Below are 144179 nucleotides of genomic sequence, written 5' to 3'. Positions count from 1 at the left end.
AATTCAATTTATTTCACTTGAGTATCTGCTAGAGTTAGTTATCTTGCCTGAAAATGTCTTGAACATAGTATGTGGTAGATGACTGGTGTGATATTTGACAATTCCAAAACAGGTAATCTATCATATCAGAACAGGAACAAGAAATATAATGAATCACTTCTTTCTAAACCCAGCTCTTTCAGAAATGTAGAATATTGGATCTTCCTTAGAGGAAACTAATGGCACACACACTCCACTTGTGTCAATAGTGTTTTGTGGTTCAGATCCTAAACTCTTTCTTCAAGCAAGACTCCCATTAAAGGTCATAACCTAAGGTCTCAAACCTTTGGTGTTGTGGGACATCCTTGCACCATTCAGGCAGAGCAAAACTGTTCTAAATCTAATGTAGCCAGCCACTGGAGGATTTCCTTTGCATAAGTGTAAAGCCTACACAACCTTTCTTCCTTTCTGGGCCACAAACATGGGGATAATGGCTAGGGCAGGCCTGCAAAACATACGGCCTGCGGGCCGCATGCCGCCTGCGGAGGCTCACTGTGCGGCCTGCGACGGGGAATCAAAGGGCTCTGGGCTGCCCGCAGCGGTGGGGAGCCCAGAGCTCTTTAAATCTCAGCTGCGGCCAGGATTCATAGGGCTCAGGGCTGCCCGCAGCGGTGGGGAGCCCAGAGCCCTTTAAATCCCAGCCGTGGCTGGGATTCAAAAGGCTCTGAGCTGCCCGCAGTGGCGGGGAGCCCAGAGCTCTTTAAATCTCAGCTGTGGCCGGGATTCAAAAGGCTCTGAGCTGCCTGCAGCTGCGGGGAGCCCAGAGCCCTTGAAATCTCAGCCACAGCCGGGATTCAAAGGGCTCTGAGCTGCCCACAGCGGCAGGGAGTCCAGAGCCCTTTAAATCCCAGCTGCAGCCGAGATTCAAAGGGCTCTGAGCTGCCCGCAGCCACGGGGAGCCCAGAGCCCTTTCAATCACAGCCGCAGCTGGGATTCAAAAGGCTCTGAGCTGCCCACGCTTGTGGGCAGCCCAGAGCTCTTTAAATCTCAACCACAGCCGGAATTCAAAAGGGTCTGGGCTGCCCGCAGCGGCGGGGAGCCCAGAGCCCTTTAAATTTCAGCTGTGGCCGGGAATCAAAGGGCTCTGAGATGCCCGCAGTCACGGGGAGCCCAGAGACCTTTAAATCCCAGCCGCGGCCGGGAATCAAAGGGCTCTGGCCTGCCCGCAGAGATTCCCTGCCGTGGCTGAGATTTAAAGGGCTCAGAGCTCCCCGGCAGCTGCAGGCAGCCCAGAGCCCTTTGAATCCTGGCCGTGGCTCCAGCGGATGGGCTGGGGCTGGGATTTAAAGGGCTCGGGCTCCCCTCAGCAGCAGGAGCTCTGGGCCCTTTAAATCCCTGCCCCAGCCCTGCAAAGCTCCGGTTTCCCCCAGCCGCCAGAGCCCCTGGCCCTTTAATTTGCCCCTGACATCTCCTAGCCACCTCTTCAGCTGGGAGCCCCTGATTAATATAAAATCAAGTATCACCTCCCCACTCCCAACCTTCTTTTTGGCCCACAGCTGTTTTGGTGGGGCGACGCTGGTGAAGGAGGGTTTGTTTCTGCAGGGCTGGGCGGTGCTGGGGCAGGGTGTTTCCGTGGGCTGGGAGGTCCTGGGGAGGTGTTTCCGTGGGGCTGGGGAGTTTTGGCCCTCAGCTGTTTTCTTTGGAGTAATGTGGCCCTCGCCACTCTGTGAGTTGTGCAGGCCTGGGCTAGGGGAAACAGGACATGGCCAGTTCATTCCTCAGTCCTTGTGATCTCTAACTGCCAGAATGGTCCCTGGGGCTACAGACCTCCAGCATAAAAAAGAGCAACTTTCAGGCTACTCTACTTCAGACCCAGAACCAGCCAGGTATCTGCAGACAGTAATTATTGTTGTCCTGGTTTTATTTTGCATATACCATTTTGAGAATGTTTGTTCAGGACCTCATCTTTCAAAAGCCCCTTTGTGAGAATCTACAATTCAATCAACATCTGATCATTAATGTCAGTGTTGATGTTGATATTTGGCATATGTATGAACGTTAATATTTGATGTATGTATGTAGCGCTCAAACACGTTCCAAACACTCAGTAAGGACAGTCCCTACTCAGAATAGCTAACAGTCTAAAGAGAGAAACACAAGTAGTCAGAGGTTGGGAAAGGAGAACAGCAGTAGGCAATTAATATACAGGTCAACTCAGTTCACTCGAGGCAGCATGGCAGAAGTGGATCTTAAAGAGGCATTTTAAATATACACAGAGTGAGTTTGCAAATGAGCTCAGAGAAGTTGTACCACGCATAGGGGGCCATGTGGAAGGAGACCTGTAGGTGACTGAATGAGAAGTTGACAAATCAGTGTACTGGGAGTACTGGCAGAGCGGAAGGATGGAGGATGATGTGAACAATTATAGGATGAATTCCATCTATACTTAGGTATTTTCATTTCCCCATTGTTTGTATCTATTAGGAAAAAGCATTCCGATTAAACGTTTTTAAAGGATCCCAATTTTATGACTCTCCCAGCAAATGTAACCAACTGATGAATTTTTTGTCTTGTTTTCTACTTTCTTATTTATGCCCCTTCCTAGTAATTTCTTATCATAAATGCACAAACTTAACTAAGGTTTTAAAATCATCATCACCAATACCTGGCTCTTGTATGGTGTTTCATCAATAGATTGCAATCCACAGTACCCATATTTACTGGGAAAGTGAAGCACAGAGATAGAAGTTACTTAGCCAAGGTCCCCCAGCAGGTTAGTAGCAGGCCCAGCAAGAGAACCTACATTGCCTGAGGGCTAGTCCAGCACTCTAGTGACTAGATCATAGTGCCTGATGGTCATGGTATCTAATGTTATATCTCATGAGATAGTGCAGATGCTTAGTACATGGCTTACATGTGCAACTGAGAGTGAAGAGGTTTAGAGAGGACCTGTTGTCTGAGCAATTCCAATGCTGTTCTGTTATCCCCCTTGCTAAGACGAAGCAGGCAGAAATCTAGCTTAGCTGATGATTAACTCTGCTTCTATGTGTAAATTCCAAATAAGCAACATGTATGTAAAGGTACTGAAATCATGAGGACAAGAAATGCTGAAGATATTACACGGGTTTTGTGACTAGTGAAACAAGACTACATTTTCTGGATTCAGCTCTAGACTATCCCCCAGAAAACGTTGGTGTCCTAGATCATTTGTAGACATATGGAGTAACATAAGTATCACTTTCCAGTGGCGTGCAAAACACTTGCCATAGTGTATTCTTAAAGTTTGAAAGACTTTTTTTAATGACATTGTCTAAATGGCTACACTCTGTATTAATTTATTAGTCTGTTATCAGCCTGTTCTGACAGGTATTGTAAATTATCTTTACAGTAATAATAATCTAGCCTGACTGGTATTTTAAATCATTTCTGTTGCACCAGAGTCTCAGAATATAGACCAAGTGATGATACAACACTTTGCATATAATTATTACTGTTTTATAACAGCCCAAATTGCCTGATGTTTTAAATTATCTTGGTGCTAATAACGTGGACTGGCGGGCTGAAACTTTGAATCACCTTGGCTTTAATAGCCTGGAAAGTATTATTCTTCTCATAAACTCCTAACACATGTCCAGTTACCTAAGTGCATCATACATTGTGCCTTGCATGGGCTCTACCTAAGCACCTGAACTAAACTGCTTTTCAGCTTCTTGATGGGATTGATGATATGCTGAATAATTCTGCCAATATGTGCTGTTTCTGAATCTTACAGTTCACGAGAGCAGTCAGGTAAGTTCCTCACCACTATCCTCTTCTCTGACCACCTTGACATTAGAACTCCATAGCTGGGAGATTATATTGAGATATTTGCAGCCTTTATATTTAGTAAACTATTGTGTGGACTGTTATATTCTGTGTAATAGGGTTATTATTGGTAGGGAGTGAAATATTCTGGCTACAGTATGTTCATTAGGACCTTTGTTATTAGATAGGGGTTGTGGTAAAATACACATTGTGTAGACATTCTGGCAGAGCATGTATGCCTTTTGAAGAAATTAAATTACGGACATAATGGATTTACGTAGGTTGACCCAAGAGCATGCTCTGTTGCAGTATTGAGTCATTTAAATAATTAGCTTACACCCAACATCTTCTATCTAGTCTCCTTTTATTTGAAAATAACCATCAAACTCTTTCCTACGCAATTGCAGTCAAAACTGAGCCCTGCAGAAATGAAAGGCTGGCACACCCTGATCATCTACAACATCTTGCCCTCACTTCGGTGTACAAATGATACCATGACATTAATTGTCATTGATAAATTGCAGTAAGAAATAAAGAGCAATGGTCTTGTGGCTGACACTGAATTGAGGTTCAAATCCCTGCTCTGCAACAGACAACCTCTATGACCTTGGGCAAGTCATTTAATCTGTCTGGGCCCCTGTTTTCTAGCTACAAAAAGCAGGAATAAGAGTACTCTCCTACCCTTTTTCTTGGCTACTGAGATCATAAGCTCTTTGGAGTGGAGCAGGGAATGTCTTTTACTACGGATCAGTAGCACAGTAGTATGTATTTGCACAGCATCTAGCACAAGGGGGTCTCACTCTCGAGGTACTATTGAAATATAAATAACACTAGTAAACACGTGATATGTTGAATCTCATCCTTTTCACAAGATCAGAGCAAAAACATGTAACATGAGTATCAGCTCCAGAGGTTAATAGTGACAAACCATTCACAACTTTATTTTTCTTTCTTTTCATTTTAAACAGTCATGCCAGTTAATGAAACACATTTATATCTGTCTAGAGAGCACTTACGGAAAATACATCCGAGGGATTATTACCTCATGCTTGTCAAACACTTTGGCGATTTGTTTACAAAAGAACTGTGCTAAGTAGTTGGATTGTTGTTTTGACCCTTTACCCAGATCTTTTCATAGAAGTTACTAGAGTGCCAAGTAAAATAAGTACAAAAGCTTAGAGCAGGACTGCTTTTAAGGGCAGTTAGTATAACTAGAAAGCTGCAAACATTCCCATGTTATGTATTGGCAAATGGGCTTTATGATAAATAGTCTTTTTTTTATAATGGATGATAATTTCATATTACTATTTAGTAGCATATTTACCATTCTATATTGGTGTGAAACATTAATTTCTACAAGCAAGTGCTATCACATAACTGTTTACAACGCACAGTAAAATACTGTAAAGACACTGGACCAAATCCTGAAGTCCACACTCATTTTCTACTCAGTCCTTTACTCTCATAGTCATGCTTGCTAGCATTTATGTTTTCTATTGGAATTATCATGCTTGAAACAATAAAAATTTGCCTCAGTAAGGACTGATCAAAAGCTGTAAACATTTCAGGATATGGCCCTATGAATTAGCAGTCTTATATCAGGATGGATAATGCAAGTTTCCTTTGCCAACAGCAAGTGGTACATAACCCCAAATTGTCTGCCCTTCTCTTAAATTAAAATGATCTATGGCAACATATTTTAAACATCAGTATGTAAGATTTATAGCTCTTTCCTATTACTGAATTTCTTCTCGGAGTATCATATTTAATAACAGGGTGGGCAATTGTTGCAGCAGAAGTGATTCGTCATTACAGTTCATACTGTTTGTAAAGTTTCATTCCCCAGTCTGCATAACATTGTCTGTTGGCAGAACCTGCTGCAACTTTTTAGGCAGAGCATTATTCTGTCATTATTTAGTGTTTATGTGCATTCCACCATCATAGAATACTAGGTTGGAAGAGACCTCAGGAGGTCATCTAGTCCAATCCCCTGCTCAAAGCAGGACCAACACCAACTAAATCATCCCAGCCACGACTTTGTCAAGCTGGGCCTTAAAAACCTCTAAGGATGGAGATTCCACCACCTCACTGGGTAACCCATTCCAGTGCTTCACCACCCTCCCAGTGAAATAGTGTTTCCTAACATCCAACCTAGACCTTCTCCACTGAAACTTGAGACCATTGCTTCTTGTTGTGTCAACTGCCACCACTGAGAACAGCCGAGCTCCATCCTCTTTGGAACCCCCCTTCAGGTAGTTGAAGGCTGCTATCAAATCCCACCTTACTCTTCTCTTCTGCAGACTAAATAACTCCAGTTCCCTCAGCCTCTCCTCATAAGTCATGTGCCCCAGCCTCCTAATCATTTTTGTTGCCCTCTGCTGGACTCTTTCCAATTTGTCCACATCCCTTCTGTAGTGGGGGGGACCAAAACTGGATGCAATACTCCAGATCTGGCCTCACCAGTGCCAAATAGAAGGGAATAATCACTTCCCTTGATCTGCTGGCAATGCTCCTACTAATGCAGCCCAATATGCTGTTAGCCTTCTTGGCAACAAGGGCACACTGGTGACTCATATCTAACTTCTTGTCCACTGTAATCCCCCAGTCCTTTTCTGCAGAACTGCTGCTTAGCCAGCCGGTCCCCATCCTCTACAGTCCATGGCTAATGCTAAAGGGGGAGCAGGGAGGACAGATTGAGAGTGAGAAAGACAGCAAATTTAAACCAGAGATGAAACACAAGGCAAGAAATCTGTTGCTGCTGCAACTAAATTAGAACCTAATCTTATCCCCACTGAAATCAATGGGAGTTTTCGAATTGATTGTCCTGCAAAAAAAGGATCATGCTCTTAACTAGCTATTTTATAATGGTTTAGTGCTTCAGAGAGCAAGCCTCCTTTCAGGCAAGTAACATGTTTAATTGGCTATGGCTTATGCACATGCAGCCTGGTAGCTGGTTTCACAAAGTATTCCCCTACACACAAAGCCTTCTGCTAGAAGGGCAGGAATGTCTCAGACACAGAGCCCTCTTGGTGGTCAGTGGAGTCAGCAGGGCCGGTACAAGGAAGTTTCACGCTCTAGGCGAAACTTCCACCTTGCACCCTCACACCCAGTTAACCCCCCACCCCCACGGCAGCTAACTCAGCCCCCACGGGAGCCTCCCCACAACAGCTAATCCCCCCACCGCGACAGCTAACTTCTCTTCCCCCCATCCCCCCACGGCAACTAACCCCACCCAGGGAGACTCCCTCTGTCCCACCGCAGCAGCTAACCCTGCCTCGGGAGACTTCCCCCCCTCTCCTCCACCCCACCACGGCAGCTAAACCTGCCTGGGTAGCCCACCCCAGCTCACCTCGGCTCCGCCTCCTCCACTGAGCACGCTGGCGCTGCTCTAATTCTCCTCCCCGCCCAGGCTTGCAGGGCTGATTGGAGAAGACTTAGAGTTGGGCTGTGTGCTCAGTGGAGGTAAGCTGAGGCGGGGAGCTGTTCCCCTGTGTGTTCCCCCCATTACTGTGGGTAGCCCTCCCTGCGTGCCCCCCCATCCAGCTCACCTCCACTCCACTTCCTCGCCTGAGGGGACTTTTAGATGCCCCCAACCACTAGGTGCCCTAGGCAGCAGCCTAGTTTGCCTAAATGGTTGCACCGGCCCTGGGAGTCAGCATTGGTTCCCACACACAAGTCTTCTGCTGGAGTGGCAGACAGGGCCTCTGCTGTGATGGTGGTTGAAGGATCCCCTTGCCTGTGCACTAAGTCCTCTGCTCATATGAGTGGAAGTAGGACTTCTCTCCTCCTTGACAGACCTCAGCCTGTTTATAAACAGGGAGTGGAGGATTGAGGACGAGGGGGGGCTTCAGCCTGTTCAAAGAGGCACAGTGGTAGACCTCCCACTAGCCCAGCAGACAGCTTTTGTTTGAGTGGCCTTTGCCACCATTAACCCCACCCCAAACTGGATGGACCATAATGGGGTCATAGCCATATGACAAGGTCCCATAATGGTGGTGACTACATATGTAAGATTCCAAACTAATTTCATCTAGCCTTGGAACTGGAGACAGTAATGTGCTGTTCTGAACTACTACATTGTGCTCTTCTTCTAGCAAACTTTAAAACTATGGGCCTGTTACTGGGTGAGCTGGCCCTATAAGGAGATTGGTGCTCAGCTGGATACTGTGCCAGCCCCAACCTGCCTTCCCAGGTGAAGGCAATAAATCTCAGGAGGATGACATGGTAGAAGAGCATGAAGCAGATCCAGGTTTGCTAGGCTATAAAGGGTAGCCTCTGCTCAAAGGGAGAGGGAGAGTCTGAGTCCTGTAGTATAGGAGACCCTGGAAGGGGATTTGCCATAGCAGGCAGGTGAAAGGCCTGCGCTGTTAGTAGTAAAAGGCCTCTGAGGCTTAGGAGGGCTAGGTAGCAGGACCTGGTTTACCTATTGTGTCTGATGTTGAATAATAAATCCCTACCTAGGAAAATGGAAGGACATGCTGATAGTGGGGGAATACAGATGGCTGATGAGCTGGCCTGATGGCTTACATGAGGGAACCTGAAGCAGCGGCAGGGTCTAATGCTAGGATGGGGGAGACTCTTTTTACAGGGCCCTAAGTAACCTAACTTCTGTGGCTGCTTTATGTGCAAGTTATGCAAACATCAGTGACACAGTCCTTGTGAAAGATAATCCTAAATGGAGTTGCCAAGATAGCAGAAAACATGAACTCTGTGCTTCAGTAACACTACCTTGTCTGTTATTAAGTGTCAAGCTATGCTTTCCTGTCTAGATGAGGAATCTAGCCTGCCATGCTGGCATCATTAATACTTCATTGCCATAATAAACAAGTACCCTCATGGGGAAAGGTGGGAGATCTCCTCTAACATGAGTGCTTACAGCCCTTTGTTTGATCAATGTGGAGATCCCTGAGGAATAAACTACATCTGGTAACTGAAGACCAGATATAACTGTGTGAGTGTGGTATTAGGAATGACTTTGTTAGTGAGGGGGAGGGTCCATGGTAATAAATCTAATCCTTAGATGCAATAACTGACTCCAAAAAACATCAGTGTTTTATGGGTGCAGAGGGCTTATTTATTCCATCTTTTGCACTAGTAAGAACAGGGAGAGGTCTCCCCACTTTTGGATGATTCCTGCAGGGAGGATCAAAGAACTTGATGGCCCACTAGATGCTCACTATTCACTATATCATCATGTGAAGAATTGGAATGTGGGTCCTAAACTCCGTCCTAAGCTTTTTTGGTGGCTGGGAGCAATGGAAGATAGAGAGCACCTTGAGTTACTTGTGACTCCCATTCAGCTGCTCTAGATGACTCATTGGCAGATTCTGGAGAGAGAACCACACTCCAGTGTTTACTGCCAGCCCTATATCTTGGGTCCTTTACAAGAGGAATGAGGGCAATCCTGGAAAGCTGTGTATAGTCCAGCAGTAGAGAGTAAGTTTTTCCATAGCATGAAGGGAATTTCAGAAAGCTAGAGTCTTGTAGATTTCTAAGCCAGTTTGTAACAAGCCAACCTCTAAGGATTATCCTTTGGGATGAAGCTAACCACTCTGTCTGCAAAACAAAACAGATTTCTGAATGTGTACTCTGACATTGAGTTTCATATCAGCCCTACTGGAAAGTGACCCTAAGAGGTTTCCTCATCAGTTTACTGTTTGAGAGATTTCTGGCAATTAAGACTAGAATTTCTATTTCATATTGATCAGATTCTGATTTCTGAGTTAAAAGAACTCCAACCTAAAGCAAACTCTTAAGTTAAGGGAAAAAAATCTTGGTGTTGGAAAGCAAATTTTAGGCACATGAATCTGTTTTACTGTCTAAGGTGTCTGTTGATGTAGTGCTGGATTCATGATCTGCAATTTGCAAGACTATAGAATCATTTTTTGTGCAGATGCTACTGTATGGCAGCTTCTGGAAAATGCTGACTTTTTAACGTCAAACTCCTCAGTTTTATAGAAGGATCGTTTGTAGGCTCATTTTCAAAGTGCCCCAGCTTAGCCTAATTTTGTGCAAATACTAACACCTGTGCAGCCACAAGAGGTGACCCCCCCCCCATCATTCACTCAGACCCATTATTTAATCAATCATCTAACTGCCATTAAATTCTATTGTGGGTCTGTAGGGATTTCATACTAAGCTTTTTTTCATTTCTAAAACTCAAATATTTCCTATTATTCAGTATTGATCTAACCCAGCTACCATTGATGTCAGCGGCACTGAGCTCAGGTATAGTGTGTTTGTGTAAATATATATTTGTGTGCTTCTTTAATTCAAAATAGACTATGAGGAGGTGGATTTTTTAAGCCAAATTCATTAGTACCCGATGGCTCTATGGAACAGGTTATTCTGGTGCAAGGGGGCTACAAAACAAGCATAAGGCTAGCATAAGTACTTGCAAAATACTGCTGGTTCAGGGAGCCAAGGTGGCAGGTTCAGAGTTGGCTCTGCTGATTCTACATGCTCCTCCCCCGAGGAGCCCTTGACTCAGTAAGTGGATTGAGGTGGGAAGAGCTGTAGGCAGAACCAGAGTGTTCTTGTGCCCAGACTTATCCCACAGCAACCCCAGGACCAACTTCGCTTGGTCCCCCTGCTGTGCTCTGCACCAGCACAAGGCTGTATTAAGTGGGACACATTGCCTACTGCCTGTTAGCTAAGTCTTACTAGTTCTGCACCTTATCTAGAAACAGTCAGCAGCAACTTCTAACAAGCAATTTTATTTTGGGAGTGGGGAAGTAGTAAATAAAGACTGTCAAACCCATCTTCCCTTCCCCTTGGTCAGTACTTGTGTCAGGGATAATCCATTCTCTATGCATATTCTTACCTAGCTGAAGAAGGAACATTAGTGGTCATTAATAAGAAAGAAAGAAACCATCTTTAAATGAGCTTGATAACATTCTCTTTTTCAGATCTAGAAGTAGCAGCTGGAAATTCTTTCAGTGGTATTATCTGTCTCCAAAAGGAAACAAAGTAATATAAAGAAAATTCATTGGGAAAGAATATGCATAGAAAGAAACACTATTGAGATGGAGAATTGTAGCCTGATATTTTAAAACAATTTAGATGTGCAATTATGCACTTAATTTGCATGCACAATTGCTATGATCATAATTACTATAATCTGACCATAATTAGCTATTTGTTCATGCAATTGCATTATCTGTGCACTTACTGTAATTTATTTACACATAATTATAGAAATCAATCATGGAACAACAAATAAGGACATCTTGTGTACCTCCTGCTATTGCAGGAGAAAGAAAATTGAAAAGCTGAGAATTTTAATGGTGATTTTTGCCATCAGTATATTGAATCCCTTTTGGGACTCAGTGTGAAATCTTACCTCACTGGAGTTAAGGGGAGTTTTGCCATTGATTTCAATAGGTCTAGGATTTTGCCTTCAAAATACAACCCAGTACCCCATGTATTCACTCTAATAATTTTTGACCTGATGTCATAGTAAATGGAGAGCTTGATGACTCTCAAAAAATACACAAATGATATATAACACTCTCCGCAAGGCATGGTAAACTTCTGGTAGCATAGATGTCACCAGGAAGCCTCAGTAGGTCAAACACAATCCAAAGTGTAAACGAAAACCTAAGGAATTTGAGGATATTGAGACCTTGCAGGAGGCACTCCACATAACATCTGACTGGGCCTCAAATCTAGATATGCACAAAATATCCATCTAATAACTCTTAGAGATCTACTGATGAAAAGTGCTATATAAGTGCTTTACAAAGGAGGTCAGTACCATTATCTCTATTTTTTACAGATTGGGAAACTGAGGCATAGAAAGATGAAGTGACTTGCTCACGGTCACCCAGAAACCTAGTGGCAGACCTAGGAATAGAACCCCCATCTTCTGAGTCCTGTTCTTTCTACTAGACCACACTGCCGCTTCATCTAGGATTAAGTCCTTGCAGACCACCCACAGCCAAAATAATCAGACTTAGCATTTAGCTAGCTGCATGTGGTGTTGATGTACAGAATCCTCATCCCTATGCTGTACTAGATCCTATTGGTATCCAGGCCTATGCTGTACTAGGTAGTGGGCATCTGCTTGAGTAACACTACTTCAAGATTGCTGTTCCCACATATGTAACAATTTTTCAGGCAGTGAAATGGCAGAGTTTGTGGGCCAACTGGTTATGTCTTTGTCACATTCGGAACTGAAAAACTACGAAAATGCAAAAGGCTGAAAGACCTTATGGATGTCTGGTAACAATAATATTAAGAACAAATACTAAAACTGTATTGTACATTGAAGCAATAAGACTGATATTCAGAGCAAATTACTGAATCTTTAATGCTAAATTAATGCCTGATGTAACTTCAAAAGGCAAATAAATCTCAATTTCACAAAAGTCTGAGTGGACATCCAAAACTTTTGATGAATCAGGGTTTCAAACAAACAGGGAAACAACAGCCTATGATTAGGCTGTGGGATACCAAGGCATTTCAGATAAAAGGGAGTTACATAAAACTGAAGTTCATTGAGCTGCAGTTCATCCTCTACCAGCATCTCTTTTATTGCACCTTTAACATTTATGTAAACATCAAACAAGGGGGGGGGAGGGGAAGGTGTTTTACCCTATTATAACTTGAGGTGATATGGGATCTTTTGTATTTCTAAGACATTGTTACATAGTTTGACTGCACCCACAGTGGCCAGCCAAACCATATTAGAGCCCAGTTTGGCCACAGCTGAAACCATGTTCAGCTGTGGCTGTTAAATTCAGTTAAGAAACTTGTATAAATAGGATCAAACTGACCAAGAGAAATGCTTCTAGCCCTTGTCTAGACTAAGGTTGCCACCTCTAAGGTACAAAGATCCAGGACACCTGCGATCATGCTAACCCCATAAAACTAGTCAGCTGGTAGTGCACCCTTACAGATTTCCTGGGACAGCTATTTCCAAAAAGGATTGATCCTGAGAAAATGTGCAAACATGGCAAGCCTATTCTAGACTAGGAAAAAAGGTGTTTTAAACAAAAAGTTAGCTAACCTTCTAATTAAACATTTTAAATATCACATACTGTAGCACCTATTGTAGCTGTGTTTAATAGTATTAAACCCTCTTTGCTGGTTGTGGGGAGCAGGTTGGATTACCATTTTCCACTACAATAAAATGTATTCTCAGTTTTTCTTTAGACTGAAAATGCACACCCTAACCAGACCAGTAGATGGCATAAACCATTTACTATACCAAATATGGTGAAATATTTACTGTACTATCTTCAAGATAGTGTTGTTACACATCCCTACTTTTTAATCCTAATGACTGTCACTCCTAAAACATTCAAATTGGTCCAATAGCTGATACTGCCTATTTGATATTCAGACTAACTAATTTCTCATATTAAAATCTGCCTTGAAGAGGTTGAATAAGGAATTAAATTTATTTACTTATTTAGAGTTTTTAAATAACAAGAGGTGCCTGTCTGAACACACTGGGTAAATGATTCAATACATATCAAAATAAACATGAACACAGCTTTGTAACATATGACAATACTAAACAGCCAGGCAGGAAAAAAATACTCCAACTCCCCCCACCACCCCTATAGCAGTGTGTTCTGTCCTTTTCAATGCCTGGGGAGCCAGGGAGCTGCAAGTTCCAGCCTAAGAAGTAGCCCAATAGGCAACTGATTCAGCTAAGCAGCAGCCAATGATTGGCTCTGATTCCCAGCCAAAAGATATAAGTGAGGACCCAGCTGCCTAAGAAAAGGAAGGTTAGGGGCATGGCTACACCTGCAGATACAGATCACTTTGAGTTAAACTGGCCTTCGTAGAGCACAATAGGGAAAGTGCTGCAGTCTGTCCACACTGACAGCTTCAAGCGCACTGGCGTGGCCACATTTGCAGCATCTGCAGCGTCATTAGGAACAGTGCATTATGGGCAGCTATCCCAGCATGCAAGTGACTGCAACATGCTTTTCAAATGTGGGGGTGGAATGTGACAGGGAGTGTGTTGTGTATATGTAGGGGGAGAGAGCATGTCAGCATGCTGTCTTGTAAGTTCAGATAGCAGCAGACGCCCCCCTGCCTCTCTCTCACTCACAGCATTCCACACTAATGGTTACTTTGTCTCGGGGCAGATAAGCAGCCGGCTGTCAGAAATTGAGCTTTCAAAGGGCATATCCACATTCCTGCTACAATTCAAAACAAAGACAAGAGTGGCCACTTGACTTAAGGGGATTATGGGATATTTCCAGAGGCCAATCAGAGTGCAGTAATGCAACATCTCGTTCACACTGGCACCGTGGTGCTCCAGCGGGGGCACAGCAAATGTTATTCCACTCACCGATGTGGAGTACTAGCAGCGCTGAAGCCACAGAGTCAGAGTGCTCCATGTGCCTTGCCAGTGTGGACAGGTAGTGAGCTAGTGCACCCAAGGCTCCTTTATTGTGCTGTAACCTGCAAGTGTAGCCAAGCCCTTGGAGAGAGAAACATTTTCCTGAGGGCAGGCTGGCTGGCTAACACTGTGGTCCCCCTGAGGCTAAGGGAAGGCTGTGAACTTTGAGCTATTAGGGTGTAGAGGACCCTGCAGGATTAGTGCAGATCAGGACTATCACTTTTGTTACTTTTCTATATTTCTTGTGTTTGTGTGGCAGAAAAATAAAAGAACTTGAGAGAAGGCTAAAACCGAGTTGGGTGTGTCTGTCTAGCCTCCAAGTTGGTGGACAGACCCACCATACTACATCCCACTTGATGTATATTGATATATTTGTAAAGGGTGCTCATCTGCATGTACAGCACATTACAACTAGTTCAGCACCTTACAAAAAATGAAGGGAAAGTGGACAGAACTAGGAATGTGGGTGTGTTCCTGTGTAAAGGAAATCTTCAAAAAAATATGTATGGGTGTGCATCTTTTGTTCTGGTCAAGTCAAATTTTAATGACAAACCTATAATTAAGACCAATTAGATTTCCTGTAATTTGACAAATTACAGCAGGAATGTCTGGAATCAACTATAATAGTTGCTAAAATGCCTCTGGGGGTTAGATAAGAGAGGAAATTAAAAAAGGCTCAGGTGGCAAGATCTCAGATTATATAGAAAAGTTGGGAGAACATTACAACATATGTAACAGGTTGCTAAAGTTTTAAAAATAAACACATAACAAGCAGGTCTCCTGAAAACAATGTATACCAATATTTGACAAGTGAAATCCACCAGAACCCTACATTAGATGTAACAGCAAAAATCTGATCACTTATAACTTTGAAATTAACGTCATTTCATAGACAAAGTCTAGTCAAAGTTATGGTCCTTGACCAAACCTGACCTCTTTAACTGTGGCCCCACAAGCTGCTCTTCACTTACGTTCATTGTGTGCTTTTGTTGCATTGCACTACAATTGTTAGGGTCTGATTCTTAAATGTGCTGAGCACTCACAAGTCTCTGAAGTAATCTGTCAGGATGAGGCACAACGTAACAGGAATAACACAGTAGTAAATTGTTCTGTGATAATTTGCTTATATAAGACCTGATTCTACCACCCTTACTGACATGGGTTAGTGCCTAACTACACAAGTGATCATACTGAAATCACCAGGATAAATATTTTGACATCCAAGATTGAATATTTGGGTGAAACAATTTACAAACATTCCAAGTGCTTGAACAAATGCTACAAGAGTCTGATCCATAATTCATAAGAGTCAGTAGAAGCCTTTCTATTGACTTTGGTTCAGACCTTAAATACAAAATTCACTAGTGAAGATGGAGTTCTTGAGATTAGTCATCTGTACTCTCACTTCTGATGATACTTCTGTATGAATCATTCACTGCATAAATACAGTCAAGATTTGTTAGGCTTCAGCATACAATTCTTCTGATGGAAAATCTTAATAATTCTGAAATAAACACAGGATGTGTGCTAAGGGACATAAATTCCAGAACAATTAGCAGCTATATGTTTTGCTGTTATAAATATATGTTGGAAAGCTTTAGTTCTTAGGGAGGAAAGAGAAGAACAAATGGAGCAAAGAACGTTGGGAGAATGGGGGGGGAAGGGTTCTATATTCTGTAAAGTATGGAACTTGTATTGGTACTATTTTGATGGAGAACTTTCAGAGTCTCTAAGAAATAAAAATAGTTCACTAAGACACCATTTTCTCATTGCTGCAAAGTTAAACTATAGCTATGTAATTATGACTTCATGAAATATAATTTCATGTTTCCACAGAAATATTATGGCTTCATTTCACAGGGCTCACACTACTCTTAGTTTTATAGCAAGTGTTCACCATGGACGCACATGTTAAAGGTTTTGGAATCATAGGGTAATTATCTGCTTATTTTTGTGTGGAGATTTTCATCAAAAATTGAATTGCTAACAAAACTGTCATTGGACATTTCTCTCTGGGACCTCTCTTCTTGCTTCTGCACAAAGGGGGCAGGAGTGGATGCTGCTGAAGTAAATCCTAAGGATATGGGTCCAGATCCTCAAAGGTGTTCAGGTGCCTAACTCCCATTGAGTTTAGATGCCTAAATACCTTTTGAAGATCTGGACCATGCTGCTTCTCCATCCACCCTGTACAGAATGCAAAAGGAGCCTGAATATAAGTAAGAAAAAGTAGAAAAGGAAGGGAGCAGATATGAGAGAAGAGAGGCAGAGACTATGATGTGAACATAAAGAGGGAGTCTGACTCAGAGGCACAGCGAACAGAGACAGAAGTGGAGAAGAGGGCTGGAGGAACAGATCTTAGAAACAGAAATGAGAGGTGAAAAGCAAAGATGACCACAAAGAAGGGGGAAGAAGTGCAGACTGGAAGGGGGAAAAAACAACTGTCTGAAGTGTTACAGTGTTTGATTTTTGGTTAATTATTTCTAGAGGGATTGGGAAAATGTCAAAATAAACTGGTGAAAATCCTGAATATCTTTGTTCTGTTAGTTTCCAATCCTTCATTTTTCAAATATTTCTGTGAAGTTTTTATTTTTTGTTTTCATTTTATTTTTAAAAATGTTTGGTATTACATTTATTTAAAAATCCCACAATTTGACTAAACTAATCTGTCAGAATTAGCCCCTCTCTTCTTCCTAATACACCCAAAGAAGTGGCTGCAAAATTAGGGCTTCCTTGGGCAGTACAAGTTCATTAAATAGTTTGCCACTGGAATGGACATATACCAGCCTTTGTAATCTGAGCTGAGATTTCCCAAGCACTTCAACCAAAAAATCCTCTGTTTTAGGTAAAATATAAAACAGATGTATTAACTCTAGGAAGATAGATTTTAAGTGATTATAAATAGCAGGCATAGAAATCAGAGTTAGTTACCTAAGGAATAAAATTTAGACTGCAAATTTATTTTTAACTTAAACAGACTAAGCAAGATTTGGATCAGTCTCACCCTAACATATGGAACGAGCAGCTTACAGTTCCTCAAAACACAGACTGGACCCACTTCAAGCCTCGGACTAATCTTCTCCAGTTCAAAGTCTTTGTCGTCCAGATAATTTTTTGGATGTTGAAATGGGAGGAGAGGGGGAGAGAGAGGACAAGTGATGATGTCACTGTCTCTCTTTTTATACCTTCTTCCAGCTGCTAGAAAGATCCTTGCTGTGACATGAGGTCAGTCAGTCCCCATTGATCAAGCGGTCTCCATTCTGTACATGCCTTCTCTAAGGAGCCTCTGGGATAGTGGATTGTTTTCTTAATGGGCCATCAATGCCCGTCTGGCCAGGGATGGGTGCTCCTTTGTCCTTACTGAAAGTCTGGCTGTGGGCATCTGACAACATATTTCAATAGCATTTATAGCAAAACTTTGTAACTTCACATACAATGATAGTACATACAATCCAACAAGATATTAATTTTCAACAGATCAAGACTTTTAAAATGATAGCTCACAAGGCATACTTTGTACAAAACATATAATCATATTGCAGTGGTGAATATGGTGGCTCCAGGGTGCCATTTTGAGGTACAGAGTGTCACAGCTATACATTTACATTTTGTGGAAAGTTGCCTTCTATCAGGAATGTAACCACTCTAGATTACAACGAAAATAGCTATATTAAAGCAGGGAGCACAAACTGCCTCAAGAATAAAAGAAGCAAGAAAATCACAGAAGATAGATATTCCATGGGATACACAAATGTGAGTCTCTTGGAAGGTGCTAGCAATTCCCTATTCCAATGCTGTGTAACTAAGGTGTGTGCCATATAAATAGGGAGCACATTGAAATTACAATTTGAGCAACATCAAACTCACAAGGTTTTCTAAGGGCCCCATCTACTTTATTTTCTAAAAGCACCATAGGCATGGTGTTTCCTTCTGTGAAAAGGTAATTTTGTTAGAGCAGGAGATTACTGTGAAAAAGGTGGTTGTAAACTGGTGGGTTTTTCGCTAACCATGGAAGGGAAGCAAATGCCAAACCAAGTACCTTAATGTACTGGGACATAGTAGAATGGTACTACCCCTGGTCTGACAGCCTCAGGGGAGAAGGAGGAAAGTCACAAAGAAGGAGAGCATCAAACTGCAGAAGAGGGAAATGATCCCATAGTTAGGACCCTCCTTTCAGAGGATGTTGTGGTATCCTCTTGCACTGAGGATAATTCTCCAGGGGAGGGAACTCCAGTTATTTGGACGAGATAGCTAATGTAATGCCAATATTTAAAAAGGGCTCTAGAGATGATCCTGGCAATTACAGACTGGTAAGTCTAACTTCAGCAGCGGGCAAATTTAGTTGAAACAGTAGTGAAGAATAAAATTGTCAGACACGTAGAAGAACATAAATTGTTGGGTAAAAGTCAACATGGTTTCTGTAAAGGGAAATCATATCTTAATAATCTATTTAGAGTTCTTTGAAGGGGTCAACAAATATTTGGACAAGAGGGATCCAGTGGACAAGGTGTACTTAGATTTCCAAAAAGCCTTTGACAAGGTCCCTCACCAAAGGCTCTTACGTAAATTAAGTTGTCATGGGATAAGAGGGAAGATGGATTGAGAACCAGTTAAAAGACAGGGAACAAAGAGTAGGAATAAATGGTAAATTTTCAGAATTGAGAGAGGTAACTAGTGGTGTTCCCCAGGAGTCAGTCCAGGGCCAGTGCAACCATTTAGGAGACCTAGGCGGTTACCTAGGGTGCTGGGATTTGGGGGGCACCATTTTCTTTGACAGCAACCGCAGCAGCCTGAGCTGCTTGGCACCACAAGCCTGGGAGGCGAGATAAGTGAAGCAGCGATGGCGTGCTTGGGGAGGAGGGGGCAGGGGTGAGCTGCTTCAGTTCTCTCGCTTCCCAGGCTTGTGGCGCCAATCAGCTTAGGCGCCGCAAGCCTGGGAGGTAGGAGAAATGAAGCAGCGACGGCGTGCTCAGGGTGCTCATGATCGTGCTCATGCGCGGAGCAGGGGTGAGCTAGGGCAGGGGGGGTGACTCAGGACAGAGGGGGAGAGCTGCCACAGGGGGTTGCTGCCACAGGGGGGGCGCCTCAGGGCAGGGACGTGGGGGGGAGTGCAAGGTGGAAGTTTCACCTAGGCGCAAAATATCCTTGCACCGGCCCTGGGTCAGTGCAAGGACCAATCTTATTCAACTTAACCATAACTGATCTGGAGAAAGGGGTAAACAGTGAGGTGGCAAAGTTTGTAGATGATACTAAACTGCTCAAGATAGTTAAGGCCAAAGCAGACTGTGAAGAACTTCAAAAAGATCTCACAAAACTAAGTGATTGGGTAACACAATGGCAAATAAAATTTAATGTGGATAAATGTAAAGTAATGCACGCTGGATAAAATAACCCCAACTATACATACAATATGATGGGGGGCTAATTTAGCTACAACAAATCAGGAAAGAGATCTTGGAGTCATCATGGATAGTTCATGTTGATCGCCCACTTGACGGCAAGGTCCTCCTGCTTGATAACTGAGTATTTACACTCTGTCTTATTCTCTATCTCTTTTTTAATGATTCCTAATATCCTGTTTGCTTTTTTTGCTGCACACTCTCCTCATCTCAAAAAAGATATACTGGTATTAGAAAAGGTTCAGAGAAGAGCAACTAAAATGATTAGGGGTCTGGAATGGGTCCCATATGAGGAGAGATTAAAGGGGCTAGGACTTTTCAGCTCAGATGATAGAGGTATATAAAATCATGAGTAGTGTGGAGAAATTGAATAAGGAAAAGTTATTTACTTGTTCTCATAATATAAGAACTAGGGGCCACCGAGTGAAATTAATGGGCAGCAGGTTTAAAACAAATAAAAGGGAGTTCTTCTTCACACAGTGCACAGTCAACCTGTGGAACTCCTTGCCTGAGGAGGTTGTGGAGGCTAGGACTATAAAAGGATTTAAAAGAGAACTAGATAAATTCATGGAGGTTAAGTCCATTAATGGCTATTAGACAGGATGGGTAAGGAATGGCGTCCCTGGCCTCCGTTTGTCAGAGAGTGGAGATGGATGGCAGGAGAGAGATCACTTGATCATTACCTGTTAGATTCACTCCCTCTGGGACACCTGGCATTGGTCACTGTAGGTAGGTAGACAGGTTACCGGGCTGGCTGGATCTTTGGTCTGACCCAGTATGGCCATTCTTATGTTCTTAATGTGCTGAGATGAACTACAGCTTCGACCAGGTCTGTACCGGAGAGTTCTGTGCCCGCAAGCAGTCCATCCTGAAACTGATGACATCCCTGGGGATGGGGCCAAGATGAGTGATGGCCCTCCTGGACTTGGGGTGTAGGCAGACCCTCGTCCATCAGGGGGTCATCCCCAACCCTAGAATGACGGAGGGGAAGAGCAGTCTCCAGTGTGTCCATGTGGATGTGAGAATGTACCCCCGCATCAGCGTACTCCTAACGATAAATGATGTGACAGAGGAAATAGTGGGATTAGCTCCCACTGTCCCCTATCCCATCATGCTTGCCCGAGACTGGCCAGGCTTTAATGACTTGCTGCGGGAGGCCAGCCTTGGGGTATCTCCTACCCAGGCAGCCCTAGAGGGAGACCGCACTGGAGATGGGAACACCAAGGCCAAAGGAGGGGGACCCCTTGAAAATGTGGAGGGGAGGATCCCATTCAGTCTGGGATTCTGACTCTGCCTCCAGATCCCCTGGGGGAAGGCCCCTCACAACCCCCCTACCGTACTTCCCTCAAGACCAGCGGGATGACCCTACACTCAGTCATGCCTATGACCAGGTGGCCCACATTAACAGGGCTGTGACAGACTTCCAAAGAGCAGTGCAATGGCCATGATTTGAACTCATAGCAGACCGCCTCTATTGGGTGGTGCGGGACCCACAAACACAGGAGGTTCGGACCCAGCTGGTCGTTCCTCAGTGTCATCGGAAAGGTGTTTTGAAGCTTTCACACAACAGCCATGCGGCCAGCCATTTGGGATAAGAAAAGACCCTGGGCTCAAATCCTATCCCGCTTTTACTGGCTGGCAGTACTTCAGGAGATAATGGTGAACACGATATCAAAAAGTTTGACATGTACCCGATGCCCAGCAAGAGTCGATACGCTATACAGGATCAGCTTCTCCAGGTGGCAATTTAAAGGGCCCAGGGCTCCCTGGGCCCTTTAAATTGCTGCCAGAGCCCTGCTGCTGGACCCCCCCAGACAGCAGAGGTGGCCAGGAATCCCAGGGCTCCAGTGGCAGTTTAAAGAGCTCAGGACTCCACTGCAGTAGCTGCGACTGGGAGCCCCTGGCCCTTAAATCACCACTGGAGTCCCACCACTGCTACCCCGGGGCTCGGGTGGCAATTTAAAGGACCCAGGGCAGCAGTGGTGGTCAGAGCCCCGGGCCCTTTAAATTGCCACCCGAGTCCCGCTCCCAGAGCCCCAGGGTAGCAGTGGCAGCCAGGACCCCCAGGGTTCTGCTGTGGTAGTGGCAGCTGGGATCCCTTGGCCATTTAAATCACCACCGGAGCCCTTGGCCACTGCTGCTACCCCAGGGGCTACTATCCCAGGGCTCTGGCAGCAGGGGTCAGGCAGCAATTTAAAGGGCCTATGGCTTCGCAGTGGTAGCGGTGGCTGGAGCCCCGGGCCCTTTACGTGGCCCACAAGCCCTGGGGCTCTCAGCTGCCTCTGCACCTGGTAGCTCTGGCAGTGATTTAAAAGGCCCGGGGCTTCCAGCTGCCGCTACTGCAGCCGGTGCCCAGGGCTCTTTAAATCTCTATTTAAAGGGCCCGGGGCTCTAAAGGCCCCACCTCTTCCGGTTGAGGCCGTGCCCCTTCCCACCCCCTGCTCAGGACTCTGGAGTACCGATAAGTCCTTTAAGTTACTTTCACCCCTGGGGGACTGGCAGATACATCACGACCCTTGACCTCATGAAGGACCACTGGCAGATCCCCCTGGACCCCACTCCAAAGAGAAGACCATGTTCACTACACTGAGCGGGTTCTGGCACTTTACCCAGATGCCCTTCGGCCCCCATGGAGACCCGGCAATCTTCCAGTGCCTGATGAACTGCCTCCTGGATCCCCACACGGAGTATGCTATGGCCTCCTTGAATGATGTTGTGGTCTACAGCCGCTAGTAGGATGAGCATTTAAACCAGGTGGCTGCCATCCTCCAGACGCTGCGAGGGGCCGGGCTCATGGCCAACCCCCCAAAATTTTGACTCAACTGGCAGAATACTACATACTTGGAATATACCCTTGGCAGGGACCTCGTCCACCCCCTCATAGGAAAGGTCCACACACTGCAAGCATGCCCGGCCCTGATGACAAAGCACCAGGTAAAACAGTTCTTAGGTCTAGCTCGATATTACCAGTGTTTTGTGCCCCAATTTGCATCGATTGCAGCCCCTCTCATGGCTCTCCTCACTAAGGACAGCCCCTACCCAGTACGCTGGTCAACGGAATGCAAAGACACCTTCCAGACTCTTAAGGGAAGTCTATGTCAGGAACCCATCTTATTCAGCCCTGACTTCAACTGGGAGGTTTCGGTTCAAACAGATGCCTTGGAGGTGGGGCTTGGGACCATCCTCTCCCAGCAGGTGGATGGAGAACATCCCATTCTCTACCTTTGCCACAAGCTTTTTCCCTGTAAGTGTAAATACTCGGCCATTCTTGGGGGCCCTCTTTGTCCTGATCACTGCCCACACACCACTGAAGTGCCTAAACACCATGAGGAATTCTAACGCCAGGCTGATGCGCTGGTACCTTAACCTCCAGCAATACACCTTTATCATCAAGCATAGGGCAGGTAAGGAGAATGCCAATGCTAATTTCTTCTCCTGCTTACGGGGGAATCAAGAAACCAGCCCAGAAGACTGGGAGCTGGACTTGAGAGTTGATGTGTGTAGTGGGGCAGATTGGCCGCCCACAGACCCAGAGGGGGAGGAACCCCTCATTGAACACTGGTGGGTGGAGTCACACCTCGCTCAACCCTCCCACTGGAAGTCAGTGGGTAGGACTGGAAATACAAAAGGTGGGCCAGAGAATTCAGTTGAGAGGCAGCCGCTGGAGGAGCCAGATGGCTCCTGTGAGCTCCTGAGCTGGGAGGCTGCTGCAGAGAGAGCTGAGGACTGGCCAGGACTGCCAGGCCCATTTACGGACCTGAGCACAGAGGAGCTGCAAGCACTGACAGAGGCCTTCTTCCCTGATGACCAGGACGACCCTCTACAGAGCCAGGTACACCCTGAGGGGGAGCTGGGAAGTGACTCTGGGGTAGCCGACCCCTGTCTGGCTACAACACTGATAGCAAGTGAGTCAGTGTGTTGCAGTCAGGAACCCCACTGACCATTAGCGGTGATAGCCGCTACCAGGGCCCCGGGCTGGAACGCAGTGGAGTCGGTGGGCCTGTGCCCTCCCCCCTTCCTGCCACCCCAATCTGTGAGTAGCAGTCTCCCCCTCTCTTAGGCAAGAAGCCTGCGCTTGTCAACCCTCTGCCAGAGCTAGGATGCCTGACTGTTTGCTGCCCATCCTGAGTGCAGGCCTGAGCCAGAAATTCTTTGCTGCCCCGTCCCAACCAGAGTTTGGGGCTCCGTATCTGTGTTTGTTGTTTGGCCCTGGTCACAGGCCCAAGCTCACGTTGCCTATCTCCCTGCTGATTCCCCACGTCAGGTGACTCTCCCATAGAGGTGTAGTGGGGTAGATTGGCCACCCACAGACCCAGGGGGAAGAGCCACTCCCCACAATAGACTACAGGAACCTTTTGTGAAAGGGGGAAACTATGCAGGAACGATGGGCTCCACCTAAACCACTTTTAGGTGGAGCCCATTTTGCTGGCACTTAAAATTTAAAAGGTTGTAGAGCAGTTTTTAAACTAATGGCTGGGGGAAAGCCAACAGGTGCAGAGGAGTGCATGGTTCAGACAGAGACATCCCTTAGGGGAGGATCTATTAATGGAGATTCTCTGTGTCCTAGTAAGGAGTAGAGGATGGAAATATGGGTAGGATCTGATGAGAAACAGTCAAACGAAAAAGAGTCCTATTCAATTACATCACCTAATGGCAGATAGCTGGAAAGTGACAATTTTTATGTGCTTATATACAAATGCTAGAAGTCTAAATAATAAGATGGGTGAACTAGAGTGCCTCATATTAAATGAGGATATTGATATAAGAGGCATCACAGAAACTTGAGTGGAATGAGGATAATCAATGAGACACAGTAGTACCAGGGTACAAAGCATATTGGAAGGACAGAACAGGTCGTGCCGGGGGGCGTGGTGGCACTATATGTGAAAGAAAGCATTGAGTCAAATGAAGTAAAAATCTGAAATGAACCAAACTATACTATAGAATCTCTATAGACAGTAATTCCATGCTTGATTAATAAGACTATAGCAGTAGGGATATATTACTAACCACCCAACCAGGATGGTGATAGTGACTCTGAAATGCTCAGGGAATTAGAGAGGCAATAAAAATACAAAACCCAATAATAACTGTCCCCATATTGACTGGGTACATATCACCTCAGGATGGGGTGCAGAGGCAAAGTTTCTTGATTCCTTAAATGGCTGCTTCTTAGAATAGCTAGTCCTAGAACCCAGAAGGAGAGAGGCAATTCTTGATTTAGTCCTAAGTGGAGCACAGGATCTGGTCCAAGAGGTGATTATAGCTGAACCACTTGGTAATAGTGACCATAATATAATTAGAGTTAACATCCCTATGGCGGGGAAAACACCACAGCAGCCCAACATGGTAGCATTTAATTTCACAAAAATGAGGAAGTTAATTAAAAAGAATTAAAGGGTACAGTGCCAAAAGTGAAATCCCTGCAACCTGCATGGAAACTTTCTAAAGACACCATAATAGGGGCTCAACTTAAATGTATATCCCAATTTAAAAAACACAGAGAACCAAAAAAGTGCCACTGTGGCTAAACAACAAAGTAAAAGAAGCAGTGAGAGGCAAAAAGGCATCCTTTAAAAAGTGGAAGTTAAATCCTATAGAGGAGAATAGAAAGCAGCATAAACTCTGGCAAGTGAAGTGTAAAAATATAATTAGGAAGACCAAAAAAGAATTTGAAGAACAGCTAGCCAAAGGCTCAAAAAGAAACAGCAAAAACTTTTTTTTAAATACATCAGAAGCAGAAAGACTGCTAAATTACCAGTGAGGCCACTGGATGATCAAGGTACTAAAGTCGCTCTCAAGGACGATAAGGCCTTTGTGGAGAATCTAAATGAATTCTTTCTATCGATCTTCATGGCTGATAATGCGAGGAGATTCCCAAACCTGAGCCATTCTTTTCAGGTAACAAATCTGAGGAACTGGCCCAGACTGAGATGTCATTAGAGGAGGTTTTATGGAACAAATTGATAAACTAAACAGTAATAAATCACTGGGACCATATGGTATTCACCCCAGAGTTCAGAACTAATTTAAATGTGAAATTGCTGAACTATCAACTGTAGTTTGTAACCTATCATTTAAATCGGCTTCTGTAGCAAATGACTGGAGGACAGCTAATGTGACACCAATTTTTAAAAAAAGGCTCCAGAATTGATCCCAGAAATTACAGTAAAGAACAGAATTATCAGACACAAATGAACATGACTTTTTGGGGAAGCGTCAACATGGTTTTTGTAAAGGGAAATCGTGCCTCACCAATCTACTAGAATTCTTTAAGGGAGTGAACAAGAATGTGGACAAGGATGATCCAGTGGTTATAGTGTACTTAGATTTTCAGAGAGCCTTTGACAAGGTCCCTCACCAAAGGCTCTTAAGGAAAGTAAGTTTTCATGGGATAACAGGGACAATTCTCTCATGGATCAGTAACTGGTGAAAAGATAGGAAACAAAGCGTAGGAATAAATGGACAGTTTTCAGAATGGAGGGAGGTAAATAGTGGTGCCCCCCATGGGTCTGTACTGGCACAAGTCCTATTCAACATATTCATAAATGATCTGGAAAAAGGGGTAAACAGTGAGTTGGCAAAATTTGCAGATGACACAAAACTACTCAAGATAGTTAAGTCCCAGGCAGACTGCGAAGAGCTACAAAAGGATCTCACAAAAATGAGTGACTGGGCAACAAAATGGCAGATGAAATTCAGTGTTGATAAATGCAAAGTAATGCACATTGGAAAACATAATCCCAACTATACATATAAAATTGTGTGGTCTAAATTAGGTGTTACTACTCAAGAAAGAGATCTTGGAATTATTGTGGATAGTTCTCTAAAAACATCCACTCAATGTGCAGCAGCAGTCAAAAAAGTGAACAGAATGTTGGGAATCATTAAAAAAGGGATAGATAATAAGACAGAAAATATCATATTGCCTCTATATAAATCCATGGTACACTCACATCTTGAATACTGGGTGCAGATGTGGTATCCCCATCTCAAAAAAGATATATTGGAATTGGAAAAGGTTCAGAAAATGGCACAAAAATGATTAGTGGTATGGAACAGCGTCCATATGAGGAGAGATTAATAAGACTGGAACTTTTCAATTTGGAAAAGAGATAACTACAGGATATGATAGAGGTCCTAGGTGTCTGGCTGGTGAGTCTTGCCCACATGCTCAGGGTTTAGCTGATTGCCATATTTAGGGTTGGGAAGGAATTTTGCTCCGGGGCAGATTGGCAGAGGCCCTGGGGATTTTTTGCCTTCCTCTGCAGCATGAGGCACGGGGCACTTGTTGGAGGATTCTCTGTACCTTGAAGTCTTTAAACCATGATTTGAGGACTTCAATAATTCAGACATAGGTTAGGGGTTTCATACAGGTGGGTGGGTGAGACTCTGTGGCCTGCATTGTGCAGGTGGTGAGACTAGATGATCCCTTCTGACCTTAAAGTCTATGCTTCTGTTATTCTAGATCTATAAAATCATGACCGGTGTGGAGAAAGTAAATAAGGTAGTGTTATTTACTTCTTTTCATAACACAAGAACTAGGAGTCACCAAATGAAATTAATAGGCAGCAGGTTTAAAACAAACAAAAGGAAGTATTTCTTCACACAACACATAGTCAACCTGTGGAACTCTTCCAAAGGATGTTGTGAAGACCAAGACTATAACAGGGTTCAAAAAAGAATTAGCTAAACTCATGGAGGATAGGTGCATCAATGGCTATTAGCCAAGATGGGCAGGAATGGTGTCCCTAGTCTCTATTTTCCAGAAGGTAGGTGTGGGCGGCAGGGGATAGATCACTTGGTGATTGCCTGTTCATTCCTTCTGGGGCATCTGGTACTGGCTGCTCTCAGAAGACAGGATACTGGGCTAGATGGACCTTTGCTCTGACCCAGTATGGCCATTCTTATGTTCTTAATGGGCTTTGCCCCTTGCCTCTCAGCGTGATTTGTTGTTTAAAAGCAAAGGACAAACAATAGAAGATAAAACAACTCAATTGACAAATGCAGGTTGCAATCCCCAGAAGTTTTCCCCTGTCTCTACCACTCAAGGAAAAAAAAGGAGACATCCTAGTCCTGTTGACCCCACCTTCCTATTCCTTATATACCCCACTTACCCATGTGATACACAAAGATTTCTTAACCCATTCCTTTCCAGACAGTTGTTTCACATTAGTCTTGTAGTTAAGACAATGGAACAGGAGATCTGGCTTCAACTCAGCTCTGCCACAAATTTCTTGTGTGACCTTGGGCAGTCTCTTAGTCTCTTTCTCTAATTCCTAATCTACTGCTTGTATCCTTTTCCCCATTCTTGTCTCTTTGTACGGTAAGCTCTTCAGGCCAGAGATGCTCTCTATCAGTATGTGTGTGTATACTGCCTACAGCAATAGGGCACTAATGTTGATTGGGGTCTCTAGGTGCTACCATAAAACTGTTAATATTTGTGGCTACACCTTGGGAACTGGGAACCACAGTTTGATTTTTTTTCTGTGGGAAGCTTGTAGAATTAAACTGAATTGTTGGGAAGGATAAACTTCATATTAAGGGCTACCCAGATGTTAATGAGAATGCTGACTGGTACTATGTGGTCTTTCTTCTGTTATAATAAGGAGGAGCTCACAAATGTGGGTTCTATATTTAATCTGAAGGATTTTAGTGATATTGCTGTACAGAAAAACCAGCTCTTCCATAAGTACTGAGAGGAGTCAGGGGCTTCCTCTATGATGCCCCCCACATCAGAGATAGAATATCAGGGTTGGAAGGGACCTCAGAAGGTCATCCAGTCCAACCCGCTGCTCAAAGCAGGACTAACACTCAGACAGATTTTTGCCCCAGATCCCTAAATGGCACCCTCAAGTATTGAGCTCACAACCCTGAGTTTAGTATGCCAATGCTCAAACCACTGAGCTATCCCTCTCTCTGTCTGTGCTTTTCACATTAAGGTAATTAGGAGAAGCAGGTGTTGTCCCAGAGGATGAGAAAAGTAAGATTCTGCCCAACTCTGTTCCCTCAGTGGTGGCATTTGTCGTAAGACTCTTCAAAGATTTAAACTAACCTTATCAGAAGAGGCCTGAGTTGCAGCTGCAAACCTGCCCTTGGGCAGTGGTATAACAATGGAGGCCTTCTTTGCTGTGGTAGCTGCTCTTATCTCAGCTGGAGGAGGAATGTTTGAAGGACCAGTTTGCACTTTAATTTGCACTCTAACTTCAACAAATGCTGGAGCTGGCAAGAAAGCGGTCAAAGAATCACCACAGAAATTAGAGAGGGGAAAGACTAATTGGATCATCCAGTCCATCACTCTGCCAGTCTAGGATTGCTCCCTACGGTCACTTCTAGTGTATTGGCCTATCGCATTTTAAATGTTTCAAGTGATGGACTTTCTACCCCTTCCCTTGAGAGACTATTTTACATCCTAATATGTATCACTATCACAAAGTGTTTCCTAATATTTTTCTTTCTTTCATCCCAGTATGATAACTATGCCTCTGTAAACTGCACCGAATAATTCCTCTCTACATTTCTTTGCCCATCAAATAATTGTAACTAACAGTCAGACAAGCTATATACTTTGCTATTTTAATCTTTGCTCATATAATCCCTCCAAGCTGCTGATCATTTTTGTTCCCTTCTTCTGAGTTGCTTTTGTTTGCCAAAATATTTTTAGTAATGGTTGCCTAGAACAGAATATAATATTCCAGGGGTGAAACCCTGGCCCTGTTGAAGTCAAAGGAAATTTGACTTTTGACTTCAGCAAGGCCAGGATTTCAGCTAAGATATCAAACCATAGTAAGTGACTGTAAAGCTTTCTGTTCCATGACATGATGCCTTTGTGTATGCACCTAAAATTGCATCGGGTTTGTTTGATTATTTTTTTTTGCAGTCATATTGCATTGTAAACTAGGTCTAACTTGCTCTCAACTCTCAGGCATAACGCCACGTATAAAGAAGGGAGGGAAAAGGAATACCCCTAACTGATTAGTAGAATGTAGATATACCTGCATTCTCATCTCCACTAGATACTTCTGTACAGCAGAAGTAAGTTTGTCAGAACTGCTGAGTAGAAGATCTGGGTAAAGCACTTGTCTCTGGGTATGTCTGCAAAGCAACTAGACATCTGTGGCTGACCTGTACCAGCTAACTCAGGCTCACGGGGCTCGGGCTGAGGGGCTTTTTCATTGCTATCAGGCTAAAACTTCTGGACCCAGGGTGGGGCGCAGACTCTAGGACTCTGTGGGGTTGGAGCGTCCCACAGTTTGGGCTCCAGCCCAAACCCGGAAGTCTACACAGCAATGAAACAGCCCTTCAGCCTGAGCCCTGTGAGCCTGAGTCAGCTGGTACAGGCCAGTCATGGGTTTTGCTTTGCTGTGTAGACATACCCTCTGAGATTACTTGATGAGAAGGGTTCCGAGTCCAGAGAAAGTGAAAAACAATAGCCCCAGTGGCCATAGAGTGAAAAGTTTATCTGCAAGAAGGACACATTTAATTGTCTTCCCCTGTCCTTGTATTTTTTTCCTTCTCATTCATCAATAGATTGTATCCAGTCACCAGCAGCATAATGAAAGGAAGACATGCTTCTGTGACTTATTCTGTAGCATGGAAAATCAAGACTGCAGGGGTGCTGGAACAATTTTTGTAGTGGGGGTGCTGAGAGTTATTGAACCAAACTGTAAACCCTGTATATAATAGAAACCAGTTCAAACTAGTTCCAGCACCTGTGCAGGACTGGGAAAGTGGAGAGACTCATGTTTTGACCAAGGCTCAGATCCACAAAGGTGCTTAGGTGCCTAGACTGTAGTCTGATATGCGGCTCCCTGAGTCTCTCCTGTTTGAAGCTGTTCCACTATGTGTAAATTATTTAGAGTCTCTTGACCAGAGAGAAGAGAATGACTGTATAGTCCTGTGGTTAGGGTAGCCACAGGAGATGAGACTCATGGTCCAGTCCCCCTGCTCTTTAACAGCTTCAACAGGAGAGACGGAAAGTTTCCCCCCACATCAGAATATGCCATCACTCAGTGGTTAGAATACCCCTTAAGAGGTAACAATGCCTGTTCAAATCCTTTCTCCCCAGCAGGCAAAGAGGGGAATTGAACTTGGGTGTCTCACATTCCAGGGGAGTGCTCTAAGCACTGGGCTAAAAGTTATAAGGCAAGAACCACCACCTTTCTCTCTCCTACATTTTATGTGTAGTGAAGCAGGTCTAACTCATCCTCCAGAAGAAACAGCATAGGTGCCTAAGCTGCCTGGCTGCAGGAGAGAGGATCCCAGTTGTGGATCACAAGCGGAGCTAGGAGCTTCCCTCCAGCCTGATAGAGTCTGGCTGCTCCCCATCCTGACTTCCCGCTCAGGGAGCTGAGAAGCTCAGGGAGGCTGTCCCTCCCTCCAAGTGGGGAGGAGAGAAGCCCAGTGGCCGAGAGCAAGCAGGTGAGATGCCCAGGGGGCCGTCCCCCACTCCTGGTGCAGAGTGGGGAGGCGAGATGTCCAGGAGGCAGCTGGGCTCCCAGTGGGGAGCTGCATGGAGCTGCGAGCTCCAGCTCTCAGCCCCCCACGCTGCCCCTTTTCACTGTCCACACTGACAGAAGGAGTTTAGTGTGGGTATGCCCCTAAAGTTTAAATTAGATTATCTAGTCTGACTCCTGTTTATGACAGGCCACCAACGCCACTCAGCACCCGCACACTAAATCCAACATACTCTGTGTACCCACCCCAACAAGCATCCTGTTTTTTCACTTTGAAAATTTGTTCACTATACACTTTGGTTGGCCGATATTGAAAACTCTGATAGAAATTTGGCATTCCAAGTACAGAAACACTGGCTAATTTTAGCTGAAATACAGTTGTTGGCTTTGCTTGTGATAGCCTTTCCACAGCAAATCATATACATGAAGACCATGCATTTTGAAGATGACAACACTGCTCCTGGATTACTACATAGAGAACCACATAAAACTCTTACCAGCACCTCAAGAAGCAGTGGATATAACTAGCAGAGACTGAACTTTCTCGTTTTGACTGTGTTTATGTTGCCTGCTTTTTTCTTCTGAGGCACTAACTGTTTAAACTGTTCCGTCTGAATCTGAGCAGTGATCTTCCACTGCTTACTGTCAGAAAGATAAGTAATGACACTAATTTACAGTGAATGAAACAAATTCAGTTTGCAAGTTCTGAAATTCCAATATTTTACTGGTATTTTGCTGATTCTCCAGACTATATTAATGAATTTATTTCACTGTTCAGACTGTTTTTTTATTATTTTTAATAGATGTGTTCAGAAGACAGCCTCATGCAGAATTTGGTTACTGTAAAACTTCTGATATGAATACTGTCGGAGGAAATATGATCTTTAAAATTAGTATTTCTTCTCTCCTTTCTTCTTATTTTCAAGGTTATTTTTCTGCATTTAGAAGCGCTAGAAACTTTTTTTAAAACAAAGATTTAAAATGTATCAAATACAGGAATAAGCTATAGGAAATCCCTACTCCAACTGTGTGAATGATCTGGATGATGGGATTAATTGCTCCCTCAGCAAGGTCGCAGATGACACTAAGCTGTGGGGAGAAGTAAATACACTGGAGGTAGGGATAGAGTCCAGAGTGACCTAGACAAATTGGAGCATTGGGCCAAAAGAAATCTGAAGTTCAACAAGAACAAGTGCAGAGTCCTGCACTTAGTACAGAAGAATCCCATGAGCCGCTACAGTTCTGCAGAAAAGGACCTGGGGACTATAATGGACGAGAAGCTGGATATGAGTCAGCAGTTGCCAAGAAGGCCAACGGCATATTGGGCTGTATTAGTAGGAACATTGCCAGTAGATCAAGGGAAGTGATTATTCCCCTCTATTCAAAACTGGTGAGGCCACACCTGGAGTATTGCATCCAGTTTTGGTCCCCCCCCTACAGAAGGGATGTGGACAAATTGGAGAGAGTCCAGCGGAGGGCAATAAAAAATGATTAGGGGGCTGGGGCACATGACTTACGAGGAGAGGCTGAGGGAACTGGGGTTATTTAGTCTGCAGAAGAGAAGAGTAAGGGGGGTTTGATAGCAGCCTTCAACTACCTGAAGGGGGGTTTCAAAGAGGATGGAGCTCGGCTGTTCTCAGTGGTGTCAGATGACAGAACAAGGACAATGGTCTCAAGTTGCAGTGGGGGAGGTCTAGGTTGGATGTTAGGAAACACTATTTCACTAGGAGGGTGGTGAAGCACTGGAATGGGTTACCTAGGGAGGTGGTGGACTCTCTTTCCTTAGAGGTTTTTAAGGCTCAGCTTGACAAAGCCTTGGCTGGGATGATTTAGTTGGTGTTGGTCCTGCTTTGAGCAGGGGGTTGGGCTAGATGACCTCCTGAGATCTCTTCCAACCTTAATATTCTATGATTTTTTGAATGCCCAAGGCAGCAATGGGACAGCTCATGAAAGGCAAGCTGAATTTAGCCTTACCATAAGTCATATGTCATAAGTCATGGATAAACAAAGTGATTGATTGACAAACTTAATGCTATCAGAAGGAGAATATCTTTTTAGTCATTACATTACCGTATTACCCGATAAAGAGACAAATGTCGGTGTTATATTTTCTCAGGGTTGTTTATAGATAAAACATTTTGAATCTTAAATACTTCTGTTTAGCCCCTTCCCACTGGCTATTTACTACTACATGCTGAACACCACACAGCTGAAGCTCTTTTAAGTATATTGCATAGCTGTAAAGGAATTTCACTGCATTCATGGCTGGGATGCTAAAGAATGTCTTTAATTTACTGGAGGCTCCTACTCTCTTCTACTCCCCAAACCACAGAGAACAGACAGATGGAGTTGCAAGACCTAATATCTTTCTAGGTTATAACAAGCTTGTTTTATGTTTGGCTGCTTGTGGATGTATTTGTTTTTGAAACTGTATTTATGATACAGTGCTGGTCTATGTTACTTCAACCATCTGTATCATTTATTTGTACTGCACTTTACAGTTAAAAAGCCGATAAAATTAGTTAGTAGTAACTATGAAAGTGCCAGATTCCTTCTAATGGGGTATTGATTATACTTGGATGACCTGCTGAACACAGCATGTATTTTTGAGGAGAGGGATAGCTCAGTGGTTAAGCAGGCCAATGCTCAAACCTGCATTGTGAGTTCAATCCTTGAGGGGGCTACTTACGGGTCTGGGGTAAAAATCAGTACTTGGCCCTGCTAGTGAAGGCAGGGGGTTAGACTCGATGACTTTTGAAGGTCCCTTCTAGTTCTAGAAGATAGGTATATCTCCAATTATATAGTATAACTTCAGGAATTTAAGTGCTAAAAATAATATTAAAGTAGCATTTTCAGTATGTTATACACCAATGATGTTTTCCATAAGAGAAACAAAATTAATATGAGTCTGAGCTTCTCATGGAAGAGATGTCTAATAATTTATATTTTAATTACACAATAGGTTTATTTTAATATTTGTATCAAACTGTCAAGTATTTTTTCCTTTACATATATTGCTGGCCTGAAGTTAATGTCCAGATTCTTCACTCTGCCATAAAAATACTAAAACTCATAAAGCTGGAAGGCTAGGTTGGTTGATTAGAAATAATTTCCCACCTCCCTACTTCTTGTAACTCTTAACCCAATAATTTTAATTACAAAGTAAATTTGTGAGTCTAAGAAAGGAAAAGAGTAATTTTATTCCACTGACATGTAATTTTAAAACTTCTTGTAAACTTCTTGTAACTTCTAAAAGAGTGCTTAGAAATCCAAGGAACTATCCCCACTAGAATCTGAAACATGCAAGATTTGATCATATTTAAAGGTACTTGTTGTTAGGAGCCATCTAGCAGAGAATTGTACTAGCCAAATCATGCTATAGCTTTTTCTTGTAGACATGGTAGTAAATGCCAATAGTGTAGTTTTACTTTATAACACAATTCTCAGACTAAATCTACAATCACATTGGTCAGGGAAATCATGCTGCCATAGATCCCTGATGACAAGAACCGTACAACAGGGCCTGCATCCACACAACACTGTCACAAACTGTGTTAAATTAGGTTCTGATCTGGACCAGTTTCCTGGAACATTGTTGGTGCAGCCATGGTTTAAATGAGAACATAACATGAATTCCCAATTCCTCTGGGCAGGTAATCCCTGAGACCAGTGTTTCTAAAATTTTAGTCCCGAGCTTCCTTCAGGGAAATTAATCCAACTGAGCCCTTCTCACCCTGCAGGTCTGCTATATCTTATCAAAGGCCTATATCTTTTCCTTCTCACCTGCTGGTCCTTCATGCACCCCACCCTTTGGGAAATGCAGACATGATTCTTCCTTTCCTTTCTTACATGTTTTGATTCGCAGATAAATAGACATTTTGGCATTTAAATTGTCATTGACATCATCTTTGTTGGTATAGCTGCCTCCCTCACGACAGCTATGTGTGGCTACTTCTGTTACAGCATTATTAATACACAACCCACTGACTTCATTCAGTATCTGGACTAGTACATTGCCTGTTATGGAGCAACTTTGCAGATCACACCACATCTATTTTGCCTTAAATAAGCCCTCTGTGGTTAATGGGAATGATGATCAGCCACAATGGCAAATAACCTTTTAAACCACAATTTGGAGAGGAAAGGTGACAGTGAATGAGTGAAATTCAGTGAATGGGACAAAATTCAGACAAGCAAAAACCCATGATTATGAAAAACTCCAGATGGGTCTAAATAAAATGGAAGTGCTCCACTACTCCTGTCATGAAGGTAGATTAATGTAACTTGAATACATGTAAGAATTAATACTGTTACATCTCTAAATTTCTCACATGCTGAATGACTCCTTAATCATAGGATATTTAAGGAAAAAGTCTCAGGACTGTCAGATGGTTGTCCAATGAGGATATCTGGTCTATGTATAGCTGAAGTGAAAAAAATAATATAGAATAATTGGAAGTGTTAAGAGAAAAGATTGAAAAATGATACTCTATAGCTATGTCCTTGCCTGGGGCCTAATTCTCATTCCTTGTGTATCCAAAAATCCCATTGGAGTCCACAGGAGTTTAAGGCATCCAAAGAATGCAGCTCTTTGGTTTACGAAATTCAATGTGTCACCTCACCTCAAAAAGGTCATAAAAAGGTGATGAAGATGGATTAGGACAGTGTGATGTTTATTTATGAAGAGAAACTAGAAAGAAAACTGGGATTAGCCTGAGGATGTGAAAAAGAGACTTGAAGGAAGGTGTGTAAGTGTATTGAGAGTGTAAGAAAAAAGCAATCGGATGCTCCTTTCTAATTTGTGCCACAGGAAGCCACCATAACTAATAGCCTGTTTGAGTTTTGAGATGACTAGATAATTTCATGATTAGCTATTTGCAGCTGAGAAAGGTGATGGCAAGATTCTAACTACATAATAAAGGGAGTTAGTTGTTCACCGTCTTGGGCTGAGAAATGAGTCCTACAAAATATTAGATTCTACACAAATTAGGGCTTATCTACACTTAAAAAGCTATAGCAACGCCATTGCAACAGCCTTGCTGTAGTGCTTCAGTGTAGATACTACCTACACTGATGGGAGGGGTTCTCCCATCAACGTAACTAATCCATCGCCCCAAGAGGCGGAAGCTAGGTCGATGGAAGAATGGGGATTAAGGTTGCCATAACAATGCCACCCTGGGTGTGGATTTTTCACACCTTGGACACGTAGTTAAACCGAACTAATTTTCTAGTGTAGACCAGGTCTTAGTTACATTGTTTGTATATCTTTCTTGGAGGCACTGTATAGGTCATGATGAAAGGCATGATATCAGACTAGATCGGGGTGGACAAACTTTTTGACATGAGGGCCACATCTGGGAATAGAAATTGTATGGTGGGTATAGATGCTTACAAAATCAGGGTTGGGATGTGGTGAGGGCTCTGGAGATTTTGGGTGCAGGAAGGTACTCCTGGCTGGGATCGAGGGGTTTGGAGAATGGGAGGGGAAACCAGAGCTGGGGCATAGGGAGAGGCTAAGGGGTGCAAGCTCCAAGTGGCACTTACCTCAAGCGGCTTCTGGAAGCAGTGGCATGTCCCTTCTCTGGGTCCTATGCAGAGGTGCAGCCACGTGGCTCTGAACACTGCCCCATCCCCAGGTACTGCCTCTGCAGCTCCCATTGGAGCACTGGAAAGGACAATTGGAGCATGTAGGAGCCGGACCGGGGCCATGCCATGGCTTCCAGGAGCCACATGGAACTGACCCTGTGCCCTGGCTAGAGTAGGGCCAAGCTGTGGCTTCCAGGAGTCATAGAATATCAGGGATGGAAAGGACCTTAGGAGATCATCTAGCCCAACCCTCCTGCTCAAAGCAGGACCACTCCCCAGACAGATTTTTACCCCAGTTCTTTAAATGGCCCTCTCAAGGATTGAACTGACAATCCTGGGCTCAGCAGGCCAATGCACAAGCCACTGAGCTATCCCGCATGATGCAGCTCCTGACCCTGTGCCCCAGCTGGAGTGGGAGCTTAATTTGTATATATTTTAAATTAACTTTATCCAAAAAGATGAAACATTAGTTTTACATAACACATTTATTTGTGTAATTATTGAAATTTGATGGAAGGAACTTATAATACATATGTTAATTTATAGAGGTACACCACCAACACCTTTGTCATAAGAATACAGTACAAAAGACTTGCAATAAACCTTGTGCAGACCACAATCAAAGCAGAGAAAAAAGTTATGTACTTTTCAACAGAACCAGATCTTGCTGTCCTACTCATGTGAGTAAAGTTAGCAAGATTTGGCTATAAATGTAATTCCACCATCGTGGAAGCATCTGATAGTCAAAGAAAGTAGAGATCAAAAAGATTTAAGGGCATCTACTCCATCCCCTGCCAGTGCAGGATTGTTCTCTGCTATATATTGTCTACTGTTTTGTCCAAGTCTACCTTTAAATCTCTTCATGACTGATGCTTCCAGTACTTTCCATGAAAAACTATTCCACGATTCTGTAAGTCCCAGCATTTTCCTGATAGTTAAAACTTATCCCTGTTTCAGTTTCATCTCATTATTTTAGTTATATCCTCTGCACCATGCTAAATAATGTCTCTCTATCATTGGTGTTTACTGTTTATACTCTGAAGGTATTTATAGATGGTAATGTCCCTACTTACTCATCACTTAGCCAAGATGTGCATATTTAATTACTTTAGTTTTTTCCTCATAAAACAATCATTGTTGCTCTTCCCTGAATTGATGCCATTCTGTCTTCATCTTTCTCATAAGGAGGTGCTCAGAACTAAATGTAATATTCCAGATGTGGTCTCACTAGAGTTGTACTGAGAAGTCCTGCCTTCTCTGCTCTGACATGTGATGTCTCCATATATGCAGCCCAATTTCATGTTGGCCTTCTTCTGGCCACGTCACACAGAAAATTTGTGTCTAATTTGCTGTCCACTTTCTCCCTTGGGTTTTGTTCAGCATAACTGCTTTCCAAGTTTCTCCCTCCTACACACATTTGAGTGTAATTCAGATTATTTTTTCCCAGGGTGCATTACTCTGTATTTTCCCACATTCTGCTAGATTTTAATTCCAGATTATTTTGTGTTACTGCTCTATCCTCCTATTTACAACACCTCCCCATTTAGTATCTGTGACAGATTCTCCCAGAGGTGCCACCTGGAACTGGGGTCCACTGAGCCCCCCCTGACCCATCAGCCTGGGCTTGGTCTTACACTGTACTGCTGTGACCAGCCTGCCAAGCCCTCTGGCAGGCTCCAGCACACATACAGGTAGGGACACACCCAGCTGCAGTTACTGTTACCTGGGGGTTTTAGAACCCCTAACAGGGCAATTTAACTCTTTTATTTTAGGTGGTGTTATGAATAAATTAGTAGGAACACAGCAATTTCATTTGATAAGATTTATGCAAGTAAGCGTGCTTTATTTAAAACTGCAGTTGATTAGATTTAAGCACACACGGACATAAGCAATAAGATTAGAACATTTTAGATATTTGCCTAATATTTGGAAGGGTATTGAGTAATTAACAAGAAGTTTGCAGTGGCCAGTTGCTTACCCACCAGTGATAGTTAGGAAATCATTTTTTAAGTTGGCTTTAGAGGACTGCTTTAAAATACACTTTATTAGCTAACTTTTTTATAACTAACATTTACAAAATACACAGATTATAATGACCCCTAACATATTATTACTTTTTAAACTTTTAATAAACTTTTAATATTAGAGGTGTCTAGATTTAAGGTTTTTTAACCACCAAGGTTTTTAGTCTTAATTGTTTACTTGTTTGTCCCCTTCTCCTGTTCTGATTAGCAGAAACTGCCAGCTAGATATGACCTTGCTCCTAAAAGCCTGTCTCCAAATTAAACTTGAACTGTATGGTGTTCTATTTTATTAATTTAGAGTGGATGAATGCACATGATATGGTTGCAATTAACTTGATCACATTCTGGGGTATACACATCCCTTAAATCCAGGGCAACATTCCTCTCCTTAAAAGCCATACATCTTTAATATTAAGGCCTTTACATATACTGTATATAATGAGTTTAGTGAGTTACTTTTGAAGGTTTAGCATTAGGCTCAAGGCTTTCGACCGAGACTGAGGAAAAATCTTCTCACTGTCACTTTCTGGTTTCACCCCTGACTTTGCCTTGTAAAGGACCAAACTTTATGCACTTATTTTGGGGGTGTACCCATGGTCTATAAAACAGCTGACTTTGCAACCAGTCACTCTTCCTCTGAATTCAGCATATCAGTACAGGAAGCACAACCACCAATGCCATCTGAAACATTAGAATTACCACAATTAACTGTAAGGCCAAATTAAATCCCCAATGCTGTGGGGGACCATTTTAATAATGTCTTTTATTAATTTTGTTCTGAATTTTTGCTAACCCTTTTAATTACTTATTTAATTTAATTAGAAGCATGGTGGATGGTAATTATGACTTTGTGCGCCTTTTGCCTAGCAACTTACAAATAATTTTAAATAGAAATGCTTAAATAACATTTTTATAATAATTACATTTATTTTAATAAATACAGTCTTGTTTTTTTTAAATATATACTTTGTGGCTACAAGGTATTTGTGATTTTTATATTTAATTTAAAAAATTTTTAAGTAGGCTTTACATTTTTAATGGAAGTATTTTACTTATATTTTAAATTATGTTTTTACTACATTAATAATTTACATTTGCATCTGCGTGCATGCAAGGGCTAAGGAAACATTACCCTGGAGGGCACCAACAGCCTGCAAGGGGTAGAAATGGTTCTTTTGGGGGATTGATTTTATTTTTGTAAAACTTGTGCCACCCCATCCTGTATGCAGCTTAGCTGATTTAAAAATACCCTTGGGGCATTGCTAAATTTTTTAGATGTTGACCCGTTGTATTTATTTTACTTATAATTATTTTTATTGATATTATTTTGTTGTTTTTACTGTACATTTACATAGTGACTAAGTTAATTTGCTTTTTATTTTTATATGCTTATTTGCATTGGTTTGAAATATATATGCTTTATTTAAATTAATTACAAGTGGTTTTAAAATTTATATTTTTGACTATTAAAGCACCATTTAATTATTATTATTTTTTGTATAATTTTTTTGAGAATCGCGGCCTTTATGGTGTTTTTACTTGTAGTTTTGCCTCCCCAAAACTTTCCTGCCCAATGTTTGGGAATAAAAGGGAGTGTTTCAGTCTAACATAAATTGTCTTTTTTCCAGTACTGTCCACTTGGGAATGTCCATTCATAAATGAACTCAAAGGGGTTTACAGGTGGAAAAAGAACTAAAATTTAAACCAAAATTGTTACCAGTTTGCAATCCCAAAGTTCCATATTGCTGTTGCTTTTTCTTTCCACCAAAGTAGATGATTTGTTGTGGCTTCTGGAGGTGAGTTGTGAGTGGGGTCACATCTGTCCCATTGACGTTTGACCACTTCCAAGAGGTATTGGCAGCACTGCTGGAGACTTTTCTAGTCACCAGGATCTGCATTAATTTTTACTGTGTCATTTACTTTGCCTTCCTGTCATCCACAGAAAGTTTTCCCATACTGCGGGCACACCAAGTTCCAATTCAGACCATCAAAGGAGAAGGCCGGTGATCCAAATGCCAGCCAAAACAGCACACAGGAATGCATCGTTTCCAAGGTCTTCCAGCAGTCACATAATTTGTAATTTAAAACACAAGGCAAAACAAAACGTCTGCCCTCCCTATATAGAGGGAAGTATACATTTAAATGTAACGTAAACATTTAACTAACTTCTTAGTCTGTACTGAGACACATTTGGGCCTAAGTCCCTTTTTCCCCTCCACCCTTTGGAGGGGCTTTTAGATTCTTAATTGTGCTTTGAGCACCCACTTGGGGCTCAGCAAATTCATCAGCCCTAATTTGCTTAGGGCTTGCTGTGGCTGAAGACATGACCATTATTAATTTTGCCAGTAAGCACGTTTCACTGGGGAGTGGGCAGTTTTCAATAAAATGGGACAATCCCACCAGACATTCCCAATGATGCAAAACCCAAACTACTGTCAAAACCTCATTTTTCGCAGGGAGTAAACCTGAACTGCAGCCACTGGGAGCTGTGGGAAGCCATGCCTGCGGACGGTCAATGTCAGCAAAATGTCTTGCAGCCTGCAATCAGATTACCCTGATGGCCAAATGTGGGCTGCAGGTTGTCCACCACTGCTTTAAACCCAGTTTTCTGAATCTTTTGTAACACCCTATTCAATACTTTCAAAAAAATATTTTTGGTCTAAATACAAATCAGGATGTTATTTACATATAAAAAAAAATCACACTGTCTTTTTCAGGCATCCAATGTCAGGTTTTGAGTACAGGGGGACCCTGGCAAAACACAACTGCTTTCCTTAAAAGGTAAAGCAAATTTGTAAAGCATTGGCCAAATCCAAAACTGAAAACCACTGTTCCCAGGGCCAGCTCCAGGCACCAGCTTATCAAGCAGGTGCTTGGGGCAGCAACTCAGGAGTGGGGCAGCACTTTCAGGGATTCGGCGGCAATTCAGCAGAGGGTCCCTCATTCCCGCTCGGAGCGAAGGACCTCCCGCTGAATTGCCGCAGATTACGGCCCTTTTTTTTTTTTTTTGGCTGCTTGGGGCAGCAAAACCCCTGGAGCCGACCCTGACTGTTCCCCCCTCTCTCCCCCCGCCACACACAATGGAGGTCATCACTTTTTGATACTTAGCCACTATGGGAGCCATCAGCGGTGACACCTGATCAAGGGAGCAAAAATCTACAAGCCTCTAGGTCTTGCCATCAACTTTAAGGACCACCCAGAGAGCAGCATTATTGGGTGTTGACTAAAACCTCTTGGTTTAAAAACCCATAAATTGTTTCCTTCAGGCTGGCTTCCGCCTCCCTTTGGATACCTGTACTGCTTCTGGGGTGTGGGATCAGGGTCTGTAACTAGGATTTCTGCCTCAATTTTACTACATTCTATTTTATTTTTGGTCCACAAATTGCCAAAATTTCTGAATTCCATGTGGGCCATGTCAATTCTTTAGATGCCTTAAGGGCTGCTATCTGGTAACTTGGTAAAATCTTCACTGGTTCCCAGGATGTGCCAGGAGGCATTTTTCATAGAACCTTGTTAGCTAAATTAGCTAATACTCTTTTTTTTTTTAATGTTTTTAAAAAAATTAAATTGATTAAGCCAAATTGCTTTTTATTTTATGTTTTTATATTTAATATAAAATATTTTTGCAAAAGGGAACAACAGTCTTTGTTTCATTACATCCCTGTAAGGTCTTAACTCCAGCTAGAGGGCTAAACAGGTCTTTGTTCTGTGTACTTATTAAGGAGTAAGTGGCACCTATTTCTAACAACAAATTCTGTCTGAACCCCCTCCTTCAAACTCCACATAAACCATGAATCTCCCCCACCCATTGGTGTCCAAATGTGCCACTGCTGAGGAAGTTGGGGGCACCAGACTTCCTACAGGGAGGCAACTGGCAGTGGTAGCAGTGCACTCTGGATTTTCCCTGCATGCTCAGCCAGCCTTAACAAAAATTCCAGGGTGGACAAGCCTTAAAAGCTGTCTTCAAATTTCCATCCGCCAGGGATTAAGAGCTTTGACTCGACCCTTGAAGGTGCTGTCTTCATTTACTTTCCCCCGATGCCCCACTTTTTTTTTTTTTGCCCTCCTGTAAAATTTTATTTAGGAGGAGACAGGGCTTTAAATGAGATCGCTTCATGTGGACACAAACTTTTCAACCTTTGGGCCTGATCCTTCTCCTGGCAACCATATTTTCAAAGACAGTAAATACTTTCGGGGGCGAGAGGGGGAAATAGAGAAAAAGCAGATGGAGGAGAGAGGGGGAAGCAGAGGTGGAGACAAGAAAAGCAGAGAGAGAGGGAGAAGAAGCGGAGACGGGGGAGTGAAAAAAGAACGACTCAGGGAGAAAGGAAAACCTAAGCCGAGGAAATACAGATAGCAACAACAAATCTAGAAGCAGGCCCCCGCAGACCAAAGCATCTGAGAACCTGGACCCCTAGCCCCTATCCTGGCTCCAAGAGGAGAGTGGGAGTTGCTGCCACATCTGCCATAGATCGTGGGTGCGAGCTATTTTTGCCAGCCATTCCAAGGCTGTGCTCTGGGTTCATGAGCCAACCAGTTTTCCTGCGGCTCTAGCCTGGCTGGGGTGAAAAGCCTGACTTCTACCCATTCATCCCTCTTGGGCTATCCCCTTGGGTACCATTCTTGCTTTTAATGGGGGCTATGGGCGACTGCAGCTCTTCCAGTGTTTGAAGCAAGGGACCATACGGGGACTGCCCAGAAGAGTCCAAGGGAAAAGGAAGCTCATGGGGATTACATATCTGATCATTATAATGAGAATACAAGTCAACCTCCTCATCTGATTCACCAGCCCCACTTCTAAGGCTATGACTCCCACAAATTGTAACCAGTTCTCTTCTGCTCTCCCCATAGGGCCTGAGTGCACAACTTTGACTTTTGCATTCCCCAAGATCTCCTTGGCTCTTATTCTGGGATTCCTTTGGTAAGGCTATAAAAACAGATTCACGTTCGTTTTCTGTTTCAATCCAGACACTTCCTGCTCCAACCTGTCACACTCCTGCTTCTTCAGTGCCAATATTTGAGCTGCCCTGATTCTGGATATTTCTTTGTCTTTCTTAACTTTCTTTATTTCTGCCTTTAACTTCTTTATTTGCTTATCTGCTAGCATCATTACCATATGTTTACAGAGCTGCAGGAATGCTCTGGGATCGGTAAAGCTCTCAGGCTTCCAAAAACCATTATGCACCTGCATGAAATTTGCCAAGCTCTTATCCAAATTTACTTCTAGCTTTTCTTTCTTTCCAGGTGTTCCCTGTCCTTCTGACATATCTTCTTACTTAACCAGGCTTTTGAGCTTAAGCTCATAAATCAACAATGGAATGTGACCATATATCAACTCACAGACTATAACATGGAGAATGATAGGTTGCTACCCTCTTCCCACTGCCTGCTTCACCTATTGCAACAAACAAACACACAAACCACTTGCATCAGTGGTTCCCTTCCTCTACACCAGCTCCTGGCTGGTGCGCCAAAATCTGTTATCCAGGGTTTTCAGAACTCCCAATAGGGGCAACTTAACTATTTCACTTTAGGCGGTGTTAGAAATAAATTAATAGGAACACAGCAATTTCATCTGATACGATTCATGCAAGTAAGCGTGCTTTATTTAAAACTGCAGTTTATTAGATTTAAGCACACACAAACATAAGCAATAGATTTAGAACATCCCAGATATTTACCTAACATCTAGAACAGTATTGGGTAATTAACAGCAGGTTCGCAGTGGTCAGTTGCTCACCCATGGGAGAGACAGGTTGTTAGGGAAAAAGGTCTCAAGTTGGCTTCAGAGGACTGCTTTAAAGTACACTTTATTAGCTTTCTGACCCAAGTTATGACTCCCACACACTGGTTTTAGACAAAGCAAAAAAAAGTTTATTAACTACAAATGATAGATTTTAAGTGATTATAAAGGATAGCAAACAGATCAAAGTAGATTACCTAGTAAATAAACAAAATCGCACACTGAGCTTAACATACTAGATAAGTAGGATATGAATTAGCAAATTCTTACCCTGAGTGATAAACAGGTTGGTAGATTCTTAAGGCATAAGCTGCCTTGGCTTTGCAGGTTGGGTTTCCCAGGTTTTCATACACAGACTAGCAATCCCTTAGCCTGGGACCATCACTTTCCCCCTCTTCCGTCTTTATTCCTCAGGTATTTCCAGGTGTGTTGTTGTAGGCTGAGTGAGGTATCCATGTGATATCATTTCCCCCTCTTTATATCTTCTTCCCACCAATGCTTGCTTTATCATACAAAAGTAGCACTTTCTGTTGATGTACTCTGTGGCAAAGTGGTCTGGGGCCAAATCAGAATATACGTGCCATCTATCACCCCACTGCAGATTAGGAACCCCATTGCTGCAAAACCATCCACTATGTTCTGCATATTGTCCAGAGTCAAAGTCCTTTGTAGCAGGATGCAATTAATGGCCCTGCCCACTTGCATCACAACAGCCCCTATGATGGATCTCCCAACTCCAGATTGATTCCCGACCAATCGGTAGGAATTGGGAGTTGCAAGTTTTCACAGAACAATTACCACTTGCTTCTCCACTGTCAGTGCAGATCTCATTTTGGTATGGCCATGCTGGAGGGCTGGGGTGAGCTTTGCACACAGATCCAGGAATGTGGCCTTGCGCTTTCAAAAGTTCTGCACTCATTGCTTGTCATCCCAAACCTGCATGACAAATGCAATCCTACCAGTCACTGCTCATTTCTTGAGCCCAGAACCAGCACTCCACCATCTGCAGCTGCTCCGTGAATGCCACCAACATCTTTGAATTGTTTTTTTCCTACGTCTCACAGCAAGGAATCATCATGTTCCCAGTGGCTTCTCTGGCAGTTCTGCAAATATTGTGGGATTAGACACCCTGTATTTACCACGCTCATCACAATAGTGCAGAGCTGTGCAGGATTCATACTTCTGACACAGATGGTAGACAGCGAGGAGGGACACATGGGTTTATGGGAATTTTGAAAAGAGGCATGAAGTATTAGGGGATGCAAGATGAAACTATGGGATTGAGACCATTGCATTATGGGACCTTGAAATCATGTTCACAGTCACCCCTCCATGATTTGTTTAAGCCCCATGAGGCATTGCAAAACCTTCCCAAAACTCCCTACGCTATATTGTGGTGAGTTGTATGATGGGATAGTTATCCATGGTACACTGCTCTCTGCATTGATGCACGCATTCCTAATGAGGACATTCACCATTGAGACAAGGAGTGTAGTGTGAACCCGCAAAAGCTATTTAATTAAGGTGGCAGCTGTATGCTCATGTAACTTTGGTCACCATAATTTTGTACTGTAGACATGCCCTCAGTGTAGTTGCTTACATAAACTGATACTGGCTTTCAGGAGCCATCCCACAGTGCCCCACACTGACAGTACAATTGACCTAAGCACCCTTGGGGATGTGCATAGCTGACACAAGGAGCAAAGAGTAGACACGCACATGTGATGTAATTACTGCAGTAGCTGTACGCTGAAGTAAGTTAGGTTGACTTAAGCCATATCTACAGTACAAAAATTAAGTAATTCTTAATTTGTTCTTTCCCTGTTTTAGTCTCAGATCCTACCCCATTACACTGATATTCACCCCATCACTGCTAACGTTTTTGGTGAAAATTGAAACAAAAAGAGCATGTAACACTTTGGCCATTGCAGTGTTTTCTGTTGTCTTTTCTCCTCATTGACTAATGTGCCTACTCTGTCCTTGGTCTTCCTCTTGCTTCTGAACATTTGTAAAATGTTTAATCTCATTTTGTTCCTGGGCTTTTCTCTGTGTGCATGTGCATGTATGTGTGTGCACATTTCATATATACATCCTTTGTAACTAGATCTAGTTTCCACTTCTTATATAACTCTTTTTTTGAGTTTCAGATCATAGACGAAATCCTGGTTAAGCCAGGATGGTCTCTTACCATACTTCCTGTCTTTTCTATGCATTGGGATAGTTTGCTCTTATGTCTTTACTAATGTCTCTTTAAAAAATTGCCAACACTCTCTAACTTTTTTCCCTTAAATTTTCTTCCTACAGGATCTTACCTACCCATTCTCTGAGTTTGCTAAAGTCTGCCTTCTTGAAGTCCATTGTTTTTATTCTGTTGTTTTGCCTCTAAACATTCCTTAAAATTATGAACTTTCTCCCAAACTGCCTTCCATCTTCAAATTCTCAACCAGTTCCTCCCTATTTGTCAGAATCAAATCTAGAATAGCCTCTCCCCTGGTCACTTTCTTCACCTTCTGTAATAAAAAGTTGTCTCCAATATATTCCAAGAATTTATTGGATAACCCAGTGCCCTGCTGTATTATTTTCCCAACAGATGTCTGGGTAGTTGAAGTCCCCCATCACCACCAAGTCCTGTGCTTTGGATAATTTTATTGTTTAAGAAAAGCCTCACCATCCACCTCTTCCTCCTGGTTAGGTGGTCTACAGTAGACCCCTACCATTATGTCACCCTTATCCTATAACACTACTGAGTGCTATCAGAGACTTAGCCACATTATTTATGTTTTGCATAAAATATTACAGAACAACCTCAGACTTCGTAAGCCAATTTTATCCTTAGAATAATTCAAAAAGACTTCATGTTCCACAAAGTCTTTCTAGACAATTTATAGTATAGTTTGTGAGCACTGAAAACAAACTTGATTTAGAATCACGAGTAAAATTTGTCATGGCAACTGTATATAGTAACTAAAAATAATAGATAATGTCTTGCATCAATTCACCCTACAGAATTTCAAAAGTTCCTTTAACCTCTAAGGTTCCCAATAAGCTTTACAAACTATGGGCTTGAACTTGCCAACTCTTACTTATCTGAGTTGTCCTACTGAAGCCAGTGAGAGTAATGAAAGATCTAATCATGTGAATAGAGGTTTACAACACTAGGCATATGCATGTATTATGGAGGCATTTGTAGAGATTCTATAGTGAAGCTTGCATTGAACTTTTCTCTTAAATCAATATTATGATCTCTCTATTTCGCAGTCCACTGACTAAATTTTGTTTCTAAGATTATCACAATTTCTGTTCAGAGGACAACTGCATTTAATTTTCTATGACTTTTTGGATAAAATAGTTATTAATTTTTTTCAAAGTTAAAAGGGAATCCTTTTTAAATTTGGCCAAATACAGACAGCAAACCAATAAGCAGAGAAGCAGCCAATCAGTACGCAACATTTGGGTGTAGGAGACCCAGGGCTGTGGACACTGGGGCAAATCCCGATTCTTAATGGCTCTTTAATCCCTACACAGAGAAACTACAAGGGGCTGAAAAATCCTAATGATTCTTCCTGCTCCTGCACAAGCAAAAGTAGATTAATGGGCATGGCGTTCTAACGCCTGAAAAAGCTAACAGATTTTAGCAACGCAAGAGAACACAACTGCTCTAAAGAAAGTGGATGCCATCTGTGATGGGCTGCTCATCCTACACAAGGCCTGAAGGGTTAAATTAGGCCAATTAACCTATAGGCTGCACCAAAAGCCAGGATATGTTAAAGTCTAATTTGCTGATGATGTCTAGCTGAGGGGAGGAGCTGTACCAGGTTTATAAAGGCAGGAAGCTGGCAATAGAAAGAGGGTTAGGGGATGAGCAGGCAGTGGTCTGCACTCACTCCCTGGGAGTAGGGAGGTGTATCTGAGGTTACAGGGTTCAGTAGTGTGCAGTTACTCCCTGGAAGGAAGGAGTTTAGGTTGGTACACCCCAAGGAGGAGGGAGCCAGAAGTCGTAGGAAGGAATCCAAGGAAAGAGCCAAGGTCTGAGGGAAAGCAGACCATAGCTGCCAGGTATAAAGTCCTTGAACTGGAACCCAGAGTAGTGGGCAGGTCCAGGTTCCCCTACCGGCCACTGAGGAAGTGGAACCATGAGGGCAGTGCATGAAAAGACTGCCTGAGATTGTTGGTATGGAAATACTTTGATTCCCTGGAAGCTCTAATCATATGAATAGAGGGGGGCCAAGCCACAAAGACTGAGTACTCTGAATCACAGAGAGCAAGAGAGAGATGGCAGAGCGTGCAGCTTACAGCAGAAAGGGGGCTTAAGACCTGAGTATAGCTAATCCCCAGATGTGGCCACAAGAAGGTGCCCCTGGTGCTAAGTAGAGCACCCTGCAGACACGACATCTGTAGGGGGCATGTGGTGTCACGTGCCGCTTCTCCTCCCCACCCTCTCATTTGCTGCTTATCTTATACTGAGCATGCTTGGTAACACTGCTGAAGCCAGGTACTCTCACTCTGCCCCACCCTCTTCCTCCACTATCAGCAGGCATGGGTCATCTCAGGCACCCTGTCACACCATCACAGACCATTTCTGTTTATTATAACCTTGTAATCAGTGACTAAGAATATTAGAATTAGGTAGCAAGTCTGAAGTCATTATCATTTATTTTGCATTGTCTCCTGATGATCGTATGGAAGCAATCCTACAAACCTAATCTGTCCTGGTGACAGCAGGGGAAATGCTGCTCAAACAAATCAGTACACTCATTGTTCTTCAAAACGCCTGTGCAGGATACAGCCTGCATTCCTTGAGGACCTGAAACTACCGTTGACTTCATTGGCAATTCTGACAGTTCAAGAAATGCAGGATGAGGGCCTAGGTCTATTTAAAAACAAGTACAGTGGTGAGGTGACTCCAATAGTAGTGCTAGCTAAAGATGCCAGATGAGCAGCCCTGGACCTTGAAATCCCTCAAACTGGTACACTATATCCAGGAGCAAAGAAACATTCCCCATGCTGCCCCACCAGTCCAGATATCCTCTCACAATGGTTCAGTCACCATATCCAATCTTTGGCCCCTCTTTCAGGATTGCTCACAAGAACGTCAGTTAGTGATAACTGGCTTTTGTGGACAGTTGTCCACTGAGAAATGGAATGAGCCATCTACTCATGTCACATACCTATTTGGAGGTTAAATAAAGGATCAGCCAGTCATAACTAGTAATAGCATCAACAGAAAGGTGAAAACAGCAGGTGAAAGTCTGCCCTTATTGCCATTGACTTCAACAGGGCCAGAAGACTTTTGCCATTGACTTCAACAGGGCCAAGAGTTCACAATCTAGTTGTAGACTCTGTAAAATAGGTCCACCATCACTGAAATAGGAGGCTATATGTAGATGAACTATGGTTTGGGTGAATATATAGGGAAATCTGCAGTGATAGCATGCACAAAATAACAGTGGTGTTCATCATACAGAGGCAAGAGATCACCAGACAGTACACTATGCTTGCTTGAAAAGTTGTTATTTTTAGCACTTCTTTTAACTAAGTATGAATGCTAACATTAAATTAAAAAATGGACTAACTAAAAATTGGTACTTAGGTTGTTCGGCTTACCTGACCTCTGCATTTTCATACTGTGCAAATTTTAAGTTATATCTCAACTTAGAATTTTTCTATCTTGCTGTTTTCATAAAAATTTTAAATATTTTTTCTCCTTAAATCAATAGAAATTTACAACCTTAATTCCAGCTTATAAGGTTTATTTGCTTTGAACTTCATGTAGGCATTTTTGAAAGTGTCAATGAACAATATAAAACCTGATGCAGAACTATTTATCCTGTATAAAGTATGCACATTTGATTGCATTATTGATGACAACTGTGTAAATTAGCCTCTTTGTCTTCTGCTTAGTGGAACTGCAACAGTTTCTTTAAAGCTATGCCTGAGGACCTCTTAAAGTCATTGAAACTAGCCTCTTCTAAAGATTGTAAGGAGTTGAGTAGGTCTGAGGAGACTATCTACACATTCCCCTAAAGTCTGTGAACCAGTCTGAGATCTGGTCTAAACTACAAAGATAGATCAGCATAGGTCACCTTGCATCTATTTAGTTATGCATGTTTCTGCACTCAGATTTGTCTTCCCCCGATGTAAGTGCCCATTATGGTGATGCAGTAACACCACCTCCCCGAACAGCATTGAGCAATGGTTGACCAACTGTGGTCAGCATAGTATAAAGCCTGGTCTACACTATGAGGTTAGGTCGAATTTAGCCGTGTTAGGTCAATTTTATAATGAATGTGTCTACTCAAACAACCCCGTTCCGCTGACCTAAAAAGGGCTCTTAAAATCGACTGCTGTACTCCTCCACAACGAGGGGAGTAGCACTAAAATCAACCTTCGTGGGTCAAATTTGGGTTAGTGTAGACGCAGCACTGTACAATTTGATGGTATTGGCCTCCGGGAGCTATCCCAGATTGCTCCAATGTGACCGCTCTGGACAGCACTTTCAACTCTGATGCACTAGCCAGGTACACAGGAAAAGCACCGGGAACTTTTGGATTTCTTTTCCTATTTGGTCAGAGTGGCAAGCTCAGCAGAAGAGATGATCATGCAGTCCCAGAATCGCAAATAAGCTCCAGCATGGAGTGAACGAGAGCCACTGGATCTGATTGCTGTATGGGGAGAAGAATCTGTGCAGGCAGAACTCCAATCCAGCAGAAAAAATGCGGATATATATGTCAAAATAGCAGAGGGCATGGTGGACAGAGGCTATAACAGGGACACACAGCAGTGCTGCATGAAAATTAAGGAGCTCAGACAAGCCTATCAAAAGACAAAGGAGGCAAATGGTTGCTCCGGGTCAGAGCCCCAAACATGCTGCTTCTATGATCAGCTGCATGCTATTCTAGGGAGAGACCCTACCAGTACCTCAACACTCTCTGTGGACACCTGAAAGGTGGCAGCCTCACACAAAAAAGATGAGGATTTTGTGGATGAGGAAGAGGAGGAGGAGGAGGACAATGCGCAGCAGGCAACTGGAGAATCCATGCTCCCCGGCAGCCAGGACCCTTTCCTCACCCTGGAGCCAATACCCTCCCAGGGAGTATTGTTCCCAGACCCTGAAGGTGGAGAAGGCACCTCTGGTGAGTGCACAGATGTAATGACACTACATGTTAAAGCAATTGTTTTTAATGTTTGATTTGCCCTGAACAATTGGGATGCATTCACGGCCAGTACAGCTACTGGAAAAGTCTGTTAACGTGTCTGGGGATGGAGCGGGAATCCTCCAGGGACATCTCCATGAAACTCTCCTGGAGGTACTCTGAAAGCCTTTGCAGAAGATTTCTGGGGAGGGCTGCCTTATTTTGTCCTCCACAGTACGATACTTTACCACACCAAACCAGTAGCAAATGGTCTGGAATCATTGCATCACAAAGCATGGCAGTGAATGGTCCTGGGTTTTGATTGCATTCATGCAACATTCAGTCTTTATCTTTCTGTGTCAGCCTCAGGAGAGTGACATCATTCCTGGTCACCTGGCTGAAATAAGGGAATTTTTGTAAGAGACCAGTAATCCCCTCTGTTTGGTGATCCCCGACACATTAGACCCAGGTGATGCTGGGTTGTTTGCACTTGGCTAAAAGGGATCATCCCGAAGAATAGCCATGCCGGGGGAGGGACGGGAGGGCGGGGAAGGGGTGTGCTGCACATCCCCCACAAAACTGCAGCCCCTCCTTTTAAACGGTAAACCCAACCGGCATTGGTTGCTGTGGGAAAGGAGGGGGCTGCAGTCTGAAACCATTCCCACATGTTATGAATGCGGAAGAAGCCAACCCCATGTACCCTTTGGCTTACCATGGCTGCCTGGAAACTGAATTTTGTTGCTCAGCCATGTGTGATGTGTAACCATACCGGCAGGCGCTCAATATAAAAGGCAAAATGCGACCTTGTACCTAAAACATATGTGCTGTCTGCTGTGAATTTCTTGATTTACTGTGAAAGTCTCCCTTTTGTTCTCATAAATGTGTCTTCTTAAAATCTACTCTCCCTTTCCCTTCCCTGCAGCTGCAAATGTTTCTATGCTCCCCACATCAACTCTGTCCCTGAGGTTATCGCAGATTAGAAGGTGAAAAAAATGCACTCATGATGACATGTTTTCCGAGCTCATGCAGTCCTCCCAGACGGGAGGCATTCGGTGGCAGAGGCCAGGAAAGCATACAGTGAGCATGATCGGAACATGCAGGAGGGGATACTGAGGCTAATGGGGGAGCAAATGGACAGATGAGGCATCCGGTGGAGCTGCAGGAAAAGCACCTAGAGTACACACCTCCACTGCATCCATTGTGTAACCACCTGCCCTCTTCGCTATTTTCCACATCCTCCTCACTCAGATGCCCAAGAATGCGGAGGGGGAAGCTCCGAACACCCTGCCACTCAATTCCAGGGGATGGCCCAAGCAACAGAAGGCTGTCATTCAAACAGCTTTGATTTGTAGTGTGATTCCAATAAGCAATGTGGCCTGTCCTTCCCTCCTCCCGTAACCCACCCCATTATCAAATACTTTGTACACCTGGGCTACCTTTTACTAGTCAGAGTTCTCAGTGATCTCAAGTTTTTTTTTTTTAATAAATAAAGAATGAATGGATTCAGAACAATAGGGACTATTTCCTGTGCCAGCTGTGGTCAAAGTGGGGAAGGAGGATTGGCTTACAGAAAGTACATTCATCAAAGGGGGCGGGTTTGCATCAAGGACAAACACACACTACTGTCACACCATAGCCTGATCAGTCATGAAACTTTTTTTCAAAGCCTCTCTGATGCACACTGTGCCTCGATGTGCTCTTCTATTTGCGCTGGTCTCTGGCTGTTCAAAATTGTCTGCCAGGCAATTTGCTTCAACCTCTCACCCCACCATAAACATCTCCCCCTTACTCTCACAGATATTATGCAGCATACAGCAATAATAATGGGAATATTGCTTTTGCTGAGGTCTAACCTACACAGCAAACTGCGCCAGCACCCCTTTAAACATCCAAAGGAACATGCTAGCACAATTCTGCACTTGCTCACCCTATACTTGAACTGCTCCTTACTGCTGTCCAGGCTGCCTGTGTACAGCTTCATGAGCCATAGGAGCAAGGGGCAAGCTGGGTCCCCAAGGATAACTATTGACATTACAACATCCCTAACGGTAATTTTCTGGTCTGGGAATAAAGTCCCTTCTTGCAGCTTTCTGAACAGCCCAGAGTTCCAAAAGATGTGAGCGTCATGCACCTTCCTGACCATCTCACGTTGATGTCGGTGAAATGGCCCTTGTGATCCACCAGTGCTTGCAACACGATTGAGAAGTATCTCTTGCGGTTTATGTACCCTTTGGCAAGGTGCTCTGGTGCCAAGATAGGGATATACGTTCCATCTATCGCCCCCACCACAGTTAGGGAATCCCATTGCAGAAAAGCCATCTATTATGATCTGCACATTTCTCAGAGTCCCTATCCTCCTTAGCAGAAGGGTATTGATTGTCCTGGCTACTTGAATCACAGTAGCCCCCACGGTAGATTTGCCCACTCCGAATTGATTCCCAGCTGACTGGTAGCAGTCAGGCATTGCTATCGCCACTTGCTTCTCAATTGTCAGGGCAGGCCTCATCTTGGTATTCTTGCACTTCAGGGTGTGGGTAAGCAACTCACAAAGTTCCCTGAAAGTGGCCTTATGCATGCGAAAGTTTTGCAGCCACTGGGAATCATCCCATACCTTCAACACTATGCGGTCCCACCAGTCTGTGCGTTTCCTGGGCCCAGAATTGGCGTTTCACTGTATAACATGCCCCAATGCTGCTATGATATCCCAACTGCCACATCCTGTGCTTTCAGGAACATCTGTCTCTATGTCCTCTTCACAATCTTCCCCCCACTGGAGGCTCCTAGCTAGGCTCTAAATACTGCAGGATAATGTGCAAGGTATTTACAATGCTCACAAAAGCAGTGTGCAGCTGAGCAGGCTTCATGCTTGCCATGCTCTGGCATCTGCACGGATAACCCAGGAAAAAAGGCGCAAAATGATTGTTTGCCATTGCTTTCATGGAGGGACAGAGGGGATACTGACGACATGCACCCAAAACCGCCTGCGACAATGTTTTTGCCCCATCAGGCATTGGGAGCTTAACCCAGAATTCCAAGGGCAGCGGGGACTGTGGGATAGCTACCCACAGTGCACCACTCCGTGAGTCGATGCCAGCCCTGGTATTGCGGACGCACTCCAATGACCTAATGCGCTTAGTGGGGACATGCACAATCAACTGTATAAAATCGCTTACTAATTTCGTAGTGTAGACATGCCCTGTGTAGACATTGCGTGACCTATGTTGACTGTAACAGTTCTCCAGCAGCTATCCCATGATGCCTGACACTGATTGGTCTAGTCACAATTGTTGAAATCTCCTGCCCAGAGGTCAGAGACTGAACACCAACCCCCTTTTAAAAGCTCCATGTGTTTTTGAAATGTCTTTTCCTGATTGCCCAGCTTGGTGAATACATCTAGCAGCTCTGCATTGTTGTGTGCGACTTCCCAGTTGACCATGCAGACTCCAAGTTCCAGATGAACTCCTGTCTGGAACAGACAGGAGGTACTGGATTTCCTGGGCCTGTGGGGAGAACCAGCTTTGCAGGCACAGCTACAGAGCAGTTGTACAAAAACGAACATCTACTAGCAGACTGCATGGGGGATTCAGGCGAAGAGATACAACAGGGATCAGCAGCAGTGCCACAGGAAAGCAAAGAAACTTTGGCAGCCATGCCATGATTTCCCAAGACAGTGAGTCAGATGATGGCAAACTCCATACTGATATACCTACCCATGTGAACTGCAAATCAACATAAGCATTCCTGGTGAGTATACACAGCACTGATGCAAGTACCCAAGTACACTTGTGCCCATACTAACTGGAGTAACTTTACATTGGTATAACTTACATCAGTCAATATTTGTAGTGTAGACACGGCCTTAGTTCTGCAGAGTCCATGTAAAGAAATGTGTAGGTAGTTTGTCTTTCTTCAGACTTTTTCCACCAAAGAATAAAGTCTATGATCTCATTGCCCAGATGACATGTATAGCGCAATGAAAAGTCATTAGTTCCATAATGCGAGATTATTATGATATTTAGAGTCTCTGACCATTAAAAAGGTTTGCGATGGAACTATTGGAGTTCCTGATAACTCAATTTAAGCATGATACTTTTCCAAAAAGGTTCCTAAGGACAAGTGAATGAAACAAATTCTGATTTTCTAGCTCAAACTGCTTTTGAGATGCCATTCCAAAAAATGTGGTCTTAAAGTGAAAACTCTCATACTTTCTATGATATCTTAAAATTGATTCAACAATGTTTCTCTGACAGAGGACCAAACGCACAAAACATTGGGTGTTTATTGTCTTAATTTTGACAAATTTAAGAGGTGGGGAACCAAAATCCATTTTATAATGGAAAGCTATCTGCAATCTTCTAATCTGCCTTCCATAATAGACACACATTCCTGCAAACATAGGGCAGGAACACATCATCAGTCATTAAGCAGAAATTGCCAATTATATAATAGAGATTTCTGCTTATGAACTATTGGTGTGATAAGGTCCATAACTTGGCAAAAAGATGGACTATAATATTCTATTCAGAACTAGAAACTTAACTTACAATCTTTTTTTTCTTATTAACCTTTTATCAGATACAGCAAAGGCAAAGGTGTTTTCAATTGCATAGAGAAGGCAGGAGATACTTGAAGAAAGTAACTCAAAGGCAAAATATAGGATATTTCACATTCCCAACTCCAGTCTGTGTAAAGTAGGTAAAATACAATCTTGCATGTCTACTGGTATTTTCTTTAAAGTGCAACACGCTATGAAAATCACTCACATTTTCTCACAATTACTTAAACTAGTGTAACTTTTACATCATATGCCTTTTTGACCCTAACAAGTGATTAAAACCATAGGTATTTTTAAAAAATATTTATTGCTACTAACTTATATTTGCTGTTGTATTCATTTTAACCTGGTCAATGAAAATTGACAAGTCAATTTCACTTTTGTCTCTAGACTATTTTACTATCACTTTCAGGTTCCAGTATATTGTGTTGCAGTATTTGATTTTAGGTGTGGGGGCAGATTTCCCCATATGCCTACCCAACTCACAGTTCATTTATATTGTGGCAAATTGCCGGTACTGTTCTCTGGGTCTCGCGCTTTCTATTCTCTGGGGTAGGTTCAGGGCGATATTGCTTGCCTCTGAACCAGTTCTTAATCACTCCCCTAGTGTCCTTGGAGGAGGGGAGTGGAGAGGGAGGGACCTGGGCCCGCCCTCTACTCCAGGTCCCAACCCAGGGGCCCTGGGGTTGTGGTGAACCACTTGACTAGCGGTTTCTTCCCCTGGGTTACTTCCCTCTCATACCCGTCAGCTTGTGAAGGGCTTCTCGCCTCTCTTCTATACAAGCCTGGTGCCCCTTACCTAGGGTTTCTGTTGGGCTTCCCAATCCACCGCAGCACTCCTCCAAACCTTCTATTTCTCTCTGGACAAACTCTTCTCTTCTGCAATCTGCACTCTGCTCCAATCCAACCTTTCTCCTTCAACTACCACCCCCTGTCTGACTGAAGCAGGGGTTTATATCCCATGACTGGAGTCAGGTGCTCTAACTGGAGTCAGGTGCTCTAACTGGAGTCAGGTGCTCTAATTGGCCACAGCTGTTCTAGTTAATCTAAAGCAAACCTTCCTCCCTTGGCAGGGAATAAGGCCCCCTGCTAACACTCTTATGCTGCCCTCTGGCCATGCTGTATCACAATATACATTCTCCTAATTAAACCATGGTGATATTATTTTACAGGGTCTACAACTAGAGACTTTTTAAAATCTTCAGACAAACTGGAAAAAAAACCCAGTTATTGAGGTGTTTATAGCATAGACTAAGTCACAGAGCTCATGGTCAAACGAGCATTGTACACGGTTTCCGATGTCAAGTAGTTATGACTCTAATACGTTCAGAAACATCTGATGTGGACAGTGCATATGTTGGTGGAGGAGGATGGGGGCATCTTTACTACATTCGCATACTTCCAGTTTATTTTCAGTTTTACTTTAAACAATGGAAAGCCAGAAATTTAAGAGGTTTTTTTAAAATGAGTCTTTCAGTGACTTTTCTCCTTAAGTTACATCAAGGAAGCAAGCAAACAAAGCTTGACAGACCTATGTATGCAGTCAAAATTAAGTCTCTGTGTAGATACACTTTTGCCAATAACATATAACCCCAGAGAATTCCCTACGCAGTAATGTCAGGTGCTACATGAACCCCTTCAAAGATCTTTTACTCTCTCTTTTACCTTCAGTGATACAATCAAGAGATCTGGGTGTAGTATTTTCCACTTTGGAAATACAAAGGGGACCAACCACTTCCTACAAAAGCAGGTTTTGTTGATGTTCTTAGGCTGCTTTTTATAATTTTTCTTCCCTGGACTGTTGTGTTTTTGTTAAATATTCACCACTATAATGTGATGAAGGCTTACTCATACCATATATGGCCAGCTATAGTCTTATGTGCCAAAATGTATGTTTCATCTGCAGTCTTTAATGGGACTACTGTTTAAGTACTTCACATGTAAAGTGAGAAATCCTGATTAGGTAAGCACTATAGCATCAAGGGTACAACATACATTTTTCTGTATAATAAAACAAAGAACAAAAATAGAAAAAGCATTGAACCTCAAGAAGCACTGGTTGAGTTCTTCTCATCCCATGCATGTCACCAGAAGTATTATGTGACATGGCTTTTTATAAGATTAATTGTAATTGACCTAAATTTTCTAAGGCATAGTGATTTGGGGAGTCTTGGTTTTGGGATGTCAGTTTAACACACCTTAAAGGAACTTGATTTTGTGAGGCAAGCAGTCTTTTACAGGGTTTCAAGTTAGCCATCCCGTCATCAGTAGTTAATTGTGAAAATTTACACAGAAGTGTCTAAACAGAAGTTGTATATGTTTTCCCTATTTGGCTATGTACTTTTTAAGCAGCATCTTCTACCCCTATGAAACAAAGCAAATAATCTGTCTTTAAGTTTAACTTTATTCAGTATTTAGCATTACAAATTACATGTTTTCCTTTGAAAAAGCACCAATATGACAAAGCATGTTACAGCTGAAAGGCATCACTTTTATGTTGCCAAGGAAACTCCTTGTGCTAAGGATTTGGTGCTCAAATCGTGGTATTGTTGATTCAAATCCCACCTGAAAAACAAAACTGATTAATATAATATGTGGTAAAAATCTATGTTTTTTATAGGAGGGAGGGTTAAATACTTCAAAAGCGCATTAGAAGATTCACATTTCTTTTCTCCCATTAAAAATTTGTAATATGTTACAACACAAACTCCTACCTACAGTATTTCCCAAGTAGCATTTGAATAGACACTACTACTTAGTATACTGATTTCTGGGAACTGTATTCCTTGTTATGCCAATACTTATTGAAAATGAGTGTAATTAAACACATTAAAATATAACAATGCTATTGGAAAAATAAAGGAAATCAGGAATGTGTGCTACTCTTCATAATTAGATAGGGTTACCACATTTTCCCAAAGGGAAAAGATGACACTGCTTGGGGCTGGCCCAAGATCCCCCACAGGGCCCCCCCCCCCCTTGCAGGTGGAATTGGCCCAAACCCCCTTGCAGCCCAAGGCTCCCCTCCACCTGCTGTGCATGGGGCCAGCCCAAGCCTCCCTGTCATCTGCTCACACAGGGCAGAGCTGACCCGGCCCAAACTGCTCCTGTCTCCTCCCATGTTCCTCTGTGCCTTTCTAGGGGTTGCATTCCACTTTTTTGTCAAAACTGTTCATTTGTCCAGTTTGCTCTTCCCAACTGATGCTCACTTGGGAAGAGCAAACAGACAAACACCGTTTTGCCAAAAAAAAAAAAAGGACAAGGCTTTAAAAAGGGACTGTCCAGCCAAAACGGGATGTATGGTCACCCTATAATAAGACTATCACGGGGTAGGCAACTTATGGCACACGTGCCGCCTTCAGCACACGAGCTGATTTTCAGTGGCACTCACACTGCCCCCCTGGCCATTGGTCTGAGGGGGCTCTGCATTTTAACTGAATTTTAAATGAAGCTTCTTAAACATTTTAAAAACCTTATTTACTTTACATACAACAATAGTTTAGTTATATATTATAGACTTATAGCAAGAGACCGTCTAAAAATGTTAAAATGTATTACTGGCATGCAAAAGCTTAAATTAGAGTGAATAAATGAAGACTCAGCATACCACTTCTGAAAGGTTGCCTCCCCCTGGACTAATCATGTCCCCATCAAAGAGTGGTTATTAAGGGCCTCCTCCGCCCACCCTCTCAGGTCACATTCCTTGACAGTGAATTGCTTCTTGAAGAGAAAAAATGAGGGCTCCTTGTGGCACCTTAGAGGCTAACAAATTTATCTGGGCATAAGCATTTGGACCCACAAAAGCTTATGCCCAAATAAACATTAGTCTCTAAGGTGCCACACAAGGACTCCTTGTTGTTTATGCTGATCCAGACTAGCACCTCTACCACTCTCAAAGCTTCTTGAAGAGAGACACATGTGGGCTTGGCTACATTGGCACTTTACAGCGCTGCAACTTTCGCGCTCAGGGGTGTGAAAAAACACCCCCCTGAGCGCTGCAAGATGCAGCGCTGTAAAGTGTCAGTGTAATCAGGGCGTAAGGGATGTGTTTTACAAGCAGCGCTGGGAGAGCTCTATCCCAGCGCTGCGGCTCTGACTACATTCACACTTCAGGCCAAGCCATCGCTTGGCCAGTTCTTGCCACCAGAGAGCAGGGTAGCGTTGTCCCAACACCCCCATTCACCATAAAATGCTAATAGGCCAGGCATTCCCGGTTCAGCCAGGGCCTTCCTGCCCTGTGGGCCCTGGGCGAGTCACTTACGCTCTGTGCCCGCTACCCAGCTGTAACACGGCACTGTCGTCCCCCCGCCTCACAGGAGTGCTGCGAAGACAAAGACTCAATGGCTCTAAAGCCCTACGGTGATGGGGCCACACAAGTAGCCGGGGGCGATAACCACGGGGGCTCCCTTGGACACACACAGCAGCCCGCCGGTTTTCTCTCTGAGCCCTTCTCCCGCTGCCCCAACAAACCAGTCGCAGACGCACCCACAAGCCCCTACTCCCGCCCAGCGACTGCTGAGACAGAAGCTGCTGCTAGGAACAATCCCGCCGGAGGGCCCTAGAAGCGCTGCACTCGCCTAGCGGTCCCGCTACCTCACCCCGCGCTTTCTCGGCTCTTCGCTACCAGTTCTACGCAACCGCGCGCCCTTCTACAGGCAGTCGTAAAAAGCCTCAATCGCTCTCCTACGTCATTCCAAACTCCCAACCAATAGGCGGCAGGTAAAAACTGCGCCCGCGGTAGGGAGATGTGGGCGGGCATCGCCCTTGAGCGACACTTCTGCGCGGCCAGTCAGCGAGGGTTGCCACTCCACCACCTCCCCCCTCTGCGGGCAAATCGCTGCTGGAGAGGAGGCGGGGCCTCTCGCTCCTCCCTTTCACGGCAGCGCAGAAGACGGACAGGCGCTTTGTCCACTGAGAGGCGAGGCCGCCTGCGCAGCTACCGCGTTCGGAACCAATGGGAGCAGCAGCTGGGCGGAGGCTCGAGGTTTCCAAACGCTTCGCGGCGCCATGGGCTGAAAACTAAACCGAGATGGAATCTCCCAGTCTGAACCGGTTTGAGCCGGTTCCGAGTCTGTGGCACTAGGAGGGGGAGAAACGCTGCGCTCACTCCCTGCCGCCGCCGCTGCCTCCGTCGCTGTGTGTGTGACCTGCTCACAGGGGAGCCCGCAGGGGGAGCCGCCGACACATCCACGGGGGCAAAGTTTAGTGCGAGCGGGAGGAGATGGGGGTGAACTGAGCACCGGCCAGATCAGGGGGAGCAGCGGGGGCCCGGGCAGGCAGAGACTCAGCCAGAGGAACCCGGGGCCTGGGGAGCGAGGAACCCGGGGCCCACCAACGCAGCGATTCAGCGGGGCCTGGGGAACTAGGGAATCAAGGAGCTCCAGGAAAGCAACGAGCCGGGGCTTGGGGAGCCTGAGCCAAGCAGCCGGGTAGGGAGGGGCTCCATCCCCTGCGCTGGGCGGCCTTGGCCCTGGAGCGGGGAGTTGGGGGCCGAGTCCTTGTAAGGCGCGCCAGGGGCAGCAGGGAGCGAGTGAGCCTGGCCAGGGGGTAGCAACAGCCCGCGCTGAGCGTGTGTCATACAACCAGCCCGGTGCACGCGTCTCTTGGAGGCGGTGGGGGAAGAAGGTTGACACCAATAAACGCCTAGTAGGGGAGAGGGCGCGCGCGTGTGTGATTTCTCCTAATTTTTTTTGTGTGATTGGAAACTTCACGCTCCCGCCCGAATTTTTTTTAAAGGCAGAGGCTGTAAAAACTATTTAGGTAAGTAACTCTTAATATTGTGGGGGTTGAAATCATGGGGTGCGGGGTCACGTATTGGGGGAGAAAGTGAGAGGACAGAGAGAGGCCAAAAGCAGAAGGTGGATGGAGGTAAGGGAGACAGAAAGTCTGTGGGGTGGGAGAGGCACAAGTGGGGTGCAGGACTCGGAGCGGGAGAATTGTGCTCTTTGGGGTACCACCATCAGACGTGTTGGCTGTGCAATTGAGAGCACAGATTCTACCACTGATGCCGTGGATGTGGGGAAAGCAGGAGCGTGTGAGAAGATGTTGGGAGGTTGCTGTGAAGGCTCGTGGGTGTAGATTATGGTCATTTTGTGCCTTTCGTGATAGGTGAAGTGTGGGACTGGGGCTGGCGTTGGGAACTTGGGAAACTAGGGACATAATCTGTAAATTATTAGGAGTGGAAGTTTCCAGAAATATTTTTGTGTGTCTGTGCAGCAGTATTGAAACGTCCGCCTGGATCACGTGGGGTGGCCCTGTATACAACGCAGGGACCGAGAGGAGGGAGGGGCTGCAGTGTCCCTGCTCTTCTCTGCAAAGAAACCCACCAAACCGCCTTCTATTCCTAAGCCCCTACAACCCTTCACACACACCCCAGCCGGTCCGGTAGATATTTTAGTATTAAGTGTCTGTTAGGCAAACCGGTTGGCATGTAGTTGTGTGTTTTAATGCTATAAATGTTCCATGTACTGCGGTATTCCTGCTGCTTTGCAAGGGAAGTCAGCAACGGCCTTTACGCTGGGTGGGTGTGCCTCTGTGTGTTCACATGTGTGTGACTGCAGTATTTGTGTACATCAAATATCTTGCTGATAATAGTTCGACTGAATTTACATTGAATTGGGTAAATGTTCGGCAATCTGATGTGTCTGCAGCTTTGCAAGGAGATTTAACCAAAGTTCTGCTACCCATTATTGCTATACACGCACGTATACAGGGGAGGGAAACAAGCTGGTTCATTAGTGTCTGGAACTGCGGTCTTAACTTTAATATAAATGCACAACATTTTTGTATGTGTCTAAACTGGTGTATAATGCAGGTCTGATGTGCTGTGCATGTCTAATCGTGCATAGGCTATACATTTAGAAGAAACCTGAACTTCTAATTGCCTGATATAAATAATCCACATAGCGTGTAAGAGTGTGGTGGGGATGCTGATTTGACTTCCATTGTAGTTAGAAGTGGAGCTGTTCCCTCTCTGAGTGGGGCGGGGTAACTGAATGTTTCTGCTACTTCTATACTTAAATGAAGCGTGCTGCTGCCCCCGCGCAGCCCGAGGTAGCGTAGCTGTCTCTCTTTGTAGAGAGTTGTATTTGACCTAGAGTTTAACTCGCGTTTTTAAGCAGTTTTTTACTTGGTTTTTGCGTGTATGTTCTAATTCACCCAGCCCAAATCTTTTAAAAACTGCTATTCTAATCTGTTTATGGAACGGTAATCGGTACACTTAGTATAGCTATTCTTGGACTTCATTGCACAAGGCCGCTGAAACATCGGGTAGCTATGTAAGCAGTAAGGCTCTATTCTTCTGGGCTTCGGCAAGTGTTAGATTCTTCCTGTGTTTCTTAATTTTAATAGTATTTGGTTTGTTTTCACTCCAGTTTTATTAGCACTGTTGCATTAATATATTGTGGCATTTAGAAGCGCTTTTGGTGCAGGCTGATCTGTAGATGGGGGTGGGAGTCTAGCAGATCGCATGCAATACTGTAGATTTGAGGTAGGCACATTTTATTAGGAGTAGGGAATCAAGTTAATCGCAGCTGGCATTGACCACAAAGCCGCCATTTTTGTATTTCAGTTCACCAGTAGGTAGGTCATTTTGAAGATAATACTGGGAGTGGTAAAGTGTTTTATTAGAAATGTTTCCTTTCTGCTTCCACGTGACTAATAACTTCTAGTCACGTGGAGGCTGAAGTGCGCTCTTAAGACCGGTTTAAAGCAATTGGAGGCGGCTTTCACCTAAATTGAATGTGTCTGTCAATTTAAACGTTGGTTAGATTCAAAAGCAGCTTTCCTACTTCACTGTTCTGCCATGTGCGGCAGATGCAAACGGAAGGGGGTGTGTCCGAATGTGAATTGGAAGGAGGGGGAGTTAAATGTAACTCGAAGATTATATGACTTGAATAGTTTTACTGCTTTTTTAGCAGTTGGCACTTTGTCCAAGATGTAATTGTAGTTCTCCCCAGGAAGGAGGGTTTTCCAGAGTTAGTATCTCACATGATTTCTCATTTTTTTCCCTGCTTCTTCAGATTTGACATTTTTGAATCTGCCATTTGTATAACCATAGTGGACTATGGAATTTATATTTGGAGTGAAGAAAAAATTGACAGCCATGGTGGATTATTTTTAAAATATTGACCCGTTTAAGATATTTTTTATTTCAGATTATGGTTCTAATTCTAATATCCTGCTAAGTGTACATACTTGTTCTAAAAGTGATAACTGATGTAATAAAAGGAATCCCTCTAATAGAGGGCTCCAGCTTTGGCCCTGGGTCCCAGCAAGTCTAGGCCAGCCCTTGCGACCCCATTAAAACAGAGTCGAAACCCACTGCTTGAGAACCGCTGCTCTAATATTTACTTTTTGCCAGCACACTAATTATTGAGTGAATTGTATGACTTCAGAATAAAGATGTGCCCCTCTGGTATTGGAACAATTATTTAGCATGTTTGGTTATATAAATCGCAATGAAAGAAATTTCCTGAGTGAGCGCTTTTATGCATGAGTCTCTCTCACATTTATGTAGTAATTACTTGGACAGACTTGGAATACAGCCTCTGTCTTCCTTTCTAAGTTTAACAATTCAATTTAGATGGCATAAATTAAGCCTGGTTTCTTTTTAAACAAGAAACAGTAACTTTTTAACATACACTAGGAATTATTTGGGAATGAAGATACAGATTACTTCCTGTAGTTTTGCTGGTGAATCAAGGAGACCTAATCCAACAATTTTGGTAGTATTAAGCTTGTTTTGAAATAGCCACAAGGACTACTAGAAGCTCTGTGTTCAGCCTCCCAAATATCTCCAGTGCTTCTATTGCTGTTCAGGGATTTTGCTGCTGCTAGCCAAAGAGATGGGTATCGCTGAAATGGACAATCATGTTTAATTTCACTTTATAGCTGCATGGGGAAGTTATGAGCAAGAGACTGAGGAATGGCAAAGCCATAGAAATCTCCCTTAGAGAGAGAGAGAGAGCCCTTTCTCCCAGCAGCCAAAGTGAGGCATGAAGCTGATCAGATACCTACAAATCAAAGGTTGATATGCAAAGAGCCTCCAGTCGGGTCAAGGATGATAATTCCCTTCCAAATAATACCTTACTCTTAGCTGAGTGTCTTACCTTCACTGCTGTGGATGCCCCTCCAATCTTTTATGACTTTTTGGCTTTTAAGAGTCCTATACATTTTTCAAACTCTGGATTTTGCTGCTCTGTACTTTAACATATATATGTATGTTTGGGTGGAAAATATGCTGTTGGTTGGTTTATTCCTTTAGCGTGGGAGACCTTCACTGTCCCCTTCTTAGTCAGATTTCTTTATAGTTAAAAGTGGGCAAGTAAGTTATGCTGAAAACTTAATACATTTTGTGTTTTTCTTTTTGAAAAATGACCCCTGAGGCTAGCACTGACTTCTTCAATTTACTTGTGTGTTGAATAATTCTGGTGCATCTATCTCATCTGTGAGCAGTTCATTGAAAATATTTGAAAACTGATCTGGGCTGTTGATTGGATACATAGGTGACAGTTCATTTCCACAAAAATCATAAAACTAGACTTCAAGTGTGCATATTTGGTATGGAAGTTCTGAAGTCTGTCTGAATATTCTTTAATATTAGTTTAAATTTAATGTTTTTGGCAAATATTCCTGTCAAACTTATTTGCTAGAATATTTTCAGAAAAGTAAACAAAAAAAATACCTCCAGTTGAAACAAATTAGTTAAATTTGCAAATATCTGTTTAAAATTTTGTTGCTGTTAACCTAACTTGGCTTTTAGTGTGGCTTGCTAATGCTGTAACATGTTGAATTCTGATTCTCATATCTACAGTCTTACCTTGAATTGGATTGGAGACTAAGGCCAGCTAAACTTAAATTTATTCACATGTATTAAGTCTCCTGTGTAAAACCTACCACCAACTTGTTAGGCATTATAATTTGTAAGTTTTCAGATAGACATGGTTAATATTGAAGTTTATCTAATATTTGCAGTATTGCACTTTCATAATTCAACATGCGGTGACATCAATATATAATTTTATCTTCGAGGTCTAAGAAAACTTTTAACTGTGCAGTTTTCCTTGCCAGTTTTGAAGTGAGATGGCTATATTGAACAGGTCACTTAAAAGCAGCTGTAGAAATAATTTCTTACAAAGTTGCTAGAAACTGATTAACTTCTCTAGTTTGATCTGATTCATTTTATTTTGCAGTAATCTATGCCAGCAATTATGACAATGTTAGCAGACCATGCAGCTCGTCAGCTGCTGGATTTCAACCAGAAATTGGATATCAATCTCTTGGACAATGTGGTGAATTGCCTGTACCATGGAGAAGGAGCCCAGGTAAAATACATGTCCAAAATATGGAAGTCTTAATTCAAGAGTATTATAGATTTGGCCATATTAAAACTTTACCTTAGTCTATAAATCCTTAGAGGAATACTAAGTAAAATAATTTCAATTCATTTCAAGTTCACCCAACACATTTTAACAGGAGTTAAACCAGAGGGAATTTCACTCTGATATGATAAGAATACTCATGGAAAGACTATTTCATAGTATTGGTGACAAGGTACCTTACAAATTTGGCAGACTACCTGATGCTGATTTGTGTCCCAGTTTTAAAGGAGGCCTTAAGATAAGACAGACATGAAGAGAACATTTATATCTAAAAGGATCTGCTTACTCAGTCATTCTTCTGTTGTTAAATGTATGGAAAAGTGTGCTTTGATAAGAGCTGTCTCCCTCACAGCCCAACTTCTGTACTTTATTCCTGCAGGGAAGTCATAATCATGCCATGTTTTATATTCTGTTAGCATGGAAATAGTTGTGATGTCACAAATTTACCATTCACTTCACTCCAGGATCATATTTAAGGGGGAAAGCTTTTGTTTAAAATTATTCTGGTTATCATACATAACAAAAGACATTATAAAAATTTATGTGATGTCTGGACTTTTCTTTTAGTAATACTCTTTCTTTTGCCACTTTTTCCATATACATTCAGTGGATTGAGACTTTTGGCATTTCGTACTCACTATATTTTAAAGTTGCTTTATGCTACCTGTCTGAAAGTGAACCTTCTATTGTCTTTTAATATCAGTTTATCTAAGCACTATGTAAAAGCTAGGTCTTTAATTTTTAAAGATAACTATTGCTCAGACAATAGTAACGTCTGTTTTCCTAGCATACTTTTGTTTTATAATACCTGGACAGTGTCACAGTTTTCGTGGCAAGTAATGGCTTGTAGCAAGTATCCCACCCTAAAGTATCAAACATTGAACAAGACTTGAAGAATGTGACAGTGTCATAAAAAGGCTAAATATTTGTAACTGAACATCTTTTCTGTCCCATTTCTCTCCTCACTAATAAACAAATAAAACCAACCACACAAATACCCACTTTATATATTGGTACCTCCATAAAAGGCAGTCTGCTATGCCAGGTTTCTTAGTGTAGATTCTTATAGCTGCTAAAACCCATTGTTTGACCTTGTGTACATCTTCTGGGGTGTGTACGTGTGAGCTCCTTTTCCAAACTTAAGCGGTCACAAGTTTAAGTTCATAATATGACAATTTCCCATATATTCTGAAGCTCTGTGAAATTTCTTATGCAAAGTAATATAGTATTGACTCCTGAATATTTGCTATTTAAATAGTATATGCAGCAGGTCTTGAAGGAGCTTTTAAGATATCTGCTCTCTCTTTAGCATTCTTTTGTTGAATTGGTGTTGGATGTTAGGAGGAATTACGACCAGAATATATCCTTTGAATGCTGAATATTAAACAATTTTGTTGAAAACATGCCATTGCTTCTGTCAGTGGAAGAAATTGAATGGTTCCCCTTATAAATCAAATGGGCACAATTTCAGTGGATTGTGTGCCTTTTAAGCTTTTGACACTTAGATAAACTAATGACAAAAGAATTGAAAAAGGGAAATGGAATAAAATTGTCAAAAGTAAATTTATGTTTAAGCATATACACTCCTACTCGATATAACACCGCCCAATATAACACAAATTTGGATATAACTCGGTAAAGCAGTGCTCTGGGGGGCAGGGCTGCGCACTCCAGTGGGTCAAAGCATGTTCAATATAACACGGTTTCACCTATAACATGGTAAGATTTTTTTTGGCTCCCAAGGACAGCTTTATATCGAGGCAGAGGTGTAGTTGTATCAGAGCATAAATACATGGCTTCTTCATGAAAAGTTTCAGTATGTAGTGTGTTAAAAAAGTGTGTGTTCCGGTGGAAGCGCACATTTTTTTTTTTTTTTTTTTTTTTGGAGAGTGTCTTCTCATCACTGACTCTCGTATGTATATTTCCACAGCAAGCACTAGTGCCAGCAGAAGCACTGCATCTAAAAGGCAGACTTGGCACAGAGCACAGCTTCAAAACTGGTAGAAACAATAGGAATGCAAAGTTAGCTGAGATTAAGTTACTTAAGATTTCTTCTCTTAACCATTAAAGGAGTAAGACTTCCATGCTTTCTCCCCTGAAACCACTTACACGTGGAAAAAAGGCCTCTGTCCTTAAGGCTCACTTTTGCCATAATGATTACAAAACTTAACCTGGTTATCAGGTAGGCAAGTGAGAAGCTATGAATGCCCATCTACCCCCTCATTTCTTTTCCTGTTCCCTTTATTCTTACTAACTTCATCATTCCTGCCCTTCCTCAAGTTAGACCTTTTACAGTTATGGTTGCTGAGTTCTGTATTTTGATCTGAATGTAAAATATGTAAAATTCCGTACAGGTGTCTTAACTCATCCCTACCATATTTAGTTTGTCCATCTAGTTTGCCATCTGTTGGACAAGTAGATTTTGAGCCCTCTGGGCCAGGGGACTGTCTTTTTGATACATGTGTGTACGTAATGTATGTAAGGTATATAATATGCTTATTTCCAGTGACTAAGAATACAAATGTCTTAGTGCAGCTGTGTACTGAAAAGTAACTGTAAAAATGCACATACTTGATCAATAGATCTGCTCCTTATCTACATTCAGATCCATTTGCTAATTTGAGTGACAAAAAATTACCTTTAACTGTGTTTATGCCTGGGAGAGTGAGGTAGATTCTGTTAGTCCTTTTATACACCATTGTTTAGTACAGAAAAAAATTCAAACTTGCCTTCACATAAAATCAGGTGCCGAACACCAGCCTTCCGTTGATTGCAGTGGATTTGTTGGTAATCGGCTCTTTTCCAGAAGTGCCCAGTTATTTGACTCTCTAAGTGTGGATCTAGGAGTCTGATTTTAGGCACTCAGATATATAAACTGATCTAAATTTCATATTATTTTGCACACCCACTGAAGACAGGATGGTTGGACAAGTCACCAAGGGCCTACTTTGGCCTGTATAATCCTTATTACTAGGGCTGTCAATTAATTGCAGTTAACTCAAGTGATTAACTCAAAACAGATTAATAGTGATTTTTTTTTTTTTTAAATTGAGTTAGTTTTAATTCCATTGTTAAACAATAATAGAATACCAATTGAAATTTATTATAAATATTTATTGGTTTTCTACACTTTCAAATATATTTATTTCATTTACAACACACAACACAGTTGTCATTGCTCACTTTTTATTTTCTTGATTACAAATATTTGCGCTGTAATAAAAGAAATTGTATTTTTCAGTTTACCTCCTACAAGTATTGTAGTGCAATCTCTTTATCATGAAAGTGAAACTTACAGATGTAGAATGTAGTTGTTACATAACTGCACTCAAAAAGTAAAACTTTGGAGCCTACAAGTCCACTCAGTCCTACTTCTTGTTCAGTCAATCACTAAGATAAACAAGTTTGTTTACATTTATGGGAGATCATGCTGCCTGCTTTTTATTTACGGTGTCACCTGACAGTGAGAATAGGCATTCAAATGACTCTTTTGTAGCCGGTGTTGCAAGGTATTTATGTGCCAGATATGCCAAACATTCATATGCCCCTTCATGCTTCAGCTAACAATTTAGAGGACATGATTATGTAAGTGGGAGAATGGTCCTGCTATTGTAGGGAACTTTTCTGGTTCACACACTACTCTGGTGAAATTGGCTAGCAAAAGAATCTGAGTCCTTGCTCCTGTGCCCTGCCTGACCTCAAGGACCCCCCTTCCCCACTCCTCTGTGGCAAAGTCCTTGTAACCCCAACAAGACTGGGCTCAGGATTCTTGTGGGGCTTGACTCCCAGTCTTGTCATGGTCACTTAAGACAATGGGCTAGGGTGTCCCCTGTCCAAGATATTCTTTTCTCATTGAACACTTCCCTGACCCCGCTGATATTACGTATAGTTCAAAGCAGATATAATTTATTCAACAGCAACCAATTAAAAAAATAAGGAAAAGATGGGAAAGGTTAAAGGAACATAAAAATGGCCATACTGGGTCAAACCAAAGGTCCATCCAGCCCAGTAACCTGTGTGGCGACAGTGGCCAATGCCAGATGCCCCAGAGGAAGTGAACCTAACAGGTAATGATCAAGTGATCTCTCTCCTGCCATCCATCTCCACTCTCTCAGAAACATAGGCCAGGGACACCATTCCTTACCCATCCTGGCTAATAGCCATTAATGGACTAAACCCTGTTATAGTCCAGCCTTCATAACCTTCTCAGGCAAGGAGTTCCACAAGTTAACTGTAACCTGCTGCCCATTAATTTCATTTGGTGGCCCCTAGTTCTTATGGGAACAAGTAAATAACTCTTCCTTATTCACTTTCTCCATACCATTCATGATTTTATATTCCTCTATCATATTCCCACTTAGTCTCCTCTTTTCCAAGCTGAAAAGTCCTAGCCTTTTTAATCTTTCCTCATATGGGACCCGTTCCAAACCCATAATCATTTTAGTTGCCCTTTCCTGAACCTTTTCTAATGCCAGTATATCTTTTTTGAGATAAGGAGACCACATCTGTACGAAGTACTCAAGATGTGGGCGTACCATGGATTTATATAAGGGCAGTAAGATATCCTCCATCTTATTCTCTATCCCTTTTTGAATGATTCCTAACATCCTGTTTGCTTTACTGACTGCCACTGCACACTGTGTGGATGTTCAGAGAACTATCCATGATGACTCTAAGATCTCTTTCCTGATTAGTTGTAGCTAAATTAGCCCCCGTCATATTGCATGTATAGTTGGGATTATTTTTTATAATGTGCATTACTTTACATTTATCCACATTAAATTTCATTTGCCATTTTGTTACCCAATCACTTAGTTTTGTGAGATCTTTTTGAAGTTCTTCACTGTCTGCTTTGGTCTTAACTATCTTGAGCAGTTTAGTATCATCTGGATAAAGGAAAACATAACCCCACTCTGTGAGCAAGGGGGGGACCAAAAACATCTGTTTCTGGAAGGTAAGGGAAATTCAGTCTGTTCCTCACAGATGCCAGGCCCTGGCTATGCTGCATGGATGCAGTGGGTTGGACACTTGCGGTGGCAGTGGCCATACACCCTCGGACTCAAGATAGTAGGACCCTTCTTCCCAGTGCTGCCCTTCCCTCCCCCCGTTCCAAGTCCAGCCTGCAAGGCTTCTTGGCTGATGGCGTCTCCCTGCACTGGACCCTCTGTGCTACGTCCCTCTTGCTTTCGTCTGCTGCTCACTGTGCTTGGCTCCGGACTGCTCCAGCCCCAGCTTCACTCTGACTCAGCGCTGCTGCTGCTCTGACTCCAGCTCAGCTCCCTGGGCTGCTCCACTTTCCCCTCTGGCTGGCATTGCTCTGCTCCCCAGCTCAGCTCTTGCTCTGTCCTTAGGTCAGCCCACTCTGGCCATTGTCACTCCGGCTCAGACGAAGGATGGGACCCCTGGGCTTCTGACTCCCTCATTGGCCTGCCTGTCCTGTCAATGAGGATGACCTGGAGCACTGGCCTCTCCGCATTGGACCTGGTACTGTCAGTTTCAGGGTCCTGATTTCTCATTGGCCCTTCCACTTTCTTTTGGTACTGGGAGACGGATAACCAAAAAACCCTACTAAGTTTCAGTAAGGGTTCAACAGTCCCTTACACTTCCATAGCAGTGATGTTCATTGAAAAAAATGCATTAATTAAATTTCTGACTGAATTTCTTTATATGTCTCCTGCTCTGTGATTTTTACCTGCATTCTGCCATATATTTTATGTTACGGCAGCCTTGAAAGACAGACCAGTATGTTGTTCCATTTTTAAGAACACTGTCACTACAGATATGACAAAATGCAAAGAAAGTACCAATGTGAGATTTCTAAAAGTAGCTACAGCACTCAACCCAAGGTTTAAGAATCTAAAGTGCCTTCCAAAATCTGAGTGCGACAGGGTGTGGAACATGCTGTCAGAAGTTTTAAAAGAGCAACACTCCAATCCAGAAACTACAGAAACTCAACCTTCTGTTGGTGACATCTGACTCAGATGATGAAAATGAACATGTGTCAGTCCACATTGCTTTGGATTGAACCAGTCATCCGCATGGAAGCATCTCTGGAAGCTGAAGGGGCATATGAATGTTTATCATATCTGGCACATAAATACTTTGCAATGCCAGTGCCATGCGAATTCCTGTTTTAACTTTCAGGTGATGTAAATAAGAAGCGGGCAACATTATCTCCCATAAATGTACACAAACTTGTTTGTCTTAGCGATTGGCTGAACCAAAAGTAGGACTGAGTGGACTTTTAGGCTCCAAAGTTTTACATTTTGTGTTTGGGTGCGGTTTGGTTAAAAAAAAAAAATTAAGTTGCACTTTCATGGTAAAGAGATTGCACTCAAGTATTTCTGTGAGTACTTTTTCCTTTATTTTACAGTGCAAATATTTGTAATCAGAAATATAAAGTGAGCAGTGTTTTGTGCGTTGTAATTGAAATTCATAAATTTGAAAATGTAGAGAATATCCATAAATATTTAAATAAATGGGATTCTATTTAACAGTGCTGTTGAAACTGTGATTAATTGATTATTTTTCTCACAATTAAGTGCAACTAATTTTTTTTAATCATTTGACAGCGCCAGTTGTTGATGGTTTTAATGAGGAAGAAAGTAAGAATGCAGTGCTGTCTTTAGAAAAACATCTCTTTTTACTTGTAAGACAACAGAAATCAAGACAATAAATGTGGAGACCCTTGATATTGCTTTACAGTCACTCAAGTACAAAAATACTATTTCGTATTTGCACAGTTCTTTACATGAAGAACTTAAGTGCATTCTGTTTCGGGATTCAGTGAGTTCTAATGCAAGTAGAGTAATACAACTATTTGTACTAAAGCCCAGGGGGTCAAACTAGATGATCTATTGGTCCCTTCAGACCTCAAATTCTCTGAATATATGAAAGCTTGTAAATTTAGAGTATTAAGTAGAACTTATTCTGAACATATTCTCCTTATGGGCTAATTCCATTCCATTTTGGTTTGAGAGAATGCCAAAGTGTTAATTAACAAAACTTGCTGACCCAAAGAGTCAGAAAACATTTGATGTGATCTGTTGTTCCTTTCTTAATTCAGACTACTTTTGGTTTTAACGTGGTAAGTGCTTAAACTGTTCAAGATACGTTTTTGGTTTAACCTCATTTTTTATATATATATATATTTATTTATTATTATGGTAAATAGCTTCTAAAATGCATTTAATTGTGTTTTTTGTTATCCTCCTTTAGCAAAGGATGGCACAGGAAGTCTTGACTCACTTAAAAGAACATCCTGATGCATGGACCAGAGTTGATACTATTTTGGAGTTCTCTCAGAATATGAACACCAAAGTAAGCCCCTGGTCTTTAATTGATTTTTCTCCCTTTCTTCCATTCATAAACTTTGAGGAAGGTATCTCATTTTTAGTATTAGCTTTTGTTGCTTCAAACCACACTTTTTTAAATTGTTTTTATTCCTAAAGTTGCCTTAAATTTAACTCTGCCGTAAACAGGCCTAGCATTTAATTTTCCCTTTACATTGACACAGTTTTCTTAAGGAAGAGATAAATTAGGAATAAAGTATTTCAAAGCACATGCAGAATTCATATGAGTTTGGTATAAGTACAGATCTGAGTAATATAAAATCTGCTAGGGGCAAATTTTGTCCTTGAATAAATATTTGCTCTCGTTATTGGGAGCCATGTGCACATAACTGAGGGCAGAATTTGTTCCTAAGTATTTTGAAGGTAGAGATCAGACTGGGATTATTTTGTGCAGTCTAATCAATACAAGCTAGGCATCCCGAACACTTTGTAGTGTTGACTATAATCTGTATTGGCTTGCAGAGCACACTAAGTTGTACAACTTTTTAAAGCTTGCCACCATTGTAGTGACTGATTAAGGGGGCAGAACTCAGTTTTTATTTGTAAGTCTACATGTTTTACTCTAAGACTTCTAAGCAATTTGAACAGAAGAGTTGATCAAAATGTGTTTTGACTGTCTTAAGTTTGACTCACACTTCTCTTAATTATAAAGTAATTTTTATGCATGGTTTTCTGCTTGATACACGTTACTTTAATATATTTTGTGTTCGAACAGAAAATGGCCATGTTCAGATATGTTTCTGAATTCAGATAGTATTCATGAAACAGTCCTAACTTTTTAAAATTTACTTTGTAAATTTTAGGGGAAAACAGTTTAAGAACTTCCTCAAAGTGCTAACCTTTAAGTAACAGTGTTTGCCTGTTTGCTTGCCTGGTAAACTTTGCTTTTTATACTGACAGACATTACTAATGTTTAAGTTGATTTATCAACAGTATTTTTAAAAACTCAAATTTGTCTTGTGAAAAATGAGATGATTAGAGGAACAGAAAGAAAGCAACAGGTAAAGAATTCTTCAATTTACATAAATTGCAAATGATTTGGTGCTAAATTTATGCACTATGACATTTGGCTTTTATGCAATCATATTTTATCTTTAAAGCTGTTAACACTATCTGATATTAATCATAATGTTCCATTATGTTGATTGCTTGTAATAGGAAGAAAAGGGGTGTCTTCCTGTGCAACTGACACAGCTAGGCTTTGACGGCAGGCCTCCACAAGGTCTACCCTTTTGATTCCCTTTAACTGAATTCTGTTCATCAATTGTTTTTGTTTCTTGGGAGGTGGGAGGGAAAGGGGATTCAATGCATAGAATAAGTAATTAATAAGGATACCATAGAAATTTCTGCCATAGGGATCATTTCATGCATTTTTTCATTCAGTCTTTGCTGTTATCTGTCCCTCACCTTCATAACTCAGCAGTCGATTTCTGCAGTGCTTCTGATATTTAGCATAAGATAAAACCAGAGACTGACTAACTACTAGAAAGACATTACTTTACTTTGAGTGCTGCTTAAATGTGTGTTTGTATAGATGTCTATAATCTATAAAAAGTACATTACTGGAATCCAATCCAAGATGTTCAGAATTGGCCAGTATTTGCAATTCTGGGCTGAAAAGAATTCCAACTATTGGAGCTGGGCAGGTACTTGAAACACAGTGCCAGAAATCACTAACTATTTAAAAAAAACCCAAACAAACAAAAACCCAAGATTTAAAAATATTACATCATCCAGGCTAGGGTTTGGCAGCTATCAGCAGCTATTCCACAGGATGGCTTACAAAGTCTTCTAGCATGGTAGGCCAGGAGGGTGGATTGGACACAGTAATGGAGTTGAGGCATTTGCTTTCTCTGTTGCTTCAGTTCATGTGCAAGTGATATAGCAAAGTTAAAGTTGGCAAGGTTCACATTGCTTCTTTCTTATACAGAAGCTGAGAGAAATAAATCGGTAAAAAAATAGTGGACAGAAAGGGAAAAAGAGATGAGGAATCTAGAAAAGGAAATAAACAGAATAATGGTTAGACATTTGCTTGTATCATTAAAAAGTTGGGAATTAAGTTTGTCTAGCAGTCTCAGGTTACTTTTTTTGTGTGTGAGTGTGACACTCTAACAAAGTTTCCATCCCCCTTTCAGAGCAAAGTGATTTGATTTGTTTAAAATACAGCTCTCAGGAGTTGTTAAGGAAGTAAAGATACAGTTTTGGTTAGCCATTAGCTTTAAGTGTATTGTTAATGTGACTGCAGCCATACAATATGGGAACTTTAAAGTGGTTCAGAGCTGGTTTGGGAATGTTAATACTGCCTGATATCAGTGTTCAACCATTGAGTTTAGACTGAATTTTATTTTATAAGTTTTTTTGTTTTTGTTTTGTTAGCTTTTATTTACCTGTAACAGAAACAGAGGCTATATCTATAAACTGTTTTGGTTGCTATAAAGTAGAGCATGCTGTTTTTAAAGAAATTGTGTGCTTGTGAATCAGATTCTCCTGTTCAGATGTTATGTTGGCTTCACTTCAGCTGTCAGATAGTTGTACAAAATTAAAAACAAAACCCAGAAGATAAACATTTACTGCTGATTATGAAAAAAATGCCATATGTTTTCTGTAATTGCAGAATAACTATGTACAATGTTTTTAAAGTCTAAGGAATATTCTGCAAATGTGGAACTTTTGAGTGAAACGGGCAAAAATTTGTAGTGAGCAGGAAGGCATATGGAAGTAAACACTGTCAAGATGAGAACAGCAAAAAGTTAATATTTTGAGTACAATGTAGTTTGGGACAGTCTACATTGTGCTGTTAAAGTGTGCAGTTTACATGATCCCTTTGGTTGAAATGCTAATGAATTCTACTTTGTATGACAACTAACCATTTTAAAGATGAACTCTTATTCTCAGCCAAACTCTAGTCATTCTACTACATAGACATGAATAAGTTTACCTTTCAGGCATTGGTACTGGCTTCCTCCCTAAGCAACCACTGACTAAAGAAACACAAAATTCCTTTTCCCTTTTTTCCCTTCTGTCTGTTCACTTTTAAAGTGCATGACTTACTAAGTTGCTGGTCATGCCAGAAGTCTCTCTACTATTCATGGTGAGTAGACAGTAGGGACAAAATGGATTGAATGAAGTGGTCTCCCCTCCCCAGTAAACTCTTGCCAAATTTTTGGGTCAGAGTCCAGGAAGCAATACCTGAAAGGTAAAAGGATTTCAGAGTGCATGTTAAAATTTTAATTACTTTTGACTGAGCAAAAAAGATCATCTTTAAATTGTAGAAATAGCTGCCATAGGGGTGGGGATTGAAATTAAGTAAACCTGTGGGTTGTCTTGCTGTTCCTTAAGTAACACACCAGTGAAGTTTCGGAAACACTTTCTTTAGAAAGTGGCAGTAACGATACATATAATGCTAAACCAAGATCTTTCAGCTCAGAGGAATAGTAGAGGAAATCACCCAAGCTGCTAAATTTTTTAGGAGCCTGGTTATCTTAATACTTGAACATATGGGCAGTCATTTATGTTGTGAATTCATATCTGGCTGCTACTTTCTCTTCTACAGATAGCCATTTGGCTTCCAAATGACTTTTTTTTATTTCTCCTCCTGGTGTGAGCATGATCAAACAGCAGGACTTATTTAGAGTAGCAAACAATAAAAACAAGAAAAATGCATGAACAACTCAGTAAATGGGTGAATAAACTTTATTTTTAACTAAATTTGTTAGTTTAATATTTTTGAAATCTTAGATGTTAAGTGTGAATGTTTGCTTGAATGAGAATCCTAAAAGTTATTGTCAGTCCTACAATAACATACTCACATAATGTTCTTCTCCAATTTTCAGTATTATGGACTGCAAATTTTGGAAAATGTGATAAAAACAAGATGGAAAATTCTTCCAAGGAACCAGTGTGAAGGTAGGAAAATACACTACATTTTGTATGATGATTTTGAATTTGATGATTAGCTGCTGATGTTTAGAAACTTCAATCTGTTACCTAAACAACTTTCAATTTCAAATATAGCCGGTTTGTCTTTTGGCTTTACTAGATGAATGATACATACTGTAACATTTGTGAGTATATCAGGACAAGTTTTCTATTCTTTACTGGGCTGATTATCAAAGATGCTGAGCACTTGCAGCTTCCATTAACTGTAACGATATTGGAGAGAGTGCTCTGGTAATCAGACCATAGATATCTCTGTTGACTGTTACAGAACTCCTTAAGTGGTTAAAAAAAAAAAAAAAAAAGTGTACGCTTTAGTAATTTTTTTTCAAAATAACATTGGCAGATAAGGAAACACTTGTATTTGCTGCTAACACATTCCACTAGACAATTAGATATTTCAGAATCTGTTCAAAGTTATATAAAAATAATATATATGAAATCTGAGATTTCTGTAACTTAAAATCACATAGGGCAAACCTCCACTTTTGTCGCTTTTTCTTTGCTTTTTTGCCCTTAAAGAAATTTCGAACTCCATGAATTAGTCTTGATTCTTGGATCTATTCTCCTTTCTATCACTAGTCTACAGCAGGGGTTCTCAACCTTTTTCCTTTTGAGGCCGCCCCCCACCCCCATGCTATAAAACCTCCATGGTCCACCTGTGTAACAACTGATTTTCTGCATATAAAAGCAAAGGTCGGTATCGGGGGTAGCAAACAGGGCAATTGCTTGGGGCCCCAGGGAGCCCCATGAAGCTAAGCTGCGCGGGCTCAGGCTTCAGCTTCAGCCCCAGGTGGTGGGGCGCAGGGCCTTGGGCTTCAGCCCCATGCAGTGGGGCTTCAGCTTTCTGTCCTGGGCCCCAGTGAGTCTGGTGCTGGCCCCGCTTAACAGACTCTCCTGAAACCTGCTCACAGCCCCCCATGGGGCCCTAGACCCCAGGCTGAGAACCAGTGGTCTACAGCACAAGTTTTTGAAATTGCAGAGGTTAGTATAACTGATAAAATGAAGATAAGAATCCTTAGCTAAACTCTGCAGTATTCTGAACTGATCAGATGTCCTTCGCCAATGAGAAGAAATAGTTGGAATCGTTAATCCGTCAAGATGTTTCTAGCTCAGGCAAGTCAGGAAATTTGCACCTTAAACTAATTTCATGGTAGTATTAGCTATGTAAAAAACCTTTGAACATGGTTGTCGCCGCTCTAAACTTCTTTTATACTCTTTTGTTACTGGTAGTGGGTTTTGTAAAACTTCTGAAGTTCTTTATTATTTCTGCTGTGATTTTTCTCAGTGAAGTTTTGAAATGCCACTTGAACTTGTGCTGCTGCTTCTCTTGTGCTAAACACTACAGTTTCCCAGCTTTAAAGAGGACCTGTTCTTGATGAAGAGTACTGTCTGATGAATACCAATGGAAAAAATCATTGTTTCCCATCCAATGTAATATTTTTGTCCATGTTTAAGATGATTGCTCCAACTATAGATGTAGAAGTGGGATTTGTTTGTGACATCAGTAGCAGGAAGTCACACAGTCTCTCAGGAAATGGTGTCAAAGCCAAGATAAAAACATTAAACTCTGTAGAACTTCTGAGAATTTTTCAGGGCTCTAAAGGGACATCTTCAACTTGAAATCTAGTAAGTTTAGTAGTAGGTTTGAATACTATACTTGTTTAATTTTACATTTTCATTTTTTCTAAGAAACAAAAATGTAAAATTAAACAACAATCTTCTTGCTGTGTGTAAGACAAGCAAAATGGTTCACTGAGAATAGAGAATTGATACAGACTGTATATGAAGTTTAGTCAAATTAACGTGTTTAATAGATGTTCAGATGGTAGAGGATGGAACCATTGGCAGGGCATAATTTACTAAGATTTATTTTAAATTGGGGGAGCGGGAGAAATTGGCTGTAAAGATGCTTATTTGACTCAAGAAGACAAATGCAGAAGGCATAGAAGAAAGCAGTTTTGAGTAAGAGTAAACCATGGATAAAAGTAAAATATGATCCAGATTTAAGATGGACTTTTTAGGAGTTTACCCTTCAGTAACAAAATAAGCAGTATGACACCAATACTTCAGAATCAGGTAATTTTAATTACCATCTTATTTTTACAACACTTAACATCCTCTGGCTGGATTTTTACAGTAAATATTTATTGAAACCTAGTTAAAGAAGTAATGACTTACCTTGAAACTTGGGGATGCCAGCTGTTTTCAAATGGGGGAAAAAAACATTGGTTTCTACTGATAGTCACAATCCTGATAAGTTCTGTAGCTGTTCAAAATTAGGTCTGGATTCAGTTGTGAATGGAAGAAAACAAGATTATTGGGATGACTTGATTTAAAGATTTGGTGGTGATGAGGTCTATGGGAGATGAACCGGTGACGTGTACCATTGGAAAGCTGAACCTCTTAATTTTTCCTTTGGGATACAGAATTCGTTTCTAGTCTTATTTGTGAGAGACAAACTAGTTAAACTGTTTTAAAATGGTTATTGGTTCCTCAGAATGGCTATATTTATTGTTACTGATGCAGGCTTAAGTAGTAGTAGGTCTTGGACTAGTGGAATTTCTGTTCATTGGGATTATTTTTTTTGCCTTCAGTCCATAGTTCCAAATACAGGAAGCAATCTTCTGAAGATGGGTCCTTTGAACTTGGATCTCTACTCTATTTTGCCTTGAATTTCTCAATACTGTACAGCCCTATTGGCGATTGGCATTTTGAGGTGTTCTGGGACTAGTGCTTTTGAAGTTGTGCACAGCTACGTTTGGTTTTCTCAAGTATTGCAGTTTAGTTTTTAAAACTGATGAATATATTGGTCACTTTTGTGCAGATTTTAACTGTATCCTTCGTGATTTGATTCCAGATCAGGAACAAAGATCAAGTCAGTGGTTTAAACTACTTCATAAATTTAATGTTTTTAAAGGCCTGTCCAAAAAAAAAAAAAGCCATCTGGACAAACATGGAGTCTTATGGATAAGGGAGAAGCGGTGGATGTGGTATACCTAGACTTTAGTAAGGCATTTGATACGGTCTCGCATGATATCCTTATCAATAAACTAGGCAAATACAATTTAGATGGGGCTACTATGAGGTGGGTGCATAACTGGCTGGAAAACCGTACATAGAGAGGTAGTTATTAAATGGCTTCCAATCTGTGGGAAAGTATAATAAGGGGGTTCCGCAGGGGTCTGTTTTGGGACCGGCTCTGTTCAATATCTTCATCACGACTTAAATGTTGGCATAGAAAGTACCTTATAAGTCTGCGGATGATCCAAACTGAGAGGGATTGCAACTGCTTTGGAGGGGACAGGGTCAATTCAAAGTGATCTGGACAAATTGGAGAAATGATCTGAGGTAAACCAGATGAAGTTTCATAAAAGACAAATGCAAAGTGCTCGCTTAGGAAGGAACAATCAGTTTTCACACATACAGAAGGGGAAGAACTGTCTAGGAAGGAGTATGCAAAAGAGATTAGGGGTCATAGTGGACCACAAGCTCAAATGAGTCAACACTGTGATACTGTTGCAAAAAAAGCAAACGTTATTCTGGGATGCATTAACAGGTGTGTTGAACAAGACACGAGAAGTCATTTCTTCTGCTCTACTCTACGCTGGTTAGGCCTCAACTGGAGTATTGTGTCCAGTTCTGACACCACATTCAAGAAAGTGGGAGAAATTGAGAGGATCCAGAAGAGAGCAACAAGAATGATAAAAGGTCTGAGAACATGAGCTATGAGGAAGGCTGAAAGAATTGGGTTTATTAGTTGGAAAAGAGAAGACTGAGAGGGGCCTGTGTAACAGTTTTCAGTATCTAAAAGGGTGTCGTCTGGAGGAGGGAAAAAACTTGTTCACCTTAGCCTCTAATGATAGAACAAGAAGCAATGGGCTTAAACTGCTGCAAGGGAGATTTAGGTTGGAGATTAGGAAAAAGTTCTAACTGTCAGGGTGATGGACACTGGAATTAAATTGCCTAGGAGGTTGTGGAATCTCTATCTCTGGAGATATTTAAGAGTAGGTTAATAAATGTCTATCAGGGATGGTCTAGACAGTATTTGGTCCTGCCATGAGGCAGGGGACTGGACTCGATGACCTCTCGAGGTCCCTTCCAGTCCTAGAGTCTATGAATCTGTAAGTGTTTTTTGTATAGGGCTGATTTGTATTAGGAACTTTGTAATCTACTATAATGTTATTCTTAACTAATGAGAGCACACTTATAGGGAAAGTCCCATGATAATGGGAAATTGAGAACTAGTTTGGTTTTCTGGTACAAAATATTGAAAGCTTGCCCAGAAAGATACCTTCGTTTTTATGCCTATGATCCAGTAATAGAGATAATTGACTTTGGAATGTAAAATGAAATTCTACTTTTGTGTAAAGGTAGCTTATCTTTCATTGAGTTGGTGTGGACACCTGTTTAATCAGTCTATTATGAAATGTGAACATTTTTCTCTAGCATCATTTGACAATGAATGTGTTCAGTGACAGTATAACACATTGGCTAAGAGCAAGGGGCTTAGTTTAGTACTAAGCTCTTGGCCTACCAAAAGCAGGGAACTGTAGAAGCAGCTTCTTCCTGGGGTGTGATGAAGGACTCTTTCCCTCTTCTCCCTTCTCCCCCATTTTACAGCTCTAGTGGGTTATGGAATTAGGTTGGCATTAGAGCTGTCGATAAATCGCAGTTAACTCACATGATTAACTCAAATTAATCACACTGTTAAACGATATAATATCAATTGAAACGTATTAAATATTTTGGATATTTTTCTACATTTTCATGTATTGTATTGTTTTATAATTGAAATCAGTGTTTATTACAAATATTTGCACTGTAAAAATAAGAAATATTTTTCAGTTCACCTCATACAAGCACTGTAGTTCAGTCTTTGTTGTGAAAGTGCAATTTACAAGTGTAGATTTTTTTGGCTACATAACTGAACTCTAAAACAAAACAGTACAAAACTTCAGAGCCTATAAGTCCACTCAGTCCTCCTTCTTGTTCAACCAATCACTAAGACAAACAAGTTTGTTTACATTTGCAGGATCTAATGCTGCCTTCTTCTTACTTATGTCACCTGAAAGTGAGAACAGGCATTTGCATGACATTTTTGTAGCCAGCGTTGCAAGAATTTATGTGCCAGATATGTAAACATTCATATGCCCTTTTGTGCTTCAGCCACTATTCCAGAGGACGTGCTTCTATGCTGATGATGCTAGTTTGAAAAAAAAAAAGTTAATTAAATTTGTGACTAAACTCCTTGGGGGAGAGTTGTATGTCCCCTGCTCTGTTTTATCCACATCCTGTCATATATTTATGTTATAGCTGTCTCGGATGATGACCCAGCACATTTTCATTTTAAGAACACTTTCACTGCAGATTTCACAAAATGCAAAGAAAGTACCAGTGTGAGATTTCTAAAGATAGCTATAGCACTTGACCTAAACTTTTAAGAATCTGAAGTGTCTTCCAAAATCTGAGAGGGACAAAGTGGGGAGCATGCTTTCAGAAGTTTTAAAAGAGCAACACTCCAGTGTGGAAAATACAGAACCCAAAGCACCAAAAAGGGAAATCAGTTTTCTGCTGGTGACATCTGACTAAGATAATGAAAATGTACATGCATCGGTCCGCACTGCTTTGGATTGTTATTGAGCAGAACCTATTATTAGCATGGACGGATGTCCCCTGGAATGGTGGTTGAAGCATGAAGAGACACATGAATCTTTAGCACATCTGTCATGTAAATATCTGGCAACACTTGCTACAACAGTGCCATGAGAATACCTGTTCTCACTTTCAGGTGACATTTTAAACAGGAAACTGGCAGCATTAGCTCCTGAAAATGTAAACAAATTTGTTTGAGCGATTGGCTGAACAAGATGTAGGACTGAGTGGACTTGATTGTTTTATTTTTGAAAGCAGGTTTTTTTGTACATAAGTCTACATTTGTAAGTTCAACTTTCATGATAGAGATTGCACTACAGTACTTGTATTAGGTGAATTGAAAAATGCTATTTTATTTTTTTTACAGTGCAAACACTTGTAATCTAAACATAAAGTGAGCACTATACACTTTGTTTTCTGTGTTGTAACTGAAGTCAGTATATTTGAAAATGTAGAAAACACCCAAAAATATTTAAATAAATGGTATTCTGTTATTGTTTAACAATGCACTTAATCACAATCAATTTTTTTAATCACTTGACACCCCTAGATGACTTACTTCATTGATGGGGAGAGGGCACATACTGATGTACTTTAATTGGGGGAATGAGAGTCTGCATAAAATTTTCAGGGAGAGGACAGGAAGGGGGGGGAGGGGAATTTTCCCCTACTTTTTATGAGAGCAAGAAAATAGGATGTAGTACTAACTGCCACTCTTTTATTATTCATCGTTTCCAAAGCCAGAAGGGATCATTGTGATTATCTAGTCTAGTGGTTTTCAACCTTTTTCATTTGCAAACCAGTCTCAACTCTAAAGGTGTTAAAAAGTAATTTAAGATAGTGGGGAAAGTATTATCGCTTTCTAAAGGGTACTGGTAAGAAGACAGTATTTCAGAGCCTGTTCAAACCTGACATGTATCTTGGCCAATTATCACAAGAGTCATGGATCTCAATCTGTGATCTTGGAGGTATGAGTACGGAATTGGGAGTCCAGAAGTCTTGAATTCTACTCTGAATTCTGATATTGAATTTCCTTGAGCTTTCACTTCAGTTTTGCCTTTTGTTTCCCTTTCTGTATAAAGTGAGAGTATTTAATTGCCTGTCTCACATATGGTTAGTTTATTTTTTTTATAGTTCTTAGACTATAAAAATATTAAACTTGCTTTTAGATAGATGCGGTTTCACTGCTATATATGTTTAAAATACAGTATTATGCATAAAGGTCTTAAGTTTGCAAGGTAGTTTTGTGATATACTTGTCACTTATGTAGTACCTTCTATCTGAGGATCTGCGTGCACTTGCATAATCCAGTTAAGGGTACACATTGTCATGTGATAGAGAATAGGAACAGATATTATAGTTCAGTCAGGACTGAGGCCTCATTGAACACGGACTGTTCAGATACAGACAAGGGATTACATCCTCAAATGTGTGTATTTTTTTAAAAAGCAGCAAACGTGCCAAAGTGTGGGAGGCATTTCCCATTTCTCAGTTTAATTAAGATGATTACAATATTTATTAAACTTAGGTATTGTGTCAGCTGCTGTTGTCCAGCTGTCCATTCAACCCATTGTTTAGCCAGAGTCTCCCCTGAAACCCTTTCTTTCTAGAATGGCTTCCAACTTCACAATATAGACTTGCTCCTCCATAGCAGAGTATTGTCTGCAAGATGTTTAGGATGTGTCTACCTATAAAGACCTATAGCTGTCCTGGATCAACTGACTCTGGCTTCAGGGCTAAAAATTGCTGTGTAGGTGTTTGGGCTCAGGTTGGAACCCGGGTTCTGGAATCCTCCCCTGGAGAGTCCCAGATCTTGGGCTCCAGCTTGAGTTTGAAAGTTTTACACAGCAATTTTACAGCCCCCCAAGCCAGAGTTCAGTGACCCAAACACCTGTGGCTGGCCTAATTGCTGTGTAGGAGTTCCCTTACAGTCAGTCCTGTAATCTTCTAAGATGTTTCTAACTGGTGTCTTGACTGAAAAGAGACATTCTGCTCTTGTTCATTTGTGGGTTATGAACACTCCATTCTTTCCTGCAATATGGGGGAAGACCGCAAACTAAACTTCTATGAAGCTTTCAGTGCGCTTCCAGAACATATGTGGGAGAACGGAGAACACTTTCATAATGGTGTATGAAAGTTTTTAAAATTTGTAAAGCTTGAACAGAAGTAGTAGTGGAGAATGCAGTTTATGAAACAAGTTCTTCATGTGCTTGACTCACTGTTTAAACAAGTTTAAACATATCCTGTGACAGCAGTTCTGTTGAGTTGCTCTCATAATGAAACATTATTGTAAACTTTATCGAAGGGTTAAAGTTAGAATATTTTTTACTCCTATTCAGAAATATAATCTATGGCTTGGTCTGTTAAAAGAATCTGAAGTAAAATTGCATAATACTCCCTGTAAGTAATATATAGTTACAGTAGAATTGAGTAGTCTCAGCTCCCCAAAAGTAATGGGAACTGAGTAGTTTAGGCTTTTTTAATGGGTTACCGCAGTGCTGGGGAACCCAGGGCCCACGGGCCAAATCCGTCCCATTGGTTAATTTCATCCGCCCGCACCCCTCTTCGGGGCTGGAGCTGCAAGCACTGGCTCACCCCGTTGTGGGGGAAAACCCTGAGCTATCATGCCTCCCTGGGCGGGTGAGTGGCCCATGATTGTGTGTGGGGTGGTTTTATGGGGGGGCAGGGGGGATTCCCCCCTCCCCCCCCACGGGTCAATGGCCTGTGAGAGAGAAAAAGTTCCCTACCCCTAGGGTAAGAAATGTTATTTCTCAGTAACTAGGTAAAATCTATAAATAGTCACTTATGTTGGTCATGTGACCATTTATATGCAAAGAGCTTTAAGTTCCTGGTCCATTGTTGTCTACAGCAGTGATTCTCAACCAGGGTGCGTGTACTCCTGGGGATACATCAACTCATTTAGATATTTTGCCTAGTCTTACAACAGGTTACATAAAAAGCACTAGCGAAGTCAGGACAAACTAAAATTATATAGAGAAAATGAGAAAGTAAGCAGATTTTCAGTAATAGTGTGGGGGGATGCTTTTGTATTTTTATATCTGATTTTGTAAGCAAGTGAGGTGAAACTTGGGGGTACGCAAGACAAATCACTCCTGAAAGGGGCACGGTAGTCTGGAAAGGTTGAGAGCCACTGCTCTAATCCAGTGGCTCACAAATTTTTTTTCATGCCATGTCCCACTTTGGACTTACTTCTGTTAACTTGACCCCTGGGCTGGAAGAGGAAGAGTGCTTCCTTCTGTCCTGAGGGAGATACTTGGGTGGGGTTGGTCTGAAAGAGAAGTTGTGTGAGTCTAGGAGAGCAGAGAAAGGGACTTGTTGAGGTGGGAGAAGATGGGAGGGGTATGAAGGGGGCTGACTGGAGGTGGGATGGAAGAGGGTCTGGTGGAGGTGAGGAGATAGTTGCCTGGTATTAGCCAGGTTTGTGGAAAGGCACCAATACCATGTGCAGGCAACGCCAAAGTGGATAGAGGATATTTACTCATGCTGCAGGCAGCTGCTAAGTGTGTCCCAGCCCTGGAGGCACCTGTACAGCCCCAGGTATCAGTGGCTGCTGGGGTAGAAGGTGCTGAGTGCCCACATATGTTCCCCACTACACCACATTGCTGGTGGTCTTGGCCTAGCTTTCTACTCCTGGCAGTGGTGCAGCTGCTAGGTATTCAGCAGGGCTTTGGAGCAGAGCCCGGAGCAGTGGAGCTGCAGGTTTTTGCCTGGAGCTGGAGCGGAGTCGGAGCACAGCTCCAAAGCCCTGGTATTCAGGCCCTGAGCAGGCACATTGGCCCTGGCACAGGTTCCCACTGCCAGAGGATCTCACCAACACAAACACAAGGAGTATCGGTGCCTCACCCTGAGCCTGGTTAACAAAATGGTACACAGTGTGCATGACATGCACGTAACTTCTGGCGCCACGCAGCCCTGCTCAGGTTTGGCCCATCAGCCTTTGCATAATTTTCAACTCCTCGTGACTCCCAGTTTGGGGACCACTGCTCTAATCGCTTCACAACTGGTAATGGATCTAAATGTTACGTGGCTTTAAGTGGCTGTAACATCTTGTTTCTGAAAATAGTGTATTTAAACTATTATGCAAAAGAAAAGAAACTTTTCTAGAAATATTGTTTTCAATTGTCTAGTACGTCACAGATTCTCTAATTGCTGTGTGAAAGCCAAATAGAAGTGGGACTGTTAATGAATAAGTACTATATTTGCTTCAAAATCAAAAGTAAAGCGAGTTCAATCTATGGCAGCCTTATGAAACTATTACACATATATATCAGTCGAGGCCCAGTCTGTGGACCTGAACTCATGTGTTAGTGACTTGTGTCATGATGATGATGGAAAAAGTTAGAGACTGTAGGGAAGCATAATTTTGATAAGCTCACACATGGCATCTGATGATGGAAAAATATGACTGAAACTTTTTAAAATTTACTAAATTTTTTTCAAATGATTTCAAATGGGCAAGATAAACAGAATGATGTCTCTATGACCATGCCTGTACAGAGGGAAATTTACAAAAACATTCCCACTGAGTCAGTTGAAATTATATTAAAAATGGTCAGAAACATAACGTAGAGAAAACTAGGCCTGTTTTTACTACCATTTTTATTAAACCAACTGAAAAACATGTTTAAAGTGGTGGCTAAAACAGGTCTTGCTATAGCCTTGTCTGCACTATATATTTCCCACCATTTTAACGCCAATCTAGCTAAACTTGTGTGGGGTTTTGTTTTGTTTTTAAAGATTTTCAAAGTGTAGACAAACTCTAAAAGTGATAGGGGATGGGAATACACTGTACTCAGTGAACTCTCTTGCAGCGTTGCCGTAGCTGCCGATTGCTTATGTTCACAATATTGTAACCGTGTTGGTCCCAGAATATTAGATACACAAGATGGGTGAGGAAATATCCTTTATTGGACCAACTTCTGCTGGTGAAAGAGGCAAGCTTTCGAGCTACACAGAACTCTTCTTCTAATTGCTATATTTGACATTTTTGACTAGTTAGTGTCAGACTCAGTTCCTGGGGAAAAGTAGCCTACTAGGCTTTCCACAGTTGGTACCTGGGGTATCTTTTATTTCACATTTTTGCAGCAGCCTCCATATTTGTGAAGCCCAAGAAGCCTGGCAGAACTTCAAGTGACAGTAAAGCACATAGATTCATTTGGATTAGAGCACGCAGTCTATTGAAATTAAAATAAGAAAATTTAACATTCCAATTCTTAGTCATTCTGCAGCTTTCTTTGTTTTAACAAGAAGACTTACATTTGATGCAGTCCATGCAACTAAAATATGCATGTGATTGGAAGACACTAACTAATATTCTTTGGAGAATTTCAGATGTTTTTGGGTTGTATCTTCCAGTTGATCTCTGTGCGTGTGTAATTAAAACTAGCTTGAAGTTGTACATGTGTACACTGCTGAGAGACTGTTTAATGCTTCTGGATTCAGGGTTCCATGTTTAGGCAGTTTATCCATAATAGCAGATCAGGTTGAAAATTAATTTTTAACTCTCTTTGTAGGAATAAAAAAGTATGTTGTCGGCTTAATTATCAAGACCTCATCTGATCCAACATGTGTTGAAGTAAGTGAATTCTCTTTAGGGACATGGGAAGGGAGGAAAGCATTACTGATAACTTAACTCTCTCTTTCTCTACTCTAGAAAGAAAAAGTCTATATTGGAAAACTGAATATGATTCTTGTTCAGGTAAACTCTAGCTCCTACTTTATTTTTAATCTTGCATGAAGAAAATTATACACCTAACAAATTTAACCAGAAGAACTGGTTTTGCGTATGGAATGTTTCGAAAGAAAGCTGTGCCAACCACATGGATGTTCTATGTACTTTCAGATACTGAAACAGGAATGGCCCAAACACTGGCCAACATTCATAAGTGATATTGTAGGGGCAAGCCGGACAAGTGAGAGTCTTTGCCAGAACAATATGGTGATCCTTAAACTGTTAAGTGAAGAAGTTTTTGACTTCTCCAGTGGACAGATAACTCAAGTGAAAGCCAAGCATTTGAAAGACAGGCAAGTAAAATATTCTGTAATTTTTCACATACTTCTGATGTACATCAAATTTTCAATTGCTGCTGCAGAATTGCTCTCATCAAAGGTTTTTGGTTAGCTACCGTAGTAGCTTTTTAAATTTGAGATTCAATTTGAGTATTTTGATTCCCTTTTTCTTAGTGACACTGTTAAACCTTACCAGACTCATTTAGCAGCTGTGTACACTTCTGCTTTGTGATCAGCTTCTACATTTATATGTATTGTAGTGTAGTTCAGCCCTCTTAATTGTGAGCAGGACTGGTATTCTGTGCCTGTGATTGCAAACCCAATTTACACGTGGGGAGAGATCTGTATAATTTTCACAGAAACTTTTCCCTTACTGGCAAAGCGGCATTATTGAAGTGGACAGTGTAGTTTACTGAATGTGGCGATACTGAATGTTTAACATCTTACAATTTTATTTTTTTTAGTATGTGCAATGAATTCTCTCAGATATTTCAGCTGTGTCAGTTTGTGATGGTAAGTCTAATTTCAATAATTTTTAAAAATAGAGTGGAATTTCGTAGGAAGAGAGTAAACTAGTTTATATATTTGTTCCATTACAGGAAAATTCCCAAAATGCTCCTCTTGTTCATGCAACTTTGGAAACTTTGCTAAGATTCCTTAACTGGATTCCACTGGGATACATTTTTGAGACCAAGTTAATCAGCACATTAATATACAAGGTAATCGTGGGTTTTTTTTGTTTTTCATTGATGGTTACTAACAAATAAAATGAAAGCTTTGGTTAACTGAAATAAAATGCTTAATATGTAATTTGCTTTTTTATAATATCCCTAATCTTCTTTCTGAAATCTTTCTTATAGTTTTTAAATGTTCCCATGTTTCGAAATGTCTCTTTGAAGTGCCTCACAGAGATTGCAGGTGTCAGTGTAAGCCAGTATGAGGAACAATTTGTAACCCTCTTTACGCTGACCATGATGCAGTTGAAACAGGTAACTTTTTTAACTTAGTACAAAATAAACTTTCCTAATTTAAATTTTGAATTTTTTTTAGCAAAATGAATTTAATAGAGGAAGCTTAGCTTATATTTGCCAATACACATTCATTATAGAAAACTAGCTATCTTTTTGTAGCAGAATGTTATACTGTGAGTTTATTTTTAAAGAAGTTACTAAGATTCATTCAAAAGTTAAGTTCACAAGCAAAATACTTCTTAAACTGAAGTTAAGATTGTAAGTACCTATTGGTCACTTAAAGAGTATCTTTTCAGGCTACTGTTATATTCAAGATCAGGTTAAGACAAACACAACAAAAACATCAGAAAACATGAAAATGCATAGTTGAGATTATCTAAACCACCATTGTTTTTTTTCCTGCCGTCATTGACTTGACCTTGCAAGTTCACCTAGCTTGCGTTTAAAAAAACAAAACAAAAACAAACAAACAAAAAAAACCTTAATGCATTTGATGGAAGCTTTCATAAGGACTTCAGAAAACACTACAGACTGTTGTGTAGTAAATTCACTAAATCAGTACATCTTCATTGTGTACATTACATAATATTTTACCTGGTCCTTAAGTCTGTAGCCTCAGGTATGGTAGTTGCATCGTTCTGAATGACTTAGTTTAGACATGTATTTCTGCATTTGAAACCAGAAATCCCCCTGGTGATTATCCTATATGATACCCTTGGAAGTGTTTGCTTTTATTGAAATTTTATATAAAAGCAGTGTGATATTTTTTTTTTAACTCTAGCTGTTTGACCTTAAAGAAGATGTAAGAACATACCACACTCTTGTTCAGTCTGTCTTAAAAGTAATCTAAATTCACTTATTGATAGTTTTCAGTCACTGATACATTGATGTGCATTGTTTCAGTACAGAATTGTATTCTAGTTTTTAGTTTTGTGGTTGGTGTTTATATTAGAAAAAAGATTTGGTGTTTGATAACAAGAGCATACCAGTAGGAATATACTACCAATCACCTGCCAGGATGATGATGATGATAGTTAGATGCTCAGGGAGATTAGAGGCTATAAAAAGACAAAACTCAATAATAGTGGGGGATTTCAACTAACACCCAGCCAGTCAGTATGGGGTAATGTCAGTCTAGGATGAGATGCAGAGGTAAAATTTCTAGACATCATTAATGACCGCTTCTTGGAGCAGCTTGTCCTGGAACCGATAAAAGGAGAGGCTATTCTTGATTTAGTCCTCAGTGGAGCAGATGTTCTTGTTCGAATGTTTGCTCATGTCCATTCCATGTGGGGGGCATGTGCACGGTGTGCCCCATTGCTGGAGATTTTTCCCTTAGAGCCAGCCCAGTGGATACCACTAGCACCCTCTGGAGCCACACACGCTCATGTGCCAGTATAAGGGGTGCTGCCAACCACACGCTCACTCAATTCCTTCTTACCGCTGCTGGAACAACTCCCCTTGCTTAGGCAAAGCTTCTTCCCAATGGGTTTTGGATTCTACTTCTTAGTTTGTTCGTTAAACATAGTTTTTTGTGTACAAAGATTTTGTAGTTAATGTAGATAGTCGCTATTGTTGAGGGGCTCCCTTTGCTTCAGAGGCTGGGCATGCGCCAGTCCCTGAGCTTCAAATCTTGTGCCTCCTTTAGCAAACATGCCTGTAAGTGACCCACACTCCATCTGCTTGAAGTGCTTAGGAGAAACTCATGTGAGGGACAAGTTCCAGATTTGACAGGACTTTAGACCCTTCACTAAAAATGACAGAGAAAAAAGACTGAAGGCTATCCTAATGAAAGCCACTCAGACCAGCCACAGTGTCAAGTTGCTCCCATTCTGCACTGAGCATTTTGGCTTCAGTACAAAGCACTCCTCTGGCACCATTCACCATCTTCGGTGCCAAGGAAGGACAAAAAACAGTGGACCGACAGGGGACACTCACCGATGCAGAAAAAGGACAAGCATGAGGAAGACAGTGCAGTTCAACCTGCACTGGGCCGCCACTCCACCCGTGGTCCCTTTGTGGCACCATCCCAGAGCATTGAGTATGGTGCAGTGCCTGCTGCTGAGACCCGGAAACCACCGCAGCACCAGAAGCCTTTGCAGCAGTCAAGGATTTACTGTCACTCCCGGTCCCCCGTCCCTCCTGACTCCGATGGGACAGTTACCAGCTCTGATGACTGGGAGTAGGGAGCGTTGAGCTTCTTCTGGGCACCAGGCCCCCTTACACTCTAAGTGTAAACCCGCCCTGATCCTGTTGTCACGACCTCCAGTCTGCCACTGGTCCATGGACTCTCAGCACTGTATGGAGGCGGAGAGGTGTATCACTCCAACATAGTCACCGATGGAGGACTCCTCATCAGAGTCCAAAGGGGAAACATATGTGCAGCCTAAGAACCACTGCCAGATGCAGGTTCCCCCCATCAGCACCTGGCCGATGGGTCAGTGGCTATACTAGAACCCTGGGAGTTGTCCCCCGGTACTGGGTTCTCTCTCCCATTGATTGTACTCTGTGGTCCTGAAGAGGTAGGCTACGACCCCTTCCCACTTGGCACTGGACTCTGACTCCAGTACCAACCCTGATACCAATGTGCAGGATGTGGCTCCCCTGGATGTCATTGAGGAAGCTTCCTCCGCCTTCTCCCCAGACAAGGTCATCTCGGGGCCCAATAGCTTGCTGCTGTAGGATGACTTCAAAGCCCATCCGGACCTTTTGAAATGGATAGCAGCTAACATGAGGATGGAAATTGAGATGCTTAAGGAAACATCCCACAGCCTTACTGACATTCTGGCTGCGGCAGCTCTCTCCGGAGTGGCCTTACCCATTAACGAGGCTTTATTGGGTCTAGTCAAGGCTCTCTGGCAAACTCCTTCTCCCCTCCTCCCTCTGCCACCTCAAAGAGGTCAGAAAAGAAATATGTGCCTGCATGCGGGTTCAAGTACCTATCCTTGGGCACACACACCACTCAGGGTTCCCTGGTTGTGTCAGCCGCCAACAAGGGGGATAGACAGGGCACAAAAAACCTGGTCCTGTTTTTTTTGGTGGGGGGATTTATTCAGCAGATAGCCTTCAACAGTGTATCTCTAACTAACAAGCTTTGCCAGGGAGATTCAGTTACAATCCGTGGGAAGCCCTGCCCAAATTTTAAAACGCTTTCTGCCTCCAGATTCAAGGCAGAAATTCGCTGGCCTCTTGGAGGAGTGTAAGAATGTGGCCAGGACCTCTCTCCCGCTGGCTCTGAACACAGCCAATGCAGCAGCCAGGACAGTGGCCTCAGTGGTCACCATGAAGCGTTGCACTTGACTCCAGTCCTCAGAACTTCCTCATGAAGTCCACCAGTCTGTCCAGGACCTCCCTTTTGAAAGCTCCTCACTGTTCTTGGAGCAGACAGACGTGAGGCTTCATGGCCTGAAGGACTTAAGGGCCACCTTCCTATACTTGGGCCTCTACGCTCCATCTGCGTCAGGCAGCTCTTCAGGCCCCAACATCCACTTCGTTTCTCAGCACCACCTCTGAGACAGGAACCCTATAAAAGGAAAGGGAGAGGTTACAAGCAGCGTCAGCCTCTCCTGTCCACCTCAACCTCCCAGCTGGGGTCTCAGAGATGCTCCGAAGGGCTTAAGTAGGCCTTTTGAAGGTGCGTCCGAAGGCTGCATACCAGTTCCTGCTTCAGATCCTGCCTCCCCAATTTTTATTTTATTTTATTTTTATTTATTTTTGGACCATCTGTCCCACCTCACCCTGGCATAGTCCTGCATAACATCAGACCACTGGGTGCTGAATGCAGTGACAATTGACTGTAACCTTCAGTTTTCATCCACCCTCATCCCTCTTCAGACATCCTTCTCTCGAGCAACTCCTTGCCCATGAGGTGTAGTCCCTTCTGGAAGTGGAGGCTATGAAGAAAGTTCCTCAAGACTTGAGAGGGAAAGAGTTTTTTACTCCTGATATTTCCAAATTCCAAGGGGGGCCTCCGGCCCATTTTTGTCCTGCATCGCCTCGACAGGTATCTCAAGAAATTGATGTTCTGCATGTCCTCCTTGCCTTAGAAACAATCATAGAATATCAGGGTTGGAAGGGATCTCAGGAGGTCATCTAGTCCAACCCCCTGTCTAAAGCAGGACCAGTCCCCACACAGATTTACCCCAGTTCCCTAAATGGCCCTTTCAGGAGCCAATGCTCAAACCACTGAGCCTTCATTATACCCTCCCTGGATCCAGGGACTGGTACAGTATCCTCAGCTTAAAAGATGCATACTTTCTCATTTCTATTTTCCGTGGCCACAGAAGATTTCTTGTGAACCAATGCCAGTACCACTTCATAGCTCTCCCCTTTGGCCTGTCTACAGCCCCACAGGTTTTCATAAAGTATATGGCACTAGTAGTGGCCTTCCTCAGGTATGAGACATCCAGGTCTACCCATACATTGTTGACTGGCTGATCAAGGGTCAGTCAGTGGCTCGCATCTGGAACAGCATCAGTGTAGTCTAAGCCACCTTCTGAGCACTGGACCTGTTGATAAACAAGTAAAAGTCAACTTTTATTCCAGTTCAGAGAATAGAGGTTATTGGGGCAGTGCTTCACTCTACCCAAACCAGAGCCTTCCTTCCGGAGGCCTGATTCCAGACAGTTGGATATGATATCCAAGGTCATGGTCTACCCAATTACAACAGCCTGAGTTTGTTTCAAGCTGCTGGGGCACATGGCAGCATGCACTTATGTGGTTCAGCATGGAAGGCCTCTACAGATGTTTCTGGCATCAGTTTACTCCCTGAACAGATACCACCTGGGCTTGGTGCCTGCTGTTCCACCCTTGGTCCTCGCCAGATGAATGATGATGGGGGTACCCTCTAGAGCCCCTGAGCCATTGGTTCCCTAGTGTCGGACACGTCAGACTGAAATTGTGGAGGTGGGCTTCCCAGCCTAAGGACTCAGGGCCTATGGTCCCAGGAAGAACTCTCCCTGCACACAAACAGCAGGAAACTCAGGGCTGTACATTTAGCTGGTCAGGTGTTCCTCCCTCAAATCTTAGGCAAGGTGGTGCAAGTTCTGACAGACCATGGCCACGTTCTGTTATCAACAAACAGGGAGGAGCTTGATCCTCTGTCCTGTGTCAGAGGCCTTCTGCCTGCGGGACTTCTGCGTGAAGCATTCCATCAGACCTTTCGGGAGCCTGGAGTACAGTGGTAGATCACCTCAGTAGATCCTTCTCCTTTCACCGCGAGTGGTCTCTTCGCCTGGAGATCGCCAGGTTCATCTTCCAGAGGTGGGAGTCTCCCCAAGGGACCAAAGAGAACAGGAAGTGCTATCAGTTTTGCTTGCTGCCTGGGCACAGGCTAGGCCCCCTCTCTGATACCTTTCTGCTCCCATGGTCAGGGCTCCTGATCTATGCTTTTCCCCTGTTCCCTCTGATTTAACACAGTCCTCCTGAAAATCAAGAAGAATAAGGCAAGAGTTATTCTTCTAGCTCCAGCATGGCCATGTCAGCACTGGTTCAGCATGCTGCTGGACCTATCAATAGCATCCCCTCTTCTGCTTCTACTCCACCCGAAGCTTGCATTCCTTAACCCAACTGCAGGGGTGTTACTTGGCTGAACCCGGAGGAGCAGGCCTGTTCAGAGGAAGTTCAACAGGTCTTACTAGGTAGCAGGAAGCCTTCCACTGGGGCTACCTACTTGGACACATGGAAGTGCTTCTTAGTATGGGGATCTCAACAAGGTCTCTGGTTCATTCTTCCCTTCAGTCTGTCTTGGGCTACCTAATCCATCTGAAGCAGCAAAGTCTGGCCCTGGCATCTATCAAGGTTGCACTTAGCAGCAATCTCAACTTTCTGCCTGCCAATGAACGGCAGGTCAGTGTTCTCTAATGAGATAACTGTCTGGTTTCTCAAGGAACTGGAGAGACTCTACCCTTAGGTTCACAAATTGATCCCTCCTTGGGACTTAGACCTGATTCTGTCAAGGCTCGTAGGCCCTCCTTTCGAACCACCAAGTATTGTACCGTCTACTACTTCTCTCTTGGAAGGATGCCTTAGCCAGAAGGATCTCTGAAATCGGGGTCCTTATATCAGAACCACCATACATGGTGATCTTCAAGGACAAGGTCCAACTGTGCCCCCACCTGGCTTTCCTGCCAAAGATGGTTTCACAGTTCCATACCATCCAGGCTATTTTCCTACCTGTCTTCTTCCCAAAGCCTTACAAGAACTCTGAGGATCAGCGGCTTCACTCATTGGATATTAGACATGCCCATAGCCTTCTATATTGAGAGGGCTACATCCTTTTGCAAATCCACGCAGCTCTTTGTAGCAGTAGTAGAAAGGATGAAAGGGCTTCTAGTATCAGCCCGAGAGGCATCCTGGATAACCGAATGTATTCGGGCTTACGGTGAGCAGGCCAGTGGTACACCTCCAGCCATCCTAACCACTCACTCCGTGAGAGCTCAAGCCTCTTCAATGGCATTCCTCGCACAAGTCCCAATCCAAGACATCTGCAGGGCAGCAACTTAGTCATTGGTGCATACGTTTGCATCCCACTATGCCATCACTCAAAAGGCTTGAGATGATAACAGGTTCTGAAGAATGGTGTTGAACTCCAAGCCCACCTCCTGAAGTATTTCTTGTGAGTCACCTGTCATGGAATGGACAAGAGCAAGCACTCAGAGAAAACAGTTACTAACTTTCCATATCTGTTCTTCAAAATGTATTGGACATGTCAATTCCATGACGCACTCCGCTGGAGTTGACCGGCAAGAGAACTGAAAGGGTGAGTGGCAAGTGGCACCCTTATACCGGTGCATGGCTCCAGAAGGTGCTAGAGCTGACCTCACAGATACTACTGAGGGGAAAATATCCAGCAATGGTGTACATGGAGTGCACACACCTAACATAGAATGGACATGAGCAACACATCCCAAAGAACAACAGTTACGTAAGGTTAGTAGCCATTTTATCTGTTCAAGAGGTAAATATAGCTGAACGGCTTGGTAACTAAATGTAACTAGGGCTGTCAAGTGATTTAAAAAAAATTAATCACACAATTAAAAATTAGTCAATCAAAATTAATCAAAAAATCATGGCTAAACAGCCAAGTAAAAGTGGTTAGAAACAAGAAGACATTCTTTAAAAATTGGAAGTCCCATACTAGTGAGTAAAACAGAAAGGAGCATAAATTCTGACAAGTCAAGTGTAAAAGTATAATTTAGGCAGATCAAAAAAGAATTTGAAGGACATCTAGCAAAAGACACAGAAATGAACAGCAAAAAATTAAGTACATCAGGAGCAGGAAGCCTGACAAGTCATTGGGGCCTGTGGACAATAAAGATGCTAAGGGGTCACTCAAGGAAAACAAGGCCATTGCAGAAGAACTAAATGAATACTTGTATCGGTTTTCACTGCACAGGATGTGAGGGAGATGCCTACAGCCTAGCCATTCTTTTTCTGGGACAAATCTGAGGTACTGCCCCCAGATTGAGGTGTCAGATGGTTTAGTACCAAATTGATAAATTAACTGTGATAAGTCACCAGGACCAGATGGTATTCACCCAAGAGTTCTGAAGGAACTCAAATGTGAAATTGAAGAACTCGTAACTGTGATTTAGCTTGTGCACCAGATGACTAGAGGCTAGCTGATTTTTTTTTAAAAAAGGGTTACGGGGTGATCCTGACAATTACAGTCCAGTAAACCTAACTTCAGTACCAGGTAAATTGGTTGAAACTATAGTGAAGAACAAAATTATCTGACTGATAAACACGATATGTTGGGGAAGAATCAACATATTTTTTGTAAAGGGAAATCATGCCTCGTCACTCTATGAAAAATCTTTGAGGGTGTCAGCAAGCACGTGGGCAAGGGTGATCCAGTTGATATAGTGTACTTGTACTTTAAGAAAGCTCTGATAGGTCCCACACCAAAGGCTCTTAAGCAAATTAAGCAGTAGTGGAATAAGAAGGGAAGGTCCTCTCATGGCTCAAAAACTGATTATAAGATAGGAAACAAAAGATATGTATAAATCAGTTTTTACAGTGGAGAGGTAAATAGTGGGGTCCCCTAGGGATCTGTACTTGGAATGTTCTTGAAAAAGGTGTGAACAGTGAGGTGGCAAAGTTTGCAGATGATACTAAATTACTCAAGGTAGCTAAGTCAAAAGCTGAATGAGAAATGAATCTCTCAAATCTTGGTGTCCGGGCAACAAAATAGATGAAATTCACTGTTTAGTGCAAACTAATGCACATTGGAAAAAATAATCCTAACTATATAGACAAAATGACAGGGTCTAAAGTGACTGTTACTACTCAAAAAAAAAAAAAAAAATCATGGTCATTGTGCATAGTTCTCTGACAACATCTGCTTGATGTGCAGTGTCATCAAAAAAGTTAACAATGTTAGAGGTCATTAGAAAGGGGATAGATAATAAAACAGACACATCATAATGCCAAAATATAAATCCATGGTATGCCCACACCTTGAATACTGTGTGCACTTCTGGTTTCCCCATCTCAAAAAAGCTATTTTAGAATTAGAAGAGTTATCAAGAAGGGCAGCAAAAATAAGTGGTATGGAACAACTTCCATACAAGGTTAAAAAGACCGGGACTGGTCAGATTATAAAAAAGATGACTAGTAGGGAATATAATAGAGGTCCATAAAATCACAAATAGTATGGAAAAAGTGAATAGGGAAATATTATTTATACCGTCATATAACACAGGAATTCAGGAGTCACCCAAGGAGATTAGTAGGCAGCAGGTTTAAAACAAACACAGGAAAGTAGTACTTCATACAGCACACAGTCAACCAGGGCATGTTATGAAGGCCAAAAGCACAACAGGATTAAAAAAAGAGTTAGCTAAGTTCATGGAGGATACGTCCCTCAATGGCTATTAGCCAAGATGCTCAGGGACACAACCCCATTCTCTGGCTATCCCTGAATCTCTGACTGTCAGAGGCTGGGACTGGACAACAGAGAGAGAATCACTCCAAATTGCCCTGTTCTGTTAATTCCCTCTGAAGCTTCAAGCACTGACCACTGTCACAGACAGGATACTGGGCTAGATGGCCCATTGGGCTGACCCAGCATGATTTATGTCATTCATGGCAAACTTAAGTTGGTTGGTGACCTGTAGTGCTGACTGTGACTTTCTATGAAGATCGCAATGTTCTTGAGTCCCGTCCACCCCCCACCCCGGTAGCAAAAATTTACAGCTCTCACTGCAACTTAATACTTCTTTGACAGGAAATTTCCTTAAGTTTCTTTATGTATAAAAATTGCTCTGGGTGAGCCTGCAAGCTTTTGGACTAAATAACTTGTTCCTCCCTGGCCCCAAACCATTTTGTGGTTTTCACAGTGTGGGAGAAAAACAGACATGGGGACAGTAATGGATCTAGGATTTTGCGGTGTGGTGTGCAAATTGGTTTTGAGACAGTGAAGCAGTTGAAGTATGTGTGGAATATAGCATACATACCAACAAAAATCTTTGAGATCAAAGTTGACTTCCAAAGCAGATATTTGCATTTTCTAGCAATCTGTTCGTGTTATAGGTGAACTCTTGATGAATAAAGGTCTCATAGTGACCTTAAACCAACTTTGGTAGTGATGTTAACAATTTAAGTTTCAACCTTGGTGTAGATCATACTGTAGTGTACTACTAAAATGCCTTTTTCAACAAAATAGTATTGTACCTTCTACTGTTTCAGCATTCAGTGCATGTTTAAACGAATAGTTTACTTGGATTTTGTTAGGATAAAATCTGGCTTTAATAAAAAGGAATGGAACTCAAGGTTGTAGTTTACCCAGTCAAGGGGGGGAGAGAATGGTTTGAAATGAAATACATCCCATGTCATGTACTTAATTATAGTTGTAACTCAAACACAGGCATAAACTTTATCCAAAATGGAAAACTGTAAGTGTATTAGCTCTGGGATATCAAAACACTTTTACCAATGTACTTGCTTTTTCAGCATCTAAACTACTACAAAGCTTGAGCCAAACTTATCCAAATGAGCTTAGAGCATTTTTGATACCAAGTTGGCTGGACTGAAGTGCAGGAGTCAATTCTGAAAACACTTTGTTTTCAATTGTTCTATCTTCTGTCTTCCACAATTAACAATCATCCTCGTGCAGCAGATTATGCTCAACCTTTTTCACAAATATAGACTATGGGTTTGAATTTTGGATCTTCAATTTTAAGTGTTGGAAGACCAGAAATTAACTAAATTATGTCATCAGTATTCAGTTTATTTCCTCTCTTGCGTAGACTCATGACCTTGTATTTGAGACAATCATGTTGGCCAAGTAATGAAAAAGGTTCCTTAACTTTGATTCAGTTCTTGGTTTGTTTTTGTTGGTTTTTTTTTTTGTGATCATGATAGTTCTTAGAGCAGGAGTGGGCAAACTATGGCCCGGAGACCACATCTGACCCTCTAGCCGATTTAAACTGGCTGTTGAGCTCCTGCTGGGGAGCAGAGTCTGGGACTTTCCCTGCTCCAGCCAGAGAGCGGGGTCGGAGGCTGCTCTGCATGCGTAAGCTGAGGCTCCCAGAAGCAGTAGCATGTTCCCCCTTCAGCGCCTATGCTTAGGGGCAGCCAGGGGGCTGCGCGTGCTGCTCCCACCCCAAGCACACACACCCCCCCCCGGCAGCTCCCATTGGCCGGGAACTGTGGCTAATAGGAGCTGCAGGGGTGGTGCCTGCTAATGGGGCAGCACGCAGAGCTGCCTGGCTGCACCTCCGCATAGGAGCCGGAAGGGGGTAGGGGGACGTACTGCTGCTTCAGGTAAGCGCTGCCTGGAGCCTGCACCCCTGACCCCCTCCCTTGCCCCAGTCCGGAGCCCCCATCTGCATCCTGAACTCCTCTTTTCTGGCCCCACCCCAGAGCCCTCACCCCAGCCAGAGCCCTCACTCCTTCTCACACCCCAACCCCAATTTCGTGAGCATACGTGGCCCACCATACAATTTTCATACCAAGATGGGGCCCTCAGGCCAAAAAGTTTGTCCACCCCTGTCTTAGAGCGAGACAGATTTCCACTGAGGATGTGACAGTAGTGTCAGCCAGTAATCTGACAAGTCTCTCAAGCCTTTCCCAGTTTCTTTAAGTACAGTGCCTCTCTGATGAGAAGTGTTCCTTGTATTATATGAATGCTGCTATTTTAATCAAAGTAATCCTCATGCTCAATGTGAAATCTAACATGATAGTTGGATGTGAATGGAGTAGCAGTCGTCTTGAGTTTCTTGGAGTGCCAGTGAAAATCTGGGGCACCAATTCTTTCACACAGCTGCTGGTTGCCTTATTTACACAGTGTGCATTAGGTTGATCAAGTTTATTACTTTCTCAAGCTCAAATAGCATGCTATTCACCCAGGTATATGTTTGTACCTAAGTTTGTTTGTACATGAAGTTCATCTTTCATTTTATGAACAATATCCTTGTCATATTTTTATCTGCATCCTTGGATGGCATCTGCAGCAACTTGAATATTGTATATTTTTATGAACAGATCTTCCTTGTATGGATGCTTGCAGTCTTTTTTAGGTCATCTTTCATAAATGTAAATGACTACATGAGTTTTACTTTTAATTTTCCTCTGTTTGTTCACTTGCAGCATCTAGGGAACCTGCAAGTTTTAAAGCATCTGAAAACATATGGCTAGTGTTTTAAACAGGATTTTTTTCACAATCCTATTGTGGCTCCCATTGAAAAAAATAGGAATTACACCCCTTTTAGGCTAAATTCAGACATGTCAGAATTCGGAGTATTACTGTTTGTTTAGTTTGGCAGCTTGCATTCTGTTCTTCCGTGCTCCTGTTAGGTGCTTTTTCTTCTTACTGCTTAAATTTGCCTGGATTAGTGAATTGTTATTCACTTTATGAACCAATTGAATGCCAAATTTGTGATATGTTAAAATACTTAAACCCATTTTAGAACCACATTATACCATTGCTGAATTTGGGCCAGACACCTTCCATTTGAATTCCTTCTACTTATTCTAAGACTTCATTTGACTGAATTAGTTTTTTGTTTTATAAAGATAAACTGTATTAGAACCAAACTAATTTAAAATTTAACACTAAAATATAATCTTGGCAGCAGATTAGAGATATAGGTTCCCCCGCTCCTCTCTGAAACACTTAATTTAATGTCAACACTGTTGTCTTAGGGCAGTCATCAAATGTAACCCATTGAGATTATTTTTATTTATATTGTGGTTAACCCTTGAAGGCCAGGGCCCTATTATCTAGGTACTGTATAGCATATTAAAGATTAATGGAATTCATTCACATTTCTTGGGACCTTTCCACACAGATATAACTTGTGCTTTTTGGGATGTGGGTGCTGGAGGGGGGAAGCATTTGCAGGGGAATGCAGTGAATAGCAGAAATGTGGTTTCCTAAAAAAGACAAAACATTTTGTTAATTAGAAACACCCAAGTTCCCTGGGTTCTACAGGTAATATTGCACAATTGCAAATAGGAGGAACCTTTTTGGTGTGATCCGTACTATATAAAAGTTTTAAAAACTGTTGACCTAGAAAATTCATTCCTGTTTTATTAGATGCTTCCTTTAAACACGAATATCCGACTTGCATACTCCAATGGAAAAGATGATGAACAGAACTTCATTCAGAATCTCAGCTTGTTTCTCTGTACATTTCTCAAGGAACATGGTCAGCTTATAGAAAAGAGATTAAATCTGAGGGAAACTTTAATGGAGGTAAGTTCTATAGTGGCAGTTAACATACTTTGTATGTCGTTGTGCTGGATGAGTACCTCAAATTGTGTGTCCCTAGTGCAGTTACTTAAACTAAATCTGTAGCACTCACCACAAAAGAAAAGCAGTTAGAGAAGTAAGTCCTTGGGTTACCTTTTCATAACTAACAAATACTTAAACCCCCGATTAAGACACATTAAAGATATTTCACTTGGTAACACCTGCAAATTGCACTTTTTTATATGCAGGGACCTTACATTATTTATATCACAATGCCCAAAGACTGCAGTCATGATCAGGGTTCATTTGTGCTATATGCTGTACAAATATATAGGAAGATAGAGTTCCTGCTGCTAAAGAATTACATGGTAAAATTTGAAAGCTGTCTGAGAGGAGTGTATGTGTGTGTAATATAATATTTAGCTTTCGACTTAAACTATCCTAGTGTCTTCTCTGTATTTATCATAACCACAGAAAAGTGATCCGTTTCAAACTTTAAGTATTAAACTAAACAACCTAATCACAGAGGGCAGTATCCCATCATTATATAGTAACAGAGATATATATTGCAGTAATACATGCCATTGGGGTAATCTTTAACGGTTAAAAGTGGCGGAACGCTAAGCCCTATTTACTGTGCACTCTTGGTCGTGATATTTGCATTGCAGCCGCACCTAGGGTATGTCTACATTGCATTTACACACTTGTGGCTGGTCCATGCCTGCTGGCTCGGGCTAAGGGATCGCTTAATTGCGGTGTAGACACTTGGTCTGAGGCTGCAGCCTGAGCTCTTGGACCATTTCACCTTGCAGAGTCCTAGAGCCCTGGCTGAATGTCTACACTGCAATTAAACAGTCCCACAAGCCCCAGCCTGAGTCAGCAGGCACAGGCCAGCCATGAGTGTTTAATTGCCATGTAGACATATCCCTAGAGGTTGCAGTTAGAGATCAAAGTGTCATTATGCTAAATGTTGTACGTATGAAGTAGTAATCAAAGCTTACAGTATTACTAAAATTCTGCGTGCTCCCTTTTCCTAGTTGCTGCTGCATCCCTTTTTCCTCTCAGTCATGAAATATAACTAAGAGCAGTGCAATGAAACAGAAGAAAAGAAAATTTCAGTTGCAGTTGAGAAGGGTGTGAAACTGAAACCCTGCAAGATTTTATCAAACACTTAAAGGGCAATCTGTCTAAGCAGCAAGTATAGAACAGCTACAGTGGAGTCACTGAGTCTATTTGTAATGTAGACAGGTCCTTAGACTGGGGGATAAAATTGCAGCAAAATTTTTAGAAGCCTCATTTTTTCAATCATTTTAAACTGAACTGGGCAAGGTACTCATGAATATTCTGCAGAAAACTGTTCTGCACCATGAGAAGGATTAGAACAGTGGCTCTCAATCTGTTTTGGCCCATGACCCACAGGAAACTAAACGACGATTGTAGGATTTGAGTCATAGGATAGATATCTTTAGTTGTGTGTTGCGAATCAAGGTTGTGCTGAGTGTCAGCTGTTCTGTGTTGCTGCTGCTTCTGCCTCTTCTCCTGCTCGGCCCTTCACACAACTAAGTATTTTCATATTCATGAGCAACTGCTTCAAAATTTTTGTGTGGAACTAGATTCACTTTCCGACTTGTTTGTTTTAGCATCACTGTGGATGCATATTAGCTGACATGGGTCTCCTGCTACTTTGACTGTTGTCCCACATTGTAGTGTGGTAGCCTTTTGAAATCTCCCTCATTGCATTGCTTCTGGAAGCTGAACTAACTATTCTGATCAAGGTCCAGAATATTGCAGCTGACAGTGTTTAGGACAATGCTAATAGGGGACACAGTGCAGACAGTGCAAAGTATCTTAAACTGATTCAGCATAGCTAGCACAAATATGCTGAATTGTTCGTTGTTAAATTGCTTCAGTACAGTTGGTTTAGTGGCAAGAGGTTCAAATCTTTAGTAATGAGAAGGCCTCTTTTTGAGGTGTTCTTTGTAGCACCGTTTTGTCATTCTGACTTCCTAGTTCTGTCAGGTGCAACTGGTAAGACTATATAGATTTGTTTTCTGCTTTAGAAAAAATCATATTCTGAAAGTCTGGGGCCCAGATTTTTAAAGATATTTAGGTGTTGCTTGGTCAACAAGTGTTGATGGAATTTAGATTAAGTGCCCAAATCTATGCTGAAAATGAGATTTAGGCTCTTAAATCAGATGTTGCAACAGTGAGCCAGCAAAGCCTGAATACCTTTTAAAAATGTGGGCCTAAGTCCCTGAAATGCTTATGAAACACTTCAAATCCTCTGCAGCTGCTTCAACTGGTTTTACAAAAGTTCTAAAAACTGGTTGCAGAAGACTGCTTTTGGAGTTTTAAGAACTGATTTATTCTTCAAGTGCTTGTTCATGTCTTTTTCCATGCTAGGTATGTGCATGCTGTGTGCACTGTTGCTGGAGATGTTTCCCTTAGTGGTATCTGTAAGGCTGGTTCTGGTGCCCTCTAGAGTTGCACACATATATGCATTGGGATAAGGGGCGCCACCGGCTCCACATCCTCTTGATTCCTTCTTACCACCTATGATTGCTGGAATGATCCTTCTTGCTGCGGCAAGTGGTTTGGACTTTTCTCCATTTATTCTTAGTGTAGTTATTATAGTTAGTGTAGATAGTTCTTAGTTAGCACGTATAGTAGTGTAAATAGTTGTCTCTGTCATCGAGGGACTTTTTGCACCAGAGGCTGGACGTGTCCAGGTCCCTGGGCTTCAAACTCTGTTCCTTTTGGGGCAAGCCAATGCAAGGTGAGTGACCTGCACTTTAGCTGTTTAAAGTTTCTGGGGAACTTACATTAAAGGTAAGTGCCAGATCTGCAGGGACTTCAGCCCTCACACTAGAAAAAACAGTGTTCTTCAGCTGAATGTCCTTCTCTTGGAAGTGGCCCAAGCTATTCCACATTAGTGCTGAGCGCTTGTATATCCATGCAAAGCACTCCCTTGGCACAGTGCTCTTCCTGCCACCATTCTTCATCTCCGGTGCTGAGGAAGAAGCATAAGAAACAGCACACAGAGAGAGGGCGCTCTGTGGTGCAGGAAACGAACAGCTCAGTGAGACCCATGCCAGGTCACTTGTCCTCACCATGCCACTGATGGCCTGCCAACTCCACCTACTGCGCCTAGTCTGGTTCGGGATCCACCATAGACTCTTAGAAGCAGCCATGATGCTTAGGTGTCTGCTGCCTCCAACACCAGTGGCATTCCAAGTGACGAATGCCTGTCTCTCTCAATTTCGCCAACCCCACAAGGACCTCCAGCAGCCGAGACAGAAGAGAGCAGGAAGTCCCAAGCTCCTTGCTCCTAGACAGTGGTCGGTGCCAGCAAGGCTTCCATGATCCTGGCACAATGGTCACTGAGCCACAGGCTTTTTAAAAGTGCATCAGAGGGTGTTACACCAGTCTGAGTTCCAGATTCATCCCCTCTCTTGTTGTTGGACCATCTTGTTGCCCTTCAGCCAAGCATGGTCATAGATAACATCGGACTGTTGGGTCCTCAGTTCAATAATAGTTGGTTACATCCTCCAGTTTGTATCTATTTCTCCCTTCCATCCCTGACCCTGGTCCCTCTTCAGGGTCCCTTCTCATCAGCAATTCCTTGCCAGGGAGATGCAATCCCTACTACTTATGGGGGCCTGTAGTCCGTTGGAGGGAGTAGCCCCTTCCACTCCAGGTCTGTGGGCAGCCAATCTGCCTCACTAAGTCTCTGGGAGGCCATCTGGCGTGGGAAATCAGCAGGGCCATGGGAGACGTGAGTGCAGGTCTGTGATTAGGGCCGAACAACAAACACAGAGCCCAGCCCCAATCAGGGTGGGTCAGCAAAGCGTCTCTGGGTCAGACCTGTACTTGGGCTGGGTAGCCAAATAGTCAATTAGCCCAGGCCCTTAATCAGGGTGGGGCAGCAAAGGGTCTGAGGGCTCAGGCCTGCACTCAGGCTAAGCAGCAAAACAGTCGGGCCTCCTAGCTGTGGCGGAGAGCCAACAAGCGCAGGCTTCTTACCTGGGAGAGGGGGAGACTGCAACCCACGGGTTGGAGTGGTAGGGGGGCGCAGGCCCACCCACTCCACTGCATCCCGTCCGAGGGCCCTAGCAGTGACAGAGCAGTCTGCCATTGGGTCAGTGGGGATCCTGACCACAACACACTGTTCTTCGAGTGGTTGTTCATGTCCATTCAAAGTAGGTGTGCGCGCGCTGCGTGCACGCCATCTGGAAGATTTTTCCCTAGCAGCGTCCCTGGAGTGGCGCCACCACAGCGCCCTATAAAGGGGCCTGCCGACCCTCCACCCCCTCAGTTCCTTCTTACCGCTGGTGATGGCTAGCTGGAACTTCTCTTGCATAGCATTTTGGCAGTGTCCTATCCTTACCGTTTAGTCCGTGTATTCAGTTATTTTATAGTTAGTTAGATCTTTGTATATAGTTTTTGTAGTTGGGGGGTTCCCCCCCCCCAGAGTCTTCGTCGCTCGCTGGGGCATGCCCGGGTCCCCCGGGTTCAAACTCTGCAAGAACTGCAGGAAATTCAACTCCAAGAGTGACCTGTACTCTGCGTGTTTGAGGTGCCTTGGAGAGAGCCACCAAAAGGACCGGTGCTCTATCTGTAGAGGCTTCCGCCCGCAAACTCTTAAGGACAGGGCTCAAAGACTTAGTCCTCCTGATGGGGTGGCCCTATGACCACCCTTGGACCCAGAACCGGCCAAGGTGGGGCCCAGCATGTCGTCCTCGGTGTGGAGTGGCCAGGCACCGGCATCAGGACTTAGGGCCCATCCCAAGTCGTCAAAAACCCGGCACTGGACGGAGTCGGGTCATAGGAAGTCGGCCTCAGTGCGGCACCGCTCACCTTCGTCGGTGCCCGCCAAGAGAAGGAAGCCAGTGAGGGATCGGTAACCCCACCAGGATCCAAGGCCGATGCTGTCCACAGGTGTAAGCGGACAGGCTGGGCTGCAGCCCTCGGTGGTCCTGTCGACTCCCGCACCGCAGAGAGGTTGGTCAAGTCCAGACCAGCCTAATTCCCCGGACCTCAGCGGAGACATAAGCCCCTTGTCGACGCCGGAGGCATTCGAGGCGGCCTCAGGACTAATGGGTCTCCCAGCACCGGCCTCCCTGCATTGTAGGGAGTTGCCTACTGTGGCCTGTCCACCAGTGCAATCTAGAGGCAAGCCAGCCATGCTGTCGCCTCCCTCCCTGCACCGTGCAGGACCAGAGGAGAGGCTCCCTGCCGCCTCGGCACCGTTCTCCTTCGGCACCAGGCGCTGCTCCCCCAGATCCTCGTACTCAGAGACCTCAGACTCAGAGGCAGACTCCTATCGCTCCAGCCGGTCACGGAGCAGGAGATCGGTGTCGGGGGTGAGCCACCAACGTTACCCGCAGTGGCAGCAACAATGGCAGCTGCCCTCGCAGTGGCCGTTTTGGACTCCCTGGGCCTACCATCAGTCAGTAGGCCAGGTGTTTGGCCCTCGGTCACGGTCGGCTTTGGTGTCCTCGACGTTGGTGGCCCCGGTGCAGCTGCCTCACCCATCGGCACCGTCACCAGGCAGGGGTGTGCCATTGTCAAGTTCAGCATCCCCTAACCGGGCAGCGGCACTGGCAACGGCTTTCGTTCGGGCTCTGCCAGCACCGCATGATACGCCAAGTCGCTCACTGGCGATCCCGGTACCAGCCACGGTGCCGCATTTAGACTCGGAACCGGCACCGCAACCTCAATACCATGTGCAGCAGGACCCCGAGGGGCCTCGTGCACCGGAGGAAGGGCCACTCCATGTAATCTCCTCGTCATCCTTTCCAGACGAGGCGGTCTCGGGCACGGCTGCGGCACCGGCCCTATAGGACACCCGAATCCTCCAACAATTACTTTGGCGATTTGGAAAGCCTTGCAATCCAAGCAGAGGAGATCGAGGTGGACGCGGACCTTGTAGTGGACATTCTGGCCCCCTCAGGGCCATCCAGGGTGGCCCTCCCGCTGATAAAGACTATAGCTGATACGTCCTGCACCCTCTGGCAAACACCAGGCTCATTGGCCCCTACCGCCAAGAGGACGGAGTGGCGCTACTTCGTCCCCTCTAAAGGGCATGAACACCTGTACACTCACCCTTCCCCAGACTCCCTGGTGGTAGATGCAGCTAACCAGCGGGAGCGTCAAGGGTTTCAGGGGTCAGCACCGAAGAGCAGGATGCAAAAAGACTTGAGCTCTTTAGTAGAAAGGTGTACTCCAAGGGGGGGACTTCAACTCTGCATTGCCAATCAACAGGCAATAGTAAGCCGTTATGGCCACAACACGTGTTCAGCCATGTTGAAGTTTGCGGAGCTCCTTCCCTAGGACTCGAGATCAGAGTTTTCGGCCGTAGTGGAGGAGGGCAAACTGATTTCTTGAGCCTCCCTCCAGGCCGCCTTAGATGCAGCGGACTCAACCTCGTGCACCCTGGTGACAGGCCTGGTCACAGGCCTGGTCATGCGGTGGGGGGCCTGGCTCCATGTCTTGGGACTGCCCTATGAGGTCCAGCAGACGGTTCAAGACCTCCCCTTCGAAGGGCAGACTCTGTTTTCATAGAAAATGGACAAATGTCTCCATAGCTTAAAGGACTCGAGGACCACGCTTTGCTCGCTGGGCTTGCATATCCCCGCGACCCAGCCCAGACAACTTTAGGCTGCAGGAGGCCCCTTGCTCATACCAGCCACAGACTCGCCAGGAGCTGGGGTGCAGGCGGGGCAGAAATGGCAGGAGGCGTCACCAGCTCCACTCCTCCGGCCAGGCGTCTGGCCAGTCGAGACCATCATCTGGGCCTACACCCCCTATTTGATGGTATGGTCGAGGGCAACCTACCAATTGAGACTCTGGATCCTTCCACCCCTACCTTTGGGTCACGTCTGTCCCACTTCTACCGTGCCTGGTCCCAAATTACGTCGGACAAATGGGTGCTCTGCACGGTAGAGAGGGGATATTCTATCCAGTTCTCCTCCCTTCAGCCCCACCAACCTCCCTCCCTGTCCCTCTTCAGGGACCCTTCTCACGAGCAACTTCTAATTCAAGAAGTGAAGTCCCTCATGGAGGCAGGGGCGGTGGAGGAAGTCCCGCGGGAGCTCAGGGGCAAAGGCTTCTACTTCCGGTATTTTCTCATACCGAAGGCATAAGGGGGCCTGAGACCCATCCTAGACTTGCGGCGGCTGAACGAGTTTATGAGAAAACTCAAGTTCTGCATGGTCTCCCTGTCCTCAATCATCCCCTCCCTGGATCCAGGAGATTGGTATGCCGCCTTTGACTTAAAGTACTCCTATTTCCACATTGCCATAATTCCACGGCACCGTCGGTACCTCAGGTTCGTCGTGGCCAACGTCCATCTGCAGTTCATGGTGCTCCCGTTTGGCCTGTCAGCTGCTCCCGGGGTCTTCACAAAGTGCATGGCGGTCATGGCGGCCTTCCTGCGCAGGCGGGGCATCCAGGTATTCCCCTACCTGGATGACTGGCTCATAAAGGGCCACTCCAAGGAGCAAGTGGAGACCCAGGTGTGCTTCATCACGCGGACCTTTCTCCATCTTGGCCTCCTCTTGAACGAAGCCAAATCCACCCTGTCTCCGATGCAACAAATAATTCATAGAAGCGGTTCTGGACTCCACACACGCCAAAGTGTATCTGCCGGAGTCCAGGTTCCATGCAATTTCCAAGCTTATCCTCGGACTGCACCGCACCCTGGTCACCATGGCGCGAGTTTGCCTCCGGCTGCTGGGCCACATGGCGGCATGCACCTATGTGGTGGTCCATGCCAAACTCTGGCTTCACCCGCTGCAGTCCTGGCTGGTGACAGTTTATCGCCCGGGCAGGGACCCCCTGGACTCAGTGGTGTCCGTTCGCCGCTTGGTGCTGAACTCGCTACGGTGGTGGCTCGACCCGCGGGAAGTCCGATGGGTATCCCCTTTGCTGCCCCGCAGCCCTCCCTCTCCCTGGTGACAGACGCCTCGGATCGAGGTTGGGGAACACACCTGGGACGCCTCAGAACACAGGGCTTGTGGTCGCCAGAGGACCTTAAGTTGCATATCAGTGTCAAGGAGCTGAGAGCAGTCCGCCTGGTGTGTTTGACCTTCTGGTCTCGCCTGGCCAACAGGTGTGTTTCCGTCCTTTCGGACAACACGGCGGCAGTCTTTTATATCAACAAACGGGGGTGCACGCTCCTCTCCCCTCTGCAGGGAAGCCCTTGCGCTGTGGGATTTCTGCGTTTACAATGCCACCCACCTGACGGTGTTCTGTCTTCCGGGGGAGCAGAACTGTTTGGCGGACACCCTCAGCCACTCCTTCCAGGGTCATGAGTGGTCCCTCCGATGAGATGTGGTGCGCTCAATTTTCCAGCTCTGGGGCTTTCCCCGGTTAGACCTATTTGCTTCAAGGGAAAACAGGAAGTGCCAACGGTTTTGCTCCCTCCTGGGCTGCAGTCGGGGGTGTCTGTCGGACACCTTCCTTCAGCCATGGGAGGACGGTCTGCTCTACGCCTTCCCTCCGATCCTCCTGATACACAGGGTGCTTTTAAAGGTTCACAGGAATCACGCCAGGGTAATCCTGATAGCTCCGGCATGGCCGCGCCAGCATTGGTACACGTCACTCCTGCATATGTCCGTTCAGGCGCCCCAGACGCTGCCCCTCCTCCTGGACCTGATCATGCAGACCGGTGCTCCGTCCACCATCCGAACCTCGAGTCCCTTCACCTCACAGCTTGGATGCTCCATGGCTGAAACCGGTGCAGTTGCAGTGCTCCCAGCAGGTCAGGCAGTTGCTGCTGCGTAGCAGGAAACCGTCAACTAGGGCACACTCTACCTGGCTAAATGGAAGCGCTTCTCCATATGGTCGGGTCAGCGGGGTCTCGATCCGCTGGGGGTACCAATTCCAGCTGTCCTCGACTATTTGCTTCACCTAAGACAACTGGGCCTCTCCTTTTCCTCCATTCGCGTTCACTTGGCAGCCATATCCGCTTTTCATCCGGGAGAGGGGGGTGCCTCGATGTTTGCGAACCCGCTGGTTGGGCATTTCCTCAAAGGTATGGACAGGCTCTTCCCACATGTGTCAGCCGACCCCTGCTTGGGACCTGGATCTGGTCCTCTCCGTCCTCTCGGGGCCTCCCTTCGAGCCTCTGGCTTTGTGCTCCCTGATATGCATGTCGTACAAGACCACCTTCCTGGTGGCAATAACCTCGGCCCAATGGGTGTCGGAGCTTCGAGCGTTAACATCTGAGCCCCCGTACACAGTCTTCTACAAGGACAAGGTCCAACCTAGATCTCATCCGGCTTTCCTACTCAGGGTTGTTTCACAGTTCCACGTGGGTCAAGATATCTTTCTCCCGGTGTTTTATCCGAAACCACACACGTCCAGCGAAGAGCGGAGGCTACGTTCCCTGGATGTCCGCAGGGCCTTGGCCTTTTACATAGTGTACCAAGCCATTCAGACGCTCAACCCAGCTCTTCGTCGCAGTGGCAGAAAGGATGAAGGGGCTCCCGGTCTCCTCTCAGTGAATCTCTTCGTGGATCGTGACTTGCGGCCGGGAATGCTACTGTATAGCTAAGACTCCTGTTCCTCTGATCACGGCCCACTCCACTAGGGCGCAGGCCTCCTCTGCAGCGTTCCTGGCTCAGGTTCCGACTCAGGAGATTTGTAGAGTGGCCACGTGGTCCTCCGTCCGCACGTTCTCGTCTCACTATGCCATCACGCACCAGGCTAGGGATGATGCAGCCTTCGGTCACGCAGTACTCCAGTTAGCAGTGATCTCCGACCCCATCTCCTAAGGTTAGGCTTGTGAGTCACCTACTTTGAATGGACATGAACAACCACTCGAAGAAGAAAAAACGATTACCTACCTTTTAGTAACTGTTGTTCTTAGAGATGTGGTGTTCATGTCCATTCCAACACCCACCCTCCTGCCCCTCTGTCAGAGTGTCGGCAAGAAGGAACTGAGGGGGTGGAGGGTCGACGGGCCCCTTTATAGGGCGTCATGGTGGCGCCACTCCAGGGGGCACCCGGGCCAACCCTATGGACGCTGCTAGGGGAAAATCTTCCGGCTGGTGTGCACGCGCACGCCTACTTTGAATGGACATGAACAACACGTCGAAGAACAACAGTTACTAAAAGGTGAGTAACCGTTTTACTCACTTGCTGTCAGCATTGCAGTCAGACGGGTCGGCTACCCTTGGGCCACTTCCTAACTCCCCCTCAGAGTCTATGAGTCTGAGTCTATAAGTTTTTCTCTCAGTATTTCGTAATCTCAAAGGCCAAAGGGGGCCTAAGGCCCATCTTGAACCTGCATCACCTCAACAGATATCTCAAGAAAGTAAAGTTCTACATAGTCTCTGACCTCCATCCTACCGTCCCTAGATGCAGGAGACTGGTACACCTCCCTCAGTTTAATGGAGCTTGCTTTCACATCTCTATCTTCCACAGTCACTAAAGATTTCTCAGGTTTGTACGGGGTCAACGCCACTATCAATTCACCGCTCCTCCCTTCAGCCTATCAGCAGCCTATCAGCAGCCCCACAAGTCTTCACGAAGGGTATGACAGGAGTAGCAGCCTTCCTCATGCACCGTGTGCAAGTCTATTCGTGCCTTGATGGCTGGCTGATCAAAGGTCAGTTGCATGCTCAGGTACAGCACAGCATCAGTACAGTCTGGGCCACCTTCTGGGCACTGGACCTGCTGATTAAACAAGCAAAGTCAACTCTGGTCCCAGCTCAGAGAGTAGAGTTAATCGGGGCAATGCTTGACTCAGCCCAAGCAGACTTTGCCTTTTGGAGGCCCAATTTCAAACTTATGTCGGACCTGATATCCAACATCACAGTCCACCAATGATGACTGTTCAGGTCTGCCTCAGACTGTTGGGACACATGGAAGCATGTACTTACCTGGTACAGTATGCAAGGCTGCACCTCCAGCCCCTCCAGATGTGGGTGACATAAGTCTACTCCCTGAGTAGACACCATTTAGACTCACTGTTCCACCTTCAGTCCTTGCTTCCCTGACCTGGTGGAGAGACCCAGAATCTGTAATGTTAGGGGGTACCATTTGCTGATCCTCCACTGTCTGTAGCCTTAACCTCAGTTAGACCTAGGGTGAGGAACCCACCTCAACAATTTCAGGACCCAGGGCTTCTGGTCCCAAGAACAACTCTCCCTACATATAAATGTTTGGGAACTCAGGGCTTAGCTTGCCACAAGTTCATTCCCTAGACCTCAAGGAGAGTGGTAAAGTCCTGACAGACAACATCACATCCATGTTTTATATCAACAAGCTCAATCTTCAGCCTGAAATGTGCTGGCGGATCACATCAGCGGAGCTTTTTTTTTCCCCTCTCACCATGAGTGTTGTGTTTTGTTTTGTTTTTTCACCTGGAAGCCTTCAGGGTCATCTTCCAGAGGTAAGAGCTTCCCCAGTTGGGCCTATTTGCTACCAAGCAGAACAGGAAATGCCATCAGTACTGCTTGCTGTGCAGCCTCCCTCTCCAGTGCCTTCCTACTCCTGTGCGCAGACCATGTACTATACAGACCTTTCCTCCAATCCCCTTGGTTCACAATGTTCTCCTAAAAATCAAACGAGACAAGAGAAGGGTTATCCTGATAGCATGCTAGCATTAATTTGGCATGCCTCTGGACCTCTCAGTGGCAGAACCACTCACGCTCCCACTCTGCTCAGACTTGATCTCACAAGACCATGGCAGGTTGCTTCACCTGAACTTCGCCTTACTGCACCTGACTGCATGGATGCTGAACCCTGAGGAACTGGTCTGCTTGGATCAGGTCTTGCAAAGTAATTGTCTTCCAGCAGGGCTACCTACTTGGCTAAGTAGAAACGTTTCTCTTGCTGGGCCTCTGAATAGAATCTCTCTCCATTCTGATCTTGTCCGCAATCTGTCTTGGACTGCTCCACCTAATGCAGCAAAGTCTGGCTCTCTCATCTTTTAAGATTCATTCATTTCAGCCTTCTGCCCTCCAGTGAATGGCAGATCGGTATTTTCCCACAAGATGATGATCTAGTTTCTCAAGGGGTTGGAAAGATTCTATCCTCAGGGTTGCAAACCAACCCCTCCTTCACCATGGGACTTAAACTTGGTCCTGTCGAGGCCCACAGGGTGTCCCCCCCCCCCCCCCCCTTAAGTTGTTAGCATCGTACTCCAAAGCTCATTTTTCTGCTGGCTGTCCTCTTGGCCAGCAGGGTCTCTGAGATAAAGGCCTTACGTCGCAGTCTCCTTAAATGGTGTTCTTCACTGGCAAATTCCAGCTGCACCCCCATTCAGCCTTTTTACCAAAGATGATGTCACAAATCCATAACAATCAGGTCATTTTTCTACTTGCCTTCCCAAAACCCACTAAGGAACATTGGCTTCGTACGTTGGACCTTAGGCAGGCTCTCGCCTTTTATATTGAAAGGAGTAAGCCCTTCCACAAATCCAAACACTGTAGCAATAACGGAAAGGATGAGAGGACTACTTGTTTTATCACAAAGAATCTCATCCTGACTAACTGCATGTATTTGGGCTTGCTATGAGCAGGCGAACATCCTGCTTCCGCCATTGTGACTGATTATTCCACAATAGCTCAGGCTTCATCAGCAGCATTTCTTGTGCAGGTACAAGTCCAGGACATCTGCAGAGCTGTGACCTGATTGTTGAGTTGTACCTTCGCGACCCACTGCACCATCACCCAACAGGCACAAGATTGATGCCAGTTTCGGGAGATCAGTGGTATAGTCAGTATGTCCATGAACTGTGAGCCCACCTCCTGAGGTACTGTTTCTAGCATGGAATGGACATGAGCAAGCTCTCGAACAAATGGTTACTAATCTTCTGTAACTGTTGTTCTTTGGGATATGTTGCCATGACCATTCCATGACCCACCCTCTTACGTCTCTGTCGGAGTTACCAGCAAAAAGGAACTGAAATGGTGCAGGGCCGGCGGCGCCTCTTATACCAGTGCATACCCATGTGACACCAGAGGGCGCTAGAGTCAGCCCTATGGATACCACTGAGGGAAAAATCTCTGGCGACAGTGCATGCAACACGCACATACCTAGCATGGAATGGACGTAAGAAAAAGTTATGGAAAGGTTAGTAAATTTTTTGCCAGTGTGAAAGCAAACATAGTAGTAGTTCAACTAGTCTTTCCATTGCTATACCATATTGTATCAAGGACCTTTTGAAATCTCTCAGTTCACTGCTTGTGGGAGCTATGCAGGGTTCTGCGCTACTCAGGTAGCATTGCAAATAAAACTATTTGGAACTGTGTTCATGTTGTTTTGAAACTGATTTGACTTAACTGTTGTGAGCACGTTACATTGTCTTATATCAGTTCAGTTATGGATCACTTGATTCTCCTAGTGTGCACAGCCTATGGGGACTACATCTAAAGATATTTCACTCCTTCCAACTGATCTTGTCCACAGTTGGCTGGTGATGTGGGATGTTGGCATCAGCTGGAGGGAAAGATTAGTTAAGAGACCATTGAATGTTGGAGCGTGTAGCCAAAACTCATGATTCCATATCAGAAATACAGTATACCAAATAGATTCCTTTTAATGTTGTGGTGTGCATGTTGGTCAGCACCATTGCAGTAAGGAGAAAAAAGAAGTTATAAATAAAAGTAACTTTTATTTCCCTTCATGTGTCCTGATAGAAATTTTCATTGAGTGCAAATGAGGAATGTTTGCCTTTCCTCTGTCAGCAGTTTAAACATCTACCTTCTGTGAGCAGCAAAAGATGATGCACTCAACAAAATGCTGAACTTCTTCAAAATGCTGAACTCCACAACACTGTGGTAGTGGTAATCTCGAGTAACCAGATATTGGTATTGTCCTGCTGACAAACACCTTGGTTTAGGAGACTGTAAAACCACAGTGTCTTGCAGAAACTCAAGAGATGATTATCTTGATTAATCAAGAATTATACATAGAGATTCAATTATTTTGAGAAATTATCACCTTTTAATCAGGTTATTGTAACTTTTCAAAAGTATAGGTGTGTCTGTTGGAAAAGTTCTCTGTGGTCATAGTCATGGCAGCTGATCATTTCTTGGTGCTGACCTTTAATGTAATTGTAACATATTAATTCCTTTTGTTTCTAAACGTTATGGCAAAGATATATAAAAAGACTTTCACTAAAACAGTTTGGATAAATAAACCTTCAGCATCAAGGTATTATCCACAGAAAATACTGATTGACCAATAACTCAATTTTGTGTAAATCACATTTCTGTAGGCTCTTCACTATATGTTGCTGGTGTCAGAAGTCGAAGAAACTGAAATTTTTAAGATTTGTCTTGAATACTGGAATCATTTGGCTGCTGAACTGTATAGAGAGAGTCCATTTTCGACATCTGCTTCTCCATTGCTTTCGGGAAGTCAACATTTTGATGTTCCTCCCAGGAGACAGCTTTATCTGCCTGTTCTGTCAAAGGTAATGTTGGGGGAATTCATGTTTAATTGAATGTGCCATAAGTAGGACTCCGTGTTGGTCACAGAAGTTACAGATTCTGTAACTTTTGCAGTGGCTGACCCTAGGGCTGCCCAAGCAGCTATCTCTGGGGCCAGCTGCTCAGGTGGCTCCGCAGCCAGCTGCTACTAGTCTGACCCCGGGGCAAGCTACAGTGGCCGCTGTTCAGACGGCCCAGGGCAGCAGTCTCGGGGCGGCCAGAGCAGCTTCTGCTCAGCAGATCCTAGCAGCTGGTGCTGATGCACCCCCCCAGCAGCGGGTTCCCGGGGCACCCGCCCCCCCCCCCCCCCCCAAGTAATCGGGCATATTTATAGTATAAGTCATGGGCAGGTCACAGGCAATAAACAAAAATTCTTTGCTTGTGACCTATCTGATTTTTACTAAAAATACCTGTGACTAAATCGTAGCCTTAGCCGTAAGTTTACATATATCCTTGTACAAAAGGAAATCTGTACTTTGTATGACCAGTGCCTCAGTATAAGGGAATATTTCTGACAACATTCCTGCTCCGGCTGGTGACTAGTTCCTCCACCCCTTGAGCTATTAAATTATGGCACCGCTAGATCTTGTTTTATACCTTGTACATTAATACTCAAAGTACATGGAGGGGCACTACTTATTAGTTAGTCCATGGCATCTAAACCTTTGTCAGTGGTAAAAATCACATAATCTCATCACCCATATTGAATACAAACTAAATGGAAAAAATTGAATAAACATCTTGATTAAATGTGCCTTAAATAACTTAATGCAGCATGAATGTTGACATCTTCCAATATCTCAGAAGTTTGGAAATTGAATTTTAACTTTCCAATACATTTGGTCTGTTTGTGTGAGAGGTGCCCAGTAGGCATGTCAAGTCCTCTAAGATTATCTTTGTCTTCTGGTTTAAAGCATATATTTTGAAGTCCTGTTTGTATTTTGGTTAAAGTATGTATGTGCTCTGCATTTCAAGGTCAAAATATAGTCCTTATCTTAATGGAAAGAGGAGGCCTCAGTGGAAGAGACTATATTTTGATTGTGTCATGCTGCCTTTCTTTTTGGCATTCTTCTGAGTTAAAATAACTCCATTAGTAACTTCTTTCATAACTAGGCGTAAGTGTCTGTCTAAGGCTAAACCTATTGGAGACCATAAAGTCGTCTTGTTTTACTCTCCTAACAAAAAATGCTTTGAAATATTTGACTGGTCAGTTCACCATTTACTCTTGAACTAGTCAAATGCCCAACCCTAAATGTGTCTTAATCTAAAACTGTTGATTCTCTGGTAAACATAGGTCCGGTTGTTAATGGTTAGCCGTATGGCTAAACCAGAAGAAGTGCTGGTTGTGGAAAATGATCAGGGGGAAGTTGTACGAGAATTCATGAAGGATACAGATTCCATAAACTTGTACAAAAATATGAGGGAGACACTGGGTAAGTTAACGACTTTTCTGATCCTTTGACTAATTGCTAGCTTACAATCTAATTTAGATAGACAATGCAAGGACAAATAACTACTGATCAAGATAAGTGTGGGGAGAAGGTATGAGGGAGAGGAAATGCAAGAATGAGGAATGGAGTGCTACTCTAGGAAGACTATCCCCAGAGTAGCAGTTGACTTAATTTTTGGAGTTTATTCCTTGTCATTTTTTTGTCGTGAAGTTTATCTATTAATTTATTATGGTCAGGTGCAACCATTTTAAGTAAATAACACCAGAAAAAAATTTAATAAGTTAATGGAAAAATAAATGTGTGTATATAGGAGGGGGAAGTAGCTTAGGGGCATTATCTTAAAGGTTTTTAATTATTAGGACCAAGCTCTGCAGTTAAAGCTCATTGGTGAAGGAAACTAAGGTCTTGTTTACATTACCCAATTTTGTCAGCAAAAGGCAGTTTTTGCAAACAAAATAGTGGAGATCTACACAATACAAAGCTACTTTTGACAGCAAAACTCTGTGTTGCCGACAAAATAAAACCACCTTGATGAGAGGCATAAAGTTGTTTTGGTTTTTTTTGTGGCAAAATTAAGGTGACAAACTGTAGTCACTGTAGACGCTGCCGTTCGTTATAGCAATATAAGTGGTTTCCCTCAGTGTGCTATAGTGCCCACCATGACTGCTCTGCTCGCTGTTTTGAACTCTGATGCCCTCTTGGCATTCACCCTTCCACTTTCAAAAGTTCTGGGAAGCTTTGACATTCCTCCGCGTGGAGTACGGTTGCCAGGTGTCCAGTTTTCGACCGGAATGCACGGTTGAAAAGGGACCCTGGCAGCTCCCATCAGCACCACTGACTGGGCTGTTTAAAAGTGCAGTCGGCTGCGCAGCAGGGCTAAGACAAGCTCTCTGTGGCTCCTGGAAGCAGCCAGCATGTCCCTGTGGCTCCTTAAACAACTTTTTACAAGTCTCCTTGTCTGAGACATGATATACCAGCTCCAAAGGAGAACTTTTCAGAAGGTGTAGTCAATTAAAAATAAAGAGTCCTGTGTCACCTTATAGACTAATAGATGTATTGGAGCATAAGCTTTCGTGAGTGAATACCCACTTCGTCAGATGCATGTCAGACATATGTTAGTCTATAAGATGCCACAGGACTCTTCATTGGTTTTTACAGATCGACTAACACAGCTACCCCTCTGATACTTACCAAAAAAAATAATAATAATAATTCTTTGTAACCTTAACTATTCATTTGAAAAAAGAACCAGCAACAAGCTACCATCTTGACAGTATCGTGCATAGTAGAAATAAAATTGGTTTTCCCATTACATCACAACTTTGAAAGAGTGTTTCCATTATGAAACATTAGAAATCATTCATACTAGGCTTTATGAAAGAGTCCCTGCTGCTAGAAAGTATCAAGATGTTTGCTGAACAAATATACAAAATGCTTTATTTACTTCTCCAATGTCTAATTTTAAAAAAATCTAAAGATTTACTAAAGGAAATTCAGAAAAATTAAAAACCCCACTTTGGATTATTGGAATACAAAATGTGCATCTATTAGTCATGAATAATTCTGGCAAGCACTGTGAACCACTATATTTAAGACTGTCTGAGCAAAATATCTGTAGGAGTTGTGAATATTATCACATCCTTTGACCATACCTGATCAGTGTTTATTACATACCTAAGAAACAGTAGTCTTCAGCATTTGTTCTAGGTATGTAATATATCTACTCTTCTGCTTGGTATCTTCATCTATTCAGTGATGATTCTTCACCTTCCAGTTTGGTCATTGAATTCTAGCCATGTAATGTGTTCATCTTGTATATTCCTAGACCCAAAAAAACCTTGATGTTGAAAGTGTGCATCAGTAACTTCAGGATTTAAAAAAAAATAATAATTACACTGGTGTAATTATCTTACAACAGTGTTCTAAACCATAGAAATTTAGAGTTAAAGATATACTTAATAGAAATCTAAACATAAGGCACCCAACTCTGCTATATCGTGGAATAAATATAGGATTATGAGTAAGGCATTTTAAGGGTGGTTGTCCCAGATTATTTAGTCTGTTTAATCTATACTTTTTCCTTCTTTTTCCACTCTCCTGACATTACAGGATAGTTAAGGTTGCTTGGGTGTCTTAGTGCTTAGTTTTGAGACAACCATCATATCCCTGGAATTTTTTTTTTTTAACACTTGTTACTGATACGTATGCTCAACCTCAACTTCATCTTGATGTAGTTTGTTTCAGGGAAATTCCTTAGCTTTGTTTAAAAAAAATAAAAAAAATAGAATTTCATACAGGAACACTAAACAAGAAACGTTGTTACCCTGCAATATGATGTAAATATACGTGTCAACCTTAAGTCACCTTTTTTTTCTTTTAACTGTGGTTTGGCTACTTTGGTGTGCCAGTAAGAGTACACCAGCTAGTTTAAACTGGGTTTAGAACAGCCAGAGCAGTACAAAGCAGCCAAAGCATATTGGTGAATCTGGCCTTCAAGTTGCAGCTGACTTACTGATGTAGTAGACAGTCAATGAGACCATTGCTGTTAAAATTGAGGATGGGAGAGCTCTGTCTCTGAAGTCCTGAAGTGTCTGTGTGCAACTGGAGCTCAGGCAGCGCTGTGGTGAGGGGCTTTTCAACATGAGGCCCAAGGTAGCATGCATCCACAGAATCTTGAAAGAACAGTTGAATCAAGTTATCTACTAGTGGGAATTCCATCTCCGTTATAGCACTGAGTCATTATAACCAATAGAATTGTTGCGTGCAAACTAACAAGTCGTAAATCAACCCATCCCCCTCATGTCACATTGGCCTCACTTAGGGGTTACATGAGCCTATGTAATCTTAACAATTAGATACAACCCATTGTTAGTAATTTAGCTTAATAGCAGTCTAAGTTCTCCAAATGCAGTTTATGAACAAGATTTAATTAACGTTAACTATATAGAAAGTGTGAACTATCTGCATTATATTGTTTAGGACAAAGAGAAAACTTGACGTAAATGTTAAATTTTTATAGAACCCTGTTTTTAATTATTTTTAACTTGTAAACTAACATTTACTTAAATCCTAAAGTTACAGTCCAGCGTGAACTTTTGAAGGAAGGGTATGCTGTAGTTTTGTCTGAAAACTGCATATGTATGAAACAGAACTCAATCTCTGCTATGGAGTTGTGACCAGCACCTCCATAATGTACTGTGACTGCTTAAAAAGTGGATTTGTAACATGTTAAAATGTAATTGTTTCTTTCAGTTTATCTAACGCATCTGGATTATGCAGATACTGAACGAATAATGACAGAAAAACTTCACAATCAAGTGAATGGAACAGAATGGTCATGGAAGAATTTGAATACTCTGTGTTGGGCTATTGGGTCAATCAGTGGAGCAATGCATGAAGAGGATGAAAAACGATTTCTTGTTACAGTAATTAAGGTATAATGTCATAAAACTAGTGGGTTCCTCACATTCACGCCAGAACAGCTGGTAGGTTCAAAAGTGCAATGGTGATTTCTTTTAAATTCTTTGAAGATATTAGCATTTGCTGCACGTTTTTATTGAACTACACTGTAGAAAAAAGCAAACTGACTAGTCAGGATATATTACATTTGTATAAAATCATGTGAAAAGGAGCCTTGGCTATCATGCCTATAAAGGAAATTACCGAGATAAAGTTTACACTGGGTTAATTCAGAAGAAGTTAAGTTTAGCATGCATTTCTCTTTACTTTAAGGTCATAACCTTCACTGCTATAGGCAGTGAGGGGAGAATAGCATTCTTGCCATATACATTTTTGATTCATTAGAATTTTAGTTTTATCAATAGATGTGTGGCAGAGTGGAAAACCTGCCAAAACTGAGGCTCTGCTTGGTAAAATTCAAGATTCCTTAGAAAAGAGGCATTTCTTACCATGTTTTAAAAATTCACACAGTAATTCATATTAAATTATTTCGTTCAATTGTCATTTTTTATACTCACCAATAAAGACTAGTAGGTAGCCAGTCCCTTGAGTTACAGGAAGAACGCAAGACTGCTTGGTTTTTGTTAAATAAATTTCACAAACTGCTTGCCTTCACTTGGTACAGAACACTGAGGATTGCTTACACTTTTACATCCATACCTGAAGTGAATTTAAGTTCCTGTGACAATTCTTAATGAGATGTATTTAAAATAATTTCTGGGTAGAAAACTGGTTTCTTGTGCTTCCAAAAAGTTTTAGTAAATCTCTGTAATTCTAATATCCTAACTTTAATCTAATTGTTCAAATGCATTGAAACAATTATGAACCCTGATTCGGTGATCTTTTTGGTATTTGTCAGGTATTGCCAAACTACAGTTTTAGCATTGGTGGTTATAGTACTTTAAATTTTGCCCCATCACAGTTCTAAGAAAATACAAACATTAAACGTGAAAAGAGAGACACATGCAAGGTTTTTTTTTGCCCTTGCAGGATCTTCTGGGACTCTGTGAACAAAAGCGAGGGAAAGATAACAAAGCTATTATTGCATCAAATATCATGTATATAGTAGGTCAATATCCACGGTTTTTGAGGGCTCACTGGAAATTTTTGAAGACAGTAGTCAACAAGCTATTTGAATTCATGCATGGTAAGTATGTGTGACGTTTCATCACTTTGCTGCTCACTAACACTTTAAATTTTTGGAGACCTAAATGTTCAAATATTACTTTCATATTGGAGCTGCTGATTGCATGTGCGCGTGCACACACCTGTAGAATCTTTGTAAAGAGCATAAAAGTCACACAAAATTATATTTTAATTTAGAAACCCATGATGGTGTCCAGGATATGGCTTGTGATACCTTCATAAAAATAGCACAGAAATGCCGCCGACACTTTGTTCAGGTTCAAGTGGGAGAAGTCATGCCATTCATTGATGAGATCCTGAACAACATTAATACAATCATTTGTGATCTTCAGCCACAGCAGGTATGTCAAATTCAACAATGATACGTAGTAGCTCTGGCTGATATTTAAAAGCCATGGTGAAATGGTGGTGGTGCTTTCTAGGAGACTTGAATTCTGTTTCCTAGTCTTGCTGGTAGGGCATAATCCCGTGGCACTAGAAGAATGCTTATGTCATTGTGTGGGGGTTTAATTAACATCCTTCAGCAGACTTCGTTCTTCTTCCTCTCCAGGAGATTAAGTGGGTTTAATGGGTTCCCATTTATTTCTTTAACAAGACTTAAGTTCTGTTTGAATAATTTTTGGGATAAACATTTTAACGTTTCCCACCTAATTGTTTTTATTTAATGGTTTTAACATGGCGTAGAGTAGTATCCCACCAACAGCATGCAACTACTGAAATGTTCAAGAATACACGTAAAACAAAGAGTACATAGTATGTCAAATGGGAACCATAGTTTGATAAAACTAGAGACAAACACAAACTTACTGTATATGTTGTGGCAGTGATTCTTGCAACTTTCTCTGTGGGTAAAATGGCTTAGCATCTGGGGAAGATCTAGTTTAGGGAGCGGTGATAGCCACTCCATGGTTGACAGATATAATTAGCTTCCCATTGTAAGTGATTAAAAAAATCACCCTCCAAATGTACCCTAAAAGAAATTGGAGGGAGGCATGTACGAAAAAGGAATTAGGTGGCATGCATCTGCGCTCCCTAGTCTTGCAATGTATGGCTCTGGGAGGGATGCAGAATAAGGATGCCGAAGACAGACTGATAAAATGTGAAAGGAAGATGAAGGCGGTACAAAGGAGTGGGGATATGGAAAGAGAGGAGGGAGGTAAATGGGGTGCATGGTGAAGGACTGAATAAAATACTTTTACCCATGTTAAGTGTTCTTTCTAAATGGTTTTTAAATGTGTCACAATTTCAGTATTTGTTTCCCCATTCCCTCTCCATTTTTCCCTACAGTACACTACACTGTATCACTGTACACTATTACTGAGTCAGTAGGACAGTTACCTTACTTTGATGGACCTCACAGGATTTGTTAAAACAGGCCTTCCTCCCTGCTGTACACTTGATACCCCAGTTTGATGTAAACCTTGTTGTTTAAAAAAAAAAACTGGGAACCTGCAAACAAACCTGATGAAAGAATCTGAAGTTTGAAAGAGTTTTAATGGAGTCCAGCAAACATCCAAAAATAGTCAATTTTGATATTTGGTGTAAAGTGAGTGTTGGGAATATTCTCAGTTAAAACATACTTTCTGCTTCAACTCTTTGTGAACAACTTTTAAAAATTATGTATGCACCACTAGAGATATAGGAATGGCTGCATAAAGAAGTGTTTTAACATTAGGTCTTAACTCTGAAAACTTTCCTTCCTATCTCACTTGTTTCTGGTTCAAATCAGGTGCATACATTCTATGAAGCTGTTGGATACATGATTGGAGCACAGACTGACCAAACTGTACAGGAGCATCTGATAGAAAAATACATGTTGCTCCCTAATCAAGTGTGGGACAGCATAATTCAACAGGCAACAAAAGTAAGAGCACCATGGAAATGTTAACTTCTAAGTATTTTATGTTAAGAGATACAAACATTCAGCAGGATATTTTAATAAGGTTTAATTTTGTGCTTGATCTGGCATTGCATGGACTAATTCTGGAGGTACCTGGCCAAATATTGGGTAGTAGGATAATTGGCATGATAGTTAAAATATTGTGAAAATGGGAGAGGGAAACAAAAAGGAAGTGGTTTTTATTGTAACACTACTCCAGGTAGGAGGGTTGTCTTCTCCTCCAGCCACTGCTAATAGCTAAGCACTAAAGAGCAATCCTCCTTTTTGTGAAGGGAAGTAAGAGACCTGTTTTTCTTATGCAGATCCCTGCTGTGACAAGAACAAACTTTGTTCTCTACCTCTTATTCTGCCATTGGACCATTGTTTCTTCTCACTTTTTTTACCTTGTCATGTGTCTCTGCTCCCATTCCCCTGTCCTTATATTCTTCCTTCTTTTGAGGTTATACTTGTAGTGCTCCTCATGTTCATGATACTTCTCCAAAAAAGCAATATTGAAGTAATCCCAATTTCATCCCATTGTTGCTCTTGCCATCACTAAGTGCCATGAGCCACAGCAGCAGTATAGGGGCTGTCTCCTGCAGTGAAATAGTCTTAACACATTGATAGGGTAAATGTTTGAAATGACTGACTGAATTTTTATTTCATAAAAAATTACCAGAAGCTCAGTTTTGTTCAGTTAATGAGACTAACTTAATTACTATTCTTCAATAGAATGTTGATATTCTAAAGGATCCTGAAACAGTTAAACAGCTGGGTAGCATTCTGAAAACAAATGTAAGAGCATGTAAAGCAGTCGGACACCCCTTTGTGATACAGCTTGGAAGAATTTATTTAGATATGCTGAATGTGTACAAGTGCCTAAGTGAAAATATTTCTGCAGCTATTCAGGCTAATGGTAAGAATTTCCATGTTATTTCTAACAAAATGGAAATAATACCATCTACTCTTACTATCTTTTAATCAATAAATAACCAAGTGCTTATTGTGGGAAATAGCTTACTTAACTATATATTGGCCTTTCATATTAATAAGAGATTTATTGACCTTTATATTCAGATAAACTTCTGTCATCTCTTGATGGGAAAAGAGATGGTACTGTTAAACTATGAATAAGAAAAATTGTGGGGTTGTAAAACACAGTAAATATTTTTCTGTGGAAGTGAAAACTCATCCCATATTTTGTAATAAAACGCACACTTGAAAATGTGGCTTATTGTAGTTTCTTTAAATCAGAGCCAAGAATTCCCTTTTCATTCTTCAGTTATCCTATTTGAAAAGTGCTAATGTGTTAAGCTAATATTTTGCTGCTACGTAAGACCCTTTTTCTTCTGAATAGATGATCTGTACTGAAATTCAGGGCCTAGATTTATAAATCAAAAGTTATTGCTGGAAAGAAATTAACAGTTGCATAGCGTTTCTGTCAAACAAAAAATACAAAGATTACATATAAGGTGCTTTCTCTCAATGGAGGTGGGTTGGGGAGGTTGGTTATGGTAGTCTGGGAACAGGTCTTGCTGTCCCCTTGGTGCGCCATAGGACGTTCTAATAGAGCAATTAAAGGCTTTTCCATCTCTGCTGTACCAATCAGTGCTATCCATATGCTGGTATTTGGGATTGTATATAATCATTACATAATACAGGTAGAACTTGCACAGATGAATAGTGAGTAGAGTTGTAGTACTTGATGTTTATAGAGTTTCTGTACAATTGATCTCTGTGAAGCCTTCAATACCAGAGAGTGGTATCTTTGCTTCTGTGCAGCTCTAAAGGCCAGCAGTTCTTGCCAAGAAATGTGTAGTTATGAAGTTCAAAAGTTATTGCTAGGTACTTCTTGAAGCTCTATCTGTAGCGGTGCAGTGCTGGATTTGCAACTACTGGGTAATCCCATAGTTTTGGATCACACCTGTCTCAGGACTTAACATGGTTCTGACAAATGTCTGTAGGACTGTAAAGCAAGACCTACTCTAATTAATTGTAGATATCGTGGAGGTCCTGCAAGCTCTGGACAGATGATACAGGGAGAGGGCAACTAACTGGCCAATCATGTACATCTGCTCCTAGACAGAGTGTTTCATAGTATGTATAGGTTGGAATGTATAATGTAATAAAATCACAGCTGGAGGCTGTTTTGAGCATGTCTGCCTGCCTTTGGTAGTATACTGTAGCAGATTAACAGTTATATTGCATGGTCATAATCCCTTTGACTTGCACTTGTGACATCATATGCCATAGACAAGGCAGAAGGAAGGAGACCAAAATACTTGGGGCATTGAGTGTAAAGGAAGGGAGATTAGAACTGATGTAATATTTTCCCAATGAGAGACTACTTGGTGCATAGGATAGGCATGTACAAAGAGCGTGAGCTGCTAAATGAAGTGTAGGATTGACAACAACTTGGCATAAAACCTCTGTGTAAAAAGTCAGTTTTGTATATTCAAATATCAACAAACCCTTTTAATTGAGTTGTAATAAAATTTAAAACTTTTCAGGTGAAATGGTTACAAAACAACCTCTGATTAGAAGTATGAGGACAGTAAAAAGGGAAACTCTAAAACTAATTTCTGGTTGGGTGAGCAGGTCCAACGATCCTCAGATGGTAAGTGGATTTTTTAAGTAACTAGCAATAGTCATAAATAAGGCACTCTGGGAGAAATCTACAATCTTTACAGCAGAACAAAAATATAATTAAGACTCGCTGCTTTTGTCATAGCAACTCATTTTCAGGAGATCTGAGTAAGATTTACATAATGAAGTGATATTGCAACAATTGTATGAGCTATAGCCGAGAGGATTTAATAGATTTAATAAATGGATCTACATGATCAATGATTACTAGGGTAGAAATAATTCTAAAGGGGTCACTACTGGTTACAGGAAAAATAATATGCATGTACATATTTGGCAAGTTCCTTTTAAAAATGCATTTAGGACATAATTTATTTGTAGGTATCTAAAATAACTCATACTCTGCTACAAAGCATTAATTATGCAATTATTGTAGACAATCTTTTAGATATCTAACAATGTTCTGCTTTCTTTACCAGGTAGCTGAAAACTTTGTTCCTCCTTTGTTGGATGCAGTTCTCATTGATTACCAGAGAAATGTTCCAGCTGCTAGAGAACCTGAAGTACTCAGTACAATGGCTATCATTGTAAATAAATTGGGGGGACACATTACTGCTGAAATACCTCAGATATTTGATGCTGTTTTTGAATGCACATTAAATATGATCAATAAGGTAAGTGGTAATCTTTTGTGTTTGGGTACCTACAGTCTCCTAATATATCACATAAAACCAACCAAATAAGATATCCCAAGCAGAGAATCAGACATTCCACAAAACCTACTAGGGAGTTGGCTATTGCTACTAATTATACAGATATGACTGTGATATTATAGCATTTCCCCAAGTATACGAGCCAAGGACTATATTCACAGAGAAACTTAGGATATGTCTCTACAGCAATGTAAACCTAGGGTTGGTGGGACTTGCGTCAGCTGACCAGTGTCAGGGAACCCTGGGCTTCAGCATCTACATTGCATTTTAACCCTGAATTTTCTGACCTGTGCTTGAACCTAGGGCTCTGGCGCCCATGTTGCAGCAACAGACCCTATCCTGTAGTGCCTAGCACACCCACCACCTTGTGTCAAAATTCTAGCACTGGGAGTGTGGTGCATTATGGGAAAATGCTACTTCCCACCATGTTTCCCAACTGTGGTGGTGCTATTGATGAGATTCATGTGCCCATAAGGAGCACACGAGTACATGAACTACATAATAAGCTCCTTTGGTGGCTATCTCAATAGAATGACTGCAGTCTCAGAAGGCTTTATACTGAATTGCTATCTAGTCTCCAGCTCTAGGTTGAGTCACAACGGCAGGAAAATGCCCGTGTGCACCTGTTCTAACGATAATTAGGACATCAGTCTCCATGACTGTCAAACTATTAAAATGAAACTTTACAATTTTTAAAATGGTATGTTCAGTTAAGGTGTTTTTGGTTGGTTAGTTTATTTTGAAATAAGAGAAAATGTAGCTTTCAGAGGAAAATCACACATGCACCCCATCCTGGCTGTTGCTCGCTGTAGAGTGATGAAGTGCATCCACAGGAATTGGGATGCAGTGTCCTCCAGCACCCTCCCAGGGATTCCTTATTCCTGCCCCTGCCACATTCTGGGAGACAGGGATAATGGATCCCTGGAAGGCTGGGGAAAGTTTTTTTTGTCTGGCTCCCAGTCACTGCCTTCATAATGCATGCTGCCTGGGCACCAGGAGCAAGGGACAGAGAACGGACTCAGACCAAGCGGCTGTCCTGCAGGGAGGGGTGGCAGCAAAGCTCCTGGCTCAACACGGCCAGGGGAGGGCTAAATCCCAACATCCTGGCAGCCAGAAGCTGCCTCCTGCCTGTCACCTTTGCTCCCTGCAAGCTCCACACAGCAGTGAGAAGGAGCCAGAGTAAGAACTGCCACCACTGAGAGAAGAGCAGGAACAGGATACACGCTCAGCTAGGCAGTAATGGTGCAGCCATTCCGCTGGCTGTTTGCAGTGCTCCCACTCTGCTGCTGGGAACTCTGGGATACGTCTGGAGGACTTCTGGGAGCCAAGTAAAGCCAGGGCCATGTGCACACAGGAAAGTAATAGGCCTGGCCCCTAGGTTCTCCCTCCAGTCTTGCAAGGTCCTGGGATCCTAGGTTCAAGCCCTAGGTTAGCACTATTGATGTGTGAGTGCAAGGGGGGAGTTAGGCTAGAGCCTGGGTTCAAGCCCAGGCTTACATTGCTGTATAGACTTACCCTTAGGTATGATGCTGAGTGTCCTCATGCATCACTTTTAGGTGCCTAGAAAATCACTGGTATTCACAAAGCCTGAGTTAGGTGGCTTCGCTCCCTTTTCAATGAATGGGGAGAGAGAGGCCCCTGAGAATGGGATTCACAAAAGCCAGGAGGCGCCTCCTAAGGTAGCTAGTGGGAGGTGTTAAGCTGAGGGATATGTACTTAGCCTCACCCCAGTTGGAGATAGGTGCCTGGGTCCAGGCTGTGGTGAGGCACCTCCCTCTTCTTGGGATTCTCAGCTGCAGACCCTCTCTTGGTGTTAGGTGCCTGTGCTGTTTTTGTAAGCGGGGGGAGTGCCTCCCTCAATTGCAGGGGTCAAAACCTTTCAGAAGTGCTGCGCCGAGTTTCCATTTATTCACTCTAATTTAAGGTTTCACGTGCCAGTCATACATTTTTAAAGTTTTCAGAAGGTCTCTTTCTATAAGTCTATAATGTATAACTAAACTATTGTTGTATGTAAAGTAAATAAAGTTTTTGAAGTGTTTAAGAAGCTTCATCTAAAATTAAATTAAAATGCAGAGTCCCCTGGACTGGTGGCCAGGATCTGGGCAGTGTGAGTGCTACTGAAAGTCAGCTCGCGTGCCGCCTTCGGCACAAGTGCCATAGGTTGCCTACCATTGGTCTATAGCCTGGTGATTAGAGTACTCGAGAGGAAGGGAGACCTAGGACCAGTTCTCTTGCTCCACAGTGGAACACTGTCATCAGGAGAGACTAAAGAAGCCCCTATATCGGAATACCTTATTGCCTAGTGGCTAGATCACTCACTTAAGCGGCAATTCTTGTTCAAATCCCTTCTCCCTGTCAGTGGGGGGAGAGTGTGACTTGAACCAGTGGTGTCTCACATCTCTGGTGAGTACCAATGGGCTAAAAGTTATGAGGGAGGGTCTCCTTTTCCCAGCTACTGGCTGTTTTTATGCAAGCTCGCCTATAGGGATTCAATGTAGTAAATTAGGGCTGAGCACGCTTATTGGATCGGGCCCCAGAGAGAAGCTAAGTTGAGGAACACTTACTTTCTCCCAGTTTGTGCATTTCTCTGAGTCTTAGGCATCCAGACTTCTAGCATGAGGCTATACAACACATGCTCAGGGGCAGAAACATAGACACTTAGGGAATATTTGCTGCAATAATTCACGTGCCAAATGATTTCAGGTGCCTGCAGGGTTCAGAGGCCATTAACTGGGGTTTTGTGAATCAGTGGGGCCTGATTCTGGGATTTAAGGGCATAAGTGCTTTTGTGAATCCAGCCCCAAATGTCAACACATTGGGGTTCTCATCTGACCTACATCTGAATAGTGTCTTGTGGACCACCTCCATCCATCCTTTTTGAAATTATTTAACATTCCTGTAGCAATTGCAGCAAGTGCTTATGTGGTAAAGAAATTGGGAAAGTATTGATTTTATTTTAAGTCCCTAATGAGCTTACTTTTTTTTTTTTAACATAATGTGGATTTACGCATCTCACTTTTAGCCTCCCAAGACTGAAATTTTTGATTAATGATCTGGCTCTTTGAAAGGGAACCTGCAATTAAGAGCTTATGCGTCTGTACAGTAGGAAGCTAGTAGGAGTCAGCCTTGTGACATTTTAGGTTCCTGTAGATCACAGTTGGGAACCACGGCATTAAACTTCCAGAGACTTCTAAATAAGAACTGCTTGTTAGTCCTCCATTTTTGGAAGCTAAGAAAAACAACTTATCCTTAGAGTAGTTATATGGTAAAATACGTTGTGTGATTAAATCCTTATGGTATAACCTGTAGTGATATGTACATAATTTCATAACATTTGAAGTGTCAGAGTGAGAAGCACTATTAGAAAGATAGTATACAAAGGAAGAAATGGCCAGAAATAATTCCCAGAATGTCAACACCAGAGTTGGTGCTGTTTCAGAGCCATACATCAGGTTACCTTTGTGGATTGTGACAAGACTTACGTTACTAATGAAAACTTCTTGTCAAAAGTAACTAAGGTTTTGATACTCATAGAACTGGAATATTGTCCCAGCTCTTCCTTCAGCTGTCAGGTGCATAAGACTCCAGTCATAATTTTGTAATGACTAGCCGTCATGGTATATTTCCCCAATCTGAACCTTAGAGTCCAAAAAATGGGGTACCAGCATGAATTTCTCTAAGCTTAATTACCAGCTTAGCTCTGATAAGCTGCCACCAGTCAGGACTTGGTGTGCCTGATAAACTCTGGTCTCCCCAAAACCTTCCCTGGGGACCCCAAGACCCAAATTCCTTGAGTCTCACAACAAAGGGGAAGAAACCATTTCCCTTCCCCTTCCTTTCTTCCTCCCAGATCTTTCCTGCCCTGGGTACGCCAGGAGAGCACCATGATTCAAACTCCTTGAATCACAACACAGAGAAATCAAGTTTTTTCTCCCCCCGCCCCCAGGCTTTTCCTCTCTGGGTTATCCTGGAGAGATAGACAGATTCAAGCTCCGTGAATCTAAAACACAGAGGAAATTCACATTTCCTCCCCCACTCCTCCTTCTCCCTTCTTCCCACCAATTCCCTGGTGAGTACAGACTCAGTTTGTTTGGCTTAACAAGGGGAAAATTTTAATCAGGTCTTAAAGAAAAAAACATTTAATAAAAGAAAGGAGAATAAAGATAATCATTGTAAATTCAAGATGGAATATTACAGGGTCTTTCAGCTTATAGAAACTGGAGAAAAGCCTCCTCCCTCAGAAATACAATTTAAAATACTTCCAGCCAAATACACATTAAAACTCTACCAGCCAGATACACATTTGCAAATAAAGAAAACCAATTAAAAAGACTAAACAGCTTTTCTACTTGCACTTACTATGATAGAAAATTAGAGCCTGTAGTACGTCCAGTCACTCTCAGATCCCAGAGAGAACAACAGACAAAGAAGAGAACACGCAAACAAAGACTTCCTTCCACTGAGATTTGAAAGTATCTTGTCACATGATTGGTTTTCTGATTAGGTGTTGCAGGTCACTGTTTGTTAAACCCTTTACAGGTGAAAGAGACATTAACCCTTAGCTCTCTGTTTATGGCACTAGCCCTTGAATCTTTTTGTGAAAAGTGATACCCCATTGTGAGAAAATACAGTAATTCATTGTATGAGCCACAGATTGTTAACCTGCTCCTAGGAGTCTTGTTTATTTAGTAGCTTATAAATGCTAGAGAGCTTTTTTCTAAGAGGAAAAACATACTTTGGAGTCATGCTATCCTCAGACCTGTTTCTAGAATATTGCCTGAACATTTCTCTAATTTTTTTAAAATTATAATTGTGTTTATCATGTTCTTACAAACTGTTCCAAAGTCCTTTTATTCTCCTTTATGGTTTTCATACTTCTCTAAATATGCAGGAAAAGGTTGTGTAGTTTGGAGTTAACAATTAGGCCTAAATGGCTGTCCCCTTTTTTCCACCCTTGCTATCCTGATAAGCAAAAAGAAGAAGAAAAAAGTTTCCCTGAATTTATCTTGTGGGAGGAAGTGTGGGAAGGGGTACAGTTTTCAAACCCTGTAGAGCCTGAGCATCAGTGTAATCAGGTTCCATCCACGCAGAATCCAGAGCACCTTGGAAGAGGGTCCGATCCTTTCTACTCTGGTCTTCCCAATGGCATTTACCACTGGTTTCCTCCTGCACCCTTCCCCTTGTTTTCATGCATACTAGTGAACAGTGTAGCTTCCACCAGATTTGAAGGGAGCATGTTATGTAAAGTAACTGTCTTGTGGCTACACCAAACGTAACCTCACAAAATAGTAGTGGTTGTACAGTGGGACTCCAGTGGGCTCCTGGTGCTGTAAGGCAAGCATATTGTGAAACTACTCTTTCCCCTTCTGCTGCATCTTTTCTACCCCTTTTCTGTGCTGCAAAGTGTCTGACTCCTGTCTTTTACTGTTGTGTCCCAGCTTAAGTGGTATGTGAATGGCTTGCAGAGTTCTTGCATGTTAACTAGAAGAACTCTGGCTTGACTGATTCAATTTGATAATCTTATGTTCTGATGAGTTAATCAGATTTTAAGTCAAAGCGTTGCAGTGAGTCCATATACTGTCCTGAAATTGTTAATATTTCCTTTTATAATAATTTTTTAAAAGGAAACAGGCTGTCCTGGATTGGAAAGCTGCTGCTCATTCTGCTACTAGGTCAGACTTTTGTTATGATGATAGCTGGTGGTGTGTACTATAGCTGCTTCATTATGTATTTCTCTTTGTAGGACTTCGAAGAGTATCCTGAACATAGAACAAACTTTTTCTTGCTCCTCCAAGCAGTAAATTCTCATTGCTTTCCAGCATTCCTGGCCATTCCACCTGCACAGTTCAAACTTGTTTTGGATTCTATTATTTGGGCTTTCAAACACACAATGAGAAATGTTGCAGATACAGGTGAATAGAATTTATCTGTATTTTTAAACTTATAAACTTGAATATAGCCAGTTAATAGGTCTGAATTTTATATTTTGAGGGAGTATGTGATATGTAGATCAACTTAAGGAAATATATATTTGTGGAGGTGGTCTTGCTGTATTTTATCAGTATTTTCCATTAGTCATTATTTTCACAGGCTTCTGCTGTCTGTCCAAGTGTATAAAGCTAGAATATTTGAATGCAAGTTGTGTCCTACAGCCAGGAGAGGGTACCTGTTGCTGTTGCTCCCCTTGATGGCTTCCTTTCCTGTAGCTCAAAACCTCCCCACCCTTCAACAAGAAGGAAACCCCAATAGGAGGCATCCATATTGGGACTAGAAAGGAGTTCCTCAGAGAGGGGGAGATGCCTGGAGATGCTGGTGCAGGCCATCCGAGTGTCTTCAAATACACTGGAAGACTAACAGACCTTAGACTTCTCCCTCATTTTAGGCAATGCAGCCTGTTGTATAGAGATAGAGGCAAGGTCTGATGAGGTTATCTGTTTTTAAATAAGTATCTAAGTATAGGATTGTTCTCCAAATTGTTGCCGAACAGTAGTGATGGAGGGGGCTTGGTGTTTGCCATTTTTTGTTATGTTAATGATGGTGGTTGGTAGTAGAGCTGACTGGGAAACTAAATTTCAGTTCTGCAAAAACTACTTAATTTTCAGAAATTTTATCATCATCCCAAATGGGAACGAAAAGCCAAAAACTTAGAAAAAATTTGCAGAACTGAATTCATATAATGTTTTGTTTTGGAAGAGCAAAATGTGGGGATTCCAAAATGAAATATGCTGTCTGAGGACCCCATCTGTCTGTCTGGTCACTGCAGCAGAACCAGGGACCCTGAAAAGTCATGGCTGCTGTGGATTGAAAATGACAGGAGTCTAGTCAATTTTCAGGGCAGCAGTGAACCTGACAAGAACTGTCATTTCCAGTCTTAGCTGCCATGGCTTCCAAGGTTCCTGGCTCCGCTGCAGCCTGCCATGTGGGGAGCCTGGATGCAACTAGGTCCTTGGTAGTCGAACTGACAGGGAGCCAGGGAGTGCCAGCTCAGAGTTCCAGGAGTTGAGGTTTCCAGCCTTCTTCAACCTTATGGTGAACTAAAGGGCAGCTTGAGAGTGCCAGCTGGGCCACAGCCCCCCTGGTGGTTTGCTGAGGAGCTTGGGAGCAAGGGAGAGTCAGGAATCTGTCTGGCCCCAGAAGTCGAGAAGCCAGGGGGTCCCTGACTCCAGGAAAGTGCCTGGCAGGTTGCCCAAGAGCTGTGGACTCTAGAAGCCTGGTCTCAGCAGACCATCAGATGGACTGTGGAGAAGCCAGGCAGGGAGACTGCAGGAAATCTGGATTTCTTTGGAAGTTTGACTAAATCTAACCATTTCTGCAAAACATTTAGATATCAGCAAATTCCAACAAAAATTTTTTTTAGGAATTTCTAGTCAGCTTTACTTGACCTGCTTTTATATGATTATTGCAATTAAATATACGCTATCACAGCAAAGGTATCACTTAAGTGGACGATTTTTGTTTGGTAAGGGCCTGAGGTGCTGATAATTAGTAATCATAACAAATCCACAAAAATATGGTAGCTACTTGAAGAAATTCATGGAAAATCTTTCAGTATTGATTCACATAGCTCTGTCTAGGTCAGACTTCTATTTGCACAAATCTGAACTTCTTGATTAAATGCAATTTTTTCTGGAAAGGAAAGCCAATATAAAATATTTTGGTCATTTTCACCCTTTTGCTTTTTTTCAGGTCTTCAGATACTTTATACTCTATTACAAAACGTTGCGCAAGAAGAGGCTGCTGCTCAGAGTTTTTATCAGACTTATTTCTGTGACATTCTTCAGCATATTTTTTCTGTTGTAACAGACACTTCACATACTGCTGGTAAGAATGTGCTTGAAGTTGAGGGAAACCGTACAGCAATCATTAAACAATAAAGGAATTTATTTTGAGTAACAAGTACTTTCATTTCTGTTTTACATATGCAGGTTTGACAATGCATGCATCAATTCTTGCATACATGTTAAATTTAGTAGAAGAAGGAAAAATAAGTACACCTTTAAACCCTGGAAATCCATTGAACAACCAAATGTTTATTCAGGAGTATGTTGCTAATCTTCTTAAATCTGCATTTCCTCATCTGCAAGAGTAAGTGTGCTGTGGCAGTTAAAAAAATTTTTTGAGCATGGTTCTTGTGTTTCCCGTGTACTAATTGGTATTTTTACTCTTAGTGCACAGGTTAAACTATTTGTAACAGGACTCTTCAGTTTAAATCAGGATATTCCTGCTTTCAAGGAACACCTTAGGGATTTCCTGGTCCAAATTAAGGTATGTTTGGAATGTTAGCGTAAATTTTAAATAACTGTTGAATGTGGTGTTCAAAATGGAAGAGGCTGATTCATCACTTATGAAAAGTCCATGCAACAGGTCAGCATGTTTTTTATAATTCACCATCTGAGTTGTAGTGCCATAGTCTTGACTATTGGCTACTTCATTAAGGGTGCAGAGAAATGCCTGTTGCCTTAGACTACTTAGACTGAGAGAATGGATTGATGCACCTTATGGATTTCTATGCAGCTGTGAATCTTTCTAAACTGGGAGATGTGAAGTAAGCCCATTTTTAAATAGAGGCCATATTGCAATCCTGGTTTTGGAATAGTTTCATAGTTTAAGGCCAGAAGAGACCATTAGATCTTCTAGTCTGATCCTCCTGTATATCACAGGCTATTATATTTCGCCTAACTTCCCCTATATTTAACCCAGTAACTTGGGATAGCCTAAGCATTTCAGTCCTCAGGAGCCTAAACTTCTGTTTATCCCCTAGAGTCAGGATTCCATTTTATTTCCTTTAAAAATAAAATAAAATTAAAAATAAAAGTTGGCATTCAAGAGAGAACTAAAGGAAGGAATGTCCTTCAGTAAAGTATCTTAAATAGAACTTCAATCTACATTGTAATTCTAACATTTTGATGTTGTAATGCCTACATTTCAATGGGACCCGAAAGACTGACCACTCAAAACACCTGCAGCAGCTAGTGAAAATGCAAATATCATGCAGGGTGTGACTACATTCCTTATAATGATTTAGATTTTAGTGGCAACAACTGTTGCATAAGAAAATTATTTTTTTTTAAGTTTTGGTTCTGACCGTTAAGTGTGAAATTGATTTTTCATATTTATATATAAAATGTCTGGGTTTTGGAAACTTCTCACTTTTTATTCTTGGATTTCAAAACACTTACACTGAACTAACTGAACTACTTATTTGTGTAGGAATTTGCAGGTGAAGACACGTCAGATTTATTCTTGGAAGAAAGAGAAACAGCCCTTCGACAGGCTCAGGAGGAGAAACATAAGCTTCAGATGTCTGTACCTGGCATCCTTAATCCACATGAAATTCCTGAGGAAATGTGTGATTAAAATGCATAAAACCAGTTATGCAGTTTTCTTTCTGTACAGCTGCTTTGTTGTGGTAGAAGAAAACAGCACTTGGATATTGACCAAAATGATGCCAATTTGTAAATTAAAATGTCACCTAGTGGCCCTTTTTCTTATGTGTTTTTTGTATAAGAAATTTTCTGTGAAATATCCTTCCATTGTTTAAGCTTTTGTTTTGGTCATCTTTATTTAGATTTGCATGAAGTTGAGAATTAAGGCATTTTAAAAGAAAATACTTCATGCCCATTTTGTGGCTACGGGGAAAAGAGAGGTAAAACATACCTTGTTAAGTCTATTTCAGAATTACACATTTTTCCTGTGAGAGTACCAATTTTTAATGAGGGGATCATTTTCTTTCTAACCTGCCCTGCAGTCTAGAAGAAAAGATAATGAGTAAAACATACTGAGTTGATTGTTAAGCAGAGGAGTATAATGCTGCATTACCTGAACAGTTAGCAGCTTTCGGACTGAATGGTAAGGCTAGGCTACATGTATTTGCAAGTAATATGACAAGTTTGCAGCAAGATCATGTGCATATCATCCCACTGTAAAGCAACTTCAAAAGAGTATGGGAACACAGTACAGTTAGTTATTTTTACACAGTTCTTTTGTTTTTGTGTGTGTGCTGTCGCTTTGTCGACAACAGCTTTTTGTTTTCCTCAATGAGGAGTGTTGCTCATTTGTGAGCCTTCATTAACTCGAAGTGAAATGGTTAAAATATTTATCCTGTTAGAATAGGCTGCATCTTTTTAACAACTCATAAAAAGAGAACTCTGGCTTTTGAGATGACTTATACTAATTTACATTGTTTACCATGCTGTAGTGCTTTAAGAACACTACCTAAAAGCAAAATAAAATTGGTTTACATTTATTTTCCTTCTTTTGGCTTATCTTTTATTGGATAAAAATGCAGTGATCACATTGATGTTTGTATAGAAAAAAAGAATCCCATAAGAGGTAGATGAATATCAGGCTAGATAAATGCTCCTGTAACTTCAATGACAAACTTTAACCTGCAAGAGCTCTTCAAGAAGAGCTTACACTTACGTTTTTCAGTTCAAAAATTCAAAATGAGATGCCTGATTTTGTGACTAGGCTAGCATCAGCAGGTCTGAGCAATATCTAAACTACAAATATAGGTGAAAAATAGTTATGCCTTTCAAAGGTATATAAAGTAGTGAGACCAAAGACTGACACTTTGATTTGACATCCTAGCTTCCCCTCTCTAGCATTTCTCCTTTGCCATCTAACAAAGGAATATATGTCAGTCCAAACTATTGATGTTTTGATTCTTGCAACAGCTTGCATTCCTCTGGTCTGCAGTCTTAGGACTGTCACAATATACTAAAATACAACATTCATGTAAAGTTGTAAAGGGAATGAGGTTAGTTGATTAGTGTGATCCTTTTTTATATAAAATTTGAATACTGTAGTTACTTTTTTATATTGTTCATTTATTCTCAAATCAAATTAAAGTTCATTAGTCAGCAAGTGTCTACGTAGAACATATTCAATCAAAATGTTTGTGGGTGTGGGCATTTTCCCCACAGTTGTGCTTAAGCACATCTCTGCTTGCTTGATTCCTTTGCCTAGTACAAATAAAGGCAGATCCATACCTGTCTGCAGAACATTTGGCAGCACAAATGCTGTCAACCTGAGCCTTTAATGCTGGAGGGGAGCAATACCAAGATCAGTCAGTATTCAGTGATTTTCAAACCTCTTGTGTCCTGGAACATGATATAACTTTGTTAGGTTGCGCCGTAAGACTCTCAGCTCCATAGTGGCTGTAGTGCAGCTATTGCACTCCCCCTTTATGCGGACATTTCTTCAGAGAAGGGGCTACATTAATATCCATAATGCGTGTAATTTTGTCACCCACTAATTGAGCATATGCTGCAACAAGCAGATAAAATATTTCAGTTTCTAAATAGAAGTAATGATGTAGAGGAATCAAAGGTAAAGCTTATTTGAAATGGATAAGTTGAACTACTTGTACATATTCTGTTCTGAGTCGGTTGTAATTTAAGAGCGAACTCATTGAAGACCTATGTGCAGCAGAAATCAAATAGACAAAATACAATCTATTAAAATGGAGAGAATTCAGAAAGTATTCTGTAAAGTGATTGTATCACATGAATGCCCCATTCTTCTGGTCAACAAAGAGCAGAAATAAGAAGGGTCATGAAACTAGATGGAGTAAGAAGTGCCTTCTACATGAAATTTTAAAATAACTCAGCCTATTTAATGGGAAGAAAAATATAATACTTCTAGAGAGGTTATGGAGAGAGGTCATCTTTCCATAATCTCTCTAGTTAAGGTTGAAACGACTCTCCCATTATAAAGCTGATTTCTCATACACACAGCTTGATTTATTTTTCTCAAGTTAAATTGATGTTTCTCAGACCGCATCCTACCATGACAATTTTTATTGAAATTGGGGCTCAGCAAATAGCTATTTTATTATTTGAATTAACATTTTGGAGCAGCTGAAACTTAAATGTTTTTGGATTCATTCTAACTTGGAGGTTCCTTTTAACCTAGAAAAGCCTACAATGGTCTTACTCACGTTGTCTTCCTGAATATTGGTGCCTTGCACTCTGCAGACTTAATGGATCTATGAAGATTCATGCCTGTTACCAAGTACATGGAACTCTGCATGCTGTAAAAAAAATTGCACTTTGTCATGGTGTACTTATCCATGCAAGAAAACAAGTTCATGGAGGATAGGTCCGTCAATGGTTATTAGCTCAAGATGGCCAGGGACAGAACCCCATGCTTCAGGTATCCTTCAACCTCTGACTGCCAGGAGCTGTGACTGGATGGTAGGATGGATCACTTGAAATTGCCCTGTTCTTTCCCCCTGAAACATCTGGCACTGACCGTTTTTCAAAATTGCAAATTTTCTATTGTGTGTGTATACATATATACATTTTTTCTTGATAATATTCACTTAAAGCTCGTCATCTCTCTCAAATTTTTTCCTTCAAGTTAATTGGTTGGTAATTTACGAGAGATAGTTAACATACTTGTAAAGACTGGTGTGGACGCTCTGTAAATGTTCATTCCAGGCTACCATAAAATGTTTAGTATGTTTTACAGAAAAGTTCTGTTCCAAAAGCTTTTTTGGGTGGTGGTCTAACTTACAAAGTGATAATATTCAGTGTCTGTTAATCTGTTAAGGACTTTGATCTAATTTCCAATAAGGTTTTAAGATTTACACAGAAAACTCTGGAAATACTCATTTTGACAGAAAGCCAAAGGGATGTGGCCCACCAGCGTTGGCCAGTAGACAGCAAGACTTCAGCTGCCAGTTCCTGCACAGAGTACAGAACTAGAAGAAATATATTGCAAGTACTGCCTTGATAAAATGCAAAAAGGGCAACAGAAGTGAGAATCTCTCAGGGAACTATTAGAATACCATACTGAGTCATGGGCACAAAAATGACCCATTTGGAGAATTCTCAAGGATTTAATTCTAGCTTGTGAACAGTATGAGATACCTCAGCCACTCTTCTCGTCATGTGAATAAAGGAGGCAGCTCAGACTTTTCTGGAGTTTGGTCACACATTTTTTTTCTTTCGGATTCTTTTTTTCCAGACATGCAGATGGGAGTACTGAACCATCTGCTCTTATCATACCCATTGCAATTCTGCTTTGAAAGCTGATTTGAGCTGCAATGAGGAAAATACTCCTGTCTTTCCAATCAGCTGCCTCCCTCAATTAGGAGCTGAAATTTGATAGAGTTCTGGATTCCCATGGTATTCCCTCATTTCTGAGGTTGATGCAGCAGCCAGCAGCATCCTTATTAAAGGATTGGGCCCAGATCCTCAAAGGCACCTTTAACTGGGTCAAGTTTGGTCACTTGAAAATTGAGGATCCCAAAATCACTAGTCCCTTTAGAAAAATCTTTATTTATGCATTTTGTTTCTACCTGCAAATAGTGTGAAGAAATAATTAACCTTTTTCTTTAAGGTTGAAGATGCATCAACAAAACTGAGTGACTTCTTAGGAAGCTGGTGATCTAATGGAGAAGCTAGAAAATAAAACATGATTTGGGAAGTTGCAATTTGGGAATTAGAATCCTAGGTCCTTGAAGAGGAAACATTCATAAGTTACGCTCACGGTTTACTCCCAGTTGAAGTTCTGAGATTCTGTACAGCAGGAAAGAACTGGTGAGTTCCTCGAAGAGTTATCAGAACAGTTATTGGACGATTTCAGTGAAAGTATCTGGTGCTGTCAGGGCTTCCTGTGGCTTTTTCTTTTTTCAATCTGGCCTGCAAATTATTTTGCCACCAGTACTGTCCCAAAATCAAAAAAAAAAAAAAGAAAAAAAAAAAACTTCATTCCAAATTATTCCTTGTGATATTATTGTGAATGAACAGCACATTCTTCTTTGAGTGTTTGCAAATATCCATTCCAATGTAGGTGTATGTGCCCTGAGCACAGTTGCTGGAATTTTTTACCCCTAGTGGTATCTGGCAGGTTGCCTCTAGCACCCTCTGGTGCTTCATACTCATAACATTGGTATAAAGGGCCCTGCCATCCCTATGCCCCCCCTCAGTTCCTTTTTACTGCCTGTGACTGTTGTTGGAACTGCTCTCGTTTGTTGTGGCAAACTCACCAGTGTCTTTTGCTATTTCTCTATTTTTCTAGTGTATACAGTTTAAAGTTGTGATAGTCAGTTTTTAGTTGTATTGTAGTTGGACTCCTCACTTAGTTAACAAAGTTTGTTTGCTCCCCAATGCCAGGACATTCCTTGATCACTGGGCTTCAAGCCCTGTGCTTCCTGAAGCCGCTGAGTGACTCACTTTCGAGCCGTCTCAAGTGCTTATTGGAAGTCTCATAGAAAGCACTGCTGTCAGATCTGCAAGGACTTCAAACCTTGAACAAAAAACGATTGGGAGGCAAGATTGAAGGTCATTTTCATGGAGGAAGCCCTGAGATCCTTTTCAGAGCCGAGTCACTCAGTGGACCAATCACCTTAGCTTTGGTGCAGAGCACTCCTGCCAGTCATGAATCTCAGCACCAGTCCCCATCGCCAATGCCCAAGAAGAAACACAAAGTATCCATAAAGAAGTTGTTCTTCGAGTGCTTGCTCGTGTCTATATTCTATATTAGATATGTGTGGTTGCCACGTGCACTGGTGCCACAAGTTTTTCCCTTAGCAGTATTTGTAGGGGACTGGTTCTAGTGCCGTCTGGAGAGGCACCCACATGCCATGATACTAGGGGCACTGCTGGCTCTCCCACCCTCTGTTCCTTCTTGCTGCCAGCCACGGTGCTAGAACATATGCTTCTTCAGCTAATGTTGTTTTGTTCTTTGTTCTTGCAAACTTTGAAAAACTGTAAAATAGTAGTTTCTTAGTTAAACTCTTAGTAGTAGTTTTCAACTCTTCGTTAGTCCCGAACAGGACTCAGCCAGGGGATGTGGCATGCCCTGGTTCCCAGGCTTTAAGCCCTGTAACGCCTGTGCCTGTCAGCGATCCACATACCAGCTGCCTAAGGTGCTTAGGCGAAGGGCACATAAGTGACAAATGCCTTATCTGCAAGTCCTTTAAACCTAGGACAAAGGAAGGAGTGCAATATCCATCTAAGAGTGCTCCTAATGGAGTCAGCACTCCCAGCTCCAGAGCAGCAGTCCAACTCCGCACTGAGCACCATGGCCTCCATGCGCAGTGCTCCTCCGGTGCCGTCCAAGAGCTAGCACCAGTCTTCCTCCTTCCCTCTGGTCATGAAGTCCAAAGAAGAATGTGAAGGGATAGTTACCTACGTTGAATGGACATGAGCAGGCACTGGAAGAAGAAAAGACAAGTTACCTTTTCCATAACTGGTGTTCTTTGAGACATGTTGCTCATGTCCATCCACAACCTGCCCTCCTTCCCCAGGAAGGAACTGAGGGTTGGGAGGAACCAGCGGTGCCCTGTATACTGCTACATATGCACACCACTCCATGGGGCGCAGGAGCCAGTCGCTTACGGATATTGCTGAGGGAAAGACTTCTCTCACTGGTGCACGTGGCGCGCACACACTCCTAATATGGAATGGACATGAGCAACACATCTCGA

General features: G+C 42.5%; 2 protein-coding genes across 3 annotated transcripts in view; one reads left to right on the top strand and one right to left on the bottom strand.

Annotated features, from left to right (window-relative positions):
• SNRPB2 (small nuclear ribonucleoprotein polypeptide B2) overlaps window positions 1–11881 on the bottom strand; it is a 198802-nt gene extending 186921 nt beyond the window's left edge. The window contains exon 1 of the mRNA XM_032790463.2: window positions 11872–11881. The gene's annotated coding sequence lies outside the window, so the exon portion shown is untranslated. The remainder of the gene's footprint in view (window positions 1–11871) is intronic.
• Window positions 11882–61050: 49169 nt separating this feature from the next.
• XPO1 (exportin 1) lies at window positions 61051–138986 on the top strand. 2 transcript variants are annotated; one of them, XM_032790473.2, is made up of 25 exons: window positions 61051–61796; window positions 66230–66361; window positions 73637–73738; window positions 77604–77676; window positions 88896–88957; window positions 89036–89080; window positions 89225–89406; window positions 89856–89904; window positions 89991–90110; window positions 90252–90380; window positions 102904–103062; window positions 117293–117490; window positions 118801–118939; window positions 122210–122391; window positions 123407–123563; window positions 123740–123903; window positions 125292–125426; window positions 126174–126357; window positions 127952–128058; window positions 128507–128701; window positions 134484–134652; window positions 136427–136561; window positions 136666–136825; window positions 136909–137005; window positions 137951–138986. In XM_032790473.2, exons 2-25 carry the CDS (start codon window positions 66236–66238, stop codon window positions 138095–138097), a joined length of 3216 nt encoding a protein of 1071 aa, XP_032646364.1. In that variant the 5' UTR covers window positions 61051–61796; window positions 66230–66235; the 3' UTR covers window positions 138098–138986. The 2 variants fall into 2 exon arrangements, with proteins under 2 accessions (XP_032646364.1, XP_074920539.1); XM_075064438.1 differs by lacking the exons at window positions 61051–61796; window positions 66230–66361; window positions 73637–73738 and adding an exon at window positions 74929–74992.
• The last annotated feature ends 5193 nt before the right edge of the window (window positions 138987–144179 follow it).

This window comes from Chelonoidis abingdonii, chromosome 3 (assembly GCF_003597395.2).
Source record: "Chelonoidis abingdonii isolate Lonesome George chromosome 3, CheloAbing_2.0, whole genome shotgun sequence".
Classification (NCBI taxonomy): Eukaryota; Metazoa; Chordata; order Testudines; family Testudinidae; genus Chelonoidis; species Chelonoidis abingdonii.
This window is presented reverse-complemented; position numbering and strand designations above follow the sequence as displayed.

What these genes read in the sequence shown, in the direction of transcription:
- XPO1 (XM_032790473.2), top strand. Translation starts at nt 66,236, where the DNA reads ATGCCAGCAATTATGACAATGTTAGCAGACCATGCAGCTCGTCAGCTG. An exon ending in CTCAGAATATGAACACCAAA is followed by an intron (nt 73,739 to 77,603) that starts GTAAGCCCCTGG and finishes TCCAATTTTCAG; the next exon opens with TATTATGGACTGCAAATTTT. An exon ending in CATTAAATATGATCAATAAG is followed by an intron (nt 128,702 to 134,483) that starts GTAAGTGGTAAT and finishes TTCTCTTTGTAG; the next exon opens with GACTTCGAAGAGTATCCTGA.